The following is a 144,179-nucleotide window of genomic DNA, read 5'->3' as shown; positions in this document are numbered from 1 at the left end:
GAAAATCTCTACAAGTATATCCAGAAGTCCATGTCATTAAATCAATTTTTGAGCACCAATTTAATGCATCAGTTTAACCAGTGCTACTATTTCATGTGAAACTTCAACCAATTCAGCATTTCTTTGAGTTCTTTTTTTGATTCTTGTTTTGCTAGGGCTTTGTATTCATCCTTAGGATCTAATATGATTCATTTGACAAATTTATTAGTCTCATTGATTATGTTGTCACGCAATCACCAAAATCACAAACAATAGCCTAATGGGGCCATGTTCCTTACAATCTCCCCCTTTTTGGTGATTGATGACAACACAATCAAAGCAAGTATAAATTTTGTAAGAATTAACAATTTGAACCACTTACGCTTGCTTGGATGCTTACTACCATCCAATGTTGGCTTGACCTCCCCCTAAATCCATCATCCCCTTTGTTTCTCCCCATATTTGCTACCTCATTAGTCATGTTGTGATCATTTGTTTTGATCACTTGCTTCGTTTCTCCCCTTTATCAAAGCCACTTGCATTTATCCAGATTTATCTTGTTTTGATCCAAACTTCTCTCCCTTTGGAATCAAATCACCTAAAAAGGCCTTGCAAAAATAATATAGCTCAAAAGAAAAAGTTAGTAGCCTAGAGAGTTAGTTCAATGAATTATGATCCAATTATATGATATCAATGAAGATACCAATTTAGCAATTACTAAGGTGGATCACAAAATATGAAACTTGCATGATATGAGCTAAGCTTTCTACATGTGTGTGTATGAAATAATAATGTGAAAATCAAGTGCACAACTAGATGTTTTAAACAAGAAATCTTAGACCATATCATGCACGGAGGTAGCTCTAAAAAATAACAAAGAATTGACAAAGATATCAAATGAATGAGTTTTAGAACCTTGCATACCTCCGGGGGAACCTTAGTTACCTTGGTTGTACCACTTGAAAGAAGATGAGTGGGAGGCACTTGGGTACACCAAGGTGAACAAATATATGAGCACATAGCCTATGATCTTAGATATGGAAATTTAAGTTCAATAAAGCATGGCTCAATATGCATGAAAGCACACTACTTTATCTAATCACTCTTATAGAGTTGTTAATTCACATTGAACGTGAATAACATTCTCTTAGAGTGTTAACTCCGGAAAGAGACTACAAAAGATAAACTTGCAAACACATTAGTCTCCAAAATCACAAACCATAGGATGAACTCCCCCTAAATATGTGCATTTAGTATTTGAATCACCAAGTAAAAGTATGCACATAGTTTATGACAACAATGGGAAGTTTACCCTATAGCTTGTGTTCATGGTACAAAAATGAAATACATACCTCATGAAGTCAAAGTACCATGAAAGGGTAACCACGTGTAGCTTTCTACACACTTATCAAACCATGTAGGTTGCACATGGATTATACCAAGACACAAGCAACCCATCATATATAACACTAGGAAATGCAATGTATGCAAACATCCTAGCAAAAGTAATGGAGCTACATGATACTTGAGTTGAAATCCAGCTACCATTATCTTATGGCGAACTTGGGCAACAAATGACCAGGATGCAAGCTTGGCTTCTTTAGCTTGAATCCTTCATCTTCTAGGTAGCCAAGCCTCCAAATCCCCTGAAGCCATTCTTCGGCTTCAAGTCTCCTTTGGAACCCACACCATTTGAGGCCTCTTCATATTGGTGATGACATCTTTGGGCACCCAAATGGAGTGATTCCAACTCCTTTCTTGCTTCCCAACTTTGTGAGCAACTACCTTGCCATTGATTTTCTTCTTGATCACATAGGAGGTGCTATTGCTTTTGTTCCTCTGGTTGGGCTTGGTGTAGATGAGAGAACTTTTGATTGTAAGCTTGTTCTTGTTCTTCTCATCCGAAAGCTTCTTCTTTGATTGAGAGTACTTGTTGGACTTGCGACCTTCTTGATGACACTTAAAGCAAGTCACGGTGGATCCCTTCTCAAGCTTCTTCACCATGTCATCACGGTTATCTTGAGAAGGTTGGACATTGGTTTCTATGCCCTTTTCTTTTATTCTAGCCAAGTCTTCCATGAGCCTTTGTACTTCTTGCTTGAGTTCATCATTCTCCTTGGCAATGAGATTATCACATGATTCTACAACAATATCCTCAAATCATTTCTCATTGCAAGGGTTAGATTCATCAATTAAATCAATGCAAGAAATTGAAGCATCTACCTTAGAATTTGATTTTGTACTAGGGGTAGATTACTTAGTTTCCAAAGAGTTATTAGTGTCATTAATGCTCACTATTTTCAACTTGAGTTTTTCATGCTTCTCACTAAGCAATTTCAATTTGCACGACAAATTTTTATAATTTGTAGCGAAAATAGCATTAAGATCATTGAGAGCATTAAGGTTTTCAATTTCATTTGATTGCTTCTTAATAACTTTTTGGTGCTCATGAACTACTTCAAGAAATTCTTCATATGAAGGAGAATCGGAGTCATCATCACTTACATCGCTCTCTATACCTTTGGCCATAAGGCAAGTATTTGATGATGATCCCATGTTAGTGCAGGTGGTGAATTTCTTGCTTGATTCATCACTTGAGCTTGCGCTTGATTCTTCACCACCGCTTACCCATTCACCAAATATGGCAAATGATTCATGTTTGGGCTTCTTCTCCTTCTTTTCGTTCTTCTTCTTGAATCTCCGCTCAACCTTCATTTGTTGGTGATGAGGTCCATCTTTGAGGAAAACTATATACCCCATTGAGTTGATTTCTTGCAAGCATTTGTTCATCTTATTGACTTGCTTGTAGAGGTTGGGGTCCATTGGCTCTTTTTCATTATTTGAGGAGTTTTGGCATGCCTTCCCTTCTTCCTCTTCACTTGAGCTACCTTTGATGGCCATCTTCTTCAACTTCTTGACTTGCTTGCATGCAAGTGCGCTATGTGTTGGTGAAGAAGTTGGCGCTCTTGGCTTGATGTCATGGCGTAGCTCATGGGCGATCACCTTGTTAAGAACATGATTTGGTGTCAATGTATCTAGCTCCTTCTCATAAAGCACGGTGATCACCAAATCATATTCCGGCCTCCGTAGTGAGTGAAGGATCTTGCGAATAAGTTCCATATCATCGATTTTCCTCACACCTAAAGAATTAATCTCATTCACAAGGACATTTAACCGTGAGTACATAGATTCAGCATTCTCGTGATCAAGTTGCTTGAAGCTATTGAGTCTATCTTTGAGAACAAGGTATTATTCCTCTCCGACATCTTTTGTGCCCTCATGGTTCTCACAAATAGTTTTCCATAAATCCTTAGTATTTTCACAAGCAAACACACGGTTAAATACATTTTCATCAAGAGAGCTTAAAATTGCACATTTTACAATGGCATCATATTGTTTCTCTTGTTTACTATTGCTTTTAGTTCCTTCACTTGTTACCCTCCAAATATTTAGGCCCTTTGCTTGGAGGTGAGATTGCATTAAAATCTTCCATCGTTGGAAGCCCGTGATATCGAAACGTGGAGGAGGTCCTAATGAATCCATCCCTTCCCCAAAGAGTTAACTCACTAGGCGGTGATCCCTAACCAATCAAGTGAGCCGGTAAACACAAATTGCCAATGGAATTAGCTTTCTTTGTAAAGGAAGTGAGTCCCGGCTCTGATACCAATTGAAAGTGATCGGGTGCTCTAGCCTAAGAGGGGGAGGTGGTGAATTAGGTAACTTAAAACCTTAACCTATGGCTCCAACTAGTTTGCACAAAACTTAAACTAAAACGTGCTATCTAAATGTGCAACTATAGTTCTTCTAGTATGAAACTCCCATCCCAAAAGAGTTTAGCAACCTATAGCCAATCTTATCAATAAACTACTCTATGAAAGTAAAGGCACAAAAAGATTGCAATACATAAATGCGGAAGCTTAAAGGAGATATGAGAGAAAACAAATTCTTTGACACGATGATTTATTCCATGGTTCGGTTAGCCACAAAAGCACACCTACATCCACATTATTAAAGCACTCACAAAGAGTATTGTTTCTCGGCAATCAAGTATCTCCCAGGGACACCGAGTCACCACGGTCACCTTGATTCCGATTTCCACTAAGGAGCTTCACCAAGAAGGGTGGGGGTCTCCACGTCCGCTGCACAAGGATGTTGACACCGCTCCACACCAAGTCGGAGGGTCGTTGACGTGCCGGCGAGCCACCAATGCTCCAAGGGGCCGGCACACCGAGACAAATATTGGTTCACTCTAGAACCAAAGCACAAAGCATAACACCTTGCTCTCTCACTCATTTAAGAGCTAACCTAACACTAACACTCACAAAGTTGTACTAAGGACTAAAGATTTGATCACTATGTTCTTGGATGACTTGGAGCTGTTCTTGGGTGTGAATGAGACTTCTAGGAACTCCAGCAACACCAAAAGGCTGAGGGAAGCCATATATATAGCTCACAAACTTGAAGTAGCCATTTGTAGCCATTGAGGGCATTTCTGCGTAAGCTCCGGTCTAACCGGTGCCTAGTCACCGTTCTAACCAGTCACTAATAGCTTGAACTAGCAGTTGGCCCTTTCTGACAAGTTCTGCAGCTGAAATATGGTACCACCAGTGTATCCGGTGATAGCATCAGTCTATCCGGTGCTAAAGAAACTTTCTGGACCCAAAAACAAGCTCTCTGATCAATACTACAGTTATTGCACCGGTGTTTTTTTTGTTAGCACCGGTTTATCCGGTGCTAAAGGAATCAGCTTCATAGTGCTTCGTATTTTGGCCATAACTCTTTACTCCGAACTCCGTTTTTGATGACCTTGTACTCTACGGAAAGCTTGTGAAATTATCTACAATATTCTGCTGAATATCATTTCATTTGTCCACAATTTGAGCACCAGTGTAACCGATGATCATCGGATGAACCGGTGCTTCCAGAAATCAGCTTTCGTAGTACTTCGTATTTTGGTCATAACTCTTTACTATGAACTCCGATTTCGATGATCTTGTACTCTTTGGAAAGATTATAAAATGCTCTACAAGATTCTGCTGAAGATCAATTCATTTGACCAAAGTTTGAGCACCGGTGTAACCGGTGTCACACAGAAATTAGTTTTCTCATGTTTTGGTCATAACTTTTTGCTCCGAACTCCAATTTTGATGATCTTGGACTCTATGGAAAGCTTATGAAAATATCTATAAGTATATCCAGAAGTCCATGTAATTAGATCAATTTTTGAGCACCAATTTAATATATCAGTTTAACTGGTGCTACTATTTCATGTGAAACTTCAACTAATTCAGCATTTCTTTGAGTTCTTTCTTTGATTCTTGTTTTGCTAGGGCTTTGTATTCATCCTTGGGACCTAATATGATTCAATTGACAAACTTATTAGTTCCATTGATTATGTTGTCACATAATCACCAAAATTACAAGTAATGGCCTAATGGGGCCATGTTCCTTACAATTTTGAAAATTAACTGACACTATTCTTTAGGTCGTCGGCATTCAACACATACATCGATAACAGGCACCTGCAATGATTAGGATAGGTTGTGGGCATGTATAAAGATACGTGAGTGTGCGTTTTTGTATTTACGCATCTACATCTGTACTACGTACCGAAAAAACATCACCTAATTAAATATACATAAAAACAATCTAGGAAGGAGGACTTGGTCAAAAAAAATGTAAACAAAAAATATTCACTACTACAAAAATTATTTGTAGCAAACGCTTCAATATTTTTAGAGGTAGACCAAAATTTCAACCATTCCTACAAATGGTGCAGAGTGTCTGTAGCAATCTAGCCGCTCCTAAAAATTCATTCATAAGGGCGGTTCACCCCCAGCCGCCCCTACAAATGGACGCCATTTGTAGGGGCGGTTGGGGGGGGGGGTTAGAACCACCCCTACAAATATAATTTTTAGGGGCAGTTCAAGGCCCCTCCCCGCCCGCCCCTAAAAATCTTTATAAAAATCTGGGCACACTTTTCCTCCTCCCGACCCCCAATTGTTTGCTTGGGAGAGGAGCATCCCAAAATCCCAAAAAAAGAAAGCAGGGTAGGTTTTTACCTTGATTTTCTTTGAGTTGGGGGCTCTCGGAGGTATGTTGATGCTAATTCGTTGTCTTTTCGAAGCTCTTTTGTTAGTTTTATGGCTCAAATGGAGCTCTCTTGCCTCTACCTAGCTCTAGATCTCCATGGTGTGGATTTGTCATTGAGCCACCATTTGCCTCAAACTTTTGGATGAAGTTGTGCTATTTTATTAGAAGAACAAGAGTGTGCAATCATTTGTACTAGATCTAAATATTTTAGCCTCATTTCGAAGTAAATTATTTACTAGATTATGGAGGAGAGAGAACAAGATTTTTTTGTATTTCTACACATTTGCATGGTACATATTTTTTTCAAGATTTAGCACTATTTAAATTAACTTTTTTCAATATCTGCTGCTGTTCAGACATGGTTAGGACATGGATGTACAATGCAAACAGGATGGACGCCTATTTCCATGGGATAAATTCATTAAAGTTGCGGAGAACTACACAAAAAATGAGAAGACGCGGTTGATACATTGCCCATGCAGAGCCTACAGGAATTTGAGAGTATTCAGCGACACAACTATGATTAGATAGCATGCGACCCAACTATAATTAGATAACATGTGTTGGTGAGTGGTTTTATTAAGGACTACACTATCTGGAAGTATCATGGCGAGATTGATGCTCCCCTTTGATGAATAATCCACTGGATGAAATCATACAGGACGAGGAGTTTGAAAGAATTGTACGCTCATGTTGATTCTGATGATGGTGTCGGACATGATGATGCGATTGGTGCATTCCATTGTGGTGATATCGATGATGGGCCCATCGATGGTGGTACTAGTGAGGACGAACTTGACAACGGTGATTTTTTGAGCTAGATGTTGCGACACACCAAAGTGGAGGTATTGCTTGCTAGTGCCAAGTGGTTATCAAACTTCGAGATGGTGAGAAAATCAACAGTGGAAAATATACAAGAAATCAAAGTGATGTTCAAAACACTGGACTGAGCTTCGTTTCATACTTGTGTCATTGACTCTGAAGGCTAAGCATAGTTGGTTAGATGGTAGTTTCAACGATCTGCTACGTATCCTTGCTTTGTTGCTTCCAAAGCCAAATAAAGTGCCAATCAATACATACCGAGCAAAGAAGCTTGTTAGCCCGTTTATAATGGGTGTGGAAAGAACTCATGCATGTCCAAATCATTGTATTTCTATCGTGTGGATACTTTCAAAGACTTGGACAAATGCCCTGTTTGTTCTGCAAGTCGGTACAAAAACAATGCCGGTTACTATGGTGACGACAATCAAGATCCATCCAATGGGAACAAAAGGAATGGGGAGGTGTTGAACCAGAAGACGTCGATACTTTAAGTATTTCTGAGAAGAAGAGCAGAATTCCTACCATGGTTATGTGGTACCTCCTAGTTTCCGATCGCTTGAGGTATTTCTTCTCGAACCCAAAGGATGCCGAGCTGACATGATGGGGGGATTCAAATAAGTGCAAAGAAGGGTGACAAAAAGTTACGACATCCAGCTGATGCTAGGCAGTGGAAGAAATTCGATGAGAAGTACTATCTGAAATTTGGAAAGGACCCGAGGAATGTTCGATTTGCGTTGGGTATGGATGGAATGAATCGATTTGGTGAAAGAGGCAGCTCCCACTGCACATGGCCAGTGATATTGATGATGTACAACATACCTACAGGGTTGTAATAGAAAAGAAAATATCTTTTGCTATCCGTCCTTATACAAAGCCCCAAACATCCAGGCATCGATATAGATGTTTTTCTTGAGCCTCTGATGCAGGAGATGGAAACTTTATGGAAGGAAGGCATCAATATCTTTGATGGTTTTTCACGGTAGCATTTTAATCTTAGAGCCATTATATTAATCACAATTCATGATTACCAGGCATTGTTTGTCCTATCAGGGTAGATCAAAGGTAGGACGAGATGCACGGTGTGCATGGATGGCACCGTATCGTCTTTCCTGGAAGGATCGCGAACGGTAGTTTACCTTGGGTACAAACGCTTTTTGGTGGAAGAACATAGGTACCAAAGTAAGAAGTACTATGATTTTTTTAATGGCAGGCCTGAATTACAATCTGCTACATTAAAACGAGGCGGGCACTATGTTTTTGATATGATTCAGACCATCCAAGTGACTTATTGTCGGGTACCACGATTAGGGACACCCTAATCGGGGTACTAAGATCACTCTGAAAAACACAAACACATGTTAAGCGACTGAGCCCACGAAGGCCCACGGCCTGTTTCCTATCCGGAAGAAAGGAAAGGACTCAAAGAAGCCCAGCGTGCGGCCCATTCGCATCCCCCTCGAACCCGCAGGATGATCTCCGCCTTGCTCGAGGGTCCCCATTGAGGCCCCTCGACTGCGCCCCGCATCTCCGACTCGCTCGAAGGTAGCGCACCTGCCCTCGACCGGGCAAAACATCTCCGCGTCGCTCGAGGGTAGCAAACCTACCCTCGAGGGAGTAACTCATCTCCGCCTCGCTCGAGGCCATCTCTCGGCATAAGGGACAAACGGCCCTGCCGCTCACCCGCCCGTCGTACGAAGGCATTGAAGGCCAGCCACTCCGCCACGGCACCCAGGACAGGCGGCGTCGGGCCGCCATTCCCACAGTGGATGTGACCGGGGTCCCATCCGCTAACTCTGGTCACCACTCCGCCATCCCGGATGCTGTAGCAGCACTGTGGGACCTGCGACACGGGACAAGATAGGCTCAGCACTGCTCCTGTTACTATTCTGCCTACACCGACCGTCCGGACTCGCCTCCTGCTGGGGAAGGGGTCCAGCGACGTCACGTATCCTTTAGAGAGGGGCGCCCAGCACACACGGACGGAATGCGGACCTCCCCCCTTCAGGAGTCCGGGACCTCCACGTGTCCCCCGAACCTCCCAGTGTGCACGCCCGCGCTCCGACCAGAGGGTCCGGGGCCGCCGCGCCCCCCGCTACCGCCACCGCTACCGCTGGTGCATGCAGGACCCTAGTCCGCAGGGCCCACTGAACGCCACCGCGCCGTATATAGAAGACCATACACCAGCGACGACCACGCCGCCTGCAGGGGCTGGCAGGACGACCGGTGCGATGTTCGCAGGACCAAGGACGATATCCAGGACGACTGCGACGCCCGCCGCCATGCCCCATAGTGTACTTCCTACAGTGTCGGACCCACTGTACCCCTCGCGATTCGGGGAAAAACGACGACTTCCACGCCCCCACTCATGTGCACCGCCCCTCCTTGTGACTATAAAATGAGGAGGCGGGCTTCCTTTAGACTCTCTCGGGCTCGGGCTCTCGCTCTCGCTTCTCTCTCTCTGAGGACGCTCAGACACTTCCAGACGTGATCCATCATCACTTACGCTCCGACATCCCTATTCGCACGTTCAACCCCTCTTCTAGCAGAGACTTGGGAGCCTTCCTCCCTCTCTCGCCTCGCTTGTACCCCCTACTACAAGCACTCCGGGTGCAAGATAATACAGTGCCCTCGCACACCCCCTTTGCTGGATGTACGGCCCTGCGGCCGGAACCAGGGTAAACCGTGCGTTACTGTGTTGTCTCTTGCATCATCATCTGGTATGAGGAAACACGAGGCATTTACTAGTTGGGATCCGGGCCCCCTGGTTGGGACACCGACAGTTGGCGCGCCAGGTAGGGGCCACTGCGTGACATTTTCTCTCTTTTTCCCATTTGATCTCCAGGGGATGGCGGGCAGATCCAACCCATACCCCATGGGTGTTTCGGATCCGCTTCCCGCAGGACGCGTGATCTGGTTCGGGAGTCTCGAGTTCAGAGCAACCAGCAACGGTTACCTCATGCAGCTCCTCTCGCCCGGACGCAACCCCGTCACTCCGACTTCACCAGCCCGGCGCAACAGGCGCTCGGGCCAACGTTCGCGACAAGCACGCGCGGAGTGGCGTCGTGCGACACGTCATAGCTTCCCCATGTGGGTTGAGGCTGGCATGTTGCAACTCAGCATCACGGCCAACGAGGCCACCGCATCATCATCACGTGCTTCGGCGTCGTCTGCGCCGGCACCAACATCTGCTGCAGCACCAGTGCCTCCCAGGGGGGGCTCGACCTCGCCGTCGCCCTTCCCCTTCAGGATGCGCAACGCTGCCGCCTACGTCTCTTCAATCAGCACTAACTTCACCGAGCATGAGGATCTGCCGGGTCATCATCTTCTGCCGATCCGCAACCTCATCGCATCGTCTCCCGACGAATCCTACCCTGAGACGGCGAGCTCGATCGCCGACGACGTCATCTTCTTCATGAACAACTTCACGGCCGAGGACTACTCCGGGGTTTGCGACCCCGACGCTCTCTGCTCGTTCCAGCTGGCGACGGCTTACTGCCTCACTTGCTCCGAAGACTCCAGCGAGGGGGATTATGATCCCGCCCGGGAGTGCTTCATGGCAGATCTTGCGGACGAGCAAAATGACAATGCCCCGAGCAACGACGGGGGCGACGGGACGGGCGCACAGAAGAACCAACCGGTGGTGCCGCCTGCAGCCCCCTCTTCTTCGTCAAGCTCGGTGGCGCGGCAGGCTCAGCTGGCGCAGCTCAAGGAGCTTCAAGCCAAGCTCGACGAGCAGCTTCAGCAAACCCAGGAGCTGCGCACCGTACTCGAGCAGCAGCGTACCGCGCGTGGTGCACATGCCCAGGCGGCGGGACGCGTCTTTCGGGAGCGGATCCTAGCCGATGACAACGTCGACAAACCTCCGGAACTGAAGACGGCCGGCGAAAAACTCGTCACTGCAGCCTATCTACTCCAAGCTATGCCCGAGCCATCGATGCCTTCAGGCCGCAACCTGTGCCGCGAGGCACAGGAGCTCATCGAGCAAACTGCCGTGCAGCAGGCCGAGAGTTCTGCGTCTCGTATGCGCTCGAAAGCCCCGGAGCAGCCTAGTGGGACTGCGCACCAGGACTGCGAGGTTTCTGTGCACACATCACCAGCAGGGAAGGGCAGGGCAGCCGTAGTGCCCGGTGCGAGGGCACCGTCGGTGCACGAGTGCATCGGGAGAGTTCCCGTAAGGGAGCGAATCCGTGACATGCGCGGGCATGCCGGCGACGGCGACGCCCGCTGCATCATCGATGGCAGGAGGTACACCCCTCGACGGGGTGGACGCTTCGACCCCGAGCACGACAGGGGTGAGTCCCCGGAGCCTCCGGGCACCCGGGTGTTCAGCCGGGAGATCCGAACTGCATGTTTTCCCCCACGCTTTCGACAACCCAACACCCTCGTCAAGTACTCAGGCGAGACCGACCCTGCAGTCTGGCTCAACGACTACCGCCTAGCGTGCCAGCTAGGCGGCGCGGCGGAGGACGCGGTCATCATCCGCAACCTTCCTCTTCACCTTGCTGACGCCACACGAACGTGGCTCGAGCACCTGCCTGTGGATCAGATCCACAACTGGGCTGACTTGGTCCAGATCTTCGTGGGCAATTTCCAGGGCACATACGTGCGCCCTGGGAACTCCTGGGACCTCAAAGGGTGTCGCCAGAAGCCCCGCGAGTCCCTGCGTGACTACGTGCGATGCTTCTCCAAGCAATGCACCGAGCTCCCCAGCGTCACCCATGTCGAGGTCATCAATGCTTTCCTCGAGGAGGCTGTTGGTGCCATCTTCGACGATAAGTCGAGCAAGCGCAAAGATGATGTGCCCGCGGAGGGCAGCAACATCAAGCCCAACGCCCCCGCCAAGAAACAGAAGCGGGGGAGGAAGGGAAAGAAGCCGGTCCCACCGAACCAGCGCGGGTCGGGGCAGGCAGAGGACTCCGAGGAGGCCTTCGCTGCCGCCCCGGACCGCCAAGGACCTCGAGGCCCCCCTCGAGGCGGTGGTGGCCAGTTCGACGACATGCTTAAGAAGTCGTGCCCTTACCACAAGGGCCCGGTCAATCATACTCTCGAGCAGTGCGAAATGCTCAAGAAATATTACAACCGCGTTGTGCGGCGCGACGAAGACAAGAAGAAGGATGCTGGCGACAAAGGTGGAGATGACGAGTTCCCCCCAGTGGAGAACGCCTTCTTCATCTTTGGAGGAGCAACGACGAACATGACTTCTCGGCAACGCTAGCGTGAGCGCCGGGAAGTCTTCTCCGTCACCAAAGCCATGCCATCCTACCTCGATTGGTCGAAGGATATCATCTCCTTTGGCCGCGAGGACCACCCCGACTACATCCCGCATCCGGGACGGTATCCGCTCATTGTCGATCCCATCATCGGCAACACCCGCTTCTCCAAGGTGCTCATGGACGGATCTGTACGCCCAAACCTTGGAGCTCATGGGGATTGGATTGGACAAGCTTCGCCCCAGCAAGTCGCCATTCCATGGCGTTGCACCGGGGAAGCGAGTCCGACCCCTCGGCCAGATCGATCTGCCTGTGTGCTTTGGCACAGCAGCCAACTTCTGCAAGGAGGTACTCACTTTCGAGGTGGCGGGGTTTCGAGGATCCTATCATGCCATCCTTGGTCGTCCTTGCTACGCCAAGTTCATGGCCGTCCCCAACTACACCTACCTCAAGCTGAAGATGCCGGGTCCAAAGGACGTCATCACCATCGGCTCTTCGTTCGAGCACGCCTACGAATGTGACGTTGAGTGCGTTGAGCACGCGGAGGCTCAGGCGGAGGACGAGGCCCTCGCAGCCACCCTCGACAAGCTGGCAAGCGACGCCTTGGACTCTACGCACCGACACACCGGGAGCTTCGAACCCGCCGAGGGTATCAAGAAGGTGCCCCTTGACCCGAGCCACCACGACGACAAGGCGTTGCAGATTGGCGCCACCCTCGACAGCAAGTAGGAAGTGGTGCTCGTCGATTTTCTTCGCGCCAACACCGACATCTTCGTGTGGAGCCCCTCAGATATACCTGGCATACCGAGGGAGGTTGCTGAGCACTCCCTTGATGTCCGACCCAACTCCAAGCCGGTGAAGCAACGCCTGCGACGCTTCGACGAGCTCAAGCGCCGGGCGATCGGCGAGGAGTTGCAGAAACTTCTGGCGGCCGGATTCATCAAAGAGGTATTCCATCCCGAGTGGCTAGCTAATCCAGTATTAGTAAAGAAAAAGAGTGGAAACTGGAGGATGTGTGTAGATTACACTAGTTTAAATAAGACATGTCCGAAGGTTCCCTTTCCTTTGCCACGAATTGATCAGATTGTAGATTCTACTGCGGGGTGTGAACTTTTATCCTTTCTTGATGCCTATTCCGGTTACCACCAAATCAAGATGAAAGAGTCCGACCAGCTCGCGACTTCTTTTATCACACCTTTCGGCATGTACTGCTACATTACAATGCCCTTCGGCCTCAGAAACGCTGGAGCTACCTATCAATGGTGCATGCTCCATGTTTTCGGAGACCATCTTGGGCGCAGTGTAGAGGCATATGTCGACGATATCGTTGTAAAATCCATGAAGGTGGACGACCTGGTTGCCGATCTCAGGATCGCATTCGATTGCCTACGGGCCAAAGGGGTGAAACTCAACCCCGAGAAGTGTGTCTTCGGGGTACCTCGAGGCATGCTCTTGGGCTTCATTGTCTCCCAGCGGGGCATCGAACCCAACCCTGACAAAGTCTTGGCCGTCACTTGGATGGGACCGATCCGAGACCTAAAGGGGGTACAGAGGGTCATGGGATGCCTAGCGTCCCTTAGCCGGTTCATCTCGCGTCTCGACGAGAAAGGCTTACCCCTGTATCGACTCTTGAGGAAAACCGAGCGCTTCGCGTGGACCCCCGAGGCTCAAGAAGCCCTCGAAAGGCTGAAGGCATCGCTCACTCGCGCCCCTATTCTCACACCACCCACGGACGGCGAGCCCCTCTATCTGTACGTAGCTGCGACGACCCAAGTGGTCAGCACGGTGATCGTGGTCGAAAGACAAGAGGAGGGCCATGCTTTGACCGTCCAACGACCGGTGTTCTACATCAGCGAAGTGTTGCCTGAAACTAAGACACGCTATCCGCAGATTCAGAAGCTGCTCTATGCAGTGGTTCTGGCTCAGCGCAAGCTGCGCCACTACTTCGAGGCCCATCCCGTCACCGTGGTCTCGTCTTTCCCCTTGGGAGAGATAGCCCGCAACCGGGAAGCCGAGGGTAGAATTGCCAAATGGTCTATGGAGCTGATGGGATAGACCCTCACCTACGCCCCCCGCAAAGCAATCAAGTCACAAATCTTGGCCGATTTCGTGGCTGAATGGACGGACATTCAGCTACCCCCACCGCAAATCCAGGGCGAATGCTGGACTGTGTACTTCGACGGATCGGTGATGAAAACCGGCGCCGGTGCCGGCGTACTCTTCATCTCACCCCTCGGAGAACACATGCGGTACATGATACGCTTGCATTTCCCTGCGTCGAACAACATGGCGGAGTACGAAGCCCTCCTCAGTGGCCTCTGCATCGCCATCGAGCTCGGCGTCAAATGCCTCGACCTGCGCGGTGACTCTCAACTCGTCATCGACCAAGTGACGAAGGAATCTAGCTGCCATGACCCGAAGATGGAGGCATACTACAAAGCAGTGCGCCGCCTCGAAGACAAGTTCGATGGCCTAGAACTCAACCATGTCTCGCGCAAGTACAACGAGGACGCTGACGAACTGGCCAAGATTGCGTCGGGGTGGACCACCGTCCCCCCGAATATCTTCGCCCGTGACATCACCAAGCCCTCCATTGAATTCAAGGATCCGACGGAGCCAAGCCCCTCGTCCGCTGGGCCCTCCGGCGGGAACCCCCCGGCGGACGAGGTCGAGCCCATGGACATTGACTTCGGGACCCCCTCCGCGGACGAGGCCGAGTCAATGGAAGTTGACGAGGCCCCCGCTTCGCAAGATTGGCGCGTCCAGTACCTCGACTGGATGATTCAAGGGATCCTGCCCTCGAACCGCGCCTAGGCGCGGCGCCTCGCCAGGCGGGCCAAGTCTTTCATCCTAATCGACAACGTGCTATACAAGCGTAGTCCCACGGGCGTCATGCAACGATGCATCCCCATTCCGGAGGGCAAGGAGCTGATCCGCGACATCCATGCTGGCATCTGTGGCCATCACGCTGCGCCATGCACCCTCGTGGGTAACGCGTTTCGGCAAGGTTTCTACTGGCCCACCGCGGTCGCCGACGCTACCGACGTCGTGCGGACCTGCGAGGGTTGCCAGTACTACGCTCGAAAAACACACCTCCCGGCCCATGCTCTACAGACCATCCCCATCACGTGGCCGTTTGCCGTGTGGGGACTGGACCTCGTCGGTCCACTGCAGAAGGCGCCCGGGGGCTTCACCCACTTGCTGGTGGCAGTCGACAAATTCTCCAAGGGGATCGAGGCTCGACCCATCGGCAAGATCAAATCCGAGCAAGCAGTTCTATTCTTCACCGATATTGTCTTCAGGTTCATTACCGAGAACGGCACCCAGTTCACAGGCAAGAAGTTCTTGGCGTTCTGCGACAGTTTCCACATACGTGTGGACTGGTCGGCTGTGGCACACCCACAGACGAACGGGCAAGTGGAGCATGCTAATGGCATGATCCTTCAAGGACTAAAGCCGAGAATCTTAAACAAGCTGAACAAATTTGGCCGAAGATGGCTCACGGAGCTACCCTCAGTCATTTGGAGCCTGAGGACGACCCCAAGCAGAGCCACGGGCTTTACCCCGTTCTTCCTCGTCTATGGCGCCGAGGCCATTCTCCCCACTGACTTGGAGTACGGGTCACCAAGGCTCAAGGCATACAAAGAGCAACAAAGCCTGCGAGCTCGCGAAGACTCGCTGGATCAAGTGGACGAGGCTCGAGACGTGGCACTCCTACACTCTGCGCGCTACCAGCAGTCCCTACGAAGGTATCAAGCGCAGAGGGTCAGGCGCCGAGACCTCAACGAAGGGGACTTGGTGCTGAGGCTTCGACAGGACAGCAGGGGCTGCCACAAGCTCTCACCACCATGGGAAGGACCGTACATAATCGCCGAGGTGCTCAAACCCGGCACATACAAGCTGGCGAACGACAAAGGCGAAGTCCTCACCAACGCTTTGAACATACAACAGCTACGCCGCTTCTATCCTTAGCATTCCAAGCTATTTGTACATTGTTTGTACTTGCATTTTCAATTTCCCGAAATAATAAGGAAGTACGCTTTACTTATTGATTTTTGGGAACCTTCCGGACCCTCGAAGGCTCGGATGCGCACGAACACTGAGGTACGCTCGGCTTTACCCTCGGCAAAGCCGAGCCTCCCTCGGGGGCTACTACGGGGGGAACCCCCGAACATCCCCAAAAATCACCAATGTTTTTTCAAAATATTTCCGTCTCGCCCCTAAGCTTCTCGTATCCTTGGAAGAAACGGACACGAGGCGTAAGTAACTACGGTACGGGGCCGGTCGAGTCGCGGGGCCGCCTACGCCTCCGGGATACGGCACCCCCTTCACCACCCCACACCTACGTTGCTTATGAATGTGAAATTCCTCGCAAACGTTCATCTAAGTCGCATACAAGAACACGGAAATAAAGTAAAGAAACATAGGCTCGAACGCACAAGGCCTCGATGGGCCACGCAGTCGATTCAACGAAAATAAATCTCTTATATTCATAAGATGCGATTACAAAGTGTGATTACGATAAACACTAATCCATTACATGGGCTTCGAGGCCCAATTTTCCTACAAGCTACCATCCCCCCTTGCGGGTCTTCAGTGGCGTCGAATTCGGCGATGGGAGGGATGTCTGCCTCGAGCTTCTCGGCGAGGATGGTGGCGAACTCCTCCGCGGCTGCGTCGGCTTCGTCCATGATGGCCGACGCGGCGTCCACATCAGCATCATCGGGAACGACGTACCCCGACGACACCCTCTGGAGATCCATGAGGTAGTGTGTCGAGGCCACAGCGAGGGCCCGCAGGACACCGAGACGGAAGGTGCTCTTGGCGTGTTCGGCAATCCGACCGCCCAGCGCGCGCAGGCGGCTGATCACCGAACTGCCCGAGACGGCACCCTCCCCCTCGAGCTCTTGACACACGCTCACGGCGGTTTGCTCCAGCTCAGCAAACTCCATTTGCGCCGCCGTGAGTGCGGTGCGGACTGCTTCTTTCGCCGCGGACTCGTCTGCCACCTTCTGCCTGAGCTCTGAGCAAAGGAAATCAACGTCAGCTATGAAAGAAACAAACCGACGAAAAACTCGAAGGTACTCACCCGCGATACATTTCTGCGCCTCCTCCTTCTGGGTGCGGGCGGCCTCTTCGAGCGAGGACAAGGAGGCTTCCTTCTCCCTAAGGGTGGCCCCCACGTTCTGGAGGGCCACCTCCTTACCCTCGAGGGCCTCGCCCATTTCCCGGAGGGTCCCGGTGAGCGCAGCCACGGCCACCTCTTTGTGCAGGAGCTCGGTCTTCTGCTGCTCGAGCGATGTGCCGAGGCGCTATAGCTCGGCACCCTACGCCTCGGCTTCCTGAGCCTTCTCCTCGAGCACCGTCCGGAGGCGTTGCAGCTCGGCACTCTGCGCCTCGGCCTCCCGGGCCTTCTGCTCCGCTGCCGCCTTCTGGACGTCCCGCTCACCAGCAACTCGCGCGCAGATCCTCCTCCAGTGCCTGCTGACGCGCCCCCAGATCCGCCATCCTAGTTTTGGCCTCGATGTTCTTGAGCACTAGCTCGGCATTGTGCTGCCCAAGCTGGCTCATCTGGTTGTACATTTGGGACATCTCGGCGCTCTTTTCGCGCGAGATCTCCCTCAGCCGCTGCGAGTGGAAAGGTATGGATAAAAACATGTTAAGGACGAATCGAATCTGAGCATTTTTCAGGGAAAAGCATTTACCTGGCTGACCTAGTAATCCGCCCCCTGATGGAGCTGGAACGTGCGGTCAAGAGCTTGTAGGATATCACGGCCGACGCCAAGCTGCGTGTTCCAGGCTTCCTCCTCCTCTTGCTCCTTGCGGAGGAACTCCGAGGGGAGCCCGGACGGGACGATCGCCCCATGATGATGCCCCTCGGACGTCCCCGCCTCGAGCACGCCCGCACTGGCCGACGCGAACTCGGCAATTTGCGCGGCGGCGCTAGCCGCAGCAGTGGGGTCGATGTCCATCGAGTCCCCGTACTCCTCGCTACTGTCCGGCAGCTCCACCACCGCCGCGCTCCCTTGTACCGTTGGCACAGGCACCACCGCGACGATACCCTCGTCCCGGGCCTCGGTGGGATCCGAGACGAGGGCTCCTTCCACCACTGGCGCCTCTAGCGCCGTCTCCTCTGCGACACCCTCGACCTCAGCCCTCAGGGGCTCGAGGACGACGGCCTCCTCTTCCACCTGGTTGGCGGGGAGCTCCTGTGGGTCCCCACCAATTTCTCCTCCTACATCCAGTCGGGCGGCGCTGGCCGCGTCGCCCTGACCGGCCTCAACGTCGACGTCCGGCCGGGCGGCGCCATCCGCACCGCCCCGGCCAGTCTCCTCGGCATCTTCAGCCTGAGCGGCTGCTTCAGCACCGCTCTGGCCGGCGTCGCCCCCCTCCCCCTGTGCCCGAGCTTGCTGGGCCGCCTGGGCCCCTCATGCCATGGCCTCCCGTAACGGCAGGCAGGGGCTGCTGCGCTGTGTGCGGTGTGCTGCGTGCCCCGGTCTTGAGGGACTTAGCAGTGGCAAGCTGCACCGCATCCTTGGCGGCGACCCCGGGGCTAGCAATCGAGGAACAACAGCTGAGGACAACATGATCGAGAAATCGACCAAATACGCAACAAAAACGAAACCAAAGTTTACTTACCCGGATCGAGCACTCATGCTCCGCTTCCTCGTGGCGCTTCTTCGGGCCCGCGGCACCGTGCCGCCCCTCGAAGATTGTCCCGAGGGCGCCCCCCTCATGTCAGCCTGGTGACTTGAGGCTGCCAGCCCGGACGACTCCGCGCCCGCCGCAGCCTCGTCGCCACGGATCAGCACCTGGGGCGCGGGCGTCTCCTCACCGGCTGCCGGAGGCGACGACTCCCGCTCCGCACCCTCAAGGGATGGGTGCGCCGATGACTCAGCCACGGCCCTCGTCTCTTCCGGCACCACCGACGCCCCCTCGTCATCCTCCCACTGGTAGGTCGGTGGGGGGCTCGCACCTGCTGCCGTCCCGTCGCTCCCCAGAGCGTGGTCCTCGGCATCCGAGGCCGCCTCCTCGTCCTCCTCCGAGGACTCGGGCATGGCGGGCCGCGGTTTCCCCTCCGAGCGTGTGATCTTGCACGCCTTGTCGTGCCTCGCCTTTCTCTTCCTCTTCCTCTCGACCTTTGCCTCTGCCGCATCTTTCCGCCTTTTCATCTTCTCCGCGTGGAGGCGGTTGATTTGGCGTTCTTCCGGGATCGGGGGCTTCGAGGAGCCGCACCTCAACCCCTGCAAGGCATGCCCGAGTTGGAGTTAGGAAAAGGGGCTACACAAAACACAGCGGGTTCGAAATCAAAACTTACCAGAGAAATGTACCCCGTCTCGGGGCGCATCTTGATCCTCCAAAGATCCTCAGGATTTTGGGGAACTCCGCCACCACATACTTTGCCCTCCGGGCGGCGGTGGTGTGGGAGAGCAGCTTGAACGATGTCCTCGAGCCCTCCACCTGGCTCCCGGGGGTGAGCTGGAAGATCGGCAGGGCCCTTTCCACGAGAGGGATCACCCTCTGCCGGTGGAAATTTGCGATGACGGCCGCTGCCGTCAACCCCTTCCTCGCCAGATGCGCCAGCGCATCGGTGAGGACTCCGAGCTTGTCTTGTTGCACTGGGGGCGATACCCCCCAGTCCGACTTCGGCGGACGCTCCCGAAGAACTCTGTTAGTGAACGCCGGGAGCGCGCCACGATAGTTCCGAAGGTAGAACCACCCTCGGCTCCACCCGGTGTTGTTTGTCGTCATCTTGCTGTGGATGTAGAGGCTCCTCCGGGAGTGACGCACGTGGAACGTCAGGCCGCCGGCGCACGCGAACCGCCTCGGTTGGCCCCGCCCGCTCTCAACGAAGAGTTCGCCGCGGAACAGGTGGATCCAGAGATCCCAGTGCACCTCTATCCCAAGGTACCCCTCACAGACGGCGACGAAGACCGCCGCTTGCGAGATGGCGTTGGGGCTGAAGTTGTGCAGCTCCGCTCCGTAATAGTCGCACAACGCCCGCATAAACCTGCTGACGGGGACGCCGAAGCCTTGCTCGTGAAGGCGCACGAAGCTCACGACGTAGCCCTGCGGGGGCTTCGGCTCGGTCTCGTCCGGATGCGGGGCAATCCACGCCGGCGCCCCCGAGTCGGAGATCCGCGGCAGCAGCCGGTCGGCGACCAACTGCTCCAGGACCTCCACGGTGGCGGAGGATTTCCCCCACGGCAAAGGCTCCTGGATGTCTGACATCTCTTCGATTCGAGGGGGAATGTGGGAGCGAAGGCTCTGGGATGGCTAAGGTGTGCTTTCTCTCTCTCCCTCCTTCCTCTTTCTCCTTTCGCTCTTGGCTACGGGCTCAGGATGCAGGGGAGGCGGAGAAGGCAAAGTGAGACGGAGGCAAACAGCTAGGTGAGCCCAAACAACCCCCTTCTCTTCGTTTTTATTCACCACGACGGGCGGACTCTCCGCCACAACCCAAATCTACCGCATTGAATGCGGTAGAGTTCGCTGTCGCTGACGGCTAGGTCCCACGACCGCGGAGTCTCCCACGTGCGCACGCAGCAATAACTGCGGCACGGTAACCGGCGGACGCGGCGCGACTGTTGCGCTATCCCATCCGTCAGCCGCCGCCCACGCCGCTTCATCTGCCCGAGGCTGCCGCCTGAAAAGGCGCGCCCGCACCGCACGAATCGGGCCATGTCGCCCACCACCAGCGGAAGACCCACGCGCGTGACTCGCGACTCTGGGATATTCCTTCGGGGGTCCTTTTACCCTCGAAGGAATCGCATTTCGAGGCCCTACAGATCAGGGGTTCGAACCCTGGCCCTTCGGAGGTTCGACAGGCGCCCCAGATCACCAGAGTCAGGGACTGCAGGGATGTGCCGTACAAGCCACCCTCGAACGCGGAGTTCGAGACATCCTACGCAGTGTTCAAGGCCAGTCGAGGGTGCCTAGAAGGGGGATCCCTTCGAGGGAGAGCATCGAGCCCTCGGACCCTATCGAATGGGTCCGAGCCCCGCCTAGCGAACCCTCGCGAGCGCTTTATGAGACGTGTCCATGGACCACGAGCCGACCCCTATCGAACGGGGCACGGACGTCCGCTTGAACAACCCGCTAACAGCTCAACGAAGCAGCCATAGCTCGCGGCCCGGGCATGGGTAACATGGTGCGCTTCACCCCTCCTCCCTGCGGAAGGGCGACAAGGGTCGTAATCAAAGCCGAGGGTTCCCCTGAATGCCTTCATACGGGCCTTGGCTTGGGGGCTCCTCGCACACCACGGTTCAAACCGCACCCTCGAATAAGTCGACGACCGTCAATTGTGAAGCTCCACGTGTCTAACCAAACCCTCCGCTGTTAACGTGCGCTCTCCTGATGGTTAAGCTGAACGCCGGGCCGCTGTACCAGCACTGAGAATGCCGAGGCCAGCTGAAAGAGTGTCGATGCCAGCTGAAAAAGACGCTGGACGGCCACCACAGTAAAGCTACCCAGTGGGACAACGTTTATAGCCCTTGGACGAGCACAAACTCTCCTCCAAGGCCTCGGGGGCTACACCCGTGGGTGCGCTGACGCACCCCCGCGAAGGAAACTTCACACATATTCGAGGGTCGTAACTCTCTGTACATCCCTATACCCTCGGTCATCCTCCCCGTGGAGGGGAAAGGGGACTTTATTGCTCAATGCAAATAAAGATTACAAAGGGTTACCGGCGCGAAGCCGTCGAAAGATACAAACACATTGCCACTTATGTGGCAATTTTCCTGTCTTGGGGAGGAGCGAGCGACGAAGAAAGGCACCGAGCCCCTGGCTGACGCAACGGCCAGGCTGCTAGGGATGCGATCAATAGCCCCCAGACCGCACAGGTCCAGCGGGATGCTTTCCTCGCAAGCTTTCTTCTAGCGTCTCCTCCACCAAAGACTATGCGGGGGGTCGAGCTGACGGACAGCGCCCTCCGCACCGTCTCCCCGAGAGCAACCTTGTCGCCGGGGGGGGGGGGGGACGATACGAAGAACAGCCGCCAGACCTGGCGCCAGCGCCATGGTCAGGCGCCTCCATCCCCCTTCAGGCTAGGGGACATCGCAGGAGCAGGACCCCACGGGCCCAATGCTCTTCTGCGGATCCCACTTAAGCTGAGGGATGGTGCGCACGCCCACTCCGGTCTTCCCCCACCGCTCGCAAGCATTCTTCTAGCGCCAAAGCCTAAAAAAGCCAGCCCACCCCATCTGGGGGCCGGTCACGAAAGGCAAAGGAAAACATTACAAGATTTAGGCAATGCTAGAAGACAGAGCTGGGAGGTTGGAGAGGAAAGGGAACCCCGCGACCCCTATTTATAGCTGCGCCGGGCACAAAGCTCCAAGCTCGTCGAAGAGCGGAGGCTTGTATCACCCGTGACGACGCGGCACTCCACGAGCAAAGGATGTCCTCGGTCACCGCGCCGAGACACGACCGAACGAAATAAAGCGGAGCTGAGCCCCTGGACGATAGGCGGTGCAGCATCGGCTCTGGCCGACAGCCCTCGAATGGCGCACCGCAAAGCAGCCAGGAACGCCGGGGCCAAGGCCCTACATGCGGGACAGTGCGATGAAAGCACCAGCTGCCAAGCAGCGGGCGCCATCGTCGCCCTGGCCCCCCTCAGCGCGCGGACACGTCTCGTCCTTGAAACAAACAAACAAAGAGGCGCGCGCCTCGAAGTACTCCCCCTACGCGCGCGCACTACCCCGACTGGCGTGTTGTCACATCCGCCGGGCTGGCGCTCAGGCGCGTCTGGCGGGTGTGTGGCATTGTTTGATCACGTCAAGGGAGAAATCGCCGAATCACCCTTTGGCCGAATCCCCTGACTCGACCAAAGCCTCAGGGGCTACTGTCCGGTACCACGATTAGGGACACCCTAATCGGGATACTAAGATCACTCTGAAAAACACAAACACATGTTAAGCGACTGAGCCCACGAAGGCCCACGGCCTGCTTCCCTTCCGGATGAAAGGAAAGGACTCAAAGAAGCCCAGTGTGCGGCCCATTCGCATACCCCTTGAACCCGCGGGACGATCTCCGCCTCGCTCGAGCGTCCCCATCGAGGCCCCTCGACTGCGCCCCGCATCTCCGACTCGCTCAAAGGTAGCGCACCTGCCCTCGAGCGGGCAAAACATCTCCGCCTCGCTCGAGGGTAGCAAACCTACCCTCGAGGGAGTAACTCATCTCCGCCTCGCTCGAGGCCATCTCTCGGCATAAGGGACAAACGGCCCTGCCACTCACCCGCCCGTCGTACGAAGGCATTGAAGGCCAGCCACTCCACCATGGCACCCAGGACAGGCGGTGTCGGGCCGCCATTCCCACAGTGGATGTGACCGGGGTCCCATCCGCTGACTCTGGTCACCACTCCGCCATCCCGGATGCTATAGCAGCACTGTGGGACCTGCGACGCGGGACAAGACAGGCTCGGCACTGCTCCTGTTACTATTCCGCCTACACCGACCGTCCGGACTCACCTCCCGCTGGGGAAGGGGTCCGGCGATTTCACGTATCCTTCAGAGAGGGGCGCCCAGCACACACGGACGGAATGCGGACCTCCCCCTTCAGGAGTCCGGGACCTCCACGTGTCCCCCGGACCTCCCAGTGTGCACGCCAGCGCTCCGACCAGGGGGTCTGGGGCCGCCGCGCGCCCCGCTACCGCCACCGCTACCGCTGGTGCATGCAGGACCCTAGTCCGCAGGGCCCACTGAATGCCACCGCGCCGTATATAGAAGACCATACACCAGCGACGACCACGCCGCCTGCAGGGGCTGGCAGGACGACCGGCGTGATCTTCGCAAGACCAAGGACGATATCCAGGATGACTGCGACGCCCGCCGCCATGCCTTACAGTGTCGGACCCACTGTACCCCTCGCGATTCGGGGAAAAACGACGACTTCCACGCCCCCACTCATGTGCACCGCCCCTCCTTGTGACTATAAAAGGAGGAGGCGGGCTTCCTTTAGACTCTCTCGGGCTCGGGCTCTCGCTCTCGCTTCTCTCTCTCTGAGGACGCTCAGACGCTTCCGGACGTGATCCATCATCACTTACGCTCCGACATCCCTATTCGCACGTTCAACCCCTCTTCTAGCAGAGACTTGGGAGCCTTTCTCCCTCTCTCGCCTCGCTTGTACCCCCTACTACAAGCACTCCGGGTGCAAGATAATACAGTGCCCTCGCACACCCCCTTTGTTGGACGTACGGCCCCGCGTCCGGAACCAGGGTAAACCGTGCGTTACTGTGTTGTCTCTTGCATCATCATCTGGGACGAGAAAACACGCGGCATTTACTAGTTGGGATCCGGGCCCCCGGGTCGGGACACCGACACTTATGGGAAGAAGAAGAAAGATGGGAAGAAGAAAAAGAGAGATAAGGCACCTATCGATGGCGTACCATTCAAGAAACAATCCATCTTCAACAAATACTTGCCGTATTAGGCGGATCTTGAGATCCGCCATGTGATCGATGGTATGCACCTAAAGAAGAATGTGTTTGGTAACACAATTGGGATCCTACTGGAGACATCAGCCAAGACAAAGGATACCTTAAAGTCACACCAGAACCTGGTAGCCATTAATGGGCATCAAACACCTGTTACCAATGTGCGATATTGGTAACATTGTTAAAGTCTGTTACCAACGCCTGTAACCAATGTACATCATATTGGTAACATGAATCATTAATGTTTGTCAACGATGTGCATCACATTGGTAATTGACGTTGTTAAAGCTCGTTGCCAATAATATTGGTAACAAGCATTGTTGACGTCCATTAGCAATAATAAGTTAATGGTAACGGACGTCAGTGTTGCTAGGTCGAGTGGGACATATTAGTAACAAGCTTAGACAATGGCCATTACCTTTAACTCTTCTTGTAACGGGCATCAACGTCCGTTACCTAAATCATGTTTACATGCAGTGAAAAGAGGAGAGGTGCCATCTCCATATGCAAGACTATCCACTAGGAAGACATCCATCTCATATTGCCACAATCCACCGAAGATGGCATGCATCCAATTGTCTTCCACCGAGAAGACAAGGACGAATTCCCTCTAGCCTCCGACTCCATCTCGCTTACTTCCAACTCCATTTTCCATACCTTTTTCATTTTTCATGTGGTCGATCAGTTGCTTGGAGGTCACAAGAAGAACGGACGGGAACAGACCGACGGCCAAGAATTGGGGGCGACGAGCCTCCCAATCTCTAGTTAGGTTGACAACCAGAACATGCTTCTCACCCATCGAGCTGGACTCAGCCACCTCCTTCCCGGCGCGGCTCTGGGAAGCACCAGTCCGAGACGTTCTTTCATTTCCAGCTTGGGTGGCCTCAACCACCAAAAGGTGTTCCTTGACTTCCAGCTATTAGGCAATGTGTCGATCACCTTGACTGCAGGTTGAGGTGGTGTTCTGTTTGCTGCTGGATTTTGCACTCCCATTTCTCCACCTTTTATGGACGCATCTCGCATCTTATAACCGGTCACTTGATTTCTCTGAGTAACGGCATGCAATTAGCTGCAATTCCTTCTCTTGCGGCATCCTAGGCGTGGGCTCCTCCCTCCCTTCCATGGCCTATCTTAATCCCTTCATTAGTGAGGAGTTTTGGCTGGGTCAAGGGCCATGGATCAGGAGGCACTCTATTGAACCCGCCTAGTATTATTGATAAATTGCTTTTCAGGAAGCTTAAGCGTTTCTTCAAGAACGGTTACTATAGCAGAATAACACCTGCAACTAGGAAAAATTGCTATGGGAGGGGAAAGGAGGTCGCCCGAAGGGGATCAGTAACAAACTAACTTGGCCCACAGAAACACTTTTCTAATCGACAAGTTCGTCGAAAACTCAGCTGCATTGCATGGATTCGCGTGCTAGAGCTTGACCCGGGACCTTGTGATACGATCGCTCGTCTCTTTTCTCTCTCATCCACATGTGATTTTGATGACATAGCTTTTCAATTAGCCAATTGATATGGGCTTATTGTACCTGCTCTTATGCCAACCACTATCTAATTAAGATTGTGCGCATTCATCTGTTTGACCTTCCAGCAAACGAACCTTCAAGTATAATTTATCTTTATATTTTTACTTTCCAACATATCTTCAGGAAAAGATTGCGCGCAATGTCACGTCGGCCATCGAGGCTAATCCCCCACATCTTCCCTAGAAACTGAGGAAAAACACATTTTGTTTCTAGGGGCTAAACTTTAGCCCATGCCATATAAAAAAAAGAATCTTATTATTTAGTAGTATCAAATAAGATCTATTTATAAAACTTTTTGCACAGATAGATGCTAATTCGCAAGATCAATCTAATAAGTCTATTTAATCCATAATTTATACCGTGATGCTACAGTAATCATTCTCTAATCGTGGATTAATATATCTCATTAGATTCATTTCGCAATTTAGCCCCAAGGTTCTGCAATTAGTTTTATAATTAAAGTTTATTTAATACTCCTAAATACCAAGATTTTTTTTGATGTGATATGATCTAAAATTTAGCCCCTAGATCCAACCAAGAACTCTTTTCTTTAATGCATACTCCCTCCATCCTGAAACGTAGGGCATCCTAAATTTTTACAGATAGATTAGAGGTAGACAAAAAAAATGCATATAGCCCTCATTAGTGTATAGTTCAGTTTATCTATTGCTTAATTTTCAGTACTAAAGAGATTGGCATACCTTCTTTTACTCCCTTAACCCACTGCAATTGATTTTTCTTTACAAAACTACCACCAAAACCAATAAAATTAGTATATCTTATCTTATCTAAATGACTCTAGAATACCTTATGTTTGGGTGCAAGTTTTAAACACTCGTATGCCTTACATTTTAGAATGGAGGAAGTACATCATTAACAGCTTTTGAAATACATAAATGCTGGAAAGCTATTTTTACTAACATTATACATTGTTAGTGCTTCCTGAGCAACTATCGTAGTTTTATTTTTTAGGTTATTATTGTTTTATTTAATGCCAAGCATAACACAGGGCATGTCTATGAAAAAAGAAAGACTCAAATGAAGAATAAGGCAGTACGCAGATTAGATAGAACATTTTTTATGGAAAGAAAAAAAAAACCCAAGTCCATCGCTGAATTTTAAGGTTATGGTCACACTACATATGAAAAACTAGCAGGTACAGCAGAATCTGAAATCGTAGCAAATACGCATGACAGATTATATAGATATATATTTGGTTGCTCGGTATGTAATGACAAATTGTAGAAACTAGATCCATTTGTTGTCCCCTTACTATCCCGACAATTGATTCAAACAGTGCAGTTTCCTACACTAGAGAAATTTGCAGTCAGCAATTTAGGTCTGGCTTGATTTTTTCAGTTTCAGCGATAAATCCCGTCACATAACACGTTCAAACACCAATTAGGAGTACTAAACAGACTTATTACAAAACTAATTTCATAAGTCGTGACTAAATCAGGAGACGAATCTATTAAACCTAATTAGTTTATAATTTAACCACTAATTGCTACAGTAACCATCTGCTAATTGTGCATTAATTATACTTAATAGATTCATCTAGAGATCCAATTGCAACTTATGCAATTAATTTTATATTAAGTTGACATCCAAATATTCGAATTGACATCCAAACATTCGATGTAACAGCTACCTAAAAAACCAATTAGTATATGCACACACTGTAGACCTGTTTTACAGGCATTATAGACAGTTTACGATGATAACAGCAGGCATATCTAAAGGGAAGAAATCTTGCAATGAAGAATAAGGTAGTAGGCACAATGAAAGGAAAAATATCCTCTGGAAAACGGGTCTATCACGGGATAGCACAACAAAACATGAAGAACAAGCAGTAAATTAGTTCTTTAGGAAGGTCTGTGCTCCATCCATCCTAAAACAAATGCAATTCTAGTTTTTATTCCTAGGTTACCATCTTAAGGTTGACCAAGTTTATAGAGAATAGTATCAACACTCATAACATCAAATAGGTATACTACTATGATGGTCAGGAATCCAGTGATACTTATTTGGCGATGTAAATGTTAATACTCTTGTCTGTAAACTCTGTCAAACTTAAAATATTATGACTTAGAACAAAGCTATAAATGCAAGGACAGAGGGAGTAACTATCAGTGATGTTTCTTTACAATAAGGTATTGTCCGAACAGAACGATTTTGAAAAACAAAAGCATTCTAAAGATTATGTCAGGGATGAAAACTTCAAAAATATTTTGACAAGCAGGACAAAAAAAATCCAATTCAAATGTAACTTATTCCACTACTGAGTATGCAAAAAAATGCCAACCATCTGATATAGTAGAGCCGCATTTACTTTCAGAGAGGGAGCCAGCATTTTTTTCTTTTTTGAGTTCAACAACTAATGCAAATGACATTGTCATTGATGCAATGCACTCCGATGGCATTTACAATTATAGCAAATACCATGAAATTCTTACTACCTTGTTTCCTGGAGAAAATCTACACACCATGCTAATAAAAACAATTAAGGTTTATTCCATATGCCACCTATTTTCATCTTTACCTTTGAGTGTGCTACTATAATATCCATGTATTGAATTGTTATCGAATACACAGAAGAATAAAGTTATAAACTTGTCCTCTACAGGGTGAATCTTCAAATGACTAACACAAGTATTTGATCATTTATGTCCAATTTCTGAAGATATGGTAACTGAACAAAAATAAATGGAGCCTCATGTCCAGTTTGTTTTATCTTTCTCTACATGATAATTATGTCAATATAAAGCATCCTCCAACTCATAGTAGATGTACCAAAAATAGTATCAAGATTCTAAGGCATAATAAGGTACCAAATGTAGGATAGTTTTATTCTAACTATGCACACTGTAGTTGACTGAGCAGGCAGTTGATGAAAAACTACACAAATCAATAGCCCATACTTATTTTCACGACAGCCACAAACCAACATGGACACGACAGCCTCAAATCAACATGGATAAGGATGACCTGTGGAGAAGTTTAGATATGCAGTTCTAACTTTCAGTTAAATGCTAAGAGTTGCAGTTGACGTTTCCAAGAAAATCTCGCGCTAGTACTACGCTGTACTATGCCAGTCTCGCCTTAGTTGTTTCTTAGTTATATTTTGTTTCAGCTGTTTATTTTTGTGGCTGCTTAGGCCATTTTAATATTCTTTCTGGCTGCTTAGGCCATTTTAAATTTTATTTGGCTGCTTAGGCCATCTTTTCACATATCTTGGTACATCTTAACTAAGTGAGCTGTTCCTATGTTAGGACCGGCATCTCCTACGTCAGGCACCGGCCATCAAGTGGCTAAGGGCCATGCAAGCTTAGCGGGCTAGGCCCATATTATCTCTGTATTGCAATTTCAGTTGCTAAGATACTTTCCTTATGTTTAGGATCTCCTGAAGGGGATATAAAAGTGTAAACCATGGTCATTGGAAATCAAGCAACAGCAATTACTTGTTGCCAGCTTCCCTGGAAGCCCTAGTCGCCATCATCTCCCTCGTCGCCGCGCGCCGCCGCCCTCGCTCGCCTAACTCCCGTCCTCCCACATCCCCACATCGTACTCATACAACTTACGTAGCGGAACTGGCGTTTCTACCATCCTACCTTCTCCATTCAAAATTAGGGCAGCAAGCGTAGCATTATAGAGGGACCACATCCTCTGGCAAAAGGTGAGTTTGTCACTACCAATATTGTTCCTATAGGAGAATTAACAGAAAGATAGATCATCTTGGTACATCCAACACTATGGATGACTTTGTTTTCCCAGAACAGTTTACTATCTGAACAGTACTATTTGCAGGAGCAGTTAAATGCACTCTAAATATTATTCCAAGAAACATTAACTATAGAATTTCGATTATATGCAGACCATCCATTTTGCAACCGCAGAGTATTTTTCTTACTACAATGTTTTACCTAACATACAACTAATTGTGCAGAATTACAAATGGCCAGTTTATCAATCAATTCACATTAAGGTAGTGGTATATATATATTTGTCAAATCTTTCTCTATTTGCAGTATAAAACCAAAAGCGAGTTTCTCTTAACTAATAGTACAGTATATTCGACATGAACTTTCGAACAAACACATGCACATATGAACAGAGTCAGGGATGCAGACCCGAAGAAAAGCCTGATTGGTTGCTCCCATTGAAACCAATCATGGCCAGACAGTTACCACCGAGATGACATGCCGATCCTTGCCATCATCAAAGGGCAGGAAGACATACATGTCCGCGAACTCGTTATAGATCTCCCCAGCGAGCTCACCGTGCAGCGCGCGGCAGTGCATGTACAGGACAATGTTGGCCACCATCCCGTACAGAAGCATCACGGCAAGCAGCGCCGTGCCAACCACTGCCTTGACGACCACAGGCGCCATGGCAGCCCACCCAGCGGAAGCATCGTACGTCTCCGCGGCCACCCCGCCGAACCCCAAGAGCGTGACGCTGATTCCAGCGGCGAAGATCAGGAAAGCGAAGAGCGCGGCGAGGCGCGCCCCCCAGAGCAGCCAGCAGCTGCGGCGGAGCGGGCGGAAACCGGCGGTCGATTCGACCACGGCGGCTGCGCCGGCGAGGGACCAGAATGGGGATAGGAGGACGGCGCCGAGGATGGGGAGCGCAGCGCGGAGCGGGGCGGGTAGCGGGAGGAGGGGGAGGAGCGCGAGCGGGGATGCCGGGAGTGCGGTGACGGCGAGGCGGGTTAGGGAGGCCGGCACGGAGCGGAGCGAGGCGAGGAGCCTGACAGGGCGGCCGAAGAAGCCCGCGTGCGCGCTGGCGGCGGCAGCGGCGAAGGCGGCGAGGTAGAGGAGCGAGGCGGCGAGGGCGAGGACCGGGAGCGGGACGGGCAGTGGCTCCCGCTGCGGATCCGGAAGGGCCCGGAGCGAGACGGAGTGCGGGGCTGGGGAGGAGGCGGAGGCGGGGAGGAAGGGGCAGGGGAGGGCGAGGAGGAGGAGGGCGAGCGGGAGCAGGAGGAGCGAGGTGAGCGCGAGGAAGTGGCGGGAGTGGGCGGCGACGAGGCGGCGGGTGGAGGACGCCGCGCCCGCAAGGAGATCCGGGCAGGGGAGGGTGGCTGGCGGGAGCGAGGGCGGCGAGTCCATGGCGGCGGCGGATGGGGGTTGGAGGGTGGGGCGGGGAGGGGCGCAGTTCCGCAGGCCCGGAGTGGCAGTGTCGTGTACGGAACGACGAGCGCGTAGAATGGGGTTTGGGGACTGGGTGTTGTTTATTTTTAAAAATCATTCCTTAAAGTATCTCCAAATTACTCATCTTTTTTCAATATTAAACATTTAATATTTTGATAATAGAGGTGCTCAGCAAATTACCAACTATTACATCTAAATTTTTGGTAATCACAAAAACACACTTCCCTCTCTCTCGAGGTTTTTCCTCTACTCTATTATTGTGATTGCATTTTGGTATCTACTGCAACAACTATTATCCACTCCCTCCGTCGTAAAATAAATGCAATTCCAGGACTAAAAACGTAAACCAATGCTAGGTGAAAATTACTAAATTGCCCCTTATTTTTTGTTAAAAAAATCTAGACATTGGCTTGTCTTTTGTATAAGAAGTTTCTGGAAACTCTTGCCTTTTGTAATTATTAGGTCAAAGTTGCATTTTTTGTGGGACAAATTTTGAATCATACAATTATATTTATTTTGGGATGGAGAGAGTAGAACACAAAAAATAGTTACTGGTAATGGAGAGAGAATATATTTTATATATAGGATATGAGTAATTTATTAGAGATACTTCTATTGCCGTTCCGAGCCTGAAAAAATCGGACGCCTCCGCAACGTTATCCTCTCTGTCATTGCTAATGAGCGCGCGCCACAAAGCAGACCAACAGGCCTCCACGACCATAGACCAATTTTAATGGAAATATCGTAATAATGTCATGAATATTAAATTTAGTGATATGACAAATATTTTATAAAAATAGAGAATGAAGAGTGTCATGAAATATGATAAAAGTGTCATGGTGAGATCGATTACCTACTTTATAATTTTGGTAACTATATCGCTACACTCCCACTAAAATTGGCTTTACTCAGTCTCTTATTGCTAACTACTAGCAAGCAAACAAACAAACGATTTCCGGACAGATCCGTACTTTTCTTTTTAGTTGCCTTCCATATCAAGCTACTCCACTCGCCCATTTCCTTTTCACGCTTTCGTGCACACGTGATCTGCCAATCTCGCTGGCTCTGCTGATCGGCGAGCACCCAATCTCTGAAACCATATGATTTTCATTTTTAAAAATTCCTTTCTACACCACTTTCTATTTTTAGAAAGTTATAACTTCTTCCACATAACTATTAATTTTTTAGCATTACTATCAGTTGATAATTTTTCAGCAAATCTTTTATGATATATATAACTTTTACCTCATAATTGTTCCAAACAACTTTTATAGGATAATTTTTTAACACAACTTTCAGGACGCATACAATTTTATGGATAACTTTTTCAGTCTACTTACTAAAGGGTAATTCTGAACACAACTTCTATGTGCATGTTATCAGAAAAAAATCTCATACAACTTTGATACATAAATTCGCCATATAGTTTGTAGATATTACAACTTCTCATGATAACTTTTTGGTATATTTTATATGAAATATTTGTCAAATGAATATCTCGAAAACACAAATGAAAAGGTAAACAAAATACTGAAAAAGGAAAGAGAAAGAGAATACTAGATGTAAATGTAAAGGAAAAAAGTTTAGAAAGGAAAAGAATAAAGAAATTAATATCTGGACACATCACATACGGGCTCCAACTAGACAAGCATACACGTACACGCACACGCACATTGCTTGCGCTGCTTCGTGTCGCATGTTACCAAACAGGTTAATGTGAAAAGGTAGCTGGATGTTAGGAAAAGATACTTCACATAGAAAAGAAAAACGAAAATGAAATAAAGCAGTTGTAGGACCCACGCACATGGAAGTTCTGGCTTGTGACCTTGCTTAGATTATGTAAAAATTTGGACGAAATTTATTTTATCAATTTTTAATCGAAGATTAGATGGACTTTTACATGATCTAATTATAAAACTAATAACACGGATAGACGGAAAATCACGAGAGGAATCTATTAAGCTTAATTAATCCGTCATTAGAGGGTTTTTTTACCGTAGCATGATATTGTCTAATTATGGTCCAATTAGACTTAAAAAATTTATCTCACAATTATACTCAAAGGTTATGGAATAGGTTTGTCAGTTATCTACATTTAATACATCTAATTAGTGGTCAAACATTCAAAACTCCTCCCCGCTTATCTCTCATTTCAATTTCCCACCGCCGTCGCCCGCTGCTCGTGCAGCAAATCTCAACCGAATCCTAGAGGCCTGGACAATCAGCGCATGTTGGCCACAATCCAAGCCTTCCTCGTGTACCTCAACCGCTGCTGCCATGGCCCATGGTGAACGCTGTCATGACTCATGACCCGGCGTCTGACGAGTTTTTTTTATATTATTTATTTTTTTTATTTTTCAAAAATATATACCGGAAATTTTTTTTGCAGATCTGGCCTCCTATCACTAGTTCAACTGACGGTAACGGCATACCGCCGGATGAACCGGCGATAACATATCGCCGGTTCATCCGGCGAAATGTCTTTTCACCTGGACAGCTTAATTTGAAAAAATCATAATTAATTTATATGAAATTGGATGGAGATAAACTTTATATGAAAATTATAGTTCAAAATTTTTTCATTTGGAGCCATCCTGGTGCTCAAATAATCGACACAAATTTCAGATCTAAAATTTAAATTTTGGTTTGAACACTGGACATCACACCTTCAAAAAATCATAATTAATTTATATGTACTCGTATAGAGATAAACTTTATATAGAAATTATAGAACTCAACAAGATCTACAACTTTGTAGTTCAAAATTATTTCATTCGAAGCCATCTTGGTGCTCAAATAATTGCCATAAGCTTCAGATCTAAAATTAAATTTTAGATCTGGAGTATTTATCGATTATTTGAGCATCAAGATGGCTCCAAATAAAATAACTTTGAATATAAAATTTATCTCCATCCGAGTTTATATAAATTAGTTATGATTTTTTGAAAGTGAGCTGTACAGGTCAAAAAAAAAAAAATTCCGCCGGATGAATTGGCGATAACATCGCTACAGACCCCTATCGCCGGTTCATCTGGCGGTATGCCTTTATATATATTTTTGAACTTGCGACAGGAAGCCAAATCTGTAAATTATTTTTTACAATATATATTTTTGAAAAATCGAAAAATAAATAATATAAAAATAAGAAAAAACTCGCGTCTGACTGAGCCAAAGGAGAAGAAGCTGGTGCGCGCTGGTGATTATTTGAGTGGGTAGTTGTTGGGCCGTGTGTGGGCCAATTCTTATGTCTTATGGTCGGGTTGTACCTTGTTAAAAGGTTAGTCCAAGGAATATATATCAATACTTCTTAATATATATCAATATTCCCCTGCTTTTATTTTATCTATGCAAAACAAAAAAATAGTAACTGATCCTACAAATCTACGCAGTTGCTTAAGAATTCACTATTCTTCTTAATCAACGGAGTCGTCAGACTTGTAAACACTTTGATATTCAGAATCCTTAAGTTGTTGTTAACGACCAAATGCAAGCGTCAATTTGATAAGAAAATTTTTAGAGTTTAAATATTTCATATGTATTTTTATCCAAAATAAAGTAAAAATCCACTATTCCCTTAGAAATTATACAAAGGTTGAAAAAGGGACTAAAGTACAGGTTATGAGGGCCTTATGATCCACGGGAAAAATCGTCGACCAATCAGAGCGCAGGATTCAGGCTCACATGGATCAAAGGGCCCACATTCAGTACAAACCGATGTACCAGAGGTCCAGGCATGTGGAACAGTGATCGAGGGGCACGTGGCGGCCCACCAGAGAAAGGGGAGGCCGATGGGGCCCACCTGGCAGTTGGCCGACCACTATGGTCGGCCGAGTGGGCCCGGGCTCCACCGCTTTACCCCTTCTGCAGGAAGCTTCGTGGCAACCTCCTAAGGTCGGTTCCAGGCGCCAGGACTGCGGCAAATCGGCTGAAGACACCCCTTGAGCTCTCCCTATAAATATGAGAGAGGGTAAGAATGGGTAGAAGCACTCTTCTCACTTTCTCTCTTCAGTAGTTCTAAGGCTAGTGGAGCTTAGGTGAAGTAGTTGTCGGGTCGCCAGACATTCTTCAGAGAATAGGTATGTGTTCGCTACTAGATCTCTTTTGTAATGTTTGATCACGTATACTTGACATATTATAGTTATTTATATTTGCATGATTTATGCACTGCGGTGTCAGACATAGATTTCATGATTAATTTACTTTCGTACTATATACTTTGCTTGGTTAGAAACTTAGTTCTAGTTAACTTTTACATACTCCAGTATTCGTATGTTTGCTCTAGTATGATGTCTGTCCATCCGAAGGGTGGGGGCTCCGCGCGGGATACTAGAGTATCGTTTGCTAATGTAGACATGGTGTCTGGGTTAGTTAAATGTTGCTGGATGTCGCCTTTCTCACAGTTTATAGAGGTAGACTGCAAGTGGTCAGAGCCCTGTTTGGTGCCATCGTAAGCCTCCACGTTCGGTTAGGGGGTGTTGGCAGCCAAAATTGGCAAAGTGCGCGGTCGACCGGTCAGACCGGTTGGCCCGACCGGTCAGACCGGTTGGCCCGACCGGTCAGACCGGTCTGGTCTTGTGTAATCCGAATCAGGTTAGATTTGATTTGTAGAGTCCGTTTGTAACCCGATTTGGAAGGGGTACATCCTCCCCGGCCTATAAATATAAAGACTACGGCCGATTGAGGTCCTTCTACCCAATCGAATCAATCAATTTACAATTTTCCTATTTTTCTCCAAATCCTAGCTTTTGCAACCCTCGTGCTGTTCTTTGCTCGTCTCGACGGCGTTCAAGGACATCTTGAGTGGCCTGCCGACCTCAAGACAACCCTTAATCTTCGAGCTCCGACGGGGTCCCTCCCGAGTTTAAGGTTCTAGGTTTCGCGGTGCTTTCTACGTCCAACCGGTCTTACCGGTTAGCGCGACCGGTCTGACCGGTCGCCGGAGTTCATCACTGGTGATTTGATCGTTGTGATCCGCGCGTTCTAGCGCTTGTGTGGTGACCAGAACTGCGTCAACATACTTTTTGGCTACTCCGCTGGGGAAAGATCTGAGTTCATCGGACGCAATGGCGGTGAGAAGGCTGACCCCAAGGTAGATTCAACTCCCGTTGACATCAAGTATGAAGACATACCTGAGGAGAGCCGCAAGCAATTCGAGACTGCGTTCCAAACAGAAGGAGGCCAAGAAGAGACTCCTTGCATTCTTTGGGAAGACTCGGCAAGGCATGTTCGAGAAGGAGAAGTTCGTCATGCCCACATTCGCGCCGCCACCGCCGAACCCATCTGCTACGGCTATAGCTACTGCTTCATCTGCTTCCACTCCAAGCGATGTAAGTTTTACATTCGATTCCATTAAGCAGTTTTCTGAAGGCTTTGTAGGTAGATTCGAACAGTCGCAAAAGCTTAGACAAGATTTACTTTTGGATTTGAGTCTACAAAACAAGGGTAAGAAAATATTCAATGATTATTCTAATTTTCCCCCCTAATCCTAGTCTTTCGGCCGCGCCAAGCAGAGAATTATCAGTATGGTATGCCGCCAAATTTCTTCGCGGACAGACACCCATGCCAGGCTCAATTCGGCCGTCTAGGGTCGAACCGGTCAGATCGGTCGCTCCGACCGGTCAGACCTGTGCCTCGGCGGGCGGACCGGTCAGACCGGTGCCATGGTGCTCGGTTCTGTGTCACAGCCACAATTCGCGCCTCTTCCTACTTCAGCTGATTATAGCCTAGAGCAAGAATTGGCGGATTTTGTGCCGCCGTATACTACGAAGTCATATGGTGAACCCCCATTTCCTCCACCGTTGCCCAAAGATATTTGGAATGATTGGCTTAAGGTCAATCCACAATATGCCGCACAAACGATGTCCACTACTGATCCTGCGACACATCGTTTCGGCCAAACATCTACTTGCAACTATGAGGCCGATCTTGCTAGTATGAAAGAAGATCTGGCCGATATGCTTAAAGAAAAAACTTGGTTTTGTTGCAGGTAAGAGTCGGCTATATCGTAGGCCGTATGTTGATGCTTTCGATTTAATTCCTGACCTTGCTGGTTGGCGTGTTCTCGATTTTGTCATGTTTAGCGGTGATGATAACCAGTCCACTTGGGAGCATATTAGCCAATATATCGCTCAACTTGGGGAAGCTGGTTCTAGTAAGTCTTTGCACGTTCGCATGTTTTCTTTGTCTTTGACTGGAATGGCTTTCTCTTGGTTTTTGTCGTTAGCCCCTAACTCAATTCGTTCTTGGGACGAATTAGAACAAAAGTTTCATGATCACTTCTATAGTGGGGATAACGAGACTAAGTTGATGGATTTGACATCGGTTAGACAGGGTAGAGATGAATTTATCCATGAGTACTTTAAAAGATTTAAAGATATTAAACACCGATGTTTTAATTTATCGCTTTCTGAAAAAGATTTGGTCGATTTGGCTCTTGCGGGTTTACGTTCTAGCTATAGAGAAAAGCTTGATGGTTCGAGTTTTTATTCTATAAATCAGCTTCAGGCAAGGGCTTTGAGCCAAGAGACAAAGTTTAAAAAAGAAAAAGACACCTACAAGTCCCATCGTTCATGATTTTGATTCATCGGACGATGAGGATAAAGAGGTGTATGCCGCTGAGTTTGTTTGGCCCACCTCGGCCAAACCATCTACTTGCACATCTCTCAAGCCGACTCAAAGGAATCGGCAAGAGGAGATGAAATTTACCTTTGATGTGTCCAAGTGCGATCGTATTTTTGATGAATTATTACGACTTGGGCATTTAAAGATTACTCATGTTATACCGACGTTTGAGGAGCTAAAGCGGCGCGCTTATTGCAAATTTCATAATTCTTCATCTCATGCTACTAATGATTGTATTGTGTTTCGTCGACAGGTACAATCGGCCATAAATAATGGACGATTGGCCTTTCCGGAGATGAAGATAGATAAAGCTTCGTTTCTAGTCCACACCATTGATCTCAACAATGCAAAGGTGCTGATTCGGCCAGATCAAGCCAAAGGAGCAAAGGACAAGAACGTGATCATTGGTGATGATAGGCCATTGACTGTTGATAATAAGATTATGTCCAAGGAGGTGATTCAGGAGAAGACTCTTGATGGGAAGAAGAATCTGAGAATCATACTTAAGCCTCGCACGCTCGGGGGACAAGGAGATTCTTCTTCAGGTGACCGGTCTGCTGCTCAGCCGAGACCAGTCAGACCAGTATCTCCGACCGGTCCTTGTGGCCGGTCAGACCGCCCTGGTGGTCATCCACTTGTGGATAGTGGGGGCAATTGTAAACTTGATGCCCTATTCACTCTACAAGAAGCTCGGCGGGCCGGACGAAGAATTGATCAAGACGAACATGACGGTCAGCGGCATTGGAGGAGGTGATCCCATTGGTGCCAAGGGGGTTGCTTCAATGGAGTTGACCGTTGGGAGCAAGACGGTTGCGATGATATTCTTCGTCTCTGAGGTGCAAGGTAATTTTAACCTCATACTTGGACGTAATTGGATTCATGCCGATCAATGTGTGCCATCTTCCTTGCACCAATATCTTATTCAGTGGATCGGCGATGAAGTCGAGGTTGTGTATGGTGATATTTCCTCTTTCATTGGTGCTGCCGATTCTAAACTTATTGGTGCAAACGATCACATCAAGTGCTTATCGGGCCTGGACTTGACCAATTATGACTTGATCAGTTGCACCAAAGAAGGTTTTGTGTCTGCAGTCCTAAAGCCAATGGAGAATCAGCTACATTTACTTCTATGATGCACCAGGGCATCAATACAGAGCCGACCGGTCAGACCACTTCCTCTGACCGGTTAGACCGGCCGACCGGTCAGACCGGTGCATTAGACCGATCAGACCGGTCCAGCGCAGAGTGGCTGCAGTAGCGCATTGAGCACTATCGGGACAAGGCGAACGATATATGCGAGGCTATTGAGGACTTGGGTGACTTAGATAAGTTAGGCCAAGGATTTACGTCGGCTGATCCTTTGGAAAAAGTAGATATTGGAGATGGTTCTATTCCTAGGCCGACTTTTGTAAATGCAAACTTATCGGATGATTGTCAAGCCGATTTAATAAAGTTGTTGAAAGAATATGTCGATTGTTTTGCATGGGAATACTCTGAGATGCCTGGTTTGAGTCATGATTTGGTTGAGCATTGGCTGCGGATTAAGGCCGGTTTTAGACCATATAAACAACCTTCTAGGTGTTTTAATCCCGTTATGTATGACCGAATAAAGGAAGAGATCAATCGTTTATTAGATGCTAGATTTATTCGGTCTTGTCGTTATGCGAAGTGGATCTCTAATATTGTGCCCGTTGAAAAGAAGGATTCGGGCAAGATTAGAGTGTTATCAGTTTTCTTGATGGTAATGCGCGTTACAATCAAATATTCATGGCTGAAGAAGATACGTCTAAAATGGCCTTTCGATGTGCTGGTTTTGTTGGTTTATTTGAGTGGTTTGTTATGACTTTTGGATTGAAGAATGTTGGTGCTACTTATCAAAGGGCTATGAATTTGATCTTCCATGATTTACTTGGCATTATATTGGAAGTCTATATTGATGATATTGTAAATAAATCGGCCGGCTTGAGTCATCATTTGGCTAATTTAAGGCTTGCTCTTGAGAGGATGCGTTAGTATGGATTGAAGATGAACCCGCTCATGTGTGCTTTTGGTGTATCGACTGAGAAGTTCTTGGGCTTCATTATTCATGAGAAGGGCATAAAGATTGATCCAAAAAGAATTGAAGCCATGAAGAATGTGGAGGCTCCTGCTTGCAAGAAGGACTTGCAAAAGTTTTTGGGCAAAGTGAATTTTTCGAGAAGATTTATATCTAATTTGTCTAGAAAGATTGATGTTTTTACTCCTATTCTTCGGTTAAAAGATGAAGCTAATTTTACTTGGGCGGCAGAACAGCAAGAAGCTTTTGAGAAGATCAAAAAGTATTTGTCTTCACCACCGGTTCTCAAGGCGCCTATGAGAGGTACTTGTTGGCGTTTCTTACGCTCAATAGAATATGGATTCCGCAAGCGCACAGAATCACCACTATAGCACTTCACCTTGGAGTATTCCAGGGTATCGTATATTTCCTCAGGGAAGCACTATAGTTAAAGAGTATCGAAGAATCGAATGACAAACTTACTAAGGATATCAACCGACTAACTTAGTGGGGGTAAGCCTGATCTGGTAGGATAAGATAATGGCCAACGAAGACTGTTTGACACAGGAGACTCTAATCCTTAGAGAGGTAAGCAGCTGAGAGGACAACGAGCGAGAAAGACTCCTAAAACACTTCTAAACTATCAAGCTAGCCTCTCTAGACTAAACCTTGATTCTAACTAGCTATCGGGAACCTAGAGCTTACTTCGGCGGCTGTAAGAGGAAGGACTTCAGAAAGGGGTGAGAGGGGAGTCCAACGACAACCTGCAACTACTGCTATGAAAACACTCGAATGTGGTGGACTACAAAGGACGGACAGGGCAGTCACCACCTGCCGCCTACCACAATGGTACTGTGGGGTGGAACACACTTTCTAACTAACACTGAGCTCATAAACCACGTCTGCTCTTGGTGTTAGGATTTCTCTTGTAGCAAGCAAGAGAAATTCCCCTCAACCTAGGGAACTAACTTGAGCCTCCCTAGTCCGGGCGAGAAAAACCCGTAAGTTAAGATCCCGATAAACAAGATAGGTACAAAGCCTAAGCTAGAGAATTACTTCCGCACACAAGTAAGATAACTTGAAAAGATAAATAAATATGGAAAGTAAAGCTGACTTGAAAAGATAAAGAAGATAACTTATATTGATAAATGTCAAAGGAAAAGATACAAGAGCTTATATCGACTTCCGATGACGACTCCGGAATCCCGAGACAAGCTCGACTCGACTCTAACTCCCAGACTACCTAACCTACTCTAGGAAACAAAAGTGAGAAGAGAGAACTCCATTGGTCTGTCTCACAAGTGAGTATGGGGGGGGGGGTCTATTTATACTATCTAGAGGTCAGTATTTGGCCAAGGCATCAAGTGTACTCAAGAGGGTCGGTTGACGTAGCTTCCACGCAAAGATGAGCTCGAGACGCTGCAAAGTGGGGCCGGCCGGCCTCCCCTAGGCCGGCCGGCCGGCCTGGAATTCCCTCCGTTTGGCGCCGACCTTCTCGTGGACGCTCCTGATCTTCTCTAGATGACGGTGTGTATTGCATGGCTTTGAAGCTGAAAATTGTAGGCCGACCGGCTTGGGTCTGGCACATCTCGGCCTCCCATTTCTCCAACATCTTGATCCACATGTGTATGAAGTCCATAGTGGTGTTCCGGCCCAAAGGATTTGGGTAAGTGCTGCAGGTGGGTCTTTTAATCCATGTGCTAGGCCTTTCGGTCCATTCGATCAAACCAACATGCAATCCTTGGTTTAGAGGCTTTGTACACATGTCTCTTATCTCCTGTACCGAAGACGGGGCATACATAGTGGAGGTGCTAGGCCGGCCGGCCTAGGTGACGGCCAGCTGGGGTTTGTCCTAGTTTTGCCTCATTTTTGGTATATTAGTTCCTGCAACCACAACTCATCCAAAACTTGTGGAACTTGTTAGAAATAAGTAAAATATGTATGGAACATGGTGTGAAGCTCATTTTATTCCCGAGAAGTTGACGGTCAAAATGGGAAATAATGGCCGTCAACACACCCCAAGCTTAAACTTTTGCTCGTCCTCGAGCAAAGCTAAAGCAGAGGCTCGGTGGATCAGGAGTTGCATCAATGCTCATACCTTGCAGAAACCTTATGCACAACATAATACTCTAACCCATATGTACTTTGAATAAGTTGGCTCATACCTTGGTTTTTGGAGATGGGGCTTACTCGCATTTCATCCCTCGTCTTGGGTGGTTGAGAGATTGAACAACTTTCACCGGAATATTTCCTGTCTCCTGTTCAGGTTCCTATCTCGGAGTTTTTGCAAGTTTTTCAAAAATGGTTTAAGATTCCCCATTGGTACTCTCAAGTCGCTCAAGGTGTATGATCCTCACCATGGTCGGACAATTTGACCATCTTCTTCCTACTCTAAGGCTAATATGTGGAGTTTTGGGTAGGAAGAGCATACCTTGGTTACCTGTGTTGCCAAGCTGAAGAGTGGTTCACAAGAGGTTGGTACTCGATCAAATCCCGATCTTATGGAAGGTAAAATGTTCGGGGGAGAGGGAGGAAATGGACTCACACTCAGAGAATTTTTGGTCTTTTTATTTGAGCCCCTTATTTCAACTCTTTTGAGTGAAGGTATGGGTCTTGTCTTTTTTTTTCTGCTCCAGTTTTTTTTAAGAAGACGACCCACACTCCATAATGATAGAGTTTTGGAAGGGAGCATTGCTTGGATAGATCATTTGAGATGGATAGGTTCACTGTGGAGATTTTTGGTTTTGTTGTGAGGAGAATTGTCTGGCGAAGGTGGATATCAATACCCGGGGTAGGTAATTGATATGCCAGACATTTTGAGGCTAGCAAAACAATGGGTACGCAAAGGAGAAAGATCGGTAGATGACAAGTATCTTCCTCGAACAGACTCACCATTCAGCAAAGCTCAAAATAACTCAAGATAGCTTATATCGGTTCATATGATAAAACGTTATGGCTTTGGGTAGGACATGTAAACCAAAGGGGAATTCTTTACCATGTTTCATTTTAAAGAAATTCCGAGTGGTTCCCTACTAGAGCATGCAGTTTTATTCCGATTTGAGCTATCTCAAATCTCACAACAACTTAGATTTGGAAATCAAGCTCATTCTCCCACACAACCAGATTTTAGTGGAACTACTTATGTGCCAATTAGTTCAGGTACTAGAAGAGTAAACAGTTGTATATGAGGCACTTGCAAAGCATGGACATAGCAACTATTCATCATTTCCATGAAACATGAAACATTTCCACACATAAAAGCTGGGAGTTTTATTCAAAGCATGAAACATTTTTTTTGTGCTTTAATTTTATTTAATTTTGTTTTTGTTTTTGTTTTTGTTTTTATTTTAGTTTATACTTTTACTTCTTTTTTTTGAGTTTTTGAATGTTTTCAACTAACTAATTTAATTAATTTTTTTAGGACACAAGACGAAAGGATAGGTCAGATGACATACTTGGATGCATCGGCACCCCCCAAGCTTGAATGAAGCTTAGTAGATCTGCTATCTTGGCCGATTTTTTTTTGTATGCAGTGTAGAAACAAAAGAATGCATTTGCGAGAATTTAAACATGCCATGATATGAAAGGGAAAAAACTCTGCAAGAATATAAACTATCCTATTTGCAAATGCAAGAATGGATAACTACCACGTACCTCATGGCAAGGGCTCGAGTTTCTCGTCCTGAGCAAGACTATCCATACTTTGGGTTTGGTCGTCGTCACCTAATGGAGACATTGGTGGCGACGCTTTCTTCTGCTACACCTTCCGTGTAGGTAGAGTTACTTCGATCTCTTTCTTCCCAAATTCCAGAAAATTCTTACGTTGGATATTCCGCTTCGCGTTCCGTTGGTTATACACCTTAATCTCCTCTCGAGTTCGAAGATTCTCCACGAATTCGATGAGGGAATACAGCTTCTCCAGCTCTTTCATGGATTCCTTGCGGTTGAAGCTTTTGATCTGTGAGCATCTTTCATCCTTCAGTTTGAAACCAAATCTCTCCTTCTGCCCATTGATGTTGAGTTGGATAAATCCAACTCCCGCATCAATGTTTGCTGTTTTCATGCTCAAGAATGGCCTCCCCAATATGAGAGGGATCCCAGTGTTGACTTCCATGTCGAGAATGACAAAATCAACGGAGACAAAGAAATTCCGCATTTCACCGGAATATCCTTGGTGATCCCCGCAAGATGACAAACTGATTGGTCTGCTAGCTGCAAACACATGGTAGTAGGAGCAAGCACATGATGGTTAAGTTTATCATAAATTATCATTGGCATGATGCTGATGCTTGCTCGCAGATCGCAAAGAGCGTGCTTAAAGTGTTGAGCTCCGATGGAACATGTGATGGTGGGCATCCTGGTTTCTTCTTCTTCTCCAGGAGAGGATTGAGTATAGCTGTGCTACACTCATTCGTAAGCTGCACGACCTCGGTGGTCGGCAGGACCCTCTTATTGCCAAGGATATCCTTGAGATACTTGGCGTACGTGGGAACCTGCATAGTATGAAAAAGTAGTATGTTGACATAAAACTTCTTAGTTACCTCGACGAACTTGCCGAATTGCTCGTCGGCCACTGGCCTCCTTCTCCGCTCTTGAAATGGTAAGGCGGTTGTATCATGACAGTCCCATGAAGTTCTAGGGAGTTCCATGGGGTCTTCCTAGGTAGCAATGGTGTTGGATTCTTTGGCCTCCTCCAACACTCCGTCTTCAGCATAGGTATTCCTGGCGGTTACGGTCTTCCACCGTGTACTTGCATCCTGCGGAAGATGTGGTTTCTGTGCAGATTGTCTTGCCCGCACAACTACCACATTCACACTTTCTTTAGGGGTCACTTTCGGTTGCCCGGATAGCTTCCCCATGTCATGGTTAAGGCAGGATGGTATACCTGCATCCTGCAGAAGATGTGGTTTCTGTGCGGATTGCCTTGCCTGCACATCTACTCTCAGACTTTCTTTCGGGGTCACTTTCGGTTGCCCGGAGAGCTTCCCCGTGTCATGATTAAGGCAGGATGAGGTAAGTTGAGTTACATTAGTTTCTATCAACTTGTTGAAACTCAGCTGATGTTTAATAACAGAGTTAAACCCTTCTAGTTGCATAGCCAAAGACTCAAGAGTTTTATCATTAGCAAGAAATTTCTCACTAATGTTGTCATTAATTTGTTTTTGGCCATTGATGAAGCCTTTAAGCGAGGGTTGAAAACTATTATTAAAATTGATACCTTGCTGTTGGCCGAAGGGGAGGTTAGGCTTAGAATTCCAACCTTGCTGAGGACGACAATCTGAGTCATTGGGAGTGTTGTTCCCAATGGAGTTCTTGTCCTCTTGAGTGAATGGGCAAGATTTGCCCAAGTGTCCAGTATTGCCACATTTCTCACATGTCATCTGAGGCTCCATAGTCTGGTTAACCTCCTGGTGTGGAGATTCTAGATTTTGCATGAGAAGATCCATCTTGGCTGCCAGCACATTGACATTGTCAATTTCATGTATTTCTTTTGCATGGGCCGGCTGCCTATCTTCCTTCCAACTCTGGTTGGAAGCAACCTTGTCGATGAGCGTTCTAGCTCCTGCAACATTGAGGGAGAGGAATGCACCTCCCGCTGCTGCGTCCATGTGATCTTGCGATCGCTGGTTCAGGCCATGGAAGAAGTTCTAAATGATAAGCCATTCTTCCAAGCTGTGGTGTGGGTGTCGGTGTTTACCGCCAAGTCTGCCCAGGGATACCCTTAGCAGTAGGGTTTGTAGGTAGGGATCGGTGGCTCTGGAACTCGATGGTGCAAGGAACACAAAGATTTAGATAGGTTCGGGCCGCGAGTTGCGTAATACCCTACGTCATATGTGGTGGTTTGTATTGCCTTAGGTGTTGATGATCGTTTGGAGGGGGTCCCTGCCCACCCTTATATATCCGGGGGGACAGGGTTACATGGAAAGTCCTAGCTGAGTACAGTTGAAGTCCTACTACAACACAATCGGGTAGTTTTCTTTGTACTGCTGCTAGTTCTATGCATATGCGAGTAGTTACAGAAGAGGTAAGGTACATCCATGAACTATCCCTTACTCTAGAACATTCTATGCTTATAAACAGTCCCGCTGCCCCGGGTCTGACAAGTTCCCGAGCTCTTCGTAGCCGAGTTCTGCAGGCGTCGAGTACTTGGCTTGGTGTCTTCGAGTACTTCAAGTAGTCAGAACATCCTTCTGGTTGCTTTTGGTCCTTCCTTCAGGTACATTGAGTAGTTCTCCAAGTACTTTCGTTTGCTTCGAGGCTGTGAGGTGCTCAAGGCCTGAAATATTGATCATATATGGTGCGCGAAGTACTCGCGCTCCATATGGAGTAGCCCCCGAGCCTTAGGTTGAATCGCAGAATCAGGCTGAGGGTCACTTCAGACTTTTTCCTTAATTATTTTCCAAAAAAATTGAAAACTAAATCTCTGATGCACATATCCCGCAGCCCCCGAGCCTTAAATCAAAATTCTTTTTACTGTGGGTAGCCCCCGAGCATAGATTTGGAATTAAGGATTCAAGACGTGGCATCAGATTTTATCCTTCAGATTATTTGCAGGATTCATCAGATCCGGAATCCGAAAAGACCTCTTTTTTGGGTAAAATCCCAGAAAAATGATACAATTGGATACGCCACACTGATTGCACCCAAAATAACTTCAGGAATAAAACCCGGGATGTACGGCTATTTATTCAGTGCCCATGTGGGACGTTACTGTTTAGAGAATCTGCATTATTGCGTCTTTGACTGCACCCATGAATCACTCCATGAATACTGCCATGAATGCATCCGTGAATGTGTACACTGTAGAGTCACGAGTTCTCCTTCAGTAAGCCCCTTTGTGGCTATAAAAGGTGGGGGAGAGGCCTTTGCCAAACGCACCAAAGTGTAGCAGCCATGGCTTATCCTTGGTGTTCTTGCTCTCGCCCTCCTGAAGCTTGTGTAGTCCATTCCAGCAAAAGATGCTAGAAGAGAACTTGCGAGTGACAAGAGAAGTCCCTGCTACCTCATCCTGCATCCCCAATGCTCTCATCGGATCCATTTTGGACATCATGTCCTTGCATCTTCCAATGAGGCAGATTTGGGGTCGCTTGGTTGAGTCTTGTTGTGTCACATCCTTGGGGTTGCCTGTTTCTGGGTGCCCAAGAACTGACTTCTCTGGTAAGAAGACTTAATCTTGTCACAACGTATTCTGGAGAAGGAGAATTTTCTCCAGAAGATGCTACAAGAGGACTTGCGAGGTGAGTACTGTTGATGCTCACTGACAATTATTTCCAAGCGTCAACTTGATCAGAAAATCATGAGAGTTTGCATTTTTTACACGCATCCTTATCTAATAAAGTCCTTAAACCACACTTTACCTATTAGAATATGCAAGTTGTGTTTCAAGCTAATATGCAGGTTGCAAGCATACTTTGGCCTGACATAAAATCGTAGAAATTATTAGAGCACCAATTCAGGCTCAGATGGACCACAAGTGATGCAAGAACCCAATTCAAACGAGTCAAGACAGACCAACCCCAATGTGGATCAGACAAGGAGGCCCAACATAGCCTTCCAGAAGAAGTTGGGGTGGTTGGCGGCCCGAGCTGGCCGACCGACCTACCTAGTCGGCCGACCAGGCCCATGGGCCCCACCGCCTCAGCCAGGGCATGTGGTGCCTCCCCGTTGGTCCCCTACATCGGTTGTGCAGGCTTCATCCCGTGGCTCCCTGCTATAAATACAAGGGGGAGGGGGGGTGGAGAATAGGACACACACACACACACACTCACCACATACCTCTCATTTCCTCTCTTGCATTCCTTGCATAGTCTTTAGGCTTAGTGGAGTTTAGGAGAAGTCTAGGAGTCATCGAGTCGCCGGAGTTGCTCGAGAGTCTGGTATGGGTTCATCTCTAGCTCTCTCTTGTAATATTCGGTCATTTGTAATAGAATTAGACTATGGTTATCGATATCTGCTTGAAGTATATTCTAAGTTATCGAGTATATGCTTCTTGTCATGGTTGCATTATTATTCAATGCTTGCATTGCATGATCGCCCTGTGCTGGAGATGGTTAGTCTTTTGTTCTTAGAACTCTATCAGCTGCTCCAGTATTCGTATGATTGCTCTAGTGTGATGTCTGTCCATCCGGAGGGTGGGGGCTTGTTGACGGTCACTAACGACCCATTTTGACCGTCAACTACCGTGCAAAAATTGAGCATCAGAAGGAATAAATGTTAGCGTGGGATGATTATTTGACGAATTCCACAGATGCTAGTATGAGAATGTGTGTAGGTGAATTTGAGCTAAAAAGACAGAAACTAGCAAGAATGATCCAAGGTACAAATGCCCAATCACTCATGGGGGAGCCCAAGGGCCAAAAGGGCCCATATGGTAGCCACACAAGAGGAGGAGAACCAGCCCATGCGCAATGCCACATCAACAATTCGAGGCAAACTCCTCTCGACCAATTAGACGCAAGCGCGAGGATCCATGGGCCCACATGCAGCAGCTAAACTGACTTACCAGAGGCAATACCACATGCTAAAGACCAAGGGACCCACGTGTCAACGACTGGACGAAGGCTGAAGGCGGTTGGCAATTGGGCCAGGTCGGCCGACCCCTTGGTCGGCCGATGGCCTAGTGGGCCCCACCGCCTCAAGCTTCGATGTGGCGCTTCCTCATTGGTGAAGAACGTCTATTTGAGGAGTAGTAGCTGCAGCTCGGCGACGCAAGACCCCTGGCTCCCTCCTATAAATACAAGGGGAGGGGGTAAGGAATGGAACCCACACACACACACACACACATCACACCCTCTCAACTCACCTTTCTCCCTTGGAGCTTGAGGCCTTCATCCTAGATGCTTAGGTAGACTAGGAGGTGTAGAAGAAGAGGAGGAGAGTGAGGAGGAGTCGAGGGAAGTGCCGGGTCTGTCGGCACTCTTCTCCGCTTGTACCTCGACGGATGCTTATTCGGTTGTAAGTGTTCGAGACTTTCTTTGTTTGTTTATTTAGAATTAGAGTTTAGATCGCAAGTTATTATCTCTGCCTTATATTAGTTGATGTGTATGCTAGCGAGTAGCATTTGATCTTAGCTTAAGACCCCGGATAGAAAAGGATAGTCTTGGCCAGGGCTAAGGTTATTAAGGAAAGGCGTAGACGTGGTGTCTAGGCTGGACTATACCACTCAGTTGTCTGATAGTCCCACGGTTTGTAGAGGTAGCTGGCAGGTGGTGACAGCCCTGTTCGAGCCTTTTCATAATACTCCATGTTCGGATATCAGATAGAGCACATATTGGAGCTACCGGCTTGTATAAGCCGGTCGATACCTTTAGCTAGAAGTATAATGGCGACATGATCTCTTCTTCTAGACATAGATTCTAGATATAGAAAGTCCTCTCTTCTGTCTTCTCCACACCGGTATGTGTGTCCTTGGATGAACCTGAACCTGTAGATAGCGTACTCACGTTCCCTAGTGGATACGATACCCTAGAATACTCCTGGGTGAAAGCTACAGCGGTATCCGTACGCTTGCGGATTTTATTCGTGACATTGCAAAATACCAACAAGCTTTCTGGCGCCGTTGCTGGGGAACGGTAGCTACATTATCTACGGACTCAGTCGTCCTCGTATCTTCTTTTTTCTTTTTCTTTCCTTCTACCTTTACCCCTGCTACCCATGGAGCAGCCATCCCTTTCACGGCTCTCTAACCCCAAGGGCGAGTCCTGGAAGCCATCATCCTCATCGAATCCATTTCTTACGACAAGCGGTGAACCCCCAACCTTCCTTCAAAGCCATGGTTCGAACTCGACTCTTTTCTGGAACAATTAGTGAAGATCCCGGCGATCATTTGAGAGTGTTCGAGGGACTGTGTTGAAGCTTGGTAATCCCAGGCATGACACAGGAGGCCGTGCGGTGGAAGTTATTTCTTTTCTCTCTCACAGAGAGGGCGGAGCAATGGTACACCCGCATGATAGGAAGTATGAGCGGTGATTGGGAGGAGCTTCAAGATGACTTTTGTTACTCGTTCTCCCTCACCGAACACATAGACTCCCTATCGGCCGACATCCTCGATTTTGAGCAATTAGAGGAGGAGTCCATAGGTGCAGCTTGGGCTAGATTCTTACGCCTCTTGGCGTCTAGCCTAGACTTGTCTCTACCCGACGATATATCATTGAACATCTTTTGCTCGGGTCTAGACATGGAATCTGCCCTCAAACTTGACATCACCGCCAGAGGTTCGTTTGCTCAGATAATTCCAACGGAAGGAAGAGAGATCTTAGATTTTCTCTTAGCAAATTCGTCCTTCCCTACCGACCACAATGAACCCATCCAACAAGAGTACGAGTCACGCCAAGAGGAGCTTCCAGCAGTTGAATCCAGTCCTTCAACTTCTACATCCGTAGATTCAGCCATAGGACTCACGCCCAACACAGGAACATTGGGGGAAGAAGAAATTCAACCTCCAAAGTTCTGTGTTAGATTCGAGGATGAACCTTTACGAAACATCTAAAACACCTCGAATCATCTTAGGCATGAGGAGCCTATGAAATCGATGTGTCTTTATGAGACCCTTGATATAATTTCCTGCCATACACCTGCAATTGATTAGTCAAAGGAGGCAAAGCGTGCTTCCGAAGCAATTCGGATTAGCCCAACCTCTACAACCATCACTTGTTTGATGAAAGGAAATATCGTAGAAGCTCTTCATGACCCTGCTGCTAAGGTTTACATTATACCCGAGTACCTTTTGGATACTCTTGTGGGTAACAAGCCTTTAACCCCGACCGGCAAATACCTTAAAAGTCCATCCGGACTGTTCTTTGAATGTCAGGGGATTGCAAGGGATGTACCTATCACAGTAGACAAAATCGAGGTGCATTTGGATTTCTACATCTACGATATCCTCGATTTTGATCTTCTCCTAGGCTACCCTCTAGAAAAACTTTTAGCATCTCATGGGAGCCTAGATGAAATGCTAAGGGAAAATGCTTCTGCCACTACTGCCCCTTGTTTAGAAAATTCCATGGCAAAGCATTTCCCTGAGCAGAACTTGCTCGAGGAGATGGTGCATACATCTCCGTTCGTATCATCCGACCCCGTCCTCTTGGAAGATGTAGAATCTTCTGAAGAGTACGACTCGAAAGATAGCCTTCACTTTTGTGAAGACGAACGTTCATCGTCCCCCTCGATCGAGTGTGAGCCTCTTCCCGCTGGCCCTGAATACGTTGTTCTCGGTCTTTATCGAGATACAACTACGAGCTTCCACGATAAATCTATTGAGATGGAGAAATCATTGGCCAATGAATTTTGTGAGGCGCCGACTCTGGAGTCCAACGAATAGGATTTCTCACATGAGCATGAGAACTTCACTCTGGATATAGCACATAAACCATGCTTATTCAATGCAACTCCAGAGTCAGGCATGCTTAGTGCACCATGCACACACGAGGACTACAACCACCTTATGGTCCTCTTCTGCAAAATCTTCAGAAGGTTGGTTATAGATGTATATGTTTATCGTAAACATTGTAGATTTCGTGGGTGCACCGTGGCACTAACCTTGTAGCTAGCTTCAACAATCAATGGTGAAACAATGACCCATCACCAATGGTGGCTACAAGAGTTATCATGGTCGAGCTTATGACCAGAAACAAAGCACTGCCGTGAGATAGCCCGGACTATCATTTATTTATTTACTTCTTTATTTCCCTTTCAATAAAAAGCAAGGGCATGTTCTAGGATGTATTTTTCCTTCGGGTATTATCGATCGCTAACCTTTCTAGGGGAAGATCAAGAAAATGATGGATAAACAACACTACGAACATGAGAGCTACACCGACTACAACACCTCGATATGTCTTGATGGAGGAATAACTACTGAAGGAGACTTGAACTCCATACACTTGTAGTTTTGCAAACTCCAAGTGTGGGGGAGGTATGTGAGTACCCCAAAGCACGTTCTTTTTCTCAATTCATATTTTGTCTTGGAATTGGTGTATGTCCTCGCATCTTGCTCTAAAAAAATGATGAAAAAAATAAAAAAATGAGAGGAGTTGCCATGGTGACAATATTATCTCCATCAACAAAACGCCATGGTAAGTACTCTCAATGTCCTGCTTTTGACATTAAACAAAGCCCTACCGGGAGGTCGCCCGAGGATCACCAGGTATGTGCTCATGCCTATCTCTCTTTGAATAAAGCTTAAGCATGCTTCGTGCTCCCTTTATCTGTCCTCGTATGCTCTAGTTTGAATGTGTGTCATGAAACACATTCATAGGCCTTTTAAATCAAGCATGGTGTTTGGGTTATAATGTCCTGTTTAGACAAACTAGACTTTGTATCAAGTTTGATTGATGTTCTGGAGTTGATACTTGTATAGATATTGGTTGCATATGTGGACTAACCCCTGTAGGAAAATCAAATCCAATTGGGTGAGTCGATGAGCTGAATTCAAATGGAAAGGTAAGACAAGGTTTTGGATTAATGTTGCACAACATACTCATGTTAATGCAATCTTAGTTCAGCCTTGCTTGAGTAAGTATCTTGGTGAGATTAAATTTTAGTTTCAAATAAATTATAGGAGCTCCCTAGTTCTTAAAACTGGTAGAGCTATTAGTTTGTTTCCATATTTTTGTTTTTGAATAAGCACCAGGTACAAGAACAAGTGTGGGGGAGATCTCTCAGACCTTTCATGCATATACACTCGAGATCTCCCACAACACGTGCACAACACCGAAGGAACCAGGATGCAAAAAGCCAAGACAAATCAGAGCTCGTATTGGGCAGTGGAACCTCAGGTTTGGCTGACTAGTACTAGCTCTGATCATCTTCATCGCGACGGTTTGTGCACTCTACCTCTCATACTCTCCTCAACCAATGAGTTTAAATGAAATCTTTGATTAATCATTAAAATTAAACTCAAGGTATCCTCTAGTTCTTGTGCTTCTCTATGATTGGCTTGCATACCTTTTATTCTTTGGTAAACCTGAGCTTATGAATCATATCTTAGGGAACCCATAATTGTTAAGTTGTTGACCAGTGAGATATGGTTTGATGGAAGAATCCTTGCTTTCTCTGCTTTTATGTCTCGGAAATTTTAATCAAAGAGGAAAACCTCCATAGCTTTACAACTCCACGTGTTTGTCCTACCAAAGCCATATGTTGATCTTCATGACACAATTCTTTACACATATGTGCCTTGTTGTTACATTGAGCTTCATCAAACTTTGTGACCCTAGTGAGATGTCTTTTCATACTTGTTTGATCAAGATCATGTGCACTGCACCAGCTAAACTTCTACACTCGAAGTTGGCTATGCCATTCCAACTACCCACAAAATAAACTCCATGTTTAAAGATCTCCCTCTCTAGTATTCTTCAAATGAGGCATGGGCTATATATAAAAAAAAGAGAAAAGATGGCATGCCCAAGAAGCATGACCCAAAAAAAAAACTAGGGGTACATGAAGGTCCCAATGTTGAAATTTTTTTTTGGACACATGAAGGTCCAAGAAAAGAAAAAGAGAATATATATATATATATATATATATATATATATATATATTAATATAGCCATGCCCTCATGTTATCCAAATAAAAGGGAGAGAGATCCCTAGAAGGAGTATTCCATTTCCACCATCCACTTTCCACATATGTGCACGATCTTGATCAGCTTGTGTGATTCGTCATCTCCATGGATCCATTGTTTGATTTTGCAATATATGTGACTCAAGTGCATGCTTCCATTTTCCCTACCATGAGCTCCACATATGCTATCCTTAGAAGTAGGGTGAAAAGAAGCCATGCCTTGGAGAGGATACATACACACTGAGCGACATGAGAGATCATATGGAGAAGTAAAGCTATGGTTGGTCTCTACAAAAATATTTCCAAAACCCCAGACATATGGCAGGAAAGTGGAGGAGACTGAAGTTAACACCGTTCCGCTCTTCAACTTCCCAAACAATTCATGGTAGACACATCAAAATTCACAGGTAAGGGTGAAGCTTAGAATAATTTGTATGCAGGTGTCATATCATGTGAAGTCAGGTCCGCCTCAGTTCTTGGCTTTACTCGAGGACGAGCAAAGAGCTAAGTGTGGGGGATCTTGTTGACGGTCACTAACGACCCATTTTGACCGTCAACTATCGTGCAAAATCGAGCATCAGAAGGAATAAATGTTAGAATAGGATGATTATTTGATGAATTCCACAGATGCTGATTTGAGAATGTGTGCAGGTGAATTTGGGCTAAAAAGACAGAAAACTAGCAAGAATGATCCAAGGTACAAATGCCCAATCACTCATGGGTGAGCCCAAGGGCCAAAAGGGCCCATATGGCAGCCACACAAGAGGAGGAGAACCAACCCATGCATAATGCCAAATCAACAATCCAAGGCAAACTCCTCTCGACCAATCAGACACAAGCGCGAGGATCCATGGGCCCACATGCAGTAGGTAAACCGACTTACCAGGGGCAATACCATGTGCTAAATACCGAGGGACCCACGTGTCAACCACTGGACGAAGGCTGAAGGCAGTTGGCAGCTGGGCCAGGTCGGCCGATCCCTTGGTCGGCCGACGGCCCATTGGGCCTCACCGCCTCAAGCTTCGACGTGGCGCTTCCTCATTGGTGGAGAACGTCGGTTTGAGGAGTAGTAGCTGCAGCTCGGTGACGCAAGACCCCTAGCTCCCTCCTATAAATACAAGGGGAGGGGTAAGGAATGGAACACACACACACACACACACATCACACCCTCTCAACTCACCTTTCTCGCTTGGAGCTTGAGGCCTTCATCCTAGATGCTTAGGTAGACTAGGAGGTATAGAAGAAGAGGAGGAGAGTGAGGAGGAGTCGGGGGAAGTGCCGGGTCTGTCGGCACTCTTCTCTGCTTGTACCTCGATGGATGCTTATTCGGTTGTAAGTGTTCGAGACTTTCTTTGTTTGTTTATTTGGAATTAGAGTTTAGATCGCAAGTTATCATCTCTGCCTTATATTAGTTGATGTGTATGCTAGTGAGTAGCATTTGATCTTAGCTTAAAGACCCCGGATAGAAAAGGGTAGTCTTGGCCAGGGCTAAGGTTAGTAGGGAAAGGCGTAGACGTGGTGTCTAGGCTGGACTATACCACTCAGTTGTCTGATAGTCCCACGATTCGTAGAGGTAGCCGGCAGGTGGTGACAGCCCTGTTCGAGGCTTTTCGTAATCCTCCACGTTCGGATATCAGATAGAGCACATATTGGAGCTATCGGCTTGTATAAGCCGGTCGATACCTTTAGCTCGAAGTATAACGGCGACGTGATCTCTTCTTCTAGACATAGATTCTAGATATAGAAAGTCCTCTCTTCTGTCTTCTCCACACCGGCATGTGTGTCCTTTGATGAACCTAAACATGTAGATAGCGTACTCACGTTCCCAAGTGGATACGATACCCTGGAATACTCCTGGGTGAAAGCTACAGCGGTATCCGTGCGCTTACGGATTTTATTCGTGACATTGCAAAATACCAACAGGGCTCCGCGCGGGACACTAGAGTATCCCTTACTAGTGTAGTCATGGTGTCTAGATTAGCTAAGAGTTGTTGGATGTCAACTATACCCACGGTTTGTAGAGGTAGCCGGCAGGTGATGATAGCTCTGTCCGAGCCTTTTAGTAATCCTCCACGTTCGGTATGGGGGGTAGGAGGTACATAAAGTCGCCGGGGTGTACGGGCTCCTTCCGTTACTTCGATAGCGATCTCCCTGTTGTGTAGTTTAATCTCTGATGAGCTAACCAATGAGAAAGTGTAGATATAGCTAGCCTAGAATAGCTGACTCGAGCTCTGACTTTTACCTTGCTTCCAGTCTAAAGCAATCTTTATTCTTTTATTTATCCAAGAGAGTAGTTTGTGTGTGTGTGTCACACTACCTCCTACCATGTTATTATCTTACCCCTGTTTATGCATGAGAATATCCATTCTAGATAGAGCTCACCAACTGATCTATCACTACAAGAATTCTAATTTTTTATGACAAAAGTCCCCATGATGAGGACAAATATCGTCATTTATTGTAACATAATATGACAAAAAAAATAGTGGCGTCATAAATTCATGAGACCTTGAACTATTTGTGACGACACTCTATATTATGTCACATAAGGATGCTGTGTGTCGTCACAAAATACCGGCCGGCAGTAGCCGATCGATGGAATTGTATTTGTGACGACGTGGAGTGGTTTTTTGTGACCTTTTTGTAGAATCATTGTTTTTTAATTTTGACATGACGGTCCCCATCGTCATTATTCAGCCATAGTCCTAAAAAAATAAAAATCGTGAATATACTCCCAGTAGGACTTTGACTATTTCGAATCGTTCCCCAAAATCCCCCACTCCCACACGAGAGGCGACGGGCAGCGTTTGGGTGAGCGGAGCGCGGCTGCCGGCGAGAGACTGGACCGAGCGTGGCTGCCGGCGGCGGGTGGGCCGGTGTTGCGTGGCGGCCGGGCACAGGCGGAGGGGTTGGCGGGCGGCCTGGTGGAGCGCGGCGGCTGGATGGTGGCGGATCTCGGCGTGAAGCTAGGGTTGACGGAGCGCGGCGGGCGGCGGAGCTTGGCGGGCTGAGCGCAGCTTGCGGGCGGGCGGAGTGTCGGAGGGGCCCAGTTTGGCGGCGAAGCGGAGGTCGGTTGGGCGGCGAGGCACGCGTGGCTGGCTGGCGGGCTGAGCGTGGTGGGCGGGCGACGGAGCGTGGTGGGCGGGGTGAGCGCGGCTTGCGGGCGGGCGGGCCGACCGTGGCTCGCAGGCTGAGCATCGTCTCGGTGGTGGCAGCTCCTCATCACCCTAAGTGTGCCATTTTGGCAGTGCCCCCTCCCTGTCCCCCCTCTGTTGCCTTTCACTGTTGCTCACCTTCCCTCTTCAGTTGTCATGTCGGAGGCGTCCTCCTCAACCGCTCGGATTCGGCGGTCAAGCGCAGCTCGGGTTGCCCTGCAACCTGGACCCCTTGCTGTTGTTGCTACAGTGCCTCCGCCCACTGCTGTCGATCTGCAGGCGCCGCTTGATGATATGACCGGGTTACCATTGATCATGTGCCCGATTTGCAAGGATGTGCGGGTGTTTGCTGCCACTACCACAAAGTCTCAGTATAATATTGGAAAGAGGTTTTTCAAGTGCCCCCAGCAAGGCTATGGAAATGTCAGTTCAGTGGTTCCCTGAATGCGCTTCCCTGAGAATGGTAGTGTTTGTAGCATTCAGTGCCTGCACTATTGGTGTTAAATTGTCTGTGGTTGTCATTTGGATGCAGGGGAGATGTTCCAGGTATTGGTTTGAGGAGGAATATGTGGTGTACCTTGAGGATCATGGTTATCTACTTCCAGCTTCCTCGACCATTGCAGCTGCTTCGACAACAGAAGTTCCCGAGCTGGTGGGAAAAATCTGAACGAGGTGAAGGAAATGGTTGGCAAGAACAGGGAAGTCTTGGGAAGTTGCATTTGTCTTGTGTGTGGATGTGTGAATGTAACAATATTCGTGGTGTTGGCCATTGGCTTGGTTGTAGCTGTATTGAAGTAGGCAATTCTGATGATGTATGGGCCTTTGTGTTGAAGCGGTAGTGTTGAAGAACATGTTGTATTAACCTGTTGTGGTGGACAGTAGTGTGCCCTATGTATGTGCAATGCTGATGTATGTTGGAAATAAAGATCACTTTTGCTTTGATGTGAAAAGTGTGTGGGTTGAAACTTTTGCAGCATGTATGTCACTTCCAATTACATTTTGTGACAGATTTTGTACTTTCCATGACATGGCCTTGGGGTCATAAAAACCCAGAAATACATTTTAGGACAGATTCTGGGCATTCCATGACATTTTCATGTGTCATGAAAACACAGAAACCTTGGACTATATAGATATACATCATGTGAATTAAATCTGGACACTGTAACTTGGATCAGACATGAAGTATCCACTAAAAACTGAAACATTGCATATAAGGTCTTACAATCTCACAAGTCAGATACAAATGTAGTAGCATAATTCAAATACAACAAAATCAATAACATAAAAGTTCATGGTTCACAAATCTCTAGAAATGCAAAGGTCAATCAACATCACTGTCTTCTCCTGAAGTGTTGCCTTCTTCTGGACTATGGTACTCAAGGTAGGTTTCATCTTCATTTTCATCTTCATCTTCGCGGTCTGCTTCATCACCTTGAGCAATATGTTTTTGTCGACGGATGCTCTCGACGAGGTCTGTACTAATAGGGCTACCTGGTTCATTATCCATGTGCAACAAATCCATATCTGGAGGAATGTCTCTCACTGCACCATCTGTAGATGAAATATTCTCCTCTTGGTATGCCTCTTGACATCTCATTTATACTTGTTTATGGATTGGTTGGTTTGTGTGGGATTCTTCGACATCAAATATATGTCGGTGGCCAAATTCTTGAAGCACTCGCCAACATGGACCTAATTTTGTATCTTCCAAGAAAAATACTTGTGTAGCATCTGTGGCCATAATGAAAGGATCATCCTTATACCATCGACCTGTGATGTTTATGCTCTTGAAGTAACCATCATCTTTCATCTGGTATGTCCTTCCCCCCAAGATGGTACCATTCACATCGTAATAAGATAACAGTTCTACGCCCTTTGCTGTTCCTACTATAACTCAACTCAATAATGTATGTGATTATCCCATAGAAGTCAATTGTGTCATCACCGTGAGTACCTGCAGTTTTGATGGTGGAGTTCTGTGTCTTCCTATGTTCGACATGAGCCATAGCGTGGTACCGTACCCCATTGATTATACAGGCTGTGTACGAACGCATGCGTGGATCCGGCCCACATGCTAGTGAGTTCAAGTCTTCATCAACAAGTGTTGAGCCTTCATATTTCACTTTGGTAATCTGTAGGTAAAAAACATATAGAATTATTGATTTGAAAATGTATTGGATCATAAATTATGAAGTCATGTTGTAGAAGTAGCACACACATGATTCTCAAACCATGCAGCGAATTGTGTTGACATCATTTTTTCAACATCGTTGACCTCTTCTTGTTCTAATTGTGCCCTATACATGCTGCCAAGGAAGAAGCTAATTAGTTATTTTGTGACACTAGTATTGAATAAAGATGGCTGTAATAACAGGAATTACTCACTCTTTGTATTCATCAACCTCTTCGCAATTATTTAGAACAAACCAAATCATGGAGTCATAGTCTTTGTCTTGGTAATGAAGTTTTGAAGCACCCAACAGGTTAATACCATGACCAAAAATAGAGTAACCATTGGGTGAGATGTTCTCTTCTCCATCTAAGTTTCTTTCAGGCCAAGTGAACCTACAAATGATGAAACTGAAATATGTTGAGCACTGGGTCATACACTCATAGGCAGTGTATGCCTCCATAATAGATCCTTCAGGTCTTGCTTGATTGCGGACGAAACGCTTAAAGGTGCCCAACCTTCTCTCAATGGGATACATCCATCCATACTGCACCGGTCCCCTAAGGAGTGCCTCATCAGGTAAGTGTACTGCTAGGCGAACCATAACATCAAAGAATGCTAGAGGATAAATTTTCTCTAGCTTGCAAAGGATAAGCACAATATCTTCCTTCATCTGGTGTAGTGCATCAACCTTTAGAGTTTTGGAGGAAAGTTGTCTAAAAAAAGTACCCAATTCAGTAATTACTTCATATACGTCTTTGCGCACCAAACCACGAAGGCCAGCTGGTAAAATACGTTGTAGCATTATATGACAGTCATGTGTTTTCAGCCCATGCATTGATCCTCCTCCCTCCATATTGACACATCTTGATATATTGGAGGCATAGCCATCTGGAAACTTAACATTGCTCACAAATTGCAAGAACTTCTTCTTGTCTTCTGGTTTTAGAACATAACAAGCTCTTGGCTTTGATGATGAACTACCACTGTCATCTAGCAAATGAAGCTCTTTTCTTATACCTCTGTCCTCCAAATCTAGTCTAGCAGCGATGGTGTCCTTTGTCTTGTTTGGAATATTAAGTAGAGTTGACAAAATGTTTTCACATATGTTTTTCTCTATGTGCATAACATCAAGGTTGTATTGTAGCTTCAATTTTGACCAGTATGGTAAATCATACAAGCTAACCTTCAGATGCCATACTGGTTCATCTTCATTACGGCGTCATTTTCTTGATTTTGGCTTATCTGGATTCTTGCCTAGAACATAGCAAACTTCATCCAACCTTTCCATAACCTCATCTGCACTAAATTTCCTGGGCTTCTCTCTTTTTTCATGCTTGCCATTGAAAGATTTGTTTGTCCTCCAAGCATGGTCGTTAGGGAGGAAACGTCTATGGTCTATGAAACCAATTTTGTTTCTAAGACATTCGGAGCATGGATTCTCATCACAGTGCACACATGCAAAGTAACCCTTAGTGGTTTTGCCTGACATGGTGCCTAATGCAGGGTAGTCATGGATTCCCCACAGAATCGCTGCACGCAGGCTGAAGTCTTTGCCTTCAACTGCATCATAAGTTTTTACACCCTTCCAAAGCTCTATCAAGTCTGCTATCAAAGGCTGCATGAACACATGGAAATCTTTGCCTGGTGATTTTTTGCCTAGAATTAGTAAAGCAAGCATATAATTGGATTGGTCCATGCACATCCATGGTGGAAAATTGTATGGTACAACTATCACTGGGCATATGCTATATGAATTACTCATCTGACCAAATGGGTTAAATCCATCAGTAGCAATGCCTAACCTCAAACTACGGGGATCATCTACAAAAGGCTTGAAAGTCTCATCAAAATCTTTCCAAGCTTCCCCATCAGCAGGATGTCTCATTTCATTCTCAATGGGTACCCTCTTTTCCTTGTGCCATCTTGCATATTGTGCCCGCTGCTTTGACATAAAAAACCTTTGAAGGCATGGAATTATTGGAAAGTAACGGAGGACCTTGTGAGGAACTTTCTTTCTACCCTCCTTGTTCACATTCCATCTTGTGAAGCCACAAACTGGGCAATGATCATCGCCTTCATGGTCCTTCCAAAACAAGGCACAATCATACTTGCACACATCAATACAAACATAACCAAAACCAATCTTCCGAAGCAGAGCTTTCATCTCGTTATAGGACTTAGGAAGTCCGGGCACATTCTTCAAATATGAAGAAAGCAACTCAAGGAATGCATCGAACCCAGATGTTGTTATCCGATTGTACACTTTTATATGCAACAGTTTAATAATGAATGATAGCCTAGTCTCCTCGGTGCAACCTAGATAAAGTTCACGCTTTTCCTCTTCCATGAGTTGTTTATATAAATTACCACCAAAGCCATGGCTTGCTGCATCGCGCAAATCTTGAATCAACCCCTGAACACTCCTTGCACCGTCATCTACGACATCTTCAAGTTGTCCTTCCTCGTCAAATGCTGCCTGGTCATTTCCATCAAATGACATATCTTCAGGTACAATAGCGAGTTCTCCATCTTCATCTTGTCCAACATCATCTTCTTCCTCTCCATGGTGAACCCACCTAGTATAGCACCTAGACATACCATTGAGTTCGATATCCACGTGTACATCATCTAGGCTTTTCTCTATCTGATTCAGTTATTTTCGGCATGGGCACTTGATTTTCTCATCTGCACTATATCTACCTCTGACATATTCCATGAATTGCAGAACACCAGACAAAAAGGCCGGCGAAAATAGTGCACTATTATAAATCCAACTTCTATCCATCTCAAACTGGATAAAATTAGGTGCAAAGAGTAACAAATCCATCATGAATCCCTCGACTAAAGTAAAAACACTAGAAGAAAAATCTAAATCGAAAGATGTACACAACGATTTGCTCACCTTTTTTTTGTGAGCCACTGAGCTCACCTTGTGGGGGTGGTTGCCGTGGCTGCTGGTGGGCGGTGGAGCAGCTCGTTTTGCCAGACAAGATCCACCGCGGGTTCGATGGTTTCGAGGGGATGGGCGCGAGATGCAGGTGAGGGGAGGGGCGGCAGCTGCAGATGATTTTTTGCCGGTGAGGTAGCACGTGCAGGTCGGCGGTGTGGCAGCACGTGCAGATCAGCAGCGAGCCTGCAGGTGCTGGTCGCCGGAGAGGCAGCAGGTTGGGGCAGCGGGATGGCTAGTGGTAGTGGCCGAGCAGCCACACTGAGCTTCGTAGCTAAGTTGTTTTTTAAAAAGATATAGAAACCGGCAGCATAAGTGAAGTACCCCTACTATATATGACATGTGGACCCAGATGTTATTTAGGCTTGAGTGCCAAGTGGTCCACCGTATCAATGACATGTGGGCCAAGATCTTCATTAGCCTCTCTTGCTCCCTGTGAATTGCTCACACATTTGTGTTTTTAATCCGTGGCAAAATCTTGTAACAAGTTTTTCTCCTACATACTATCTCAAAATCTGATGCTTTTTTTTATAAAAATTTCTAAAATCATGATCTGTCAAATTGTTGTGTTGATTTTGGTCATATTTTCATGTTACAAAGTTTGAACGATTAAAAAGTTAAATTTAAAAGAATATACAACATCAAACCATAATTTGAAACTCCAAATGACTTCAAGTACAAAAGTCATGAACACGAGAGTTGTTCGACTCTTGAAGACCAACAATTGTTATTTTGGCCATTTGCGCATTTGACAAAGTGAAAGTAAAGTAGTTCATAAAATTTACAATCTCTCTTATAGTTCCATGAACTATAAGTGAGATATGTCATTTTCATGAACAAACTTACAGCCACTTTGTCGAATGAACAAACTACCAAAACAAAAAGTGTGCATTTTCATGAGGTGTGCAATCTTTGTGTTCATCACTTTTTAATTTGAAAGTATTTAGTACACCAATTTTTTGTCCAAAAACCTAATAGAACTCAAAGGGTCACTGACAAGTGGACCTGCTGCATCAGAACCAACTTTGCCCCAGTCTAGGACCGGCCACCGACAATCCGGCTCCACCATCAGGCCAAAATTTTCACTGCCGCACCTAGCTCTCTCCCGCGCTATCCCGCTCGCCGACACACGGGACCCACCCCACCTCCCGCTCAAGCCATCCAAACCCCCTCCCCCGCTCACCTTATCCTCTTGCCTGGTCAGACAAAGGGGAAAATCCCCGCAGACCCGCGCAAACCCTAGCGCCGCCCCGCCGCTGCTCGCGCCCCCTCGCGACCACTACTCGCGCCCACCACCCCGCTGTCCCTGAAGCCCACCACGCCAACTAGCATGGCCTCCTCCAACCTCCCTGCAACTTAGCGGCGCCAAGCATGGTTCCACCTCAACGCCGGAGGCCGGCGAGCCCCGTCGACGTCCTGAACGTTGCTCCGACAGCGTCGCCCGACGACATCCACGTGCACTCCTCAACGCCGGCTGTACTCTGCTTCCTCCTGCACCAAAGGTACTCTGCTTCCTCCTTCTCCTCCATTGCTTGTGTGTTCTGCTAATTGTTCGAGACTTTTGGTTCCAGTGCTTGTGTGTTTTGCTAATTGTTCTCTGTCTGACTAATAAAACTTGCCCATGGCTGTACGTAACTTGCTATGTTATTTTTCCTTCTTTCTAAGATTTCAAAGAATACTAATTTGTTAGTTCTTTTCCATCTCTTTTACAGAAACTGAATCCAGTTTCTACTCTCTGTGCGTTTGATGAAACTAAGAAATGACAAAAACCCAATACGAGCTGGACAGGGATGAAAGGGTAAGGGAAATCGAAGAACATTTTAAGTCTCTTGGCATTCCAATATTACCTCAGGAAGTTAGAGATGTTATTTCCAAAAAGGAAAAGTGCAAAAGGAAGACAGTAGTGTCTGACAATAGCGATTCTGACAAAGAATATGACCCATCCTCTGACATTGATAACCAATCTGAGAGTTATGATGACCTAAATAATGAGGATAATATAGAGGTGAGATGCATTACTAGGCCAATTAACAATTATCTTGTCAGTCTTTTTCAATCATGTACTTCATTATAGTCATTTAATGTACTTCACACTTGTTCCTTAATTGATAAGATGCATGTTTCTCTTGGTAGGTAGGAGCGATGGTTCCAGGAACTCGCCCTCAGCAGAAGAAGCAAAAGATAGCACAAATGGCGGCTGCAAAACAGCTGCCACCGCGCACGCCTACCAGATTGACTAGGCAACAGGCAGCCATGCCTTTGCCTGGAGACCGTCCACCACCAAGGGAAAGACTGCCCTTGCCTCCTAAGACCACTTCGAAAGCCAACCCTAAAACTAACCCCATTTCCAGTGCCAGCAAGCTGCCTAGTCCTTCTAGATTACCCAGCACCAGTCAAACCGTATCTGCGCCTAGTGGAAACACTGAGCATAGTACTTCTACTCCTACACCCACTCGTGCCCTATTTCCGCAACTTACTCCCACAACTAGTGTTAACCAATCATATCCTATAGAAACCTCGCCAGGTGTACAGAGCTCTAGGCAAAGCAACGACATCAATCACTCAAATGACCAAGTTGATGCCGATTTAGAGGGTCATACAAATGAAGGAGAACCAGTTGGTGACTTAGTTCCAGGTAATCAATATGTGTTTCCAACCATTATTATCTACATTCAATATCTACATTTGTGGATGCTATAATAACCCAGTTTGCATGTTGTTTGCCAATGCAGCGCCCCGAAAGGAAGTCCGCAAGAAAACCATTGGGGTTGGCTTAGAGAAGATGATAAAGAGAGGAAACAAGCTGGCTATCCAAGTGGCTGAAGGGAAGAAAAGACCTAATGTCCCACTTCAAGCTGCGAAGCTGGCATCAGAAACTGGTGTAGCTCTTAGAGACAAGCTGCCTATCTACATATCTTGGAAGCTTTATGAAAGAGATGAGGGCCCAGCAGAAGTACAAAAAGTCCTTGACAAAGTGGTGGTGAGACACCTATTTCACTACAACTACTTTCTTTCATTACTAGCTCTACTCCCATGTAAGGAATTTTTTCTAATAAATGATTTGTGTGGCTGCAGAATAGGTTGGATGTCGATGTTAAGAATGAGGGACCAAGCAAATCTGCATCCACTGATATCATTAAGAAGGGGGGGGGGGTAAGGAAACAGAGGTATCACCTAAAAAGGAAGTACTTCGATGAGTCCCTGACAAAGGAACAGATGTTGGCCAAAGAACCTCCACGTAAAATGAAGGAAGAGGAGTGGATCAAGCTCGTAGAGTACTGGTGTGACCCAAAGAATCAGGTCCATGCCCTGCATCACTACTTTTGCTAATATGCAATCAAACTGTGCATGTGAATTAAAAGTTTGTATTGCATTTGTGGTGCAGGAGAAATTTGCAAAGAATAAAGTAAATCGAGGCAACGTGCACCTTCACCAAAAAACGGGTTCTAGGTCCTACATAGCCCATCGATACAGCCTGGTAATACTATTGCTTTCACTTTTGGGTAATATACTACACACTTTTGGGTTGCTTTTGGGTTGTATGTTCAAATTCTTTATGTCGTTATTTTGTTCTATATGCACACTGATTGCCTGGTGTTGGCCTGGATCCTTTTGTTACTACGCAATGCAAACTGAGATGTGTGCTTCAAAGTAATCCAAGGCTTTTACATGCTGTAGAGGCCTAAGTACAACAATAGTGAGCCAGATGCTGTAGAGTTCTTTGGGGAATGTATGAATAGTCAAAAAAATGGTCGCACTCCTCTTGCCAATGATATATATGTAAGTTCCAAAGTGATTGGATACATTTGTTGTACTAAAATACATGCCTGTTTCAACACAATTCTGCGGCCTTGTTATGAAGTGCATTCTTTTTATGTAGGAATGAATGGTGGCAGAGAAGAATAGAGAGCCAGAAGAAGGAGAAGCAAAAAAGTCCCCCTCCAAGATTGTTGATGAAAGTCTTAGCCAGATCAGCCGTTCATCCACATTTCTTCCTAACATTGGTGTCCCTCGACCGTCAAAGACTGGTCAGTCCTCATCGACAGCAGCACAAGCACGCATGCAAGCTCAGTTTGAGGCAGCCCTCCAAGCTGAAAGAGAGGAATCTGCTAGGAAGCAGGAAGAGTTGAAGGCACAACTTCAAACTCAGCAGGCCGCACTCGAAGAAAACCAAAGTTTGCTGCAGCAGACCCAAGAGCAAGTGAGGGGGATGACTATCAAGTTTGAGGAGACTAATGAGCTGCTGCGAGCTGTCCTGAAATTTCAGAAAGAATGAGGTATGAATGCAATTTCTGAGGATGAGGCCTTTGCCTAAGCTTTTTCTACATTTCTTCAACTTAGTCTGTGCTTGGAACTTCGTTAGAACTATGCGCCATCTGGTTGTATGTTATATTCTGCATATATTTTTATGTTTGCTGGAACCTGGAACTATGTGCCGGAACCTAGAACCTAGAACTATGTGGTTGAACAAGTATGCTGCAAGTTTGTGGTTGGAACATGTGTATGCATGATGGCTTCGGTTAATTGTGTTATCACTTGGGATGTCAATCTGTGAATTCTCAATGATTTATGAATTGTGATGTCAATCCTGTGGATGATGGCTTTGATGATATATGTGTATTATACTTTTGTGTGCTGTGATGAAAGATCAGTGGGTTGTCACTGAATATGCATGCCACGCTCGTCATGAATGCAATGACAATTTGTGACGCCACACATCCGTCTACAAATGTGAATAAATACCATACGAAATAGTACAAAACATGACAAAATATAACTGTCACATAATCTACAAAACCATACATGACGACCTTGTGGCGTCATAAAAAAAAACCAAACTGGTTCTTTGGTTGACCATTTGTGACGACTCGTACATAACGTGACACGTTGACTAACTAATATATGACAGAATCAGTTGTCATAAAAGGTAACAATGTGTGATGCTATAAGGATTCCGCCACAAAAGATACAAACATTTGGTGACGACGGACCATAAATCGTCACGAGGTACATTATGTGACGGTCGTTTTGTGACGACCTAGTGACGCGGGGATTTTCATCATAACATATTTTTTATGACCAATTTCATACTTTATATGACAGATTCGGTTTGTCATACAAGCCAAGAATTCTTGTAGTGTATATATTCTCTCACTCATCGCCTTCCCTGCGGAAATATAAATGACACCCCGGCATACTCCCGGGTAAAATACTACAGCGGTATTCCGTGTGCTTGCGGATCTATTCGTGGTTCATGAAATACTGCCATCCCAAATTGGCATCTGCGGGTGTCATCGCTAGGTGACATTGGTAGGCGCCAACAATTACTGTATTCTGCCTCCATACTCTTGAAAGTTTTCTCCCAGAGTACAAGTATCATTATTCCCTTAGTGGGAATAACAAGTTTGTACTTTGTCATGGCCTCGGGCTGATCTAGCTGCAGCAGGCTTCTCAGGAAGCCAAGAAGTGTGCGTGCAGACCCGAGTCGTTTGTAAAGTTAGGTAGGAAAAAATACTCGAGTTGTAATATCGAGTAGTTGTACTGTGTTGAGTACTTTTCCTTGTTTAGAATGTAATCCCAGTCGAGGAAAGAAGAGTCGAGTAGTTAACTAGGGATGTGAGTGTTTTCTTTTTCCAGAATGTAATCTTTAGAAAAAGGAATGTCTCCGAAAATCCCGTTTTTCCTGTGATTTGCAACGGGCTGTTGGCATGTTGGGTGTTTTTACCATGCTACCACCGCCACTATAAAATGAAATGGTATCTAGGTTTTACCCCACCGGCCGCCATTTGCTTTTACTGCTTTATATCTGCTTTCGCCCTCAAGCCCTCAGATCTAAAGTTCTTGCTTCCCTTTGCTCCCCATTCTCACCCTAGGGTTTCCGCCATTGTATGCACGTGAAGCGATTCGTCGATTTCCGGATGGCTCCCAAGAAGGCGAACAATGGGAAGGGTGCGGCTGCGGAGCCATCCCGGGAAGAAGGATGGAACATGAGTAAGTGCTCCCAATCTGACCTTGAAACTTTAGTTTCGGATGGTCTTTTGGTTCCCAGCTCTGTTATCCAATGGCGACCAGCCTTCGGGAAAGACCATCCGTATGAAAATACGGGGGAAATCGTTGCTTTCACACCTTATTTGGAACAAGGATTGGGGTTTCCTTGTCCGTCTTTCTTTTTTGGACTCCAGTGCTACTACAGGATCCAGCTTCATCACTTGACCACCAATTATTTTGTTCACATTTCTATCTTCGTTCATTTGTGCGAAGCTTTTCTGGGCATCAAGCCCCATTTTGAATTCTTCTGATTCCTTTTCCATTTAAAGCCGCAGACCGACTCCTTAGTTTTAGATGTAGTAGGAGGTGCGGGTCTCCAACTTAGGCAAAGAAAGGATAGAAAGTACATTTCTTATAGTCTTAGCAATAAAGTAATCAAATGGAAGCCCAAGTGATTCTATGTCGAGAACCAGTGGGAAAGCTTTCCACCAATTACTCTAGGCCCTCCAATCCAATGGCCTGAGTGGAATAAAAAGCCAGTCGACGAGAGTCAGATCTCTGAACTACTCGAGCGAATTGCTGTTCTAAGGCAAAATAAGTTGACCGGGGAAGCAGTCGTATTCGACTGGATGAAGAGAAGAATCCAGCCATTACAAGCTCAGGAAACGCTTGGATTCTAGTATCGAGGAACAGCTAACTCGTCAAGATACTCGAAGGAAGAGATCTCGAATGATGTAGCATTTAGTCGAGTACAACGACTGCTAAAGAATGTAAAGAAAATCCCAGTTGTTCCCAATACATTTTCCGAAGCAGGTACTTGATAAGAGTAGTTGATACGTAGTGATCAAGTACTTTACCATAGTATAAATCTGATAGGATTTTCTTTCTATAGGAGGACATGGAGCGCTTTAAGAGTAGTCCTTCACCGCCAGGCATTTATTCACCTTTTTATTTTTTGATCTATTAACCAAGTCTCAGTGTGCCCATATGAAATTTTCATATAAACAATACTGATGTATAGCTTTGATTGTGCAGATGAGGAGGCGGCTAGGGAGAGGAATAATAGGGAGCTCAGCCCTACTCCGAGCACCGATACCCAAACTGGGCATCCGAAGGGTACTCGATCGGTGGCGAGGAAGCGTCCCAGTTCTTCCCAAACTGCTAGCGATGGGTAAGTAGCTAGTTATTCTGCGAATGAGTACTTTTTGTTGTCAGTTAGCAAGGTTTGATTTGATTTTTTCAAGTCCGGCAACAAAATTGCCACGGACCGCATCATCAGTGGATGATACTATGGTGGGACAGTCCGTCCCTTCCATCATAGTGCGCCCATCAAAGGGGACCGGGACTACTCTTTCGGCGAGTAGTTTCAATGTAAATATTGCCGGAAATACGGGTAAGCAGGCCATAGTTGTGAAGCCTTCCCGCAAATTTGGCATCAAAGGGCTTGCTCTAAAAAGAGCTCCTACGTAAGTTCCTCAGAACTTGTAGCTATAGGATCTGCTTTTGTGTCTAGTAGTTTTTAACAGCTTTGTCTTTTCAGTTACCCAGTCCTAGAGGCGAGAGTGGAAACTGAGGACAACTCAGCCTCCAAATCGGGGGTGGTGAAACCTCCAAACACTCCTGATATGAGTGCTCATGATGCGGAGGCTATGGTTGACTCCATGCTTCGGGATTCTCCATTGCCGGATTCTGAAAAGGGCAATGAAAAGGTCCCGGAGGATGGCAGAAGCGACAAGCTTCCGGAGGAGGGAGAAGGCGAGAAGCTTCCTAAGGGAGGCGGTGAAAAGTGGCTCGAGGAGACCCCTATAGGTAAGCTTGTACCACCTTGTAAGAAAGGTATCTTTTTACTACTCTTAATTTGATTAAGTAGCGTATTATTCCTCTAGATTCCCAAAACACAGGGAATACTGTAGGAGGATCAAAGATGTGCCCAAAAGGGCTATATCTGAGGTGCGGGCAAGTACTTCCCCGGTCGCATCGGGAAGTGACTTGCCGCGAGAGAAGGTGGGGCTTGCTTTCAAGCTGTTGGAGGTAAGTAGTCGAATTTTTCGAATACTTCATCATAGATCGAGTAGTATACTAATCTTTTATTTTTGCAGGAAGCGCTGGGACCGGAGGGTGGCCAGTCCCAGGAGGAGATAGAGCTGAATGATCTGAAAGAGAGGGTGAAGACGCTCTCATCCGAGAAGGCTGCTCTTGAGGGAAAGCTTAAGAAGCTCTCCCAATCCAAGAAAGGTTAGTCTTTTAGCATATATAATGTAGTCGACTAGTTGATCTGCTTGGTATTTACAAGATCTTCTTTTACCCAAGTACACAGCTTGTGCAAAATCTTTAGAGATTCAGGAAAGCTTGGAACTGGACCTAAAGATTCTTATGTACCGAAATGCAGATGAGATGAAAAGCTCAAGAAGATCAAGGCGGATTTAGACCGGGAAATGGAAGGAGTCCTGAGGTAGCTGAAGGAGCTATCCGAGTCCCGAGACTCGATGCAGCAAGAACTTGTCATGCTGCGGGAGGTCAAGGGTGCTGCCCCGGAAATAGCCGAAGCTATGGATATCCCCGAAAGGGACAGAGATGAACTGCTTTCATTTGCGGGGAGACTTCGTAAAGTACCCGAGTCCTTTGAGAGGTATGTCTCCACAATCACCCGCCAGTACGTGGGTCACATACTTGGGCTGGTAAAATCTTATTGGCCGACCACTCGTCTGGATGCACTTGGAAAAGGAGCCAAGGCTGACTGTACAGATGAACAATTCTGTCAGTATGTGGAAGAAACTTCAGTGGTGGCCAATCAGATTGTGGAGTCCCAGTCCAAGCCTGAGTCTCCTTGATCTTTATTGCAATTGAGTTGGCATGTGGGCCAGAAGTACTTTGAAACAAATATTGAATATGTGTAATGTCAAGTACTTATTTTGTGTTAGGAGTGTATAATCCTATGATGTGTCGAGTAGTTGTACTCGAAGGTCCTGAGTGTAGGCTGCATCGCGCCCACTCAGTTATAATAGTAGATACAAGGAATTGTATCAGTAAATGTCTTTAGAAAGCAAAGTATTCTCGAATGAGGTCGAGTTTACGTGATTCTGAATCAGAACTCTAGTGCTGATCGGTTAGGATTGAATCCCGCAGGGTTAACTAAGTGGAAAAAGCACTAAAGGAGTGTAAAAAGCCGTAGCTTAGTGTAGGTTTCCTTTTTCCAAGGAAATGCTTTGATTGAGCAAAGCTCATATGGACTTAGTTGTCCACCAGGGGAAGACTCTTATCGAGTATTTGGAGTGGGAGATGTCCCTTGATAGATAAGTGAACAAGAGGTTCTTGTCAACCTATTTTAAAGTATCTAGGACTTATTCGTACTCCTTGAGGGATTTTCGTAGTTGACCAATTAGAATAGACCTTGCTTGGTCACCCAGATAGCGTGCAACTGTTGTGAAAATATCCCAGGCTACTCGATCTTATCGAGTAGTATGTCCTATATATGGACTGGATTGATTTCTAAAATAGGATTGTTAGGATTGAACTCCGTCGAGTTAACCAAGACGTAAATATTATAGAAATATCAGAAACTTATTCGAGCAAGGTGAGTAAGGTGTCCTACCTAGGACTGGAGTAACTCTTAGGGCAAGTCTGTTAGGTACGAATCCCGTCGGGTTGCCCAAGACGAAAATGCCGAAGGAATATCCAAAACCTACTCGAGCCGGCGAGTAGGGTGTCCTTTAACCAAGGACTGGAGTAATCCTTAAGATAGAACTATTAGGTATGAACTCCGTCGGGCTATCCAAGACGTAAATATTGGAAAGATATCCAAAACTTACTCGAGCGAGGCGAGTAAGGTGTCCTTGAACCGAGGACTGGAGTAATCCTTAAGACAGAACTGTTAGGTACAAACCCTGTCGGGTTTCCTAAGACGTAAATGTCAGAAAGATATCCAAAACTTACTCGAGCGAGGTGAGTAAGGTGTCCTTTTAACCAAGGACTGGAGTAATCCTTAAGACAGAACTGTTAGGTACGAACCCCGTTGGGTTGCCCAAAACGTAAATGTCGAAGGGATATCCATTGCTTACTCGAGCGAGGCGAGTAAGGTGTCCTTTTAACCAAGGACTGGAGTAATCCTTAAGACAAAACTGTTAGGTACAAACCCCGTCGGGTTACCCAAGACGTAAATATCGAAAGGATATCCAAAACTTGCTCGAGCAGGGCGAATAAGGTGTCCTGACCAAGGACTAGAGTAACTTTTAAGATAGAACTGTTGGGTATGAACCCCATAAGGTTATCCAAGATGTAAATGTCGGAAAAGCAATCGGGGGTAAACCATGAAAACTGCTCGATAGTTGCTCTGATATTGAGCATAACTTTCGGGATGGAGTATTTGTCGTATGAGCGAAGGCCAAGTAGTTGATTTATGGAAGAAATCAACTTTTATTTGGATTTGTCGAAATTACAATATTTGTAAAGTGACAGACTCTGGCTCTTAAGACCTACCCCTTGCCCGTTAAATGGTGAGCAATGGTTTACATGACTGAATAAAACTGTTCAACGGTGAAACTAGTCGTTGCAGGGGTCGACTAGATTTTTGGTAGGGTCTCCTTCAGGAGTGGTGCCCCAAGGGCCTTGCGGAGTGAGTCACACTGAAAGATCGTGTGTGAGCTCTTTGGGTGGATGAAGCACTTGCGTAGCAGTACTTTATTGATCCTGTTTCCACCCTGAGATGATTTTCCTTGGTGCGGGGTGCGCGGTTTACCCTGAGAATGGGTACTGATGGTTGCCGGCTTGTGCTTCTTGAAGGATGCGGAAGACTTTGGTGGGATGCGATAGTTGGAAGAAGGGCTATAGGCTTCATTGCGTTCCTTTCTCCTCGAGATGATGACATTGCGTGCATCGCGGCCAACGTTGATCACATTGCGGAGATCGCAGTTGGAGTAGTCATATTTGTCGCCTTGTTGTTCCTGCTGGTTGTTGGCGAGGCGCTGGCGCCTGAACGCCTTTTTCTGGTTAAGCAGGCGATGACGCTCGTAGAGATCTTATGCTGGATGCTGCTCTTCTAGTTGCACGGTGACTGTCACCGCTGGAGGAGGTGCATGCGGATCTTGCTTGATAGTAGGTTGAGCTTCTATGATTGTAGGAGTAGTAGTTTCCATGTTGTCGGAAAGGTACTCGTCGAAATCATCAGAATTGTAGTTGTCGAGGTTGAGACGCTCTGTGGAATCACCCTCAGGTTCCTGAACTTCGGAGATATGAACCATGAGGATTTCACGGCAAAGATCTTGAATTTCTTGGTCTTGTTTGCTTGAGGACGGGTCTAGAGGGATTCTCTGCTGGAAGGGCAGATCCATTGGCTGCAAGCCAGAGGTGTTGGGATCTTGTGTCTTCCTTAGGTGTACTGTCCGTCCTTGGGGCGTTGCATATATGACCAAGTTAGGGAGGGATTCCTGATCAGACCTGGAGTTCTTAGTCGAGTTGGACTCGACTTGCTTGCTGTACTGGATTAGGTCATCCAGCTCATCCTCCGAGTTGGAAGGGTACTCGGATTCGGAATCGGTTAGTCCACCGATTTTAGAGTATGTGTGCTTTGGGTGAACGAGAAGCGGGATGCCCATCTCTACACGGAGGGTGTTCTCGTTCATCCAGTGTAGCCATGATTGAGTGGGGGTCAGCCCTTCCGGCTCTTTAATCTAGGGTTTGTCGAAAATTGAGTCACTGGATTGTTCTGGAGCTTTGGTGTTTCTCTTTTTGAGCTTCGCCAGTTCCCAAAGAGAGTCAGCATGCTTGGGTGGGTTGGTCATAGCATCCGTGAACAAGTCGACGTTGTCAGACCACTCTTCGAGGTTGTCGAATGGCTCAAAGTTGTCGAGGCTGTTCATGAATTGATCAAGATCCTGATCGAACGAGGACTCGCCTGGCACAGGAGTTCGTATATGAACAGGTTTCAGTGAAGGGTTCTGAGGTATCCTGGAGATAGACGGTCCCAACTGAACAAGCCGAGGGTTTGTCTCACCAGATCCTCCGCAGACTCCTCCTCCTGCTTCTTGCTCTTTGTTTTGCAGGATGCTTTCAGCTATCTTAATACAGTCGATGAGTTTGGAATACACTCGATCAATCCCTGAGAGTATATCGCCCGACCTTTTCTATGGTGGGTTCAAAATTTCTGGATTCTGTGGTTTAGATGAGTCAGGAGCAGTTTCTGCGAGTTTAATGCAGCCCTCAATTGATCGTGAAACTCGTTTTGCTCCATCGAGTAGTTCTGAGTTTTTGATCTTGGGGCGTTTGATCGTCTTGAGATGAGCCAAGTATTTTCCAAGGGTTTTGGAAAAGTGAGGTTTTTCGGAATCATAGTTTGTGTCGAACTCGACTGAACCAAGAGTTCGAGTTGGAGTTGACACATTTTCTGGGTTGTCTGAGTCGAGTTCGGGTGGAACTCTTTTTTCGTCAAGATCCGCAGACTCGCGGATGTCAGCGACTTGGGAGGTGGTTTTCGGTTTAGGCGAGTTAGGTGTGACAAGGTAGCTGGAGAAGTCGCCCGATCCGTCAGCCGTGCGTGCCCAGGAATCGAAAACAAGAGTTGTGCCTTCCGGCACGTTGTTGGCGTCGCTTGATCCGACCATCGAATTCGATGATGAACTCGCCGAATCCCCTACCTGGTGCGCCAGCTGTCGGTGTTTACTGCCAAGCCTGCTGTAAAACCTGGTTTATAAAAGGACATAAACCGAGCAACATATACGTGCCAGGATCAAGTCACACGTATATACAACAGAATGAACAATATATCACAACACATATCACGTAAAAAGATATAATAAAGCGAGTACGAATGTTATTTATTACATTAATGACAAAATGTCTGATACAACCAATGTTCAAAAAGGCGCTAGGCGGTTTCTAGGCGGCGACCCTCTTCCTAGAGCCTAGGCGAGCTTAGTCGAGCCTAGGCGTTTCAAGGCGATTTGCTAGGCGGTGCTATATATGTAGATATTTCTTGCCACACATGTCAACTATCTCCAAAAGAAAAGGAAAACCAGAGAATAGTGGGCCAAAAATTAGATAAAAAGCCCATCAAGCAGCCCAACTCAACCCCAACTTATACCCTAGCCACACCCACAACCTTATCCTCCCCCACCCTGCCTCCTCTCCACCCGTCTTCCTCCTTTGCTCCCAGAGTCCCAGGCCGCCACAACCCTCCTGCCGCCGTTCCTCCTCCGCCGCTGCCCTTGCTTGCTCCTCCTCCTCCGCCGCCCCTACCTCCTCATCTGCCGCCGCTACCCCTGCTTCCTCGGCGCCCGTCGCCCCTGCTTCCTCGGCGCCCGTCGCCCCTGCGTTCTGCTCCGACAGCGCTCGTCCCTACCTCCTCCGATGCTGCAACGCCCGTCCCCGGCCTCCTCCGCCGCTGCCATACCCGTCCCCTGCCTCCTCCGCCGCCGCGTGCCGTCCCCTGCCACCTCCGCCGCCACAGGCCGCCTAGGGGACCGCCTACCCCCCTAGGCCAGGCGGAACCCCCTCGCCTAGAGCTTAGTCACGCCTAGGCGGGCGCCTAGAAACGCCTTTTTGAATATTGGATACAACGGAAGCGTAAAACATATACGTAAACTCTCGACGAAGCTGGGCACCACAGGGACGTCAACTGGGAGACGAATGCCTAGAAGTCCTCGTACTCCTGCTAGCTCTGGGTGAACTCTCTCGCGTCGGCAGGAACTGAGCAGCAGTAGAGTATCCCCAAGAGGAAAAAAGAGTAGAGTAGGCAAGAGTGAGTACACAACTTGTACTCAACAAGTATAACACAAACTATGAGGCTCTAAGGTTGGCTGACTCAACTGCACTAGCTTTTAAGTCTTGGCAAAGTTTTAATACATCTATTTACTACAAGTTGATGAGTTACCATACCCCAGTTACATAGTAATTAATCAGAATTAAATATGATACTACTGAGAACCAAACCGAAACCACCAAGGTAACCCCACTAATCAAAAGGAGGATCTGGGCCGCTCATGATCGTGAGCACGGCTAGTATACCAGTTTTACACTCTGCAGAGGTTGCACATCTTTACCCACAAGTTGTGAGCTACGCTAGTTGTTCATCACACTTCCGTAGTTGAGATGGCTAGCAAACTCACTACGAGGCCTTTACAAAGAATCTCGTTGGTAAGGAGTAACCGCAGGGGTGGATCGGCGACTATGGAGCAGGTCTAGTGGGCGTCAAGACACAAGTGCACAGACCAAGCACAGACGAGGCCACTTAGTACGAGGGCCATAGAAGCTTACCTCCCCTACCCCATAGGTAAGTTACTCCAAACCAAAAAGACCTAATTATTATGCCAAGACCGTCCCATTCCAGTCTTGTGGTTGCGCGGTTGTCCCAGGTTGTCACTCTAATGACTGTACGGTCCTTATGGAGAGTAGCTAGCACAAAACACAGTGCGAGCCCCCTAAACCAAGTTTCTAGAAAAACCAATTTTTAACGAGACGTGAGCCACTCAAACGGGCCACTCCCAGAATTAAGTTGCATATACCATTAATCAAATTAATTAAAAAGGACCAAGTGTGTTATAGCGTGGCAACCTAGCACAACTAACCAAAATGCAGCCCAAGGGATATATAAAGGATATAAAGTGGCTAGGAAAGTCCTTATAGGCGTACAGTATTAAAATGCAGTATGAAATTGTATTTAAAGGTGATGGGTGTTGTTCATGTTATACTTGCCTTCCTCAAAGTTCTCCTGCTGCTCAAACTGCTCTGAAGACGGTGGCTGCTCCGGGTACTGGTACTCCTCCGAAGGATCAACATCTACTCACGATCGCAACGCCAAAACAAGTCCATCACATACACATACATGCAAACAAAGGCAAACACTAAGAAACAGTATAACAATACATAAAAACAGTAAACAAAACTAAGCTAGAACTATTCTACGTGTTACAACGATCGCGTGGACATAAAGAACACCTAAAACGGAGCTAGAACGTGAAAACTACGCTTAAAACAAGATCCAGGGGCTTAACTGTAAGAAAAATAGTGTTTCTGGGGGTTTTCTGCAAAAACCAGGGATCTATACATAATTAAACCATAGTTCTAGGGTCTAACGTGCAAAAACAGCAGGTCTGGACCGCGGGTTCTAAAAAGGAAAAGCGCAGGGGTCTAAGTGTTAAAACCTGGGTATAACTGGAAATATTTTTGAACTAGCAAGGAGCGCGGGTTGATTCCAGAAAAACTCAGGGGCTCTTTAGAAAGAAAGCCAGGCCGAACAGGTATCTAAGGATATCAGCCATCAGATCTGGATCTTGTGGCTCGGATCAAAGAGGTAAGCTGATCTAATCCTAAGCGTCCATGGCAGATCGGGCGGCTGGGATTCAACCCGTGTGGGGAAGCGGCGGCGCTCGCCCGCGTGCCCGCAATCGCGCGTGGCTGGGCTGGATCTAGTCGCGAAGGGTCCTGTGTGCGTGTGCAAGGCTAAAGCATACCCAAACAGGGGTCGCGCGGTGCCGGGCTGTGCTTCAGAGGTCCCGCCACGGCGGAGCAGTGGCGTGTGTCGCCGGCGATCGGTGTTCCGGCCACCAGGGTGACCTACGGGCTCTAGGATCTAGCGCGACAGAGAGAAGAAGCCGAGCTGGTGCTCACCAATGCTCGAACTTGAGCTGCGTGGCCGTGCAGGGGTGCCGATGTCGAGGTCCGGCGGCGGTGCTCTGTGCTGTGCGCGGGGACCAGTCGATGCAGAGCTCCTCCTACGTCTGCGCTTCAAGGGTCGACGCGTGGCGACGCTGTGGAGCAGGACAGGGGGTCAGAGGGACCCGAGGGCCGACGGCGGTGAGAAATCAGGGTGGCGGAAGTGCTCACCGGCGGCGGCGCTCCTGGCGGAATTCGGCGAGATCCGGGCTGGGGTCGAGGGACGATGCTGCGGAGAGACTCCAGGCGGCGAGGGAGTGCTGCTACGCTGCTTGGCCGGGGCTCCGGTGCGGCAGAGCGGCGTGGCCGTGGCGGCGCAGGGGCCTTTTCACGGCGGAGCGGTGCGGGCATGGCGAATTAGGTTTTGGGGTGGCGCTGGCGTGGAGAATGAAGTACAGAGGGGCGCGGGCGGTACTTATAGGGCGGCGGAGCGTCCTTGGCATGCGCGCCCGGGATGGAAACCTCGCCGGGGATCTCGGCGTGATAGTTGCGCGAGCGGAGGGTGCGGAGGGGACGAAGCTGCCAGGTGGGGTCGCTTGGTCAGTGAAGGGAGGGGCGACACGCAGCGAGCGCGCGGGCGAACATAGTGCGGGAAAGGGCCGGTGCGCGAGAGCTGGGCCGAGTGCGGGAAGAGCTGGGCCGGATCTGGGAAAAAGGAAAGGAAGTGGGCCGAGGTTTATGTTTGGGCTGGATTTTGGTTTTCCTATTTCTCTTTTGTTTTTCATTTTCTTTTTCAAACTAACTCAAATCTATTTGAATTCAAACAAAATTTTGAATTCAAACCCTATGCATTCAAACAAAATAAAACCATGCACCAGCATGAATGCAACAACAAGTTCAAACCTAGAAAAATTTTAATTACTTTATGAAGCAAAAATAAATTATAAATGCAAGGTTAGCAAATTAAATCCTAGAAAATTAAATAAACCAATTAAATTTATTATTAAATAGGAAATTTAAATTAGGGTGTTACAAATCCTACCCCCTTACAGGAATCTCGTCCCGAGATTCTGGGCTGGCTAGCAAAGAGAAACAAGGATGGGATTAAGTTCTACTCACTCCTGAGTCGGGATCTCATACCCACATGTCTTGAGTTGGCAGTATGTTGAATCTCATGCTCAATTTGCTCTCCCGACAAGGTCTGGACCTTTACCACTCTTTTGGTAGGCTGCATCACAAGTTTGTTTCGAGCTGACCAATTTTGACCAACGATGATGTCGATTCCTGTTGACTCCATTACTATAAGGTCCTCAGGGAAGGTTGCCTCACCTATCCTCATGCTAACTCGAGGACAGATGTAACTGGAGATCTGTTCTTTTCCTGATGATTTGACGACCATTCTCTTCCTCATGGGAAGTTTCAATATCTCATGCTTAGCAGCAAACTATGTGCTGATGAATGAATGTGTAGCACGAGGATCTATCAACATTGAGGCTGGAAATGAGTTGGCTGGAAGCATACCAAGAATGACTGGACTATCATCCCGAATGGTTTCTGCTGACACATGGTGAACTCTACCCTGGAGGTACTATTTTGGACCCTTCTTGGATCGCTCACGCTTTGTACGATCACTGCACACTGGTATCACCTGCTGCTGATCTTGATCATTCTAGGCATCTTGCTTTGAGCAGTTCCCGGAAATAAGGTGGGTTTCGTCACCACTGGTACGCGGGATTGGTGAAAGGTCCTGAACTGGTGCTACCGGTGACAGGTGATTCTGGGGACAACTTTTGGCATAATGACCTTCTTGCCTGCATTGGTAGCACAGGCGACGGCGGTGAATGGCGCTACTTGGTTGACCTACCTGTGAACTTAACATCACATCTTGCATCATTTCTGCTGCTTGCTTTTTGGACTCCTTGAGGCCGCGTGGCTGAATCACATTCATAGTGATAGTCAACCCATTAACATAATCATAGAGTGCTTGGTTTTTGACCTGTGTATCTCCAGAGCACTCAGGGTCCTTCCTCTTCTGGATGGTCTGTAGCTCATCGACCGATGGACCGTCAAGGAAAAGGGAATCCTCTGCTAGCTACTCTTGATTAGACCTCTTTCTCTTTGTACTGGAGAACAACCTCTGGTTCCTCCTAGTTGTGGCTTCATCTTCAGTCGCACGAACTTGACGACAAGGAACGCCATAGGAACGACAAGGCAAGCTTTCCCACCATTCCTCGGGTGGTATGTTGTTTGCGAAGACTGATCTTGTACTGTTATCGGCTGCTCCACGGAAACTGTTGCATGAACACCATCACCCATTGCACTGTCTCCAAAGCCTTTTTGTTCTGCCGACATCTGAGCTGGGATAAAAGGAAGCATAGATTGGTAAGGTCAAAGAAGAGAGAAAACCTCACTATGTAAGGTTCTATCTTATTTGGACAACACTACCCATGCATCACTGCTGCTAACTTCCAGATATGTGTTACATAACTCCGAAAAAAGGAACTATAGCATAACTCTTCTGCCTCGTCCAAGGGATTCTCAAATCCTCCTGTACTATCTGTAGGCCGGCGTGTCACATCCCTACCCCCTTATAGGAACCGACGTCCTCGTCGGTGAATCCCTGGATATCACATCCTCTTCGCTCTATCCTTCTTCTCAACAAGCAAGACAGGAGAAAACCAAGGCATGATAAGGTAGAGAGGATAGAGTGGATGGTTTTACCCCCAACGATCTAACTCATTTTTTTAATTAATTAACTTTAACTCAAGACTGATTTTCATTAAACAAATTTAACTACTAAGTTATGCAATCAACCAAAGATCCAAATCAAACATTTGCATAATCACAAGCATTCAAATTTACACTTTAGCCGAGTTTAACACACAACTCGATTAACACAACCTGTCGCAGAACGTTCTATCGTGCTATTATAAAGGGGTCATTTAGCTTACACCTATGATGGTCAGACGACTTACTTCAGGCCAAAAATCTACGGAAACTAATTCTATAGAGAAGATTCAAGGCAAGACGAGTAAAAATCTTGGAATTTCAAGGAATATAATGGCAAAATAGTTTCAGCAGACAAGACTTAGAGAGAAGAAGACCTAAAACTCGACCAGTTCTATCTAGGCTTTCGTCTAGCCCACAGGGAAAGGAATCAACGCAAAGAAGTGCGCAGGACTCGTGCGGCCGAACGTGCTCATCTCCCGCCACGCAACCTTAACAACGAATTCAACAATGCTGCGGATCCCATCTTCAGAACACCAATCGCCGCAATGATAGAAGCAACCCTGCGACTCATGACGATGCCCCAGAATCCCGAGTTGGAACGAGTCATAAATCTCACCAAAAACGCTGTTGAACAACTCAAGAGACAGAACCCCCTGTCCTCGCTTCACGGTACGCGATCAAGGGCTACCGCAATAGCAATAACTCAAGCAAGCCGTACCCCCGAAGGCCACCAACGTCAACAGCAGCAGGAACAGCAGAACCGAAGAAACCAAGAGGATTAGGAAGCTGCGAGTAGTCATCGCCCCAGAGGTGGCCAACCACAAGCAAATCAAGCTGCTGGCCCTCAGCCAAACCGCAACAACGACAACCATGGGAACAACAGGAAAGAGGTAGCCGATTCCATTGTGGACGCACAGGACATCATCAACGCAAGACGCAGAGCGCAATCTGCGGACAACTCCGACCGCTTCCAAGCCCTGAGCAAGGCTTTCGACAACATCGAGTACCCGAAGGATTTCAAGCCTACGAACATCCAAAAGTACGATGGTAAGCAAGACCCTGCTCAATGGTTACGTTTATACTCGACCGCTATTAGTGTTGTAGGGGGAGACACCAACACCAAGGTCCTCTACCTCCCAATGGCCCTGGAGCCCGCACCCCTCACGTGGCTCGAAAGCTTGGCGCGCGAGTCAATCCACTCGTGGGAGGACCTCAAGAAGGCGTTCGTCGACAACTTCCAAGGGTCGCTACATCGAGTAGCTACTCGTCACGCCCTATCCATGATCAAGTAGGAGCAAGGCGAGTCGATCAGATCCTACAACAAGCGCTTCTTCAACACCAGAGCCACCATCCCCAACATCGCCGACGACGACGTCATCGACTATTTCCAGAGCGGCATCACCGTCTAGTCATTATATCGTGACTTTGGGCATAATCGGCCCAAAACGGTAGTAGATCTACGTGACATGATGCAGCGCTGGGCAGATGAAGAGGAGCAAGAACGCAGTTGCTTTCCCCGCTTCAACAACGACAACAACGGGAAGCGCCACAACGACCGTGGAGGGCCTAGTAACTAGCGGGATCCTACGCGCAAGCGTAAGCCTGACGACACTGTCGGCACTATGGATCGCACACCGCGTGGTAAGAAGGGTGACAAACCGCAGGACCAGTTGGACAAGATACTTCACAACAAAAAGATGTCCAATCCACCCCAAGAGCAAATACTCGATATGGGAGTGCACGATCCCGCGCAAATCCTTACAGTCGGCATCTGCAGCTGCTCCAAAGAAAGAACAAGACAAAGATGATGAAGACGACAAGAAAGACCGTGATGGTTTCCAACAACAGCAAAATGTCGTCAACATCATATTTGGAGGAGATTCTAGCTTCTCCAAGCGAGCTTAGAAGCTCCTACTCAGTCGAACCAGCAATTCAGAGGCCACTCAAATATAGTGAGGTCCCCATTACCTTCTCCAGGGAGGATCAGTGGACCAGCTTCTCTAAACCTGGAAAGTTCCCGCTAGTACTCGATCCAGTCGTTCAGGGCTCCAAGCTTACTCGAGCACTCATCGATGGCGGAAGTGGGCTCAACCTGATCTTTGCAACCACACTGGTAAAGATGGGTCTCAATTATATGAGCCTGCTTACTCCAAGCAAGGCTCCGTTCTACGGCATCATCCCCAGAAATTCCTCTACTCCAATTGGCTCGGTTACCCTCCCAGTCACATTTGGTACAGAACAGAACTTCCGGACAGAGTACATCTAATTCGAAGTAGCCGACTTCGAGTCCTCTTATAATGCTATCTTAGGAAGACCTGCACTAGCCAAGTTCATGGCAGTGCCGCACTATGTCTACCTGCTCCTCAAGATGCCAGGCAACACAGGAGTCCTTTCACTACGGGGAGACCTCCTCAAGTCCTTCGAGTGCAACAAGGAAGCAATAGATCATGCTTCTACTATTCGGGTTCCTAGCTCTGTCAGCAAAATACTCGCTGCCGCTAAAGAACTCTCACTCAAGGAGTCGATGCCTTCCAAGAAGCCAAGCCAATAATCGGTTAAACCAACCAATGGTGTGGGCACCAAGACTATCCAGCTACAAGAGGGAGACGACTCCAAAATAGCCATCATCGGAGCAGGACTGGGTGACAAATAAGAACTCAAGCTCGTCAACTTCCTTAGGGCCAACCGAGACTTATTCACGTGGAAACCAGCGGATATGCCTGGGGTGCCCAAAGAGTTGATCGAGCATGCCTTGAAGGTCAACCCTAAAGCAACACCAAAAAAGCAACGGTTACAGCGGTTCTCACCGGACAAGCGAGAAACCATCAAGAAAGAGCTTGCAAAACTACTCGCAGCTGGGTTCATCAAGGAAGTCTACCACCGTGTTTGGTTGGCCAACCCTGTGCTCGTCCAGAAGAAGAACAACAATGAGTGGAGGATGTGCGTCGACTACACTGATCTAAACAAGCATTGCCTGAAGGATCCTTTCGAGCTACCACGTATTGATCAAGTAATCGACTTGACAGTTGGATGTGTCCTGTTATCCTTCCTCGACTGCTACTCAGGGTATCATCAGATCGCCCTAAAAGAAGAAGACCAAATCAAGACGGCCATCATCACCCCTTACAGGGCATACACCTACAAGACCATGTCCTTCGGGTTGAAGAACGCTGGCGCTACTTACCAGCGTGCGATACAGCTGTGCTTCTCCGACCAGCTACATCACAATGTTGAAGCCTATGTTGACGATGTCGTTGTCAAAACGAAGACCCAGGATGAATTCATTACTGACCTAGAAGAGACCTTCAACACCTCCAAAAATTCCGCTAGAAGCTCAACCCAACCAAGTGCGTCTTTGGTGTACCCTCTGGAAAACTACTCGGATTCATTGTCAGTAACCGAGAAATTGAGGCTAATCTAGAGAATATCAAGGCCATCATGGCCATGGACGCTTACAGGCTGCATGGCAGCCTTGAATCGATTCTTGTCCAGGCTTGGCGAACGGGGATTACCCTTCTTCAAACTCCTAAAGCGACAAGATAAATTCGAGTGGACTACAGAAGCTGCGAAAGCACTCGAGAATCTCAAGCATAATCTCCAGTCACAGCCAATTCTAACAGCTCCACTACCCGGTGAGGAATTACTCCTCTCCATCGCTGCAACTACCCATGTAGTCAGTACGGCGATAGTAGTCAAACTCCCGGAGGAAGGCCACACTTACGGTGTTCAGAGACCAGTCTACTTCACAGCAAAGTACTCTCTGAATCAAAGGTTAGATATCCATCAATTCAAAAACTTCTGTATGGAATTCTAATCACCTCCAGGAAGCTCCGGCATTACTTCGATGAATATAAGATCTCAGTCATAACTGACTTCCCATTGGGGGATATACTCCACAATCGGGATGCCACTGGACGAATCTCAAAGTGGGCAGTTGAACTGGGAGCTTTGGAAATCAACTTCAAGCCAAGAACAGCAATCAAGTCACAGGCACTAGTCAACTTTTTGGCTGAATGGCGGGAAAACCAAATTCCAGCACCCCAGAACATTCCAGAGCATTGGGTGATGTACTTCGATGGCTCACTCAAGATCGATGGAGGTGGCGTAGGAGTTTTGTTCATCTCCCCCAACGTAGAACAATTGAAGTATGTGTTTCAGATTCTAGCGCCACCAAACGATCGGGCGTTTCCGAGCCCTGCACTAACCACGACTTCATTAGAAAAATTGGGGTCGATGACATAGCAGATTTTCCGGATTGCCCGAAAAAATTCGAGTATGGTAAAGATTTTCTACCCCATTCTTTGTTGCAAGACTATCCAAGTTTTATGAAAAGGATGCACACTTGGTACAGAAAGAGCATGTAAACTTCACCTCACAAGCCTTTGGGCCAGGTACCCTCCGGAAGTTTTCGGATTACGAACTGTGGCTATCATTGATATCATGTTAGATTTTGAAGACATCCAAGAAATGTTCCGCCTCAAAGAAATTAATGTAGAAATGATCAGACTCTGGTGCATGTAAGTGTCGCATCCAAATTCATATCTTATATGCAATGGTCTATACTTATATATATGCATACATATCTAATTAGTTGAGATATTTTGTTCTGCAGGGTGATGCAATGACAAGCAGATAAGGCAGGTAGGAAGGTCGCGTTCGTTGACCCGTTAGCTATTGCTGAGAAGCGCCATAAAGGGCCAATGTTTTGGGACGATGACCACGATGAATTCAAAAACTATAAATCGCGCAAGGAAATTAATGAAGTGTGGAAGCAGGAACATAGAAAAATCATTTCAATAGTTGCTACGTACATATCGCATCAGTTTCAAGAGTGGCAAGACAGGGATGTCATATGGGCACCATATAACTTTTCGTAAGTGTAGTCTCAACGATTTTGGTATAACATGCACTTCCTTCGAATATCTGACTAAGAAATCATATATGATATTTTTGCAGAAATCATTGGATTGTATTTATGATCAAGCCAAAGAAAGGACGTATTCTAGTATTAGACTCCGCTGATTTCGATCTGGATACTTATAAGGAATTCGAGGGCATCCTCAACATGTTAGCAAAATTGTTATCCTATACTTCGACTTCATGCTGAATCTTGCATACATAAATAACTACTTATTTCTTTTCTTTTTCTTAAAAAAAGGTCTTACAGGCACTACGTGTCTAAAGGAGGAGAACACCCCCCCCCCCGATAAGGGAAAAAATGGCGATGCGCACACACTATCCATGCCACAAGCAACCTGCTGGTTCCGTGTACTGTGGATACTACGTGTGCGAGCACATGAGGGAGTTCGGGAGGTACACAACAGATCTCGAACTGGTAAGCATCTACTCTTTGCTAGGATAGATGCATAACTGCATATTGTAAGTGTTTGCATCTAACACTTGGCTTAATTTTGGAATGGATTTCTTATTTTTAGGATCAACAGCCACTCCACAATGGTCCACTCCATGAGAAACAACTTCTTTTCATAGTCGACGATTTATGTCGCTTCATTTTGCATGAAGTGGTCCATATAGATGGGGAATTTGTTCACCCTGAGCATGAATTATCAACTGACCCAAAATTTGCAAGCCTCCGTCAGTGGGACAATCAGGCACTTCGAGCCAGCAATACTAGAGTTAGTCAATGTAAATGAAGTCTGTACTCTAATGATGCACTTTCATGATATTTGTACTCTAATGATATGCACTGTAATGATACTTTTATATGATTTTATGTTGAATTTTAATGATATGCAATGTATATGATTTTATGTTAAGAAATATATTCATCATTGATCCTTTCAAATAAAGCGGAAATATAATTTTGAAAAGCTGAATTGAATCGCGCAATTGATTTAGAGGTGAAAATTGGTGGGAAACATAAATTAGAATAATTAAATACATCGGGAAACTGATTAGAATAAATTGACGGGTAACAGAAATGTGAATGGAATTTCAAATTTTGGCTTGGCGGGAATTGAATTTTAGGGGCGGCTCATGCTTTGAGCCGCCCCTGTAAAAGATTATTCAGGGGCGGGTTATGGCGTTAGCCACCCCTAGAAAAATCATTTGCAGGGGCGGCTCACGGGGTGGGCCGCCCCTGAAAATGGGTTCCAGGGGCGGGTGGTGCCAAGGCCCGTCCCTAGAAATTGATTTTCAGGGGTGGGCCCTGTACCCGCCCCTGTAAAGCTCGATTTCTAGCTGCGGGAGACAGGGACGGGTTGTGCGCCCGCCCTTGAAGATGCCATTCTACCCGCCACTATAAACGTTTTCTGCGGTAGTGCTATGTATAGACAGTAATGTAACAATAGATGTGTAGATACTAGATGAAATATTCAAACATATATAGATAATATATTATGAATCAATCTACAAAATGCTATCAATTTGCAAACCTCTTGTATTTCATTAGAATGATTGTATCAATTTTTTTTCTTGTACTTGTTGTGTACGTTGATGTCACTAGTAGAAATTCGCACATCTACAACAAATCTTTTTCATCATGGAAGGTGCCAAAATTTTCATAAAGAAACTTCTGTAATGAATTTGATGAAATTGGTTTCATCGTTACCAAGTGTAATATATGTCTCTTTATGATGAAACAGCAAATTCCATCACAGAAATGCATCCATCGATAATGAGATTGTTTTCATTGTAGAACTGATTCCGTTTTATGACGAAAGGAATAAAATCACAGTCAATTCCATGAGTGCTTTCACAATCAATTCCATGAGTCTCTGTAAATTTACATATGCATATAACTGTCATGCATGCATGTCTTTCATCGTGTTCCTAAAGTATTTACGAATGAGTCGACAATATGCACTTGTCCACTCGCAAGAAACTTCATGCAGATTGGTGGATGTACATTGAAGATGCTGAGTATTGATGATGGCAGAGCCCATATTCCCTCCCCACATATTAAGCCTGCTGCTACTGCCGACGACAATAATTCTGCATTTTTTCTGTTCATTTTACCCCAAATGATTAACAAGACACTACCTAGGGTCATATCTATGCTGTAGTAAGGTCCAGTCAGGTATGGTAGTGCTATTGCTGTGATGCAAGGGATAAAATTTTGTAGTTTCCAATCATTTTTCTGGGACACTAATCTAAGTGTTTCCACAGCTAGTGTTATCAAGAATGTAAACAAACAAAAGGTAATGCAGTGATCCGGGAGCTGATCCAATCCTCTTTTACCAAGCAGCCCAATGGCACGATATATTGATGCGGAGGGGCATGGGTACTCTGAATCCTTCGAACCAATGGGAGCAGAATTTTTAGCATTTGCCTCGAATGCAAGAAAGATGCATGGGTTAATGATAGAACCAATTAGCACACCATAGATATGCCCAGCCACTACAGCTCTTGGATTAGTCAGAGTCATATAACCAGTCTTGAGGTCTTGCATGGCCTGTGAGGAAACATTAAGAGATGCCACAGCCACGCCACATACAGCAAGGCTAGCGATAATCGCACCCGGTTTTGCAATCAATGCTGCTATGATGAAGAGCAGAAACCTTGCATAAGTTTGTGCAACTGACCAATCTGTGAGTCCCGTTCCGTATGTATTGCAGAAGGTTAAAATAGGAAGAATGACAAACAATAAGGCCATGTGATAGAAGGTAACATGATGGAAGATCCAAGGGATAGAGACTGAACAAATTATGGCACATCCAATATATCCGACCACTGGTACAAAAAGAGGGATTTGATTGCCAACAAGTACCTCAAGCCTTTTCCGATCATCATAGTTAAGGCTGGGACTTGTCAACATATATTTGATACTCCCTGAATCATTTTCGTGCCTCTTCTTGTAGTAGTCGATTGAACTCACAGAAAGGAGTTTGATGAAGTTGAAAAGTCCCTCAGTGATAATCATTGTTATGCCAATAAAAATCTGCCATATGAGATGGAAGATTTAGTCCCTCATTGGCACAAAATGTTTAATTTACCAAATGGAGCGTCGCCTTAATTAACATAATGATACTATGGCTTCACAATGAGTTATGAAATTGATTGCCTCTCAAATCACAAGTGTGGTTTTTAACTACTTTCTAAATTGTAATAATTGCATTTTAAATCAAGATTGTGGTTCCTAAATATACTGCATGGTTAACTATCAGCTATCTGAAAGCTGTTGGACATTTTATTAGATCCATTATATTGACTGTTGTTTCTTCAGGGGGCCATGCTAATAACTAAGATTGTATTGTATATAATGCGTACTTATGCCCGTGCATGTTTGGTTACTATTTGGTTGATACTTTTCTCTACTGCTGTTTTGTTAGAGAGAGAGAGAGAGAGAGAGTAGTGTCGGCCATATAATGTACCATGCATGTCTTTATCCTGTTTTGTTTCTCTCTTATAGCAAACGATTCAGTGCCCTGTTTTATGTAAGAAATTGATTTCTTCCCGACCAATTGCTAGTTAAATTCGTACATAGGGGAGGCCTGGAATAGTTTGGTAACCAAAACATTTTAGGACAAGCTTTCTGCTACTAACCCACAGTTGGATATATCTTTAACATTATAATTGTCTGAGAAAAAAATTTGGAAAAGGGATTATTATAATACAAAGAAATCATGTGTACCTTATATCCATTCGCTCCGTTCAAACTTGTAGTACTGTCAGTGTGATACCATTGCCCTCTTTTGCTGTCAAGGAAAGGAAATAATATTCCCCAGGAGGTGATTGCTCCGAAAAGCAACCCGAAGTTTACAACATGGGGGACAATCATACCCAAACCAACAAATGATGGAGAGAAATCAAAAAAGAATCTGTAAGTATAAAAAAATCATATATTAGTACTTGGAGTAATATGTACAACTATGTATATTCCCTCCGTCCCATGAAAATGCAATTCTAATATTTGAAAAGCAAATCCCATAAAATGAAGAAAATCCTAGAAAAGTACCGCATTTACTACCTAATTAAGTGGTCAAATTTGATTTGCACACTAAATTTAACTTCTAGCTGTGGCTTTTGAAGTCTGGTTAGTTGCATGCAGCCAACGAATAAGAGCATGGGGTCTTTTTTGGCCACCACTAATTTATCGCAAAAACTAAAATAGCATTCTTCATGGAATGGAGGGAGTATATATATTTTCATCGAAAAAGTTATGCTATGGTCCTCGGAGAGGTGCTCAGGGTTCAAAATCGTTTCTTGAATTTGATAATCAAGGTACCAACTTTTAGTACTCTAATAATGTTATGAACTTCATAAATTAATCCTAAAGGATACAAGACACATGAGATGTGACCCTAATAAATCATTGGCTATCAATATTATTACCTCGAGACTTAGAAAATACTTAGGGCCCCACTAGTGTATAAGGACAAGCCAGCCCTAAGCGTAGATCCCCCGATCAAATAAGGCCGGCCCTGCAATGTATGAGACCGAGATCGACCTTAGAAGGTGGGTCCCACTTTGGAATAAACAAACAGCCAATGCTTCTTATTCTCTATCCTCCGCCATGCAGGATTCACCCACCGGGGCAACAGCACCAGCGAAATCAGTTCTTTAATCGTTAAGATCGAATCCTAAGGTTGAGGATTGACCTCATGTTTTTTCGTGCTAGAACCTCCTTAAATTCGATGACCTAGTGTATGAGGTCGGCCTGAAGGGACCTTAAGACCCCCTCTTTTGCAACACTACAGATGCCCTTAACGACCCTTCTGATTTGAGCACTGATTTTATATTATAGTGTAGTTAAAATATTTGGAATACATAGAAGATCCTGCAAGTGTTTTCCAAGATAATTCTAAACCCATGTTTTACTTTTCAAACAAAAATATATATTTTAAAAGCTATTTATGGTCAAAGTTTTCGATGTTTGACCTAATTTTGTTCGAAGCGTCAAATTATAATGACTGGAGTAGGTAGTAAATGGTGCGTTGGACACTTCTCGATGAAATGCGTAGTATGCATATATTTGTCAAGGAAATAATTTGAATAGATTTCCCACCTACGTTTATATAGGTTTAGTCCAAACATTGGAAAGGACTGAAATCCACAGTGTTCACCACCACTGTAGAACCATTGAAACATAGACCAAGAAAAGCTTCCCAGAAATGTTTTGAATATAGCTGCTACCTGCATCCTGAACAGATGAGAGGAACATTAGTGTAAGGTGCCAAAACAAGATATACATGCATCCCGTGACTTGCACTGTACATACAGAATGGACAGAACTTTACTTTGCCACATAAGCTCCTTGAGGGGTGTGAAAACTATTGATAAGATGAGCCACAACAGAGCCTGTTGGGAAGGGCAGTCTGTAATCGACAATCATAACCTACAGAGATGGGGGAAAACCCAACAATGAGTCGCACGTGTGACTGCGAGAAGTGATTAGCTGGTGTCCCTAATAAGTATTTCATTTTTTTTACCATAACTTCAGCTAAGATCAGATCACAATGTTATGCTAAGGGAGAAACAAGTGAGATGTATCCATAGCAGTTTCATGTTCCCTTGTTTTGTTTCTTCAAAGTGGGTGAGTGGTGAACCGAGCATAGTTTAGCTGGTAAGGTTTCTTATGGTGGAATCTGTCGAGTTCGAGTTCTCGACTTGACACAGGTGCTCGCATTTTGCGACACGCTGGCCTTCGATAGCGAGGAGTCTGTGGTGACTTCATGAATCTTGAGGATCTACCTGCTCAGTATCTCGGAGTTGCTCATAGAGTTGTGTGCGTGTATTCATTGAGATGAGTGTGCATGCATGTTTATAAAAATAAAGTCGATGAATGGTGATATACACACACACACATACACATCCAATTGTACAAGTTTCCAACAAAAAATAGCACATTATATTTAATGAAAGAAAACTGTAGGATGAATGTGACTATGTTCATGATGCTTTGCTAGATATACATGCTAAAACATCAATGAAGAATAAATGAAGCGGTAATGTTGTGAGAAGGAAGAATGCATCTGTAGCAGAGATTATGGGCTCAATACCTCTTAAATATTTCTTTTCGTAGGCCAATTGTTGGGATAAACTTATTGCTTGGAATCAATTAGTAGTGCGTTTGTGTCTTGTTCATATTAGCATTGAGAGAGACACGTTTACATATAGTTTACATTTAAATGGCAAATTCTCTGTCCATTCGATGTCTAGATATATGATAAACAAAACTAGCTAACTACTTCCCAACTAGATGGTTATGGAAACTAAGACTCCCACTTAAAATTGAAATCTTCCTATGGTACATGGGGAGAGGAATCATCTTAACAAAAGACAACTTGATTAAAAAAAAGAGGAAGGAAGCCTTTATTGTTACTTCTGTAAGCAAAATGAGATCTTATTACTTTGTCTTTCAATATCACTTTGCTAAGTCCATTTGGCGTATAGTCAAAATTGCCATTCGGCTTGATGACCTGAAGAACATGTATGGATGATTGGCTTATTAACATAGGAGTTAAACAAAGAACAAAAGCTTTAGCGTGGCTGCTATCTTTTGGGCCAAATGGCTTTATGCATTTGCAATGAAATATTGTGACGGTGGCTGTATGCATCACAATTTAAAAATGCTGGAATCATTTTCTTTATATGTGTCGTGGACAGTTTTCATGTAGCCTCTTTCCATGATAGTGCCCACATCGTTACGCCTTTCATGCGGGTCATTAATAAACCTGCAGTCTAGTTCGTCTATTCCAATAGCAACCGCATTTAGATATTTTCTTTGTAAAGGCCCCTAATATATTACTTATTTTAAAGTGAAGTACATTGAATTTGAGATAACAAGAAACTAATTAGATGAAACTCAGTCATTCTCTAACAATTAATAAGTATCTATTGGTTCTGAAACCCTCCACGATAATTTTTAGAGGAGCTCAATTCCTACCCTTCGGATGAGCCAATAAGCCTCGATCCTCTTTCTTCTCCCCACCGCTGCTCCCCAATATTGTATGATATTCGTGCCTCCCGACCCGCCACCTCCATGTTGGCATGGCCACGGTCATCCCTTCTCCGTCTGAGAGCACCACCTCCATGTTGGCATGGCCACGGTCATCCCTTCTCCGTCTGAGAGCAACCATAATATATTTGAACCAAGTAGTTCTTAGCGGTTGGCTATATTCATAATAGGCTATAACTATTGCAAAGTCTATAATCTTCAGTGAAAAATAAGTAGTAGTAAAGTGACATGGAGAGAGAGGAGGAAAGAGACTGGGAGAGAAAGAAGTGGAAGGAGATAGATAAATTGATAAGGGTAACCACAATGGGACTCAAAAGTATTCCATAGGAATAAATAATTTCTCAAACCTATCTAGATACATCGTGTAACCAGTCCATACATTATTCCATAGCAAAAGGTACCCATATGCATATGGAAAACCCATAAAGAATAAACAAATATTAATCTTTGTCTCCTCACTTATTTAGTTATTACCTCTCTCTCCATTCTTGCTGGAGGACTAATTTCTACTAAATTTTAGGGCCCATATTGTCTTTCACTTCTAACATTGTGCAAAAGAAAAAGTCTACTTTTCTTCCATCAACTATCACAAAAGTTGGATTTTCATCCCTCAACTATAAAACCGGGTATCCAGCCTCTCCCAACTATCAAAACTGTTTCTTTTATCTCACTTGGCAGTTTTACAAGCCGTTTTTACATTTCTTTTCATAGATTTCTTCCTTCTCTCAGTTTTTACTTAATTGAGATAGCAAGCGTGGATAAGGAATCATAAATATTGGCATAGTGGTAGAGGAGAGTATAGAGAACCCAATTTTGCAACTTTTTGAAGTTGAAAATCAAACAAATTGAAATTTTAAATTTTGAAGAAAGAAAAAAATTCATACTTCATTGAATTTTTAAAGTATCAAGATAGATAAGCCCCATCTTTGACAAAATTTGATCTACGTGATACATATTAGAGGGGCATCATTAGGGAATTTTTGTTAGTATAGATTCTATAGAAAATTAGTAAGTTCCTTAGGGTGGGTCAAATTTGACCCAGATTTTTTAGTATATTTTAAATTATGTGAAAATAAATAAAAAGTCCAAATTTGGCTCAGATTGGACCTTTTGTAATGAACTTCAAATTTTGCTATAGAACCTATTCTCATAAAAATTTCCTGGTGACATACCTCTAATATATGTCACATAGTTTAAATTTTGTCAAAGATGGAGCTCGTGTACATATTAGTATACTAATTGAGACCGGATTGAAGCTGCAGCACACTTTCTGTGAACTTCGTTGCATTAGTTACTCGGTTGTAAGTTCAACCAACCCTGTTGATATCAGTGGGTCTTATGCTACTATGTTGCCTCCAGTCGAAACTCCAAAATATATGTTGTCTGAATGCAGTTAATCCTTTGTCCTTTGTATTGTCCACGCTGGAGCAGAGGCTGATTAACAGGCTGCTTATTCTTCTTGCTTGCAGATGTTTTTTGTCAGATAATTCTGTTTCCAAGAAAGCCTAGATCGTCAATCCAGGTACCCGTACTTTTTTTTTGAATTGAGCAATTCCAAATTAGATTTCTGAACTCCTTATTTGTTTTTGTATGCAACAATAGAAGATACTTTCACTAAAATAAGGTATTTTACGACTGCAAAATTAGCTCTTCTGTCAGATTTTTTAAATCTAAAACCGCAAGGAAAATTTAGAAGTTGAAAGAAGATAATTTCAGAGAAGAAAATGACAGTTTAATCTTATAGTGAATTGCTGCATATTTGTTTTAGTTACCTCCTTGTAGCCTGGAATGGCAGAGCAAAAGCCAACAGAAATTTTTTTCTTGAATACGCATGTGTGCGTAACATAGCAACCAGAAATGGCAAATTTACATCAGTTAACCTATATCAGACCCGTTTTTAGGCCCGTGCAGCCCGTGCGACCGCACAGGACCCCCAAATTTCAGAGGTCCCCAAAATATAATGAGTATACTAGATACAGTTATATAGTAGGCTTTGCTTTAGTTGTCTTTTGACCCAATACAAAGCAAACTGTGGCCCAAATATGTCATAAAAGAGGAAACGTGTCACTCAATCGTTGTCTTTTGATCCACTCCGCAGATCGTAGCGCATTCGTTTCCGCTTCTGCCGTCACCGCTCGCCAGGCACGACGCGGTCGCGATGTTTGCACTTTCCTATATCGAAATAAAACTGACGGTTCAAGTTTCAGTTACTACCTGACATATGCTGTGTTCGCTTGGCTGTGGCTGGTGGCTGATACTGATTTGTTATGAGAGAACAGTACTACTGACTGGCTAGTAGCTGGTGGCTGGTGCTTAGTATGAGAGAACAATACTGCAGGCTGGTTGGCTGACAAGCCAAACGTACAGAGCGATAGTACGCAGCTTACTATGCAGTCAATGCATGGTCTTGAAATGGGGGTTGGAGCATCTCCAACAGATTACTCATATCCCATATCCAAAATATATTTTCTCTCCATTACCAATAACTACTTTTGTGTTTTAGGCAATAATTGCTGCATCAAATGACCAAAATGCAATTACCAACAATAGGGTAGAAGAAACCCCCCTACAATTAGGGGAGAGGGAGGTGTGTTTTGGTGATTACCAAACACTTGTAATAGGAATTGGATTAGTAATGTGCTGGAGCACTTCCATTACCAAAACATTAATTTTTTAGTATTTTGGAGAGGAATGAGTAATCTATTGGGTGCAAACATAATAGGGATCTGGTCAATGCAAAATAGTTTACCTGCATCAGCGGCAGGATGGACGTTACTGCCACCAGGCCGGTGACAAATAGGAATAGCGCATATTTTCCCGTTGGCACGCGGTCAATAATGTCTTCATCATCGGGATGATTGCTGAGAGATTTTGCCACATGAGAATTCATGGCGATAATGTAATTTGGCAAACCACCTGGAACAAAGGCGAAAACTTGATCAAACTCCAATGGCAGAAATAACAGGTATATATAGCACAGACAAAGATTTCTCTAGCATTACCCCGTTCTTACCTGAGATCGCTACGTTAACGCATGTCATGACACAGGTCTGGAGGAAGATGTTCTCCTGGCGCGTGAACGGTGCGGCAGCGATGCCATGGCGCTTCAGCATGGCGACAAGGCTCTTCACGGAGAAGTAACCCAGGACGTTCGCAGGCATATTGAGCGCCCCCACGACCCCAATGGTCATGTAGATTCGCAGCGTGACCAAAGAGAAGATGGTCGCGAGCACCGCCGCGATGGCCATGGAACGAAGCGTCGCCTGCCTCCAGAACCCAGGGTATGGCTGTCCCTCGAATCCCTGCTCCACAGATAGCGACGAATCTGCATCTGTTGAATCCATGATGATGAGCTGCTCCGGCTGCTTGCTTGAGCTCCTGCTCCTCTCGTGATCTGATTATTGGTGGAGAAAGTTTTTCTTAGGCGGGTTGCAAAGGAGATGGGAGTAGTGTTGAGTGGTCGGGAGGATGTATAGCTGGCAGGAGAGTAAAAATAGAAAGTGTGGCAGATATTCTACTACTACAGAAGAGGCCTCTGATCCTGCTCAAATGTCCCGGCCACCGTTAGGCCCGGGATCAATGGAGGCTTTTGCCCCGGATCTTATGGTGGCTGTTGTTCCACCGAACTGTCTGCGCCAAGTGCTGCATCCGCATCAACCACAGGTAGTGCTGCGGCGAGCCGATCGGCGATGTTCTTATACCGCCCCGTTTCGTAGATATCATGTAGCCCCGAACTGACAGTGTCATCACCACAGGGTCGAGGTTAACGACATATATATTTTCCGAAACTAACAATTTTTTTCTTCTAGATGATTTTTGGATATTAAGCCCGAAACAAAGTGTGTGAACCCTGATTTTGGCAGAAAACCTCTAGTCCAAATTCTGACTCTTCCAAGTCATGTTGCTCTTGCTAACATATAACAACACATAGCCACTGAATATTGAAGACTTGACTACATTTTGGTAGCACTGAAACAACGAAACTCTCTTGATGTTCCTGACACCATAAGTTCTCCCACTAGACACGTCAGACTTCACATAGAAAATGCATATTTCCAAATAGTAATGCTGCTGGCAGCATAGCAACTAATAAAGTTGATGTATGACACATACATCCATGAAATGTTCCATTGTACTCATTCATGGTAGCAAGTCATTACTAGCCAAAACATCTCTGCAAATATAACAGCAATATCCACAGGAACTAGAGATAATTCTTGTCCAAACTGTAACAGCCTTGTGTCATCACGATGCAATTTTACAAACTGAACTATGTGCCAACTATGTGATAAAGCTTTTTCTAGTTGTCCAACTGTATGAAACCAAAGGAGGGCTAAGGTATTGGCCTAAGATAAACACCAGCACATTGCATCTCCTGCTTTCTAGGTGGTGTCCATGGTGGTCTTTGCTGTACATTGATCCAATCCCTACTGAATGGTGACCATAAACTGAAGCATACATGAATATCTTCAATCAAAGTTTTGCAATGTTGCTTAGTTGGTGGCCACGGTCCTATGTTAACCACAACAGCAGGCAATGGCTCTAGTAGCACTGAATTCTGAGTACTCACTCACCTCATGGGCATCATGAACTGGACTGACTTGACAGGGCAGCATAACACCAATTGAGTGAGCACGGTTATAGTTGACCCCACTACCGGAAAATCGAAAGTCGCCGTGTACCCGATAGTTCACCGTGTGCTTTTTCTGGCACACGGCAAAGTAATGGTTTGCCGTGTTCTTTTTAGTGGCACACGGCGAAGTCAAGCTTCACCGTGTGCTTTCTATTTGGCACACGGCGAAGTAATAGTTCGCCGTGTGTTTTTTTTTGGCACACGGCAGAGCAATAATTTTTTTCTCCGTGTATGACGGCCGTTACGAGGGGGCTGCGGCGTTAGGCTTTGCCGTGTGCCATGAAAAGGCACACGGCGAAGGCCTGGCTTCGTCGTGTGCCTTTTGAAGGCACACGGCAAAGCGGACAACAAAAAATAATCCCCTATCCTCCAAATTTTTTTCTCAATCCACAAGCAACATGTTGTAATCCGTGTTAAAATTTGAAACATGTTTGTATTTATTTGCTATATTTAACTAATTAATTACATTTCAAGCAATTTTTTTAAATCAAGTCAAATTTGAACTGCAAGTGGTTCAAATAGTAGATCAAAGTGAGTGAAAAAAATGATATTCATGTTATTTAGCCCAATTTATGGCCATACCCATGAAATCCAAAGAAATATTGAACAACTTGACCAGAAAAAACGACCACGACCGTGTGTCTGAATGATTTTAAAATTCTAAAAAATGCAAATCAAGTCTAAAAAATGTGAGATTTGTGAACAACTCATGATGTCATATGTGGAGGTTGTGGTAAAAAATTTAGTGAGTTTTGGAATTTTTTCACATATGATGCTTACAAACAGAAACATCTCCGAAGAAGAATCATAGAGTTTAGAAGGATGCGGTTAGTTTTGGAGTGGAAGTGATGATCAAATTTGGTTTTGACTTCGAACTTTTTTCTAAAGGCAATACACAATATATAATGCAATTACAAAAACTTTAGTATTTTTTTGAAACTATTTGATAATTATAATATATCAAGTGCAATTACAGGAATTTCATTGATGTAGAAATGTTTGCCGTGTGTTTTTTTATTGGCACACGGCAAACAAGTCTCTCTTGACTATGGCCCGTCGATCTCGAGATTGGATGGCCCATTCTCCGACTCTTCGTATAAATGCCCCCCCAACCCTTCCAAACCCTACCGCCCCTCCGCCCCACTCGTCCCGCCGCGCCGCACCCCCTCCTCCCGCATCCGCCGCCACCCTCCTCTCCCTGCCGCCTGCCACTCCTCTCTCAGATCCGCCGCCGCCACTCCTCTTCTCTCCCTCCCCTCCCTTTTCTCTCGTGCGATGGCGAGCAGCCAGTGCAGCGGCGAGCCGGCCTCCGTCGGCCCTCTCCCTCACCTCACGCGGCTCCTCTCCTCCCCCCTCTGCTCTCCCCTCACCGGTGATTGACCGGTGAGGAGGGGCGGCAGGGCGAGGAGTGGCGGCCGTGGCCTCCTCCTCATCCTCAGATCCGGTGACGGAGGCGAGCGGCGGTCGGCCTCCTCCTCCCAGCGACGGCGCACGGCAGGTCTGCCTCCTTCTCCCACGACGGCGCACGGTGGGGCTGCTTCTGTGGCGGAACCACCCAAAACTACTGGGCCCGGGTGCACTAATCTTCGTTGCTAAGCAACTCTGACCCAATTTGGCACTCACCGGTAGTTCCTCGAGTGAAGCCTCGATAAAAGCCACGCTATTCCAGGATCAGCAGACAATACTCACACGAAGGTGAGCCCAGAGATTACAACACATACCATTTCATACATCTCAGAGTGAGTGCAGCGGAAAGAAAATTTATTACAAACCATGTTCAGACTAGCGAAGTACTACAGAGTTCCAACTCCTCAAATTATTCAAGTCTCAAAGTTCAGCGGAAGCATTAAAAGATAACTAACGAAATAACGTGACGCATCGGTAAAGCCCGTACGAATGCGTCACTCAGCGGGAGGGTGATTAGCACCAGCTGAAGGGCCATCCCACTCAACAGACCAACCCGGAGGCAGAGTACAAGGCCAAGTAAGACTCGCAAACAGATCTTCAAAGTTAGTACCTGAAAAACAGTGCCACAAGCAAGGCTGAGTATACTAATACTCAGCAAGACTGACCCGTCTCCGGATATAACATAGTCCGATAACTAGACATGCAAGGCTTTTTGGTTGGTAGGGTTTGTTTGCCAAAAATGCCGCTAAGTGTTGATCCTTATTTTCAGGTTTTACTAAGCCAGATTCTAGTGGAATTAACCATTCTAAATTTGCAACTAACTCTACTCAAACATGGTAGAGCAACCATTTAATCAACCAGCAGTATTTTCATCATTGTATTCCACTTGTTACTCTATGTGACCGAAATCATTAAGCAATCTCATGCCGTGAGAGGCGGACGATTCCGAATCGAATTTCAACCTGGCCAGGGGAACCTAGACCACATGCATGGGGATCGACTTCGCTCCCGCCCACGCTACTTTTCCCCTTTCTTTCCGGTCCGTGGATCCGGAACACCCTCTCCGACTACAGAGTCCGACCACTCTGCACCCGTACGTCGCGACATAAAATAAACCCTACTTCTACCAGGAGGGTGCGAGATCGTTCCACTCGCCGGTCCAATCAGGTACTTAAGCTTACCGATTACCATATTTCTCGGTATGTGGCTAGTACTTTCAAACGCTTAACGAAATGAGCCACACACCGCGACCTTAGCCATTTTTGACTACACCAGCGGGGTATCTCAACTACACAACCCCGCCTGTTGTCCTTACATTTCAACAGGAAATAAAGTCAGTACAATTCCTATTTGCTCGCGAGAGGCAGGGAACCACTCGACTTCTACTGTGCCTATTTAGCATGGCAACTAGTCGATAAAAAGATCCGGTATCAAACATAGGTTCCTATGGATCATGCATCTAGGGTTTTCGATCAACGCCTAGAGAACTTAAATGCAGAAAACCAACTATTACCATACATTAATAAATAGATAGCAGAATGGTAATTCGGAAAAAATAGTGGGATTATGCTCCGGGGCTTGCCTTCTTGGGCACTGTCATGCAGAAAAGCTTCCGGGGCTTGCCCCAGGTCTTGAGACAAGTTAGTACAGTTCAGATTAACCTCCTGCTCCGCACGAGAGTCCGCGGGCACCAGTTCGTAGTCTCCGTCCGCGAGGTTAACCGTTTCTATATGCAATGCAAGATTTTGAGTTATTCAGGGATATAATTTCTTTCCTTCACGATAAAGTTGTAGTCCACGAAAGTTAATTTAGTGATGATTTCACATTTCATTGCATGGGCAATCGTTTATAGAGTAGCAAGCATAACTACGGTTACTCATGAATGAGTGGGGTTTTGGGTTTTCATTTTCAATTTCAACACATAGCATGCTTTCATTATTCCTTAACAACACAACTACTAAAGAGCTAGTGATGAAACACTAAAGTAACTCAGATTCAAACTTGAACATTCAGGGTATAAATTTCAGCATCTACCATAGAACAAAAACTATAACTATTCATGCAAAAGGATTACTCTAGTTGCTTCATCTTTTTGTACAGAATGTTCAACATGGGTTCTGGTGCTACAAATTTTATGCAAGCAACTTCAAAGCATAAACTCAGTACTGAAATTTTTCCAGATTTTATACACTTATATAGCAGAGGTGATAAAAAGATTAAAAACAGCAATCCATTAACAAAGATTAATTCTACAGAAAGTTTTACTAAGGATTTGGTTCTCAAATTTTTACCAGAGACTAGTCCTGAGATAAACATACTCCAGAAAATTTTTCAAGATTTAAATCACTATGATAAATTAGTTATTCAGTTAACTTAACATGAGTTTGAATAAATTTCTCAAGATGCATTTGACCAGTATTGCATCTGAACTTTTTATCACAGGTAGAACATACTCTAAAAAAGATCATGCCCAAAAACAATGATCAGAAACATTGTAGATTACTCAGAACAAAAATAGCAAATCTAGCCCTAAGATGATAAGCATGATTATTCGACAAAGCCAAACTCAGTAACTGCAGCTCAAAATTTTTAGACAGGAACACACAGCTAAAAAGAGACTTCAGAAATAAATATGGATTTTTTTGAGCATAATAACTATATACGAGGAATTAAGTTGATTAAACAAGCATAAATCATGGTATATAGCAAATGAACTCTAATAAATTTGAAATTTAGAGATTTGCAGGGATTCAGTGGCACAAGTCTGTAGTAAAATTTTCAGAGCAAGTTCATGTGCATATTTTCCAGAATTAAATCGAGAAAGCTAACAACAGATTAGAGAATCTTGATTGTTCTAAAATGATAACTGTTTTTGTTTGGTGTCATTTTTTTTTCTGTGATCTTAGCATCCCATTAGTTATAACATATCCAAAAATCAAGGTCATTTGATGAGCAGAACTTCATGAACATGCATAAGGTGATTTTCTTAATCTTTTCCCTAGATTAAATTCGGTTGAGTTTCTGCAAATGTGAATGTTACAAAATTTGTAAATTTTGTTACAAGGATTCCAGATCAGTTGAGTTTGCATTTTTCTGATTTTTCTATGATTTGTTTCGTATTTTAGAAGTTCACTGGTATACACTGTAAAACTTGCAGAGACACCCTTGAACGAAAAAAAGAAATTACAACCGGGTCCTTCGCCGGCCTTCTCCGCCGTGGCATCTTGCCGGCGGTGTTCTGCGGTGCAGGGCTTACCGGGGCTGCCACGGGGAGGCGCGTGGGGGAGAAAGGATCGAGGAACACCTACCCTGGTCGACGTTCGAGCGTTTGGAGCACAGGTTCAGCTCGTCGGCGTTGATGGCGGGTCGGTTGTTCGGTTCGCCGGCGCTGGAGGCGAAGGAGGGCTCGGGGTAGGGGAACAAGGCGCGCACGAGCACCGCGTGAGCTCGTGGATGCTTCTGGGGTAGCTGTCGGGCTCGGTCTTCCCCGGAGCTGGCCGGTCCGCGGTGAGCCTGAGCTCGCCGGCGGCGGCGCAAAAGGGGAACGGCTTCGGGAGGGGGTTTGGATTCGATTCCGCGCGCGTGGAGCTTAACTGGGAGGTGGTGAAGCTGCTGCGGTGGTCGGAGGGGGCAATGTGGGGCGGGGCTAGCCGGTCCGCGAGAGCTGGATCTCGGCGGCCATGGCGGAGCGGCGGGAGGAGGAAGAAGGGGAAGAAGGGGCGCGACTGTGGGGGTTCTGGGGGTCTTTATAGGCCAAAGAGCTCCTGGGTGAGGAATGGAGTGACTGGGGGCGGTCGATTTGGCCTGGGCGAGTCGACGGCGAGCGGGCGGAGGAGGCAGCGGCGCGGCGCATGGCTGGGGATGTCGTGGCGGCTCGGGGAGCGGCCTGGGACGCGTGTGGGCGTGGGAGGGCGCCAAGGGGCGGGCCAGGTGGCGTGGAGAGGTTTCCCCAGGTCCACTTGGCCGCGGGCACGCGGTGGACGAAGTCCACCGGCGGCGTACGGCGGGCGGCGCGAACAGAGCAGGCCGGGAAAGAGAGAGATGGAGATAAGGGCATATTTGTGATTTCTGAAATTCCAGGGACCTCTCGGTAAACTAAAATTATCTCCTAATTGGAGGGCTCAAATGGAAAAGTGTTGAATACCACTTTTGCATAACTTTTCAAGATCTACAACTTTTGTGTTATGCAAATTTTCATTTGAAACTCACATTTTGAACTATTGGTACATTTGCATATTTGCACAAAAGGACTTTAGTTTTATTCAGTTTTTGAATTGATTTTGGCTGAAGTTCAATTGAGCACATGTCAATTGAAACACCTCTCATGAGCCAACTAAAATTTTGTGCACATTTTTGAAATAAATTTTGAGTTGCTTCCCACTCCTTTTTCTTTTTCCTTTAATTTCTTTTGTATGATTTGTCTTTTATTTGATCCTTTCTTTTTGAATTAATTTCTCAAATGTTTCTTTTAACTTTAACTAAGGTACCTTGATTGTATTAGATGTGCTAACACCTGAGGTGTCACAACCTACCCCCTCTTAACAAGAATCTCGTCCCGAGATTGGATGATTGAATTGAGGTGGGGAAAATGATATACCTGAGGTAGAGCTAAGGAAACCCGGATAGTGTCGATTAAGATAATCCTCCGTCTCCCAAGTAGCTTCTTCTTCAGTGTGATGAGACCACTGAATTTTATACATTTTTAGCACCTTTCGACGAGTACCTCTCTCTTTTTGATCCAGAATTTTGAGTGGATATTCGGTATATGAGAGATCGGGCTCCACTAAAATTTTCTGTTGATCAATGATTTCCGTAGGAACTCGAACACATTTCTTGAGTTGGGATATGTGGAAAACATTATGGATGGCGGCAAGTCGTGAAGGAAGTCGCAAACGATAAGCCACGGGTCCACATTCTTCAATGATTTCATATGGCCCGACATAGCGAGGTGCGAGCTTACCCCTGACTCCGAAACGTTGAACGCCTCGAGTTGGGGACACTCGTAAATAGACGTGATTACCAACCATGAACTTCAAAGGATCCCTTCTTTTATCGAAATAACTCTTTTGCCGAGACTGGGCTGCTCGGAGATTTGCTTGTACTATTTTTACTTTCTCTTCAGCCTCGACCACTAATTCAGGTCCAAACATTTGACGCTCTCCAGTCTTGGACCAACTCAAAGGGGTTCGACACCGTCGACCATACAAGGCCTCGAAGGGTGCCATCTTCAGACTGGCCTGATAGCTGTTGTTATAAGAAAACTCCGCCAAGGATAAACATTTGTCCCAGTTCTTGTCATAATGGATGACACATGCTCGAAGCATATCTTCAAGAATTTGATTAACCCTTTCGGTCTGTCCGTCAGTCTGTGGATGGTAAGCTGAGCTTCGAATTAATTTAGTTCCGAGAGCCTCTTGGAGTTGCTCCCAAAACCTTGCCACAAACTGAGGACCACGATCCGATATAATTGTTTTGGGTATACCGTGTAGGCAGACAATCCGATCCATATAGATCTCAGCATATTTCTTGGCTCGATATTCAGTATGCACTGGAATAAAATGAGCAGTCTTTGTGAGCCTATCAACAATGACCCAAATGGAATCATGGTGCTGAGAAGTATTTGGTAAGCCCACAATGAAATCCATGCTGATATCTTCCCATTTCCAAGATGGAATTGGTAGAGGTTGAAGAGTTCCAGCAACTTTCAAGTGACTAGCTTTCACTCTCTGGCAGGTGTCACATTCTACGACATATTTGGCAATCTCTCTCTTCATGCGAGTCCACCAAAAATTTCGCCTGAGATCTTGGTACATCTTGGTGCTGCCCGGATGAATAGAGAATTTAGAGAGATGTGCTTCGTCCAGGATTTGTTTCCGCAGGTCAGGATTCTTGGGAACGACTAGGCGATCCTCGAACCACAAAATTCCTTTATGGTCCACTCGGAAACACTTATATTTATTTTCACCTTCTACTACTTGCTGCTTGATGATACCAACACTTTTGTCGTGTAATTGTGCCATGATGACCTGGTCATAGAGTGTCGGTTCCACCGAAATATGATTCAAAGAGCCCTGAGGAATAATTTCTAATTTCAGCCTTTGCATTTCAGCACACAATGTGTCATTATATGACTCCATTGATAGGCAATTGCAGTGAACCTTGCGACTGAGCGCATCGGCTACAACATTCGCCTTGCCCGGATGATAATGAACCTCCAGATCATAATCTTTAATTAATTCCAGCCATCTTCGTTGCCTCATATTCAGCTCACTTTGAGTGAAAATGTATTTGAGACTCTTATGGTCGGTATAGATATTGCAATGAGTGCCCATAAGATAATGTCTCCAAAGCTTGAGAGCATGAATAACGGCGGCTAGTTCCAGATCATGAGTGGGATAATTTAGCTCGTGTGGCCGAAGAGATCGGGAAGCATAAGCTATCACCCGATTGTCTTGCATTAGAACACAACCAAGACCAGTGCCTGAAGCATCACAATAAACGTCGTATGGTTTATTGTTGTCAGGTTGAGCCAAGACTGGTGCAGTGGTTAGATGTGCTCTCAATGTATGGAATGCTTCATCACACTTCGTGTTCCATTTAAACTTGACATCTTTCCTTAGTAGTTCTGTCATGGGCTTAGCAATTCTGGAGAAGTCCGGAATAAATCTGCGGTAATACCCCGCCAAGCCGAGAAAACTGCGGATCTGATGAACTGAAGTAGGAGGTTTCCAGTCCATCACTTCTTGTACTTTGCTGGGATCAACTGAAATGCCTTCACTAGATATAGTGTGACCCAGAAATTTGACTGTGTCCAGCCAGAATTCACACTTGGAGAATTTTGCGTACAGCTTATGATCTCTGAGACGTTGAAGAACAATGCGCAGATGTTGCTCATGTTCTGCCTCATCTTTGGAATAGATCAGAATGTCGTCAATAAAGACCACGACAAACTTGTCAAGTTCCAGCATAAATACCGAGTTCATGAGATACATAAAATAAGCCGGAGCATTGGTGAGACCGAAAGACATAACCAAATATTCATAGAGACCATATCGGGTTGAGAAGGCGGTCTTGGGAATATCGCAAGGCCGGATTTTAATTTGATGATAACCCGAACGAAGATCAATCTTGGAGAAAATCTTTGCTCCAGCCAATTGATCAAACAATACATCGATGCGGGGAAGTGGATATTTATTTTTGATGGTCACCGCATTGAGAGGCCGGTAATCAACACACAACCTCAGACTATCATCTTTCTTCTTTACGAACAATGCTGGACAGCCCCAAGGTGAAGCACTTGGGCGAATAAAACCCTTGTCCAACAGTTCTTGTAGCTGGATTTTTAGTTCAGCCAATTCTTTAGGCGGCATTCGGTATGGCCTTTTTGAAATAGGTGCTGTACCAGGCTGAAGTTCAATGACAAATTCGATATCCCGGTCTGGCGGCATACCAGGAAAATCCTCCGGAAAAACATCTACATATTCACGGACTACCGGAATATCTTCGAGACGAATATCTTTCATGGCATAGGCACAAGAGTTGTTGTATTGGTGATGAGGTAAATATAGAACCGAATGACCATGAGTTGGAGAATTTATTTCAACGGCTCGGGAAGAGATATCTAACATTACCCCATGTCTTTTCATCCAATCCATTCCCAGAATAATGTCCATACCTTCTAGTGGCAACAAGATTAAAGTGGTAGGAACAGTTTTACTACCCAAACTAAGTGGCGCATTATGAACGATTTGGTTTGATGCGACTTTACCACCCAGGGTAGATATCATGAATGACCCTTTTGTGTGACAGAAATCTAACCCAACCCTTGCTCCGAATTTAGAACTAATGAAGCTATGAGAGGCACCAGAATCGAATAAGATAACTGTGGGGTGTTGGTTTATAGAGAATGTACCCGACATGATTGGTGCTCCCTCGGGTAGTTCAGCAAGGTTGGTGAAGTTAAGTCGGCCCTGCCTGACTTGAATGGTTTGCCTCTTGCCCTTGTTCTGATCATTCCTGCGAGAAGCCTGCCCTTGAGATTGTCCCGCCTGGGGGCACATCTTGGCAAAGTGATCCGGACTCCCGCATCTGAAACAACGGTTATTATTATCGGGGCGAGCGGCTGGCTGAGCATTCGGCCTAGGGCCGTTCTGCTGCTGCTGAGGTGCAAATCGAGCTTGCTGGGGAAGCCCGAATCGAGTCTGCTGCTGCTGTTGAGGAGGCCTAATAATCCAACACCCTGGCTGAGGAGCCTTCTGAGAGGATGCGGGTGGGTTATTTTGCACAATACGATACCTCGGTGCAGAGGCACTCGAGGGTCCAGCAGGTGCCTTGCGCTTCTTTTCAGCGCGGTGTGCAGAAATTAGATCCTCCTGAGATATAGCCATATTCACCAATTCATTGAATGAGTCTGCTCGGACAAGATTTAGCCTCTCCTGTAATTTGGTACTAAGGCCTCGACGGAAGCGTTCACGCTTCTTAGCGTCGGTATCGGCATGATGTCCAGCATACTGATACAATTGATGGAATACTTGAGCATACTGCACCACGGTACGAGTGCCCTGAGTCAAGGCCAAGAACTCGTTGAGCTTACGGTCAAGAAGTCCAGCTGGAATATGATGATCTCGAAAAGCCAATTTGAATTCATTCCAATTCACCACATGATCAGCCGGTAGCATCCCGTGGTAATGATCCCACCACATACGAGCTGATCCGTGAAGCTGCTGCGCGGCATAGCGAGTCTTGTTCGCTTAGGAACAAGGAGTAGTCAATAGAGAAAACTTGGACTCGATCGTGCGAATCCAAGCGTCAGCGTCCAGAGGCTCATCCGCTTTATTGAACAGCGGAGGCTGAGTACTGAGGAAATCTTGGTAGCTCACTTCTTGTGCGTGATGAGCATGATGCCCACCCCGCGGTTGTTGCTGAGCTTGAACCAACTGCCGCAAAATCTCTGTCTGGGCAGCAAGAACCTCAGCAATACCCACTGGTGGAGGAGGTGGAGGTGGATCGCCATTCCCTCCGGCTCCAAAACCACTAGGGGTGCCTCGAGTTGATCCAACCATCTGAAATGTGAGTACTTTTGCATTAGGCTCATCATTATCATCATTTCAAATGGAATATACATCTCAAAATGACATGGAAATACTGGAAATTGCTTAATCAGGTTGTGCAGCAAGACCAGCGATACGAAAACGCTCATAACTGGAGTTCGGTACATGATATGGACTTGAAATTTTTACAAGAGATAGGAAATTTCATGATCTACAACTTTGGTAGTCATCACAAAGTCAGATTTCCAGAGTAGGTTAGTCGAAAAATTCAATTACTCCTCCTCTAGTTTTTCTGCTTCACAGAAAACAGAGCTTCTGTAATTTGCGATTATCTCCTGCAATACCAATCTGTTTGGGCTGAAATTTTGCGAGCAGGTTCCTGATGAAATTTGGAACAACTTTGGTATTCAACTCAGGAGCTAAATCCGAAAGGAAAAGAGGATAAAAATTCGAACTAGCTGCTGCCTTCAGCTTTTTGCAGATCACTGATAATTAACACTAGTAGCATTAGGGATTCATTACATCCATCGTTCTCTCATTTCTACTTGGTCACTCCTAACATCAGTACTAAGGGGGTTACTCAACTCTAAGTTAGCCTAGTAGCCATGATCCAAAAGTAGGCCACACTAAGAGGAGTCTACAAAAGCTAAGAAACAGCGCCTCGGTCTACATGTTGACCGATGCCTCACTCGCCGCGGGAGTGTGAACCTCAACCGGTGCGGGCTGCGGCGCCTGGTCCTCGGAGTCCATCTCTGAAATGCCCTCTATCTCCTGGGGCTCGTCCTCCTCGTCCACCTGCATCTCGTCGGGAGGTGCGTGAAGGGCATCCTGCGCGTGCTGTATCGCGTGGAGCTGCCCCTGAGCCTCGTCCATCTCAAGCTGCAGGTCGTGAAACTGGTCCTCCAGGAAGTTGATCGTAGCGTCACGATCCGACACAGTGTCCTGAAGCTCGTGAACCTGGCCGTGGAGCTGGGCGATAAGAGTAGCCCTGCTCTCGAGCTCGGTACTAGCCTCCTGAAGCTGCCCATCTCTCAGCTGGACCGCCAGGTGCAAGGCCTGAGCGTGGTCCACCAACTGAGCGACGGCGTAACCCTGGTAAGTGTGAAGTCTGTAGAGACCGTCCAAGCACCTCGCTGTCGTCCGAAGGGCCCCGACTGGGTCAAGGGTAGCGACCACGTCCACGTGTGCCATCCGGTCGAGCCAAAGCGGGTCTGCCGGGTCAGGTGCAGGGAACAACCCGAACGCGGTCAGAACCACCTCCAGAGGGCGCAAAGAGCAAAAGGTGGTCATCGCCCTCATGGCGGTAAGCTCCCAGGTGTCCAGCAGGTAGTGACCGACCATCTGAGTCACGATCGGCTCCCACCCGTTGAGCGGGTGCTGCGGGATCACCATCGTCACACTGCAGCGACGAACTCCGTCCTCAACAAACTCGTGGCCATCGTAAACCGGTGGCTGGAGGTAACCGGCTGTACTCAAAAGCTCCCAAAGACGGCGGGGAAACCCGTCCCAGTGCAGGCAAGCGGAGTGCACGTGCCCCTGCGCGTCAACGACCAGCAGCTCTTCCATCTGTCCCAACAAAAGACCGATGGATCAGCTGATGGTAACAAGAACTACTAACTCTGGAATAGTGAAAGAATTGGCCAAAACTATCGAGAACTTGCTTCAAAAATTCTCAAAAATTTACACAAGATCCCTCTGATATTAAGGAACAATTCATCTAGTCACCACTAAGATCAATTCGGACTCCATGGGGGTGATATGCCCAGGTATTCAGAGTGAAGTCAACCAGGAAAACTGAGTGTCCAGAGTGGGTGTATTTTGACTATAACTCTCAATCCAGACGTCAAAAATTCTTCAAATTTTTATGGTAAACTCATCACTTAGTTGTCTACAACTTTCATGTTGAACGATTTTTAGTTTGAACAACTTATAAAGGTCGAAAAATTTCAGTTGTATAGACGGTTCAGAGTTAACAGTTTTACACAGGGTTGATCCAAAAATACTAATACCATGCTAGAAGGCTTCAAAATTTTTTAAATTTTTACAGCAGCTTGATAACTTAGGAAACATCATTTAGTCTTACTACCCCAAGTTGATTTGAGTGACTTAACAGAAGGTTAAAATTCTTGGAAACCAGGTTGCAGACTTTCTGGATGCTCCTTAGGATAGTGTTTTAACTGATTTGCTTGCGATTTCCCCAGAGATTTATTTGCTAATCTTTTTGAGAATGAATGCAGAACCTATACGTCCTCACCAAGGAAAAATTGCCAAGTAATCTTGGTCTTACGCAATGACTTTGGTGGCATACATATTACGTCTCTCACTATATAGCTACTCGATATAGCTAGATAGCCTACAATTCGATTTCGAGTTAGCGTACCTGCAGAAGATTGACAGTATATAAAATGAACCTTTCGTGCCAGCACTCACGAAAGCGTCCCCATACATTACCGATCACTATAGAATCGGCATCCATACCATTACCGCCGTATGGACAACGTTAAGCATACGTTATCGAAACAACGTATTGACTGAGTACCGTCTTTGACGGGGAATTGAATTCCAATTTCGAACCATTACTCCCCATATACTCAACCGAAGTTGGTATATGGGCAGCAGCTCAAGTAGGCCACTGCTTGAGCTCCAGCGTTCGGCTCGCATCACCGACGGGAAGGTCAGACTCCCTCAGCTGACTGAGTAAGCATACCTTCGTGGCGACGACGTAGTTGCAGAATTTAAATTACAGAATTTAAATACTGAAAGATAATGTGCTGGAAGTTAGCCATACAAAATAAGCCACCTGATTATACCCATAAGATTCCCTAGGGCTTTACGTCCTAGACTTGTCCTTGGAGATCCTCAACTCTTTCAAAATCTTTAGTAGCTTTGAAGTCAAGTTTTAAATTGTTGTTTTGAAAACCGAGGTTGCCATCTCTGGTAGGCTGTCTGTCCGCTCTGATACCAGCTGTGGCAGAACCACCCAAAACTACTGGGCCCGGGTGCACTGATCTTCGTTGCTAAGCAACTCTGACCCAATTTGGCACTCACCGGTAGTTCCTCGAGTGAAGCCTCGATAAAAGCCACGCTATTCCAGGATCAGCAGACAATACTCACACGAAGGTGAGCCCAGAGATTACAACACATACCATTTCATACATCTCAGAGTGAGTGCAGCGGAAAGAAAATTTATTACAAACCATGTTCAGACTAGCGAAGTACTACAGAGTTCCAACTCCTCAAATTATTCAAGTCTCAAAGTTCAGCGGAAGCATTAAAAGATAACTAACGAAATAACGTGACGCATCGGTAAAGCCCGTACGAATGCGTCACTCAGCGGGAGGGTGATTAGCACCAGCTGAAGGGCCATCCCACTCAACAGACCAACCCGGAGGCAGAGTACAAGGCCAAGTAAGACTCGCAAACAGATCTTCAAAGTTAGTACCTGAAAAACAGTGCCACAAGCAAGGCTGAGTATACTAATACTCAGCAAGACTGACCCGTCTCCGGATATAACATAGTCCGATAACTAGACATGCAAGGCTTTTTGGTTGGTAGGGTTTGTTTGCCAAAAATGCCGCTAAGTGTTGATCCTTATTTTCAGGTTTTACTAAGCCAGATTCTAGTGGAATTAACCATTCTAAATTTGCAACTAACTCTACTCAAACATGGTAGAGCAACCATTTAATCAACCAGCAGTATTTTCATCATCGTATTCCACTTGTTACTCTATGTGACCGAAATCATTAAGCAATCTCATGCCGTGAGAGGCGGACGATTCCGAATCGAATTTCAACCTGGCCAGGGGAACCTAGACCACACGCATGGGGATCGACTTCGCTCCCGCCCACGCTACTTTTCCCCTTTCTTTCCGGTCCGTGGATCCGGAACACCCTCCCCGACTACAGAGTCCGACCACTCTGCACCCGTATGTCGCGACATAAAATAAACCCTACTTCTACCAGGAGGGTGCGAGATCGTTCCACTCGCCGGTCCAATCAGGTACTTAAGCTTACCGATTACCATATTTCTCGGTATGTGGCTAGTACTTTCAAACGCTTAACGAAATGAGCCACACACCGCGACCTTAGCCATTTTTGACTACACCAGCGGGGTATCTCAACTACACAACCCCGCCTGTTGTCCTTACATTTCAACAGGAAATAAAGTCAGTACAATTCCTATTTGCTCGCGAGAGGCAGGGAACCACTCGACTTCTACCGTGCCTATTTAGCATGGCAACTAGTCGATAAAAAGATCCGGTATCAAACAAAGGTTCCTATGGATCATGCATCTAGGGTTTTCGATCAACGCCTAGAGAACTTAAATGCAGAAAACCAACTATTACCATACATTAATAAATAGATAGCAGAATGGTAATTCGGAAAAAATAGTGGGATTATGCTCCGGGGCTTGCCTTCTTGGGCACTGTCAGGCAGAAAAGCTTCCGGGGCTTGCCCCAGGTCTTGAGACAAGTTAGTACAGTTCAGATTAACATCCTGCTCCGCACGAGAGTCCGCGGGCACCAGTTCGTAGTCTCCGTCCGCGAGGTTAACCGTTTCTATATGCAATGCAAGATTTTGAGTTATTCAGGGATATAATTTCTTTCCTTCACGATAAAGTTGTAGTCCACGAAAGTTAATTTAGTGATGATTTCACATTTCATTGCATGGGCAATCATTTATAGAGTAGCAAGCATAACTACGGTTACTCATGAATGAGTGGGGTTTTGGGTTTTCATTTTCAATTTCAACACATAGCATGCTTTCATTATTCCTTAACAACACAACTACTAAAGAGCTAGTGATGAAACACTAAAGTAACTCAGATTCAAACTTGAACATTCAGGGTATAAATTTCAGCATCTACCATAGAGAAAAACTATAACTATTCATGCAAAAGGATTACTCTAGTTGCTTCATCTTTTTGTACAGAATGTTCAACATGGGTTCTGGTGCTACAAATTTTATGCAAGCAACTTCAAAGCATAAACTCAGTACTGAAATTTTTCCAGATTTTATACACTTATATAGCAGAGGTGATAAAAAGATTAAAAACAGCAATCCATTAACAAAGATTAATTCTACAGAAAATTTTACTAAGGATTTGGTTCTCAAATTTTTACCAGAGACTAGTCCTGAGTTAAGCATACTCCAGAAAATTTTTCAAGATTTAACTCACTATGGTAAATTAGTTATTCAGTTAACTTAACATGAGTTTGAATAAATTTCTCAAGATGCATTTGACCAGTATTGCATCTGAACTTTTTATCACAGGTAGAACATACTCTAAGCAAGATCATGCCCAAAAATAATGATCAGAAACATTGTAGATTACTCAGAACAAAAATAGCAAATCTAGCCCTAAGATGCTAAGCATGATTATTCGACAAAGCCAAACTCAGTAACTGCAGCTCAAAATTTTTAGACAGGAACACACAGCTAAAAAGAGACTTCAGAAATAAATATGGATTTTTCTGAGCATAACAACTATATACGAGGAATTAAGTTGATTAAACAAGCATAAATCATGGTATATAGCAAATGAACTCTAATAAATTTGAAATTTAGAGATTTGCAGGGATTCAGTGGCACAAGTCTGTAGTAAAATTTTCAGAGCAAGTTCATGTGCATATTTTCCAGAATTAAATCGAGAAAGCTAACAACAGATTAGAGAATCTTGATTGTTCTAACATGATAACTGTTTTGGTTTGGTGTCATTTTTTTTTCTGTGATCTTAGCATCCCATTAGTTATAACATATCCAAAAATCAAGGTCATTTGATGAGCAGAACTTCATGAACATGCATAAGGTGATTTTCTTAATCTTTTCCCTAGATTAAATTCGGTTGAGTTTCTGCAAATGTGAATGTTACAAAATTTGTAAATTTTGTTACAAGGATTCCAGATCAGTTGAGTTTGCATTTTTCTGATTTTTCTGTGATTTGTTTTGTATTTTAGAAGTTCACTGGTATACACTGTAAAACTTGCAGAGACACCCTTGAACGAAAAAAAGAAATTACAACCGGGTCCTTCGCCGGCCTTCTCCGCCGTGGCATCTTGCCGGTGGTGTTCTGCGGTGCAGGGCTTACCGGGACTGCCACGGGGAGGCGCGTGGGGGAGAAATTATCGAGGAACACCTACCCTGGTCGACGTTCGAGCGTTTGGAGCACAGGTTCAGCTCGTCGGCGTTGATGGCGGGTCGGTTGTTCGGTTCGCCGGCGCTGGAGGCGAAGGAGGGCTCGGGGTAGGGGAACAAGGCGCGCACGAGCACCTCGTGAGCTCGTGGATGCTTCTGGGGTAGCTGTCGGGCTCGGTCTTCCCCGGAGCTGGCCGGTCCGCGGTGAGCCTGAGCTCGCCGGCGGCGGCGCAAAAGGGGAACGGCTTCGGGAGGGGGTTTGGATTCGATTCCGCGCGCGTGGAGCTTAACTGGGAGGTGGCGAAGCTGCTGCGGTGGTCGGAGGGGGCAATGTGGGGCGGGGCTAGCCGGTCCGCGAGAGCTGGATCTCGGCGGCCATGGCGGAGCTGCGGGAGGAGGAAGAAGGGGAAGAAGGGGCGCGACTGTGGGGGTTCTGGGGGTCTTTATAGGCCAAAGAGCTCCTGGGTGAGGAATGGAGTGACTGGGGGCGGTCGATTTGGCCTGGGCGAGTCGACGGCGAGCGGGCGGAGGAGGCAGCGGCGCGGCGCATGGCTGGGGATGTCGTGGCGGCTCGGGGAGCGGCCTGGGACGCGTGTGGGCGTGGGAGGGCGCCAAGGGGCGGGCCAGGTGGCGTGGAGAGGTTTCCCCGGGTCCACTTGGCCGCGGGCGCGCGGTGGACGAAGTCCACCGGCGGCGTACGGCGGGCGGCGCGAACAGAGCAGGCCGGGAAAGAGAGAGATGGAGATAAGGGCATATTTGTGATTTCTGAAATTCCAGGGACCTCTCGGTAAACTAAAATTATCTCCTAATTGGAGGGCTCAAATGGAAAAGTGTTGAATACCACTTTTGCATAACTTTTCAAGATCTACAACTTTTGTGTTATGCAAATTTTCATTTGAAACTCACATTTTGAACTATTGGTACATTTGCATATTTGCACAAAAGGACTTTAGTTTTATTCAGTTTTTGAATTGATTTTGGCTGAAGTTCAATTGAGCACATGTCAATTGAAACACCTCTCATGAGCCAACTAAAATTTTGTGCACATTTTTGAAATAAATTTTGAGTTGCTTCCCACTCCTTTTTCTTTTTCCTTTAATTTCTTTTGTATGATTTGTCTTTTATTTGATCCTTTCTTTTTGAATTAATTTCTCAAATGTTTCTTTTAACTTTAACTAAGGTACCTTGATTGTATTAGATGTGCTAACACCTGAGGTGTCACAGCTTCCTCCTCCATAGATGGCGCACGACGGACGGAACTGCGGAGGTGAAGGATCTGGCGCCCCTCCAGATCCGGCGCGGGGGCCTCCGGCGGTGGCTTCCTCTCCCTCCATCCGGCGGCAGCTCCCCTGCCTCTCGTCTCTCCGGCGGTGGCACCAGGGGTGCGGCCGGCGGTGGGGGCAGCTGGTTAATTTTTTTTTGAAATTGTTTGCCGTGTGTCTGATTTGGCTCATGGCGAAGCCGTCCACCCCGCCGTTCCCTGCCGTTTCTCCGTCGTCGCGCCGTCTCTTCTTTTTTTCGCCGTGTGTCGTCAGAAACGCACGGTGAAGCCTTTGCCGTGTGCCCGATAAAGGGCACACGGAAAAGAGCGTGTTTGTCGTCTGGCCGGTTGCCGTCGGGTCTTCGCCGTGGGCGCCCGACGGTGAACCCTTTTGCCGTGTGCTTTGAGCCTTTTCCGTGTGTCTTTGGCACACGGCAAAGACCCAGACTCCAGTAGTGCCCTGTACCTATGCACGTGCATTGAACACCCTATGGGCGAGTTATTCGTACTGATGAGCCCATGGCTCCTCAAGATACATCTACAGAAAATTCTCCAATTTCAAATATGGTAATTGGTCTTCAATTTGGAGCTATTTATTTTGACAAGAAATATGGTAAAAATATGGACAAATTTACTAGCACCGGCCTATCATCAAATATATATTTTAGAAGTGTTTTATTGCTTGATAAAAAGAAGAAAAGGGCGGCCAAGGAAATATGTCAATATGGAGACCATGCACGTTAAAGATAAAGGGCCACCTAATCTGAATACGTGAATTTTATCTGGTCCATTGATCAGCGAGGTGATTTAGCAATGTTGCCGCATTATTTTAATATTAGCATGTCAAAGTTAGTTTCATGTTTGGGATGAGTCACGTACGTGCTAATTATAGCCTGGGTCTGGTCGAGTCGGACCTAGGTCGAATTGTTGTGCGCCTGCGTGCGTATAAAGTGCTGCTAGTCAGCCATGTAAGATTAGATTGAATTTTATTTGTGTCTCTCGTCTGGGTTTCTCCTACGAACAGTGAGACGCCGTCCGATCTCATCTACCTTGCCGATTCTTCTGGATCGTGATTGGGAGCGTGATCAGGATTGTTTCCTAGGTGCGCTGCTCCGGATTCTTCAGTGGATCCCTATCTTCTGATCGTGGTTTGTCGTGGCCGCGGGTGGAAGATTTGTCTAGGGTTTGGATTGCAATCACTGTAAGCCAAATCCATCTATTATCTGTCACTGTTACTGTTCCTATTTGATCGGATAAATGAGATTGTTGGGCCTTGTTCGGCGAGCTGGAATACAATATATATATTTTATTGGCTGGGCGTTGTTCTTGAAATTGCTTCTGTGATAATTACTTGTCTCGGCCGTTGCTGCAATTCCTGGTGTGTGGTTGATCAAGTTAATTATTTTTGGTGTGGATTATACAGCTATCCAGTCCAGTCCGTGATTGTTTAATTTTAGAAACTTGGTCTTGTGGAGAGTTGTACCGTGAAAGATTGGGCAAACTCTTGGACAGCGTAGCCGTGTCCTTATCAGTTGGTATTCAGAGACAGGTTGTTCACGGTACTTTTGAAATTATTGCTATTGATCTGTGATAGATCAACTTTATTTGCTTGATGAGATGAAATTTATGCCACAGTTATCTCTCGCAACAAGTCCTAGTGAATACTTTGCTTGGCAAGATGCCATGGAGAATTTCTTTGCGGGCCGTGGATTTAGCTCAGTTGTCAAGATGTATTATGCCAAAGAGACATTTGATAAAAATGTTTTGCAATGGTGGTTTGATGTGGATGACCCTTGTCGGCCATGGGAAGATATGAAGTTTTTGCTCCGACAACGATTTGTTTATTCATCTGACGCCATTAAAAAGGTTGCTGCAGCTGTTACCCAAAAAGCTTTTGCTAGCATGTCATTTGTTAGCTCGAAAGCAATACAAAATGAGGATTCTTAGTTGTTGCAGCAGAAGGTTGAAGTGCCTGTGGTCGAAGCGCCAGTTGTATATGAGAGTGATGATTTTTCTTTGGCATCCGGACTGCATTCTAATGCTTCTTATTGTGATACTCAGTCTGACATTGAAATTGATGATACTAATGATGTCTCCGATGGGCTCTCTATGATGGCACAGGAAGCACATATTGATGGTGCTGCAATTATGGTGAAGGGGCAGCGTTCTAATATATTTCAGTCTGAATGCAAAATTCAAGATAAGGTATGCAAGCTCATTATCGATGGTGGTAGCTTTACAAGTGTTGTTAGTTCAGATTTAGTGCACGCATTGTCCTTATCTACGCGGAGGTTTCCAAAACCGCGTTATGTGCAGTGGATGAACCAAAGTGGTACACTAAAAATTACTCACAAGGCACGAGTAAAATTTTCAGTGGAAAATTATGTTGACTCTGTGGACTGTGATGTGGTACCAATGAGTGCATGCCATTTATTGCTTGGGAGACCATGGCAGTTTGATCTTGATGCTACTCATGGAGGTCGTTCCAATACTTATTCATTCATTCATAAAGGTGTGCATCATATTCTAAAGCCAATGAAGGAAAGTGATATTAAGGCCCATGTTTTTGCTGGTGCAACAAGGAAGAAATCTGGTGTACACACTACCTCAAAGCCGAGGATGGCTTTGTTTCAAGGGGGAGGGAATGATGTGGCATTAAGTTCCGAAATTATTGCCTGCAAGAGCTCAAACAAGGGTCTGAACTCCACCGTTGCATCTGCTAAAACTTTTGATGATATTTCAAATGATGTCACTGAACAAGCTCAATTAGTTTATACTCAGATACATGACCCTCCTATGCAAATTGCCTCTGCCGCTGGTGCATTGAAAGTAGATGAACGAGAAAATTTATCTTTGGTTATGTCTAGCAAATATCATTTCGAGAATGAAAAATTGATGGACCATGACAGTGTTGCCATTCTTCCAAGCAAGAACTCAGAAGTGGTTGATTTTAACTCAAAGCCGAGGACGGCTTTGTTTCAAGGAAGGGAGAATGATGAGCCCATGGCTGCTCAAGATACATCTACAGAAAATTCTCCAATTTCAAATATGGTAATTGGTCTTCAATTTGGAGCTATTTATTTTGACAAGAAATATGGTAAAAATATGGACAAATTTACTAGCACCGGCCTATCATCAAATATATATTTTAGAAGTGTTTTATTGCTTAATAAAAAGAAGAAAAGGACGGCCAAGGAAATATGTCAATATGGAGACCATGCACGTCAAGATAAAGGGCCACCTAATCTGAATACGTGAATTTTATCTGGTCCATTGATCAGCGAGGTGATTTAGCAATGTTGCCGCATTATTTTAATATTAGCATGTCAAAGTTAGTTTCATGTTTGTGATGGGTCACGTACGTGCTAATTATAGCCTGGGTCTGGTCGAGTCGGACCTGGGTCGAATTGTTGTGCGCCTGCGTGCGTATAAAGTGCTGCTAGTCAGCCATGTAAGATTAGATTGAATTTTATTTGTGTATCTCGTCTAGGGTTTCTCCTACGAACAGTGAGACGCCGTCCGATCTCATCTACCTTGCCGATTCTTCTGGATCGTGATTGGGAGTGCGATCAGGATTGTTTCCTAGGTGCGCTGCTCCGGATTCTTCAGTGGATCCCTATCTTCTGATCGTGGTTTGTCGTGGCCGCGGGTGGAAGATTTGTCTAGGGTTTGGATTGCAATCACTGTAAGCCAAATCCATCTATTATCTGTCACTGTTACTGTTCCTATTTGATCGGATAAACGAGATTGTTGGGCCTTGTTCGGCGAGCTGGAATACAATATATATATTTTATTGGCTGGGCGTTGTTCCTGAAATTGCTTCTGTGATAATTACTTGTCTCGGCCGTTGCTGCAATTGCTAGTGTGTGGTTGATCAAGTTAATTATTTTTGGTGTGGATTATACAGCTATCCAGTCCAGTCCGTGATTGTTTAATTTCAGAAACTTGGTCTTGTGGAGAGTTGTACCGTGAAAGATTGGGCAAACTCTTGGACACCTTCTTTGCTTGGGGAAACATGTGCTAGGGTGGAAATGGCACTGGTGGGCTTCAGCTCGTCGTTGTTCCGGTTGAGGTAATAAGTCGAACACATCATGGGCGAGGTGGTGGGAATCTCCTACTTTGCAACTCGACCAACTAGTATAGGTGAGTGTCACAGTAGGGTGTGCAGCCTGCCAAGCGGCTGATGCGTTGAGGGCGGTTGGGGCCAAGGTTGCCAACGAGGTCGTCGTGGACGCCGTGAGCTTGTGATGTTATCAGTGGTGTCGCCCTCAATGCTGATGTCCTGCACCAAGTCATGCTCGCTGCTGGGATTGACGATGGTGGTGTCGCTGAACATCGTGGCGGTGGCTGTTCAAGATAATGTGGTGGCCGCAGTAGTGGTTGTGGTCGATGAAGCTTTGGTCGCCGCTAGCAAAGTGGGCAGCCCTGGGTGCCCTGGGCAGCCCCATGGAAACACCTCGAGAGAACAACGGTTGATCCCACTTGGGCTCTCGATCGGTGAATAGCTGATCCCACTTGGTATTCTGCTGGGCGAAGAGCTTGGAAATTGGGAAAATTGTCCAGCGGACACCATTCAATTATGGTTTTTGCTACAAACCACTAAAAAATGATGTCTTTGCTCAAAGACACTAAAAAAGTGTGGTAACTTGCTATAGAACACTGGATCTATTGTAATATTTGATTTTAGTGGAAACCTACCATAGTTTACATTCTTATCCTCACCTCTTTTTACTTGCCTAACTCGAAGCAGCCGAGTTTGCTGACGGAGCACCGCCACCCGCTCCGTCTTCTCCAACCTCGGTAGATCGAGCCGTCCTCCCCCTCCTCCCAGGCTCCCGCGCGCCCGCGTGCGCCTCATGACCAAGCCCCTGCCGACCAAGCCGTAAGTTGGTCCGTAATCACCGGGTGGCTTGGCCGGTCTATTCTGTAGCAAGGAGGAGAGGGGGCGCCGCCGGGGTAGCGCGTCCGGTTGGGCTGCGAGCAGGAGAGCTGCGGGCGGGGTAGGAAAGCAGCGTGCCGCCGCTGGTCCACGGCAAAGCAGAGGGCGTTGAGAGAGAGATTGTTGTGCCTGTGCAGGAGAGGATGTTATTCGGGGCAAATTCGTCACTTGGTGCGACTCTCCAATTTATTTGAATAAAATAGTGGGTGTGATGTCCCCCAGTAAAGACACCTAATTTTCTAGTGTTTTGGGCAAATGCAATCTTTTTTTGGTTGTTTATAGCAAGAGCATCATTTAATGGTGTCCTGGAGAAAATTTACCCTTGGAAATTTTGTCGATAGGGAACTTGGTGTCTGGGGTCATGGCAATGAGGTGGAGCTACAGGCACAACCCAGATCCCTTGATTCCCACAAATCGCCCCAACGTGGACTGGAATTTAGTGAATCCAATTCAGTTCGAGATGAATGAATTTTGAAGAGCCCGACCAAATCCGTTTGCCGGGATGGATCGATGGGGTAATGAACCGATAGAATATGCACAAAATGTTGAGGATCCACAAACCTGATACCAATTGTTAACAGCAGGATAGCGGAGAATGAAGGGAGAATGGAAATGAAGCAGAGCAGCAAGAAATTGGAGAACAGGAACTGATCGAAGACGGCACGAAGGCTGCTATGTCTTGCGGAGCAAGAACAAGCAGTTGCTTAGTTCATACATTATCTCATAACCTGCCCTTTGAATTGGAACGCTATTATCGACTATTACATGGGCACGGCCCAAGTATGGGCACCCAAGCACTATCACTACTCGTTTTCTATCTTGTCTTGGGCTTCCTGGCCTCTTGCTTGTCATCGGCCCATTCTCTGGTAGCTGATCCCTGACACCCTGCATCATCCACGTCCCGACTAGTAACTTGTCCGTGGCTGCAGCACTCACCGGCTCATGGCAGACATGAATTTTACCGACAAGCGGTCGGCAGTGGGGCAGCGACGCTCGAGCTCAGCTCGGCTTTGAATGTTCGATGCATGCGCGTTCGAGGCCCTTTTTCTTCTACAACCTGCACGTTGGAGGCCCTTTTTCTTCTCTGAACTTTGCACGTTCGAGGCCTTTTTTCTTCTTTGAACATGCACGTTCGAGGTCTTTTTTCTCCAAAAATCCTATGTCATCTTTCAAATTGGTTAAAATCAAACCTATAGAGGGGACATTCCATTACAACTTTCATGTCAAAGATTTCTTTCAATTATGCCTCGAGCTCTTTCAAATTTGGCTGTGAGCTCTTTCAGTTTTGAAAGGCTTCAAATATGTCCAGAACATTCTTTAATTGATTCAAACTTGGCTCCACTGCAAAGTAATCATATCATACTTTTTTTAATGTAGAGGAAAATTTGACTTTTTTGACAAGATTTTAAATTAAAGGCTGTCCAACATGGCTAGTCAACCATATTTATAATCTCATACTTGATCCAATTCAACCTCTTTCTCTTTGCATTGGAATTTCAAACTTCAACTTTGTTATTTTCTTTATTTTTGGTGTTTGACACTCTTCACTCAGTTTCTCGCATCAATGTTTCAAACTTTCAAATTCTGATGAATTTTGACCAAATTTGACCAAGTTTATCGTCTCTTTTCTTTTTTTTTCTCTTTTCTTTTCTTCTTTTGGTACCACTAGTGATAATAAAAAGGTGGGTTGTCACATTAGGCGTAAATGTGATCTAATCTATTAATTTAGGCTCTTACTTAGGCACATTAACCTCTAATTCGGTACTAATTCACATAAAGATCAAGGTGAAACTTAAAAGATGACCAACCGAGCTATAACTACTAGAAAAAAAGATCATAGGCACCGGTTGAAATGGGTCACAGGCACCGTTTCTTGAATCGGTACTACGAGAACGAGACTAAAAGTCTCGGTCTTCATCACAGGGTAAATGACCCGGTACCTAAGGCCTCCTTTAGTACTAGATGGGTACTAAAGAAGGCCTTAGGTACCAAAGATTTTGCAACCCTTGCAAGTCACAAGTCACACAATTTTTACACATGAAATCAGTTATTCAGAGTGAGTCGATTAATCTCAGGCACGTGGATCTAACCAATTCAGCGTGCAAGGTCAATCGGATGATTAGTCAGGGCTTCTCACTTGTGCTCCTCCTTCGTCCAGGGATGCCCTTCTTGCGCTACTGGTCCGGGCCATGCCCGCACTTGATGCCAGCCATGTAGCAGGAGCACTTGAAGCTCAGGCCACTGGGATGCCGGCATATGCGAAAGTGGCCAGCGGGCTGGTGGTGGCGTCAAACGCCGGCAGATGCCAAAGTGGCCATCGGTGATTTGGTCCCCACCATGGGAGGACGCTTAAAGGAAGCGGTGAGCCCCAGAGTGGTCCAGCGGCAGTGGTGGTCCGGCGATGACGGCGACGATGATAAGGTGGTGGTCCGGCATGTTCGTTTCAGCCGCGAGTTCATCTCGGAGACAATATAGCACAGCGCAGTGCCTAGCGGCACACCTCTTGTGTTGCCTGACCATGGCACTGGGTGCCGACGTTGCGGTGCTGTGGATCCCATTCTGCGGCGTGGACTTCAGCAGCGGACGGCAGTTCTTCTAGAGGCTGGGTACGCTAAATTTAATGGTATTTTAACAGATCACTCACGAAATTGCATTGAAGGGATGAGATTAAAATTTCAGTGGCAATGAAGGGATGGACTAAATGTAACACCCTAGGTGTTTAATTTGCTGAATCAACATCATGCATAATTGTCATTAATTTTGGAAATAATGCATTCTTGCATATGTGTATGTGCATGTGTATGTATGTGTGTGTACATAAATCTATTTCATATTATGCTTGTAATCTTTAGTGCTCAACTTCCCGTGAGAAATATAGTATAAAAACACACTCATAATTTAGTGCCTTACAAGTGTACATAAAGGACCATATGCAAATTTAAAAATTTAAACACATGAAATGACTAGAAAATAAAATCCTAGTAGAGTTAAATTTAAAATAACCTTTAAACCGTGGCTCAAATGATGTTCCTCCGAAAACAAAGTGTGTAGATTTTAAATTCTCTACAACTCTCATGATTGAAAGTTTTTCACGTTTCAATTAAAAATTTTTAGAAAAATCCTAGTCAAATAGCAGTTGACTCTATTTTATCTCTCTTTCCTCCCTCCCATGTTTCTGCCTGATCGGATCCGGGCTCAACAGCCACACGGCTGGTGATGACTGCCGGCGTTAGCGGTCAAGCCAATGGCCAGTGCGCCCCTCCCCTGCAAGGCAGACGTGCCCAGCTCGCCCAATCGCGCCACGAGTGGTCTGTTCACCCTCATGCCAAATCCCCGACGGCCAGTCCCCTGTTGGTCCCATCCTTCCCAAACCGAGCACACCACCACCTTCCCCACCTCCCACGGGTCCTCACCAGCCATTTTTCGAGTGCCACCGAGCTCCGGCCTCGCCAGAACGCCACCTGTCCCGCCTGCGAGCCGCGGCTCCACGCCGGCGAACTCCTCCCGCCCGCTCGAACCCCGACCAAGCCCTCTCCAAGGCATCTCGTGATCGCCTCTAGCTCCTCCCCCACCTGGCCCTCGCTGCTGGCGAGTGGAGTCACCAGAATTTGGTTGGCAGAGCCCCTCCCTGCCATGGAACCACACTACTACAGAACATAGATGTTGTAACATACTCTTGTAACACATTTATCAGTGTGTTACAGAGAAGATTAATAGTAACACAAAACTATGTGTTACAGATGAGTGTTGTAACACATAGTACATGTTCTATAAAATTATGTTACAGAAAATATTTATAGTAACACAAAAGAAATGTTACACCTAAAATGTTACAAAGATACTAGTATTTAGTCACACATACAAAATAATGCTACAATTTAAGTGTTACAAAGAAGATCTTTCCGGCTAAACAGCCTCGTACGAGCGTGAGTTGCAGCAGCGCTATGCGCCATGATTTCAGGACATGTGGAGGCCATCCAGATTGTGTTGCACAACAACCTCCTAGAGCACCGCCGCGTTGAATTTTCTTCCACGATCTAAGGTCGTTCGAGGGTTTGGGCACAGATTAGATGGAACAGGGATTGTCATTCTATTTTATGACATTTTCTAGATACTAGTATGCTTTAGTGATGAAAATAAAATGTTGTCATTAAGACAACTTACAAATCATCATAAATTGTTGCAATGACATATTAGTGACGAATGCTATTATTTTTCTATGACAACTAGGGAGTGTCACAAATTTATGACAAGTTTTTCCAAAAGTATCCAAAGAAAAGGGCAGGCCTCACATCCAGCCAGTTAAGTCAAGCTGATGTTGTTCTTCTTATGCTTTTTATATATGATTAACTTTCTAATACAACTAAACTTTTCGAACATTTAGATATATAGGTTGTGCTAAACTTTTGTCTAAATTTGCTTGGGATTTGAGCAAATATGTCTCTATTAAGAAAACAGGCTCAGCTAAAATGGGATAAATGAGAGCAGAAATAGGATTTAAACGCATGCCGCATGATTCGAATTCACATACCTTACCACTAACGTAAGTGATTTTTGTGTGTGAAAATTTAGTATTTAATATTATCGAACGTATTTGTGCTCAATATCTTGCTGCGCCATCTGCCAGTCTTTCTGCCACAGTGAGCATGCGACCTGGATAATAGGGCTCATCTGTTACATTTAGCAGATTTAGAAAAAAAATAACAGCCAAAAGGGGCCATGGTGAATAGAACCTGGGCCTTGGGAAAGAGACTAGGTACCCTGTAGCAGGGATACCCACTCTTACTGCGGCAAGGCAGGACCCGCGTAGTTATCCGTAACTATGCCCAAAGGACGGAACAGCCGGGCCCCATGGGACAGGCCCTTACCTCCTCGGGCCAACAGCCCCGGACCCGCTTCCCGCTTGGGGACGGGTCCGGAGACGCCACATGTCCCAGAGGAAGGCAAGCTCCGAAGCTGACAGCCAAGGCCTCGGACCCCCCATAGGGGTCCGGGACCTCCCACGCGGGAGAACCAACATACTGCCGGGGGTCCAGAGCCGCCACGTGTCTCGGAGGCACGGGCGTGGGCTCGTGCGCGAGTCTTCCGCTGGAAGACTCGCCCACCCACCGCATTTAATGCGGATGGTTGAGGCGTGCACTGTCGCCGCGGCACGCGGGACAGCCTTTGTCAGGCCTCACTGTGCGCCGCGTATTACCAAAGTACACAGTGAGGCCGCCTGTGCCGCACCCACGCAGAGCCATCTGCTGCATTAATTGGATACGATGGCACGACACTTTTCTATCCTGCCGCCTACGCCGCAAGCTACACGGCCCGTTCAGCTACGTGGCAGGCGACACCGCTAGCTACGTCTGGTGCCGTTCCGACAAGACAGCGCCTGGACATGCTGAACGGGGGACTCCAGGAGCAGGCAAGGGAATCCAGGAGAGAGATCTCCTCCGCCTGCGACGCCGTAATGTATGAATAGTACATTATTCTATACCACGCCAGTTGGGCCCACCTGTCGGGGACCCAACGGCCATTTGCGCGTCCCCTTGAGATATAAAAGGGAGGCGCTCGCTGTACAGGACAAGCTCTCTAGATCACACACTCAGGCTCGCCCAAGCTCTCGCAGACTCTCTCAAGGCAAGGCAATACAACACATAGTGGACGTAGGGTATTACGCTCCGGCGGCCCGATCCACTCTAAACCCTTGGTGTTCATCGTGTTCTTGAGTGAGATCGAACTGGTCACTAGCTAACCACCGAGTACACACCCTCTGGGCTTAGGCGGGTGCGTTCCGCCACCCGGCTGTGGTTTGCCACACCATGACATTTGGCGCGCCAGGTAGGGGGCTCATCTTGTTTCGGTTCATCTCTTGCTCGTCTCCATGGTTCGGGTGGACGACATGGAGATGACAGAGGGTGTGACATCCTCCACGCCACATGCCTCTCGCGTTCCTGCTCCAGGGGCAACTGTGCCTGTGGAGCAACCACCATCGGCGGCGGTGCGCGCTGCTCGCTGGCAGGAGTCAGGGCGCCCGTCAAGGGCCCCCTCACAAGCCGCGAGTGGCGGAGCGCTGGCGGCGGCCAGGGAGTTGCTTCGCAACCCTCCGGCTGCTGCCGCCTCGCCAGACGCCCTGAGGCAGTGGCGGGATGACGTTGACTGTCTCCTCCATCTGGCTCAGGCCTCCCCTAGTTCCGCAAGGACTGGGCAATAACCTCCGCTTGGCAACGCGGTGGTGCCCTACCACCGGCGCCAAGGTGGTGCGTCGGCATCCGTGTGCTCCCCCACAGTGAGGGGTGCACGGACAAAAGACCTGCGGGCGGAGCTCAACCGCAGGCGTGCGGGTGAGGACGCCCGCATCTCCGTGGAGAGGGCGCGAGAGCGCCGTCTCAACATTGAGGGCCGCAACCTCAACCCCGACTTGGACGTGGTGGCACCCAAGCCTCCGGTGAATGCCCGGATACAGTCGTGCGCCCCGGTAGCTGGGGTAGGCTGTGCTGCGCTCGCAGATCACCTCCGCGCGGTGGCATGGCCGTCCAAGTTCCGCCCACACCTGCCGTAGAAGTACGACGGTACCACTAACCCGTCAGAATTCCTGTAGGTGTACGTTACCGCCATCACAGCAGCTGGTGGTAATGGTGCCGTCATGGCGAGCTACTTTCATGTAGCCTTGACTGGGCCAGCCTGGACTTGGCTCATGAACCTTACCCCTAGGACGATCCAGTCCTGTGAGGAGCTCTGTGCGAGGTTCACTGCGAACTTCGCTAGTGCGTACCAGTAGCACGGTGTGGAAGCCCACCTCCATGCTGTGAGGCAAAAACCCGGAGAGACGCTCCGGGCCTTCATCTCGCGCTTCACCAAGGTACGGGGTACCATTCCTCGTATTTCCGATGCATCTATTATCACTGCTTTCCGACAGGGGGTACGTGACGAGAAGATGCTCGAGAAGCTGGCGACGCACGAGGTGGAAAGCGTTACCACGCTTTTCTCCCTGGCAGACAAGTGTGCCAGGGCCACTGAGGGCCGCGCATGGCACTCGGCCCCCCAAGACGGTGATGCCAAGGCTGGTGGCTCCGCTGCTACCGCTCAGGGCGGTGGCAAGAAGAAGAAGAACAAGAACCAGAGTCGAGGGGAGTCACACCCTGGCGGACCAGTTGTTGCGGCAGCAGCACCAGCAGTGGCGCCAGCAGCTGCGGCAGCGGCTGGGGGCCAGAATGCCCATGGCAAGCGTCCACGCCCACAGGGTGGCAGCGGAGGTTCATGCCCAGTGCATCCCACCGCTCGCCACAGCGCCGCTGACTGCCGCGAGATCCAGAAGCTCGCGAAGCGGGTCAGCGGATGGCGTGAGCAGTCCTCTAAGGACGGCTCACCCCCTCCTCTCCAGCGGCCCGGCAAGGAGAAGGCCTCCGACAGTGGGGCCGCGGCCGGGGAGAAGGAGCTGGGGTACCAATCCCCCGCTCGGGAGCTGAAGGGCATGTACCACGATGACAACTCCGACTCCGATAGCGGCGACTGCTGCAAGAAGCTATACGTGATGTACGGCGGAAGCTGGGAGCTCGTCTCCCGGCGGGACGTGAAGACCCTTCGCCGAGAGGTCCTTTCGGCAAAGCCTGGGGTCCCGAAGGTGGCGCCGCACTAGAGGTGGATGAACACCACCATCTCTTTCGGGCCATCCGACTGCCCGGAGAATATGGCTGGGGCCGATGTACTACCTCTAGTCACCGCCCCTGTCATATCCAATGTGAGGCTTTACCATGTGCTGATCGACGGTGGAGCCGGCCTCAATGTCATCAGCTATGCAGCATTCAAGCAGCTGCAGATCCTGGAGTCCAAGCTGACTCCCTCTTGCCCATTCTCCGGAGTGGGCCCACATTCGGTGTTCCCTCTGGGGAGCATCACACTGCCGGTCACGTTCGGGACCGAGGAGAACTTCCGCACAGAGAGCGTTCTGTTCGATGTTGCGGAGGTGAACCTCCCGTTCAATGCCATCATGGCCATTGCCCACTATGGGTATTTGGTCTTGAAGATGCCTTCCCCTGCTGGTGTCCTCACCGTGCAGGGCGACCGCACCACTGCCATCGCTGTAGTTGAGAGACTGCATGCCCTGGCGGTAGAGGCTGCATGTTCCGAGGAGGACCCATCCCCCTCGCAACCCAGGGCGCCTGCAAAGGCACCTAGGGTTCAGCCATCTGATCCGGACGATGTTCCTGTGAAGACAGTGCAGATTAGAGCGGACTCCACCAGGACCACCCGCATCGCGGGGAACCTGGGGGAGAAATAGGAAGACGCGCTCATCGCTTTCCTCCGGGCAAATGTCGACGTGTTCGCCTAGGAACCGTCACAGATGCCCGGGATCCCCAGGGAAGTGATCGAGCACAATCTGAGGATCTACCCTGACGCCACGCCGGTGCGCCAGAAGCCTCGGAAGCAGTTCGTGGAGTGGCAGAACTTCATCCGTGATGAGGTCTGCAAGCTTCTACACGCTAGCTTCATCGAGGAGGTCCACCACCCTGAGTGGTTGGCCAACCCGGTCATCGTCCCAAAGGCCAATGTGAAGCTTCGGATGTGCATCGACTACACCAGCCTCAACAAGGCATGTCCTAGAGACCCCTATCCTCTTCCACGTATCGATCAGATCGTGGACTCCACCTCCGGGTGTGACCTTTTGTCTTTCCTAGATGCATACTCTGGTTTCCACCAGATTCAGATGTCTAGAGAGGATAGGAAGCATACTGCTTTTGTAACAATAGATGAGCTTTATTGCTATATTGTCATGCCATATGGTCTACGGAATGCCTTACCCACGTTTGTACGAGCTATGAACAAAACCTTCTGCAATCTAATTAGAGATATTGTTGAGGTGTATGTCGATGACATTGTGGTCAAGACTAAGGTAGGGTCAACACTAGTTGAGGACCTGTCCCTCGTCTTCGACCGGCTGCGCGCCACGCGCACGAAGCTGAATCCCGAGAAGTGTATCTTCGGCGTCTCGGCGGGGAAGCTGCTGGGTTTCCTAGTCTTACATCAAGGCATCGAGGCAAACCCAGCCAAGATCAAGGCGATCGAAGCAATGAGGCCTCCTGGCCGCATCAAGGATGTCCAGAAGCTTACTAGATCTCTCGCCGCTCTTAGCCGCTTCATATCGAGGCTGGCTGAGAGGCCCCCCCCTTCTTCAAACTATTGAGGAGGTCCGGTCCATTTTCTTGGACCGAAGAGGCTAAACAAGCCTTCCAGGAACTGAAGCGGCATCTCACCTCACTGCCAGTATTGGTGGCTCCAGAGCTGGGTGAGACGTTGTTTCTGTATCTTGCTGCATCTGCGGAGGTGGTCAGCATGGTGCTGGTCGCCGAAAGGACGGAGCAAGCTCGCCAGGGAAACACCAGGGTCTCCCCGGCCAAGGATGGTGAGCCGGACCCCGGACACGGGGGCCCGTCAGTCTCACCTCTACCTGAAGCTCCGGAACCCGGACAGGGTGGTCTGGAGGAGCCTCGTCCCAGTGGGAACCCAGAACCGCTGGGGGCCCAAGGACCTGACAAGGTGGACAAGGGCGAGCCGGACCCAGTCACCATGGTCCGGACCATCCAAAAGCCAGTCTACTACGTCAGTGAAGTCCTACACGAGGCGAAGACCAGGTATCTTGAGACGCATAAGCTTATCTATGAGATACTTATTGTATCCTGGAAACTACGCCACTACTTTCAGGCGCACCGAGTTGTCGTAGTGACTTCTTACCCGTTAAGAGCGATCCTGCACAACTCCAACGCCACGGGCAATATCGCCAAGTGGGCAGCGGAGCTAGCTGAGTTCCAACTGGACTTCCAGCCTCGCCATGCAGTCAAGAGCCAGATCCTGGCTGATTTTATAGCAGAGTGGACTCCTTCCCCAAGCAATTTTGGGGGCCCGGACTTCAACGCCGGACCCCCAAAGCCGGAAATCAGGACACCAGTCTTCACCGAGCCCCACTGGACACTCTTCTTCGACGGGTCCGCCCGCGAGAAGTGGGCCGGAGCTGGTGTGATCCTCATCGACTCAAACGGAGATCAGCTGAAGTACATTGTGCACCTTGAATTCAAGGCCACCAACAACATGGCGGAATACGAAGCCCTGATCTTTGGACTGACACAAGCCCTCTCTCTGGGGGTCCGGCAGCTTCTGGTGAAGGGGGATTCTCAGCTAATCATCAAGCAGGTCCGAGGGGATTGCAGCTGTAACAATCCCCAACTCGCGGCATACCTCATCCACGTGAGGAAGCTCGAGAAGGACTTCGATGCCTTGGAACTGCAACATGTTCCCCGCGAACTCAATTCAGCAGCAGATGATCTCTCTGCGAGAGCATCTACCTGGGCATCCGTTTCTGAGGGCGTCTTCGAAAGATGACTGCTGAGACCTACCGCCTAGCCTGCCGAACTGGGTGAAGGGGATCAAGCTAGCACCTCGAAGCTAGCGGTCCTGGCGGCATTCCACCTATGGTGCCCGACCTGGGCTGTGTGCTCTGTTAAGGATCCTGGAGACCTCATAGAGCCACCCCCACCTGCTCAGGGAGCTCCTGATGCATGGATCTCCGAGATCCGGGGCTACCTGAAAGATAACATCCTTCCTGATAACAATGTGTCCGCTGAGCGCATAGTCCGATTGGCTAAATGCTACGCGGTGGTAGTAGGGGATCTCTACCGCCGTGGCGCCAATGATGTCCTCATGCGGTGCATTTCCCAAGAAGAGGGCCGCGAGTTGCTCGCGGAGATCCATGGAGGCGAGTGTGGAAGTCATTCCTCATCTCGCACGCTTGTTGGCAAGGCCTTTCGGCATGGATTCTACTGGCCAACAGCGCTCCAAGATGTGGCTGAGCTGGTAAAGTCCTGCAAAGCATGCCAGTTCCTTGCAAAGCAAATACACACACCGGCTCAAGCTCTGCAAATGATTCCGCCCTCATGGCCATTTGCCGTGTGGGGTGTGGATATCCTGGGACCTTTCCCCCAGGCCGTCGGCGGGTTCCGGTTCCTCTACGTCGCCATCGACAAGTTCACAAAGTGGCCGGAAGTTACCCCTATGGTGAATATCACTAAGAAGACATCAGTCGCATTCCTCAAGTCCATTGTATGCAGATTTGGCGTTCCAAACCGCATCATTGCGGATACCGGGACCCAATTCAAAAGCAGACTCTTCCAAGAGTACTGCGAGGACATCGGCATCCAGCTATGCTTTGCGTCCGTGGCACATCCCCGCAGCAATGGACAGGTTGAGAGAGCGAATGCAGAGATCCTCAGAGGACTCAAGACCCGCACCAACAACTGCTTGAAAAAGCATGGTGCCAAATGGGTCGATGAGCTTCCGTGCGTGCTATCAGGTGCATATCAATAAGAATCGTCAAAGCAATGGACATCCATAAGCTTTCTGGGTGCTGCGCCGCCTCCTTTTGGGTTGTTAGCATGTGTATCATGTTGTAGTCCAGTAAGGACACATCTAGGATTTCCTGGCCGACCCTAAATTCTTCATATTCAGTTGCCGCCACTAAAGACAGCTTGGATTTTATTTAGATTAATTCTATCTTGAACAATGTTGCCATTATTCGTTTTGGAAGCCCCATTTCGTGAGTTTAGTCATTCATCAGCAATCTTTGTTGCGTTCTTCTTCGTTCTTGTTTGTGTTCTTCGATTCATGGCAAGGATTAGCCTTTTTGGCATCAAACGGGCGGCATATGGTTGATGATAAGAAACTACATGCTGCCTTGATTAATAAAAAACCGGATCACTTTTGTCGAGTCGTCACCGCTAAGTCAGTAGTTGCCCTCCTGGTGGAAGATCAGACACTCTCGTTCCCATCATATGGCCTAGGACGCCATACGTTGGAAGGAAGCTTGATCTAGGACCCCATACGGCCAGTGACCAACACAGATCATTAAAAGGGTACGAGATGTGATTGGGATTCACCAAGGCATGCGTAGAGTATGGGTAGGGCAATGTTGAGAAAAAAATCCAGGATGAAAACTCAAGGAATTAATGGCTTATTTGCTATAAGATTCATGCAGTTTTTATTGAGAGACCACCAGATGAAAACTCAAGGAACAATTGTAAATGCAGCTGTGATGTGCAAACTTCTTGCTTGCACTGAAATGGTTATATCATATATTTTGCATCTGCTTGCTATATGCAACTGTTTGTCAAATATACAGAAGACATAAATGTACATGGAAATCTAAGTTACAGACAAAAACGTATGTGCATTATTGCTTACAACAAATTTCAAGATTGCAAATTTATATCTGCCTATGCTTATCATCATGTCATTCCTTGTGTTCCTAAATTATTTAGGAATGCATCCGCAATCTGCACTTCTTTTCCACTTGGTAGGAACCTCATGCAGATTGGTGGCTCCACTTTGAAGAGGCCTAGTAGTGCTGATGGTAGATACCATATTCCATCCCCGGATACTAAGCCTGCTGCAACTGCTGCTGAATATAGTTCTGCACTTTGTCTATGTATTTTAGTCCAAATCAGTCGCAATATAGTACCTAGGGCCATGTCGACGGCGAAGGTCGGTCCAGAGAGGAATGGTAGTGCTAATGCCGTCATACAAGGGATGTAATACTGCACTTTCCAATCTTTTCTTTGAGACACCAATCTAAGTGTCTCGATAGCTAATGTCATCAGGAAGGTAATAAAAGAAAAGGTGATGCAGTGCTTGGGAAGCTCCTTCACTCCTCCCATACCAAGTAAGGCAATGGCACGATAGACTTGTGCGTAGGGGGCTGGGAACTCTGATTTTGGGGTTCCAATGGGGGCAGTTTTCTTGGCCTTTAGGTCAAAAAAAGCATAGATTAATGGGTTAATAATAGAACCGATTACTATACCATATACATGCCCAGCAAACACAGCTCTTGGGGAAGTCAGCGTCATATAAGCTGTCTTGTGGTCTTGCACTGCCTGTGATGAAATGTTAAGACTCATGAAGGCTGCGCCGCAAGCTACAAGGCTAATGATAACTGCACCAGGAGCGGCATACGCTGCTGCTGCGATGAAAAGTACGAACTTGGCTTAAGTTGGTGCAACTGACCAATCTGTGAGACCAGTTCCGTATGTATTGCTGAAGATAAAAATTGGAATAATGGTGAATACCAAGGCTAAGTGATGGAACTGAATTTCACGGAAGATCCAATGGCTAATGACTGAACATATAACTGCGAATCCAATGTATCCGATCACTCCTACAATTGGAGGGACACGATTACCAATAAATACCTCAAGCCTTTTACGATCATCATAGTTAAGACTGGGGTGTTTCAAGATATATTTAGCTGCCCCAGAATCATTTTCTTCCGTTTTCTTGTAGAAGTCGATTACCAATGCAGTACTAAGTGTAATGAAGTTGAATATTCCCTCAGTGACGACCATTGTTAAGCCCATGAAAATCTACCACAAAACATAGAAGAATTCTTTGTCATGAAATGATTACAAAAATGTATCCTAACATTAGTATAATTGTATACAATATCCTCCTCAATAGATTTGTATACAAATCTCTAAATATTAGGGTGTACTTGCAAAAGCACACACACACTTCAAAATAGGCTAAACATGAAGTATGGCTTAGCTTTGTACCAGGTGGGTGTCCAAATGTGTAGTACCTCCGTCCAAAATATAGCAACTTTTAGACTTGGTCAATCAAAATATTTTCATCTTTTACTCATAATATCTTTAAAATTAGTTAATATTAAGTAGAAAATATATGATAATATGTTTCATTTTTCCGTAAATTAATATCATTTTTATGACCTAGTGATTTCGAAAGGTTACATTTTTCATCCATAGCCCAAGTTGTAAAACTAAAAATTGCTATTTTTTAGGATAAAGGGAGTACACAATTTCTCAAAGTCCTATTTCAGCATTTCTATTAGTTACAAGTGTTGGTTGAGTAAATCCCAGGAAATGTGGAGCCTTTTCGAACTAAGTTACAGGTGCATAAAAGAAGTGATTTGGAGCAACATCTCTATTTCATAACCAAAATTCCCTAATAACCATAAAATGGTAACTAGCACCGTCCATTTCACATTGCCAAACTGACCGCCTTCTATTAATTGTATTCGTTGACATTTTACATTAATAATCCACTCAGCAGAGCAGGTTGATATATAAATCATCTACAGAGGAAGACACTAGAAGGTTGCCCTATGAACATCAGGTGATGTTAACCTTGGACATCTAGGGAGAAAACAACACGGAATTGTGCAGTAGTTTTGATGTTCTTGAGCTAATAAAATGAACTTTCAACAGCTTTGCACTATATTAGATGTTATTGAATTAGTTTACGTATAAAACATCTATTTTCCTAGGAAGAGTTTAGGACATAAGATTTTTCACCATTGCTCATGTATTGTTTCCTACAAAAAAAATTCCTTGCATACAGAAGATAGCATGATATAGTTTGAGGTTCATGTGTATTTGATAAACAAAAGATTTCAGGAAATTATGCATTAGTCATGGGTACCTTGTATCCATTGACTCCATTCAGAGTTGATGGACTGTCAGTGAAATACCATTTCCCTCTTTTACTTTCAAGGTAAGGATATAAGATGGCTCCAGAGATGATGGCCCCAAAAAGTAATCCAAAGTTTACAACATGTGGGACAATCATACCAACACCCAAAAATGATGTGGAGAAATCAAAAAAGAATCTGTAAGAGTAAAAAACAATTTAGTACTTCAAATATTCTACACCAATAGCTAATATGAGTAGAAGTATTGAACAAATTTTAGTAGTTCAGTAATTGGCGAGCTATTATTGAATATTGCTCAGTAATTTTGTAAATTTAGTTCAGTATTTTGATGATTATTTTTTGCTAGTAATAGAAGATGGGTGTAGAATAGCATTGCCGTATATAATATTCGAACTTATGTATAGCAGATTTCTCACCTACGTTTATATAGTTCTAGCCCAAATGTAGGAAAGACGCCAAATCCACAACTATCACCTCCAGTGTAGAACCACTGGAACATCGACCAAAAAAAGCTTGCCACAAATGCTCTCACTATAGCCTTAACTTGCAACCTGAACTGAAGATGAAGATTATTGCAAAGACCCCAAAATAACAAATAAATTCAGAGACATTCATGTTTGACTGAGAAAGGATAAACTTTACTTTGCTACATAAGCTCCCTGAGGGGTATGAAAACTGTTGATAAGGTGAGCCACGACTGAGCCGGTTGGAAATAGCAGTCTGTAGTCGACAATCATGATCTATGTGTGAGAAGTAAAAAGGCATCAGTGGATTGTTAGTATGCCTGCTCACTCTCTCTTTTGGGAGAGGAAGAGAGAGAGAGAGAGAGAAAGAGAGAGAGAGAGAGAGAGGTACGTAGTATCCTTGTTTAGTTTTGGTTTATAAAACATTATTATACTATACTACAAGGAGAAATGAGGGTATATGCATTTCGAGTTTCCAACTCATTTCTATTATGTGGTTAATTATATGCAATTATTAATAACACGACAAGAAAATCTACTTTTGACACTTCCACGACATCACTCCAAGTTTGACAGCAATTTTTAATTTTAATAACTCGTGATAAACTTGAGAACAATATTATATTGAATCTGCTACTTGAAATTTAGTTCTGCTATATTTAGATAGACTGAACTCTAATGATCTAACGTGGATGCGGATGGAAAATAAACTTGCATATATATAAATGAAGACGGTGGTAACTTGTGTGATTGTGGTTATATATTCACATATAACAGTTTTAGCTTTTTGCATTTTTGTTCGTTTATCAGTTCGAAAATATAAAAAAACGACAAAGAACATTCTATTTTTTTATCGATACTTGGATGCGACGTATCTACATTCCTATAGAAGAATTACGTTACCTGCACCAGCGGCAGCGTTGCCATTATTGCCACCATACCAACGGTGACAAGGAAAAACCCATATTGTCCAACAGTCACGTCGACAATGTCTCTTTTATCTGGGTTATCACTGAGAGACTTTGCTACCACAGTAAACAATCCAACAAAGTAGTTCCCGAAACCACCTGGAAGAAATATCGACGAAACTCGATAAATTCTAAGAGCAAAAATAATTAGTATGCATTGCAAAATATATAAATAAAATCAGACAAGACAGAGCTAACATTGATTCTTGACGTTATGCTTACAAGAGAGTGAAATATTAATGCAGGTTATTGTACTGGTCTGGAGGAAGATGTTCTCCTGGCGCGTGAATGGCGATGCGGCAACGCCGCAGCGTCGCATCAGGCCAACAAGGCTTCTGAGGACGACAAAGCTGAGGATGTTGATGGGCATGTTGAATGCTCCTACAACCCCGACTTTCATGTAGATCTTCAGTGTCACCATAGAGAAGAGGCCGGCAAGCACGATGGCTATGAGCATGGCTCGCACCGTCACCTGCCCCCAAAACCCATGATACGGCTGCCCCTCGAATGCCCTCTCCACGGAGGGCATGGACTCTCCGATCGTAGCATCCATGGTGAGGTGCGCCTGCTTGCTCAAGCGGAAGCTCTCCTTGTGATATTGCTAGTGTTTCTGATTAGGCTTGGAGAATGTTCCTTTAGGAGGGTAGGCATGGGGTTGGGAGTAGTGTTGAGAGGCCGAGAGGTAGTGTAGCGAGGCCAAGAGTAAAAATAGAATGCGCAGCAGACATTGGCTGAGGCGAGACCGAGAGAGGTGGTTTTTCCCATTACGTGGAAAGCAGTGAGCGAAAGGAACAGTTCATACTCGAGGAGGCTGTCAAATTTAGACGTGCGATGTATATATTGTTATATTATATGTTTGAACACCAGATATTTAATAAATACTCACCCCCACCCCCGGTCTGGTATTTCAGATCCTGAACCAGTAGATATGTGTTATGTTATTTTTAAACTTCAGTAATCATATATATCTCTCTATTTTTAGACATCTCAATCAGTTGCTGTGAACCACATCCTGTTTTGATGGTTGACATTATCCCACAACGATGAGCGCGTCATATTCCATTTCGATAAATTTTGATGTATAAACAGTTTGGAAAATTGAATTCCATGCACCTTTCTACATGAATAAAAATAAGGAGAAATTGATTCAAATTTCAACATCCCTATTTAGGATCATGAACAAGTTTGAAAAAGAGAAAAGTTCTTATTTGACACTGAGAAAGTTACCCGTTCCTTCCTTGACCCTTAGGAATTTTTTGTTCTCTATTTGACACCCGAATTATGTTTCATCCCTAATATGACACCAGCGTCAATTCCATTAGGTCTACCGTCCAAAACATTTTCTACCGGACAAAATTACCCTCCCCTACCCTGTTGCCATTATGTTCACTACCCCCCCCCCCCAAATCGAGCTCCCTCCCACTGCGCTCGCGGCAACTAGGGGGGCGCAAATGGACGCGCCCCAGCGGATCTGGATGCGGTGCGCATCCTCGGGTGGGCAGGGCATGTAGAGGCATGCCCTCCAGCGCCACCGTGCCATGGTTCCAGGCCGGTCGGCCGTGGGGAGCGAGCAGGAGAGCGCTCGGTCCCTCCAGCGGCTCCGTGCCCTAGTTCTAGCATGGGTGGAGGCCATGGGGGTGAGCTGGCGTCAGGGCTGGTGGTATATTCATATCAAAAAATTATAGAAGTGGCTTAGGAGGGGCTCCATGGATCCAGCGGCGGTAGGAGGGGCTGGAGCCCCCCAGACCCACCGCTAGATCCACCCCTGAGTTCAGCTGCTGTGCACTTCTTCTTTGAATCCCGACGAGTGATTTTTCTCTCCTGGTTGGTCCTCTGTGACGACGACAGTGCCACACAATCTGTTCATCTGTAGAATGCATTTTTCTATACTATAAAAGTTGAAATAATTTAATACATTTGAAATCAATATTAATCCATCCACACCTCACAAAATATCTCTTGAAGACCCACATGTAAGACCATAAGTTTAACAACACCTAAACAGACTAAAAAATACAGTAAAGGAGAATGATTCCGCCTAAAACTAAATTATTTTATTTCCGAGCCTGGATTTACCCGCCTGCTTATAGCCGCATGCGAATTTGCTCCCAGCTCGCCTCAATCCGCTGCCACCGCCGCCTACCTACTCGCCGTAGCCCCCGACGCCATCGTTCCTACCTGCTCGCCGCCATCCCCTGCCATCTCCTTGGCTCCTATCGCGCCGCCTTCCCCTACAGTCTCCTCGGTGCCATCACCTCCTCTCGTGCATCGTCTCCTCCACCCCGTCGCGTCGTCGTCTCTGCCCATGTCGCCTCCCAACGACGAGCACGAGAAGCAGGCGAGCCAATCCCGTCACCTTCTCCCACTCTCATCCCCAAAATGCCCCACGATCCCCGAAACCCTAGCCCCTACCACCGCAAACTGACCGTGCCGCCGCCTCCGCCACGTTCAACCAATCCAGGTGAGCCCCGATGCTTCCCCAATTGCGCAGAATTGCATCCAGAAATGGGCGTAGAGGTATGGCAACGATCTGTCACCATTTCCATCCACCTCTAGCTTGGATCCCCCCATCCGCAATGGGCGGTGACGGCTCGCGGTTTTAGGGTTCGGGAGGGAGGGCGACGGGTGGGGCTTGGAGGTGCGGCGGCGTAGCAGCAGGAGGAGGAGGAGCAGCAGGTGGCGGAGCAGCAGCAGCAGCAGCGAGGGGTTACGACGGTGGTGGGGCGTGGAGGCGAGCAGCTGTTGGCGTGGTGGCCGGGTGGTGAGGATGGTCTAGGCGACCCTAGATCTGGGTGAGAGAGCGGACAGTGGTACAGAGGGGATGCGATCTGGGCGAGAGAGAGAGAGGGAGCGACGGCGGATTTTTCGGAGAGATGGGAGGCGGGGTCGGGCGGGTACATAAGCGGGTAAGCGCGACGACATGATGAGAAAAAACAAGGATTTGTGGCAGAAATATTTTCATTGATGGTGTTTTGAGGTTTGGTCAAGCACTAAGATCTTCCATGTGGTTCTAAAAGAGGTACTTTGTGAGAGGAGTGGGTGGGTTAGAGTGGGTAAGAATTGTATTCAATTCTTTCATCCTTTATAGTATAGAAGAATGCCTCCTCATATGAGAATGTTACAAAGAAACGCAAACGAATTGATGCAATCTCATCGAAATTATAGCACTATCGTTCAGCCCATATTTCGAGAGGGAGAATAGAGCACTTAGTGAAAGCATCAATTCTTCCGCCATTAGAATTTTCAGAATTAGAACAATGTATCGATTGCATTAAAGAAAAATTGGCTAAGAAAATAAAGAAAGATGCCAAAGGTAGTGCGGGAGTTTTAGAAATAATCCACACAGATATAAGTGGACTCTTTCCTGTCACTACTGTGGATGGTTATGATTCATTCATAACATTCATAGATGATTATTCATGTTATGGCTATATTTATCCAATTAAAGAACGATCGGAAGCATTGGATAAATTCAAGATATTTAAAGCAGAAGTAGAAAATCAACATGATTTAAAGATCAAGATAGTAAGATCCGACCGTGAGGGAGTACTACAGTCGGCACACCCCTTATAACCAAGTTCCTGGACCTTTTGCGAGGTTTGTTATGGAAAATGGCATAGTTGCCCAGTATTCGACACCGGACGAGTCTCAGCAGAATGGAGTAGCAGAAAGAAGAAATTGTACCCTGATGGATATGGTCAGAAGTATGATGAGCTACTCCACACTACCGATTAACTTGTGGATGGAGGCGTTAAAACTGCCATTTACATTCTTAATCGTGTGCCAAGTAAATCAGTGCCAAAAACACTGTATGTATTATGGACAGGAAGAGAACCCTCGCTTAATCACTTTCGTGTGTGGGGCTGTCCAGCTGAGGCTAAGATATTTAATCCAAATACTAGGAAATTAGATCCCAAGACAGTCAATTGCCATTTTATTGGCTATCCAGAAAAATCTAAGGGATATCGCTTTTACTGTCCTTGCCATTTTATTGGCTATCCAGAAAAATCTAAGGGATATCGCTTTTACTGTCCTGATAGACACATGAAGTTTACAGACACAAGACACACTGCCTTCTTAGAAGATCAGATGATCAGGGGGAGCATGGTAGCCAGAAAAATTGATCTTGAAGAGAAGCGGGTATTCGTTCCCACACTGATGACTCAAGAGCTTTATTTCTCGTTGCCTGTTATTGTGGCACCGATAGTGCAGGAAACTGTAGTGCCAATGTCTGTTGTCAGTTCTCTTGACGTGGCAGCAAATGGAAATGAGGAACCTCCTCAAGATCCAATAGAACCCGTTGCCACAGATGAGGGGGAGCAGCAGCCACCTCCTGTTCAAGAGATGCTAGTTGCAGTGGCCCCGAGTGGGCCACAAAGAATCAGAAGACTAGCTAATGACTATGGAGTCTATAATAGTGAAGAAATTCAAATAGAGGATGATCCCACCTCTTTTGAAGAAGCCATGAGAATCGTGAATTCATCCAAGTGGTGGACTGCAGCCATGGAAAATAAAATAAAATCTATGAGTGCCAATAAAGTTTGGGACTTAGAAGAAATATCTAAAGGAGCCAAAACAGTAGGCTGCAAATGGGTCTACAAGACCAAATGTGACTCCAAAGAGAACGTAGAAAGATTTAAAGCGCAACTTGTGGCGAAAGGCTTTACGCAAGGAGAAGGAATAGATTACAATGAGGTATTTTCTCCGGTCTCATGTAAAGATTCTTTCAGAATGATCATGGCCTTAGTGGCACATCATGATCTAGAATTACATCAGATGGATATGAAGACGGCATTTCTGAATGTGGATTTATATGAAAATGTCTACATGGCACAGCCGAAAGGTTTTGTCGTGGAAGGCAAAGAAAACTTAGGGTGCCGCCTGAAGAAATCGATTTATGGTTTGAAGCAAGCCTCAAGGCAGTGGTATTTGAAATTTGGTGAAACAATAAGAAAGTTTGGATTTAAAGAAAATGAAGAGGACAATTGCATTTATGCAAAGTTCAAGAATGAGAAATTCATTTTCCTCATCCTGTATGTGGATGACATTCTGCTAGCTAGCAGTGATGTCGATCTACTACTGGAAATTCATTTTCATCATCCTCAAAGATTGATATGAAAGATCTCGGTGAAGCTTCATTCATTTTAGGAATTGAGATTCATCGAGACAGAAGAAATGAGATATTGGCATTATCACAAAAAGCATACCTAGAAAAGATATTAAAGAAATATGATATGCATAAGAGTAAACCTACACCAACTCCAATAGTCAAGGGCGACAGTTTCGGGAAAAATCAGTGTCCCAAGAACAAGTACGAGCTCGAACAAATAAAGGCAGTGCCTTATGCTTCAGCTATCGGAAACTTACAGTATGCACAAGTGTGCACATGCCCTGACTTGAGTTTTGTTACTGGGGTACTTGACAGATACCAGAGTAATCCAGGCATAGAGCACTGAAAAATGGTAAAGAAAGCTTTGCGCTATGTGAGGAGTACAACAGGTCTCATGCTGACATACAGAAAATCAGAATCTTTAGAAATAGAAGGATATTCAAATTCAGACTTTGCAGGAGATGCGGGTGATAGAAAATCCACGTCTGGATATATCTTCACTCTTGCAAAGGGAGCGATATCGTGGAAAAGCTCCAAGCAGTCAGTCACAACATCATCCACGATGTATGCTGAATTTGTAGCATGTTATGAGGCCTCAGGGTAGGTCACATGGCTTAAGAAATTCGTACCCGGATTGAAAGTGGTTGACAGCATAGAAATATCACTAAAGTTATACTGCGACAACGAGCCAGCAGTGTTCTATGCTCATGACAACAAGTCGAGTGGTGCTGTCAAACACATCGACATCAAGTTTTATGTTATTAAGGAGATGTCCAAGATCAAACAATTTGTCTAGAATATATCAGAACAAACAAGATGTTAGCGGATCCACTTACAAAAGGTCTACCGCCCAATATGTTCAGAGAACGCTTAGCCGGCATGGGGTTGAGGGAAGACCTATGATTCCTAGACAAAGAGGGCCCAAGAATAAGACTCTATTTTAGAACGGAAAGGTGATTGTGGCTGTTAATTTGACGGTAATAACTGTCATGACGAGGCACGCCCTATACATTGATCTGTGATGGGATGGACCAAACTCAGAAAAAGAACAAGAATAAGAAATAAGAAGAGATCAAGGGGGAGAATGTTGGAATTGATCTCTTGGCCCGATCAAACGATCGGGCCAGACCCTTGATGCGCCCTGATTGGGGGCGCCCAGTCCGTTATGGTTGGTGGACCCTGTCGCACAGTGCCATAAAAGGGAGGTGGGATCCCGTGGTTCGGTTAAGCAGATTGCAGCTCCACAAAAACCCCACCGACAGCCCTGACCCGTCCGATCACAAGGGGGCGCTGGTGCAGACAGGAAGTTCTACCGGCGTCATTCTTCGCCATCTCGTCGTCCTCTCCAGGTGCTGTCGAGGGCAACCCGCCATCACCGATCCGGCGTCGACGAGAAGTAGCGACTCCACTCCGACTGTATTGGTCTACTCCTTCACCCCTTTCTCGTTCATGTATTAGAACTAGGGAAGAACCTCTGATTCACTTGTATTCATAACAAGAACCCGTTTTTCCCATGCCCGATCTAATGTACAGAACTCGATCTTGTCGATTTAGAACCCAAGAATCCTAACAATACAAACCTGAACCGGATTGCGGACCCGAAAAGATTGCATTATCCACCGTCAGCCGCAGATCCGGTGACGGAGAGTGTCGACTGACAGAAAAACAAGATTTCAGTCGATTGACGTTGAGTAAAACGGAAGAGATCTCACCGTGTAGAGAATTCCAGTGGAGGAAAAGATCCATGCTGGTTCTCAACTGACCTCCAACTATGCATATAGCAAAAGAAAAACTGTACAGATCTTGTTGCTGCTATTGCGGACGGGGCGCGGCAATACACGCCTCCGGAACTATGCATACATCATACAAAGAGGCTCCCCCGCTGATCGACACCAATTACTCGGCGGCCTCGACTGTTTCCACCGCCACAACCTTCGCTGGCCAGAACCAGCCTAGCCCAGTCGCCGCCGGAACAAGCGCCTTTCTTGCCGCCGCCGAACGGACGCTGCCACCGTCACTGTTCTTGGAACTTCCAACTGGACACTTTTCAGCGTCCTTCTTGCTGATGAGATCGACCTCCTTGTCTACTGGTTTGGAGCTGCAAGCTGGTATCATGTCCCTGGGAGGCAAGAAGCACTCGGTGGACAGACCCATGATGTTGAAGTCCAGCTCCTCGATGCTCCACGCCTCCTCCATGCACGTGCACGTCCTCTTACCGCGCACGTCGGCATCGGAGCCGGCGGCGGCGGCTGCGGCGACGCCACTGCCGAAACGGGACAGGGAAACGATGGTGCGGCCGGCGTGGGCGACGTTGATGCCGTCGACGGGGCGGTAGTCGCCGATGGACGACTCCATGGAGGTCTCCCAGTAGGCGGTCTCGGCGGCCTCGCCGTGCACGCGGATGCGCAGCAAGTGGCTGTCCTCGAGGCGGACCAGCAGCCCCTTCCGCTGGCAGAAGTACCCCCACACGGCGTGGCGGACGACCTCGACGTCGGCGCTGCTCCGGGAGCTGAGGGCCGAAGGGTCGGCGTCGACGCGCAGCACGAAGCAGTCGTCGCCGTCGACGCACTTCTCGCCGACCCATGTGGCTGTCGAGAAGAGGTTCGCCGTGGACTTCGGATCAAGACCCTGCAGCACATGCCATGGACGAGTTAATTACGGTGTACATGCTTGCTAGGAGATACAAAGGCACATGGATGCACATGGACGCATTTTCGACGAAGCATCCAAGTGCATCGCCTAATTCTTAATTTTTATTTGTTATTCAGGAATGAATATTATTGTGCTTTCATATATACCAAATTATGATCATGATCATGATTTGTTTTTGTTTGTGATATGGAGAAGAAGAAATTAAATCGCCAAGATTAATTTAATTGGGTACCTGAACGCATCGGCGAAGCGGCCTTGGGGGTCCTCGGGAGGCGTGGGCCTGCTGCCAGGGCGTCTGGCGCCAGGCGACCTTGCCATCGCTGCCCGCGCTCATCTTGGTGCCGCCGGCCACCACCATCTCCAGGCACCACATCTCCGGCATCTTCTGCCACACCACGAAGCCGCCGGCAACCTCGCCGCCGTTGACCACGCCCATTCCGGTCTTGGCCTTCTGCCCCTTGGCGGTCCTCATCCGCACCTTCCCCATCGCGTACATGCTCGTCGCAGCGCTCAGCGCCGGCTCGCCGCCCGCCGCCGCGACGTACTGCTCCACGATGTACTTGGCCTTAGACACCTCCTGTAAAACGAAAGATTTGTTTCATCTTATTAGCCATCGCGACCAGTTGATCAACACATGTAAACGTTCAGTGCTAATCAAATGTGGCTCACGTCACGTACAATAGGCTCCTCCTTGATGTCCTGTCCGGCCATGGCTTTCCTCGCCTCCACGGGCTGCGGCACGAGCGGCGCGCCGATCACGCCGAGCATGAGCTGCACGTCCGCCCGCGACGGCGGCGCGCCGTCTCGCCGGTGGCGCTGGTCCATGTGCGACCGCACCCACGCCTTGACCGTGCGGCGCCGGCGCCGGCCGGCCCGGCCAGACGACGGCTCGTGGTAGGACTCCGGCACCGGCACCTCGAGCACGGTGTCCAGGGCGTCCTCCCGGTCTAGGTTGGCGCACACCTTCCTCATGGTGAACTACACCGATCAATCTTCAAACGACTGTGGCTAATGGAACAATTGAAGAGAAAGAGAGAGGGAGAAAGAGCTGTCCACGACGATGTGCCTGCAGGGGGCGACCATATATATATCCTTGGACCATGGATGTGGCTGCACGTTCTGGTCCCTTTCCTTTGGCCACGCCCAATC

General features: G+C 46.6%; 5 protein-coding genes and 1 pseudogene across 5 annotated transcripts; 1 reads left to right on the top strand and 5 right to left on the bottom strand.

Moving 5' to 3' along the window:
- Nucleotides 1-29,947: 29,947 nt before the first annotated feature.
- On the bottom strand, nucleotides 29,948-31,219 carry LOC120665982. Its single transcript, XM_039945745.1, has one exon. The coding sequence runs from the start codon at nucleotides 31,171-31,173 to the stop codon at nucleotides 30,235-30,237; it is 939 nt and encodes a 312-aa protein (XP_039801679.1). The 5' UTR covers nucleotides 31,174-31,219; the 3' UTR covers nucleotides 29,948-30,234.
- A 25,527-nt stretch (nucleotides 31,220-56,746) lies between these two features.
- Nucleotides 56,747-57,388, top strand: LOC120667823 (annotated as a pseudogene).
- Nucleotides 57,389-59,985: 2,597 nt separating this feature from the next.
- On the bottom strand, nucleotides 59,986-61,362 carry LOC120667822. The gene has a single exon (XM_039947816.1). The coding sequence runs from the start codon at nucleotides 61,360-61,362 to the stop codon at nucleotides 59,986-59,988; it is 1,377 nt and encodes a 458-aa protein (XP_039803750.1).
- A 25,435-nt stretch (nucleotides 61,363-86,797) lies between these two features.
- LOC120667820 (probable metal-nicotianamine transporter YSL3) lies at nucleotides 86,798-95,280 on the bottom strand. Its single transcript, XM_039947815.1, has 6 exons — nucleotides 94,950-95,280; nucleotides 94,686-94,852; nucleotides 90,216-90,313; nucleotides 89,984-90,118; nucleotides 88,610-88,796; nucleotides 86,798-87,916 (listed from the first exon to the last, which is right to left on the bottom strand). Exons 1-6 carry the CDS (start codon nucleotides 95,278-95,280, stop codon nucleotides 86,798-86,800), a joined length of 2,037 nt encoding a protein of 678 aa, XP_039803749.1.
- Nucleotides 95,281-121,848: 26,568 nt separating this feature from the next.
- On the bottom strand, nucleotides 121,849-135,797 carry LOC120667819 (probable metal-nicotianamine transporter YSL3). The gene is made up of 6 exons (XM_039947814.1): nucleotides 135,491-135,797; nucleotides 135,204-135,367; nucleotides 134,253-134,326; nucleotides 133,827-134,013; nucleotides 132,581-132,751; nucleotides 121,849-121,971 (listed from the first exon to the last, which is right to left on the bottom strand). Exons 1-6 carry the CDS (start codon nucleotides 135,795-135,797, stop codon nucleotides 121,849-121,851), a joined length of 1,026 nt encoding a protein of 341 aa, XP_039803748.1.
- A 6,175-nt stretch (nucleotides 135,798-141,972) lies between these two features.
- Nucleotides 141,973-144,073, bottom strand: LOC120663309. Its single transcript, XM_039942124.1, has 3 exons — nucleotides 143,709-144,073; nucleotides 143,263-143,607; nucleotides 141,973-143,006 (listed from the first exon to the last, which is right to left on the bottom strand). Exons 1-3 carry the CDS (start codon nucleotides 144,000-144,002, stop codon nucleotides 142,275-142,277), a joined length of 1,371 nt encoding a protein of 456 aa, XP_039798058.1. The 5' UTR covers nucleotides 144,003-144,073; the 3' UTR covers nucleotides 141,973-142,274.
- Between the last annotated feature and the right edge of the window lie 106 nt (nucleotides 144,074-144,179).

Source organism: Panicum virgatum, chromosome 3N (assembly GCF_016808335.1).
Source record: "Panicum virgatum strain AP13 chromosome 3N, P.virgatum_v5, whole genome shotgun sequence".
Classification (NCBI taxonomy): Eukaryota; Viridiplantae; Streptophyta; class Magnoliopsida; order Poales; family Poaceae; genus Panicum; species Panicum virgatum.
This window is presented reverse-complemented; position numbering and strand designations above follow the sequence as displayed.

Bases quoted from the DNA above. Each gene is read 5' to 3' on its own strand.
- LOC120667819 (XM_039947814.1), bottom strand. From the start codon at position 135,797: ATGCCCTCCGTGGAGAGGGCATTCGAGGGGCAGCCGTATCATGGGTTT. The intron at 135,368-135,490 runs GTAAGCATAACG...TATTTCTTCCAG, and splicing joins CATTAATATTTCACTCTCTT to GTGGTTTCGGGAACTACTTT. The intron at 134,014-134,252 runs GTGAGAAATCTG...TTACTCTTACAG, and splicing joins CTAGAACTATATAAACGTAG to ATTCTTTTTTGATTTCTCCA.
- LOC120667822 (XM_039947816.1), bottom strand. From the start codon at position 61,362: ATGTCTAGGTGCTATACTAGGTGGGTTCACCATGGAGAGGAAGAAGAT.
- LOC120665982 (XM_039945745.1), bottom strand. From the start codon at position 31,173: ATGGACTCGCCGCCCTCGCTCCCGCCAGCCACCCTCCCCTGCCCGGAT.
- LOC120663309 (XM_039942124.1), bottom strand. From the start codon at position 144,002: ATGAGGAAGGTGTGCGCCAACCTAGACCGGGAGGACGCCCTGGACACC. The intron at 143,608-143,708 runs GTACGTGACGTG...TTCGTTTTACAG, and splicing joins ACATCAAGGAGGAGCCTATT to GAGGTGTCTAAGGCCAAGTA. The intron at 143,007-143,262 runs GTACCCAATTAA...CATGTGCTGCAG, and splicing joins CGCTTCGCCGATGCGTTCAG to GGTCTTGATCCGAAGTCCAC.
- LOC120667820 (XM_039947815.1), bottom strand. From the start codon at position 95,280: ATGGATTCAACAGATGCAGATTCGTCGCTATCTGTGGAGCAGGGATTC. The intron at 88,797-89,983 runs GTGGGAAATCTA...TTATACTTACAG, and splicing joins CTAAACCTATATAAACGTAG to ATTCTTTTTTGATTTCTCTC. The intron at 87,917-88,609 runs GTACACATGATT...CTCATATGGCAG, and splicing joins ACGGAGCGAATGGATATAAG to ATTTTTATTGGCATAACAAT.